The sequence below is a fragment of the Thalassophryne amazonica genome, chromosome 18 (genome assembly GCF_902500255.1).
Source record: "Thalassophryne amazonica chromosome 18, fThaAma1.1, whole genome shotgun sequence".
NCBI classification, from domain to species: domain Eukaryota; kingdom Metazoa; phylum Chordata; class Actinopteri; order Batrachoidiformes; family Batrachoididae; genus Thalassophryne; species Thalassophryne amazonica.
This window is the reverse complement of record NC_047120.1, coordinates 43,606,800-43,733,598: the sequence shown is the minus strand read 5'-3', so window position 1 is coordinate 43,733,598 and position 126,799 is coordinate 43,606,800. Positions and strand designations below refer to the sequence as shown.

General features: G+C 40.2%; 3 protein-coding genes across 7 annotated transcripts; all 3 read left to right on the top strand.

The window, feature by feature from the left end:
* Window positions 1-2,398: 2,398 nt before the first annotated feature.
* On the top strand, window positions 2,399-14,810 carry kctd2 (potassium channel tetramerization domain containing 2). Its single transcript, XM_034193223.1, has 6 exons — window positions 2,399-3,043; window positions 7,121-7,229; window positions 7,371-7,462; window positions 7,667-7,762; window positions 13,817-13,942; window positions 14,048-14,810. Exons 1-6 carry the CDS (start codon window positions 2,696-2,698, stop codon window positions 14,075-14,077), a joined length of 801 nt encoding a protein of 266 aa, XP_034049114.1. The 5' UTR covers window positions 2,399-2,695; the 3' UTR covers window positions 14,078-14,810.
* Window positions 14,811-57,576: 42,766 nt separating this feature from the next.
* Window positions 57,577-88,330, top strand: slc16a5a (solute carrier family 16 member 5a). 3 transcript variants are annotated; one of them, XM_034194325.1, is made up of 5 exons: window positions 57,577-57,685; window positions 69,426-69,883; window positions 74,399-74,542; window positions 77,424-78,248; window positions 87,698-88,329. In XM_034194325.1, the coding sequence occupies exons 2-5, from the start codon at window positions 69,529-69,531 to the stop codon at window positions 87,970-87,972; spliced, it is 1,599 nt and encodes a 532-aa protein (XP_034050216.1). In that variant the 5' UTR covers window positions 57,577-57,685; window positions 69,426-69,528; the 3' UTR covers window positions 87,973-88,329. The 3 variants fall into 3 exon arrangements, with proteins under 3 accessions (XP_034050216.1, XP_034050218.1, XP_034050217.1); XM_034194327.1 differs by having other exon boundaries at window positions 77,424-78,264; window positions 87,698-87,850; XM_034194326.1 differs by lacking the exon at window positions 57,577-57,685 and adding an exon at window positions 59,959-60,072 and having other exon boundaries at window positions 87,698-88,330.
* A 4,252-nt stretch (window positions 88,331-92,582) lies between these two features.
* On the top strand, window positions 92,583-126,243 carry tap2t (transporter associated with antigen processing, subunit type t, teleost specific). 3 transcript variants are annotated; one of them, XM_034193777.1, is made up of 12 exons: window positions 92,583-92,689; window positions 98,723-99,259; window positions 102,931-103,045; window positions 103,237-103,367; window positions 104,692-104,897; window positions 116,820-117,017; window positions 117,164-117,292; window positions 117,409-117,600; window positions 117,800-117,973; window positions 120,871-121,030; window positions 124,186-124,322; window positions 125,705-126,243. In XM_034193777.1, the coding sequence occupies exons 2-12, from the start codon at window positions 98,758-98,760 to the stop codon at window positions 125,894-125,896; spliced, it is 2,136 nt and encodes a 711-aa protein (XP_034049668.1). In that variant the 5' UTR covers window positions 92,583-92,689; window positions 98,723-98,757; the 3' UTR covers window positions 125,897-126,243. The 3 variants fall into 3 exon arrangements, with proteins under 3 accessions (XP_034049668.1, XP_034049670.1, XP_034049669.1); XM_034193779.1 differs by having other exon boundaries at window positions 92,584-92,689; window positions 98,837-99,259; XM_034193778.1 differs by lacking the exon at window positions 92,583-92,689 and having other exon boundaries at window positions 97,884-99,259.
* Window positions 126,244-126,799: the final 556 nt, after the last annotated feature.

Genomic DNA, 126,799 nt, shown 5'->3' with positions numbered 1-126,799 from the left:
TTGGACCACTATAATACAGGTCCTTTACCATATTATTCTGATCAAAAACTGGCTGCTCATTGGAATAAAACTGTATTTTAATTGTCATATACCTTTCATACAAATGTACCAACACTTCTCTAACAATGCTATATTATAAAAAAAATATTGTGTTCTGAATATCTAAACATGTAGATACAAATAAGCCAATATTTGTTTGTTTGTTTGTTTAATTATTGCTTCTACTCCATTTCAACGTCAGTGTAATGGTCTTGAAACAGTTAAAATAAAAGTTCAAATCTGGATTTCTATTTTTTATTTGAAAAAAAAATTATTTCTTTTGTAAATAGAAACAATTGAGAAAGCTAGAGAGATAGAGAGAGAGAGAGAGAGAGAGAGAGAGAGAGAGAGAGAGAGAGAGAGAGAGAGAGAGAGAGAGAGAGAGAAACAACAAGTGCGACATTAAGATGGGAAAAAAACACAGACTTCTTTCCCCAAAGCAGGGGGGTTAGACAGAGATGCAGTTTGAGCCCAACCCTCTTCACCGTATACATCAATGAATTGGCAAAATCATTAGAACAGTCTGCAGAACTGGGCATCGCTCTTTTGGACACAGAAATCAAATGCCTGTTTTTTTTGTAGATGACCTGGTATTGCTGTCTCCAACCAAAGAAGGGCTACAACAACAATATGACCTTCTACACAATTTCTCACAAACCTGGGCCTTGACAGTGAATCTAACCAAGACAAAAATGATGATATTCCAAAAACGACCCAGCTTCCAGTCACACAAATATAATTTCTTCCTGTATAAGACGGCCCTAGAACACACAAAAAACTACACCTACCTCAGAATAAACATCAGTGCCACAGGCAGTTTCAAAAAAGATGTAAATAACCTGAGGGACAAGACAAGAAGGGCATTTTATGCCATCAAAAAACCCATCAAAGTAGACATCCCAGTTCGAATCTGGCTCACAGTATTAGACTCCATCATAGAAACCATTTCTCTTTATGGTTGCAAGGTCTGGGACCTGCTCATCAACCAACATTTTGCAAAAGGGACAAACACCAAATTGAAACTGTGTGTGCAAAATTCTGCAAATCCATCCTCTGTGTCCAGTGGAAAACACTGAATAATGCATACAGAACAGAATTTGTACGATACCCACTAATTATTAAAGTTCAGAGAGAAATTAAATTTTATGACCATCTTAAAAATTGTAACCCCAATACATTCCATAACAAAGCCCTGATCCACAGAGAGACTGTAGAGAGATGCCTCCTCAGCAAGCTGGTACTGGGACTCTCTACACAAACACAAGCAGAGCCACCAGACACAAACCCTATTAGACTAAACCAAATGATAAGAAAACAAAAATAAACCTACATGAATCATTGGAAAACATAAACCAAAAACCAGAGTAAATTGGAATGCTATATGGCCCTAAACAGACAGTACTCTGTGGCAGAATACCTGAGCACTGTGACCAACCCAAAGCTCAGGAAATCCATGACCATGTACAGACTCAGTGAGCACAGCCTTGCCGTGGAGAAAGGCCACCACAGACAGACCTGGCTCCCCAGAGAAGACAGACTGTAGACCCACTGCTCAAAACATGAGGTGGAGACCGAGTAGCGCTTCCTAACCACCTGCCCACTGTACCAAGACATCAGAGACACGTACTTCCCACAGATCACAAACACCCAAAAAAAGCTTGAGAGCATGACCAACATCGAAAAACTTCCGTATCTGTTGAATGAAGTACAACAATGTGAAAACACAGTAGCAAGGTTTGTGAGCTGCTGCAACAAGAAAAGAAGGGCACAAACCACCATAAATCCAAACTACAATGTCACGTTATCTTTATAATTTAACACATTTTATTGGCTAGTATATTTTTACATTGAAAGCACAATTTTTACTATTATTTCAAACTCCTATCTCCTGTTTACACATTTATTTACTGTAGAATATTGTTAACTGTATGTACATCTTCTTTGTAACACTTGCATTGACGATATAAATGCATGTTTCCCATGTCAATAAAGCTTCATTGAAATTAAAAATTGAAATTGAGAGAGATTTCTTGACAATTAATATCTAATTTTAATCCCCTGTTACTTATTTTAAAAATGTCACCTTGACCCCACTTACAAGTAAACCACTTAAAAGGAAACATGAAGCACAAAATATACTTTATTTTGAAATGTAGAAATAACTGGAATAAAATGAAATCTGTTGAGTCCAAAGTTTTAATTTGCATGTACACCCATATGTGCCAATAAAATACGGAATACATATGAGATTTGCTTGCACAACAGTGTCAACAAGTACCTCTTTTAAAACAAAAATGTTTATTTTAGCTTTGACGACCGCCTGAGCCTCAGCCACTGTTGCTTTTATTCTGAAAAACCGATGACAGCGGAAATAAACAGTAATCACGTTGCAACCCGGAAGGATTGACTTTTTCTGATTAAGGATTGACAGAAATGATCAATTTATTTCGCTGGGAAACGATAAAATGCGACGAAGCTAACATCGTACAGATATCTGTAGTCATACTTGTGTTTTAGTGTTTGGTATTAGTGGCTGAGAGAGTCGAGTGTTGGCAGCGACGCCCTAATGCCAGGCTCCGCGTCGGAGAAAAATCGCCTGATTGTGTTTACATTTTATTTCCGTTAGCTAATCGGGCAGTTTTTAGACGAGGAAAACATGGCTGAACTGCACGTCGTGGAGCCGAGCGTCACCATAGAGCAGTCAGAGCACCGTGATGTTCGGGGATCCGTGCGTCTGGCTTCGCCCACTCTCTTGGTTCCGCCGCGGAGCAGCGGATCCGGTCCCGGTGTGCCGGGCAGCAGCACCGGCCGATCTGTGTTCGGCTTCACGGCTAAAAGCAGCCCCAGCTCCCCGTCCGAACCGGCCGACAAGCCGGGATCCCGCTGGGTTCGCCTTAACGTCGGGGGGACGTACTTCATCACAACAAAACAAACCTTGTGTAGGGACCCCAAGTCTTTCCTGTACCGGTTGTGTCAAGAAGATCCGGATTTGGACTCTGACAAAGTGAGTGCATGCTCGCAGTGGGCTCAGTTTGATTTTGTAGCTTTTCCTCATAATGACTTGTGCAAATTATAAAAAAGAAAACGCAAAGCACATACGAAAAGGTAATTTCCATATGCTCCATTTAAAAGATATTTCCATCTACATTTTACAGTGGCTGGAGTTTCCTGCTAAAGTTGGTCAAAGTCACATGTAGAAACACCACAGCTACAGTCAAAAATTTAGGCCTGAAGCATTTTGTGTTAGACTCCCGTGACATATGTCACATAAGCCCTTATATGGACTCCTTCCTGTTCGGTGAGATGTGCACATTGAGTAGATCTGCTCTCTGTATGACACAGGCTGTGCTTCAATTCAGGGGTTGCATCCTTTGAAGGCTGCAGTTGTCAACCGCATGCATTGTAGTGGCGTGACCGACAAATGCCGCTGCCTTTCCTCCAAAAACAATGGATACAACAGGTGTATCCTTCGCAGCCCAAACAGTCCCAAGCGTCATTTTGCACTCCCCCAACACAAAATTATTGGGTATTTTTTAAGACAAATTGAGGCTCCATATGTACCATTTAAAACGATTAATATTTATAAACCAAGTATAAATAACTTTTTAAAATGATTATCAACCTATGGGTTTTGCCCACTATGCTAGCTCATTGCATCCAGTTGTCAAAGCTGCTAGGTGACAGGGGTAGGGGCAGGATAAGCTAATGACACAATAGCAAAATGGTCTGTGGGCTAGACCATTTCATTTCAGAGCAGATGATTTGCCCTCCACCGTCTCAGAAGGCCAGATCTTCATAGAATGCAGCCCCTAAATTGAGACACAGCCTTTGGTCTTGTTACTCAATTTTTTAGTGTGTAGTTCAGGGGTGGCCAAGTTCGGTCCTCGAGAGCCACCTTCCTGATACTCTTAGTCTTCCTGTTCCAACACACCTGAATCCAATGAAAGGCTCATTAAAAGTCTGCTAATGAGTCTCATTGGATTCAGGTGTGTTGGAGCAGGGAGACAACTAAGAGTATCAGGAAGGTGGCTCTCGAGGACCGAACTTGGCCACCCCTGGTGTAGTTATTTATTAAGCTAACAAATCAAAGTATTTTCAGCTTGAGAAATTTGAGGATTTGTTGTTTTTATTCCTTGCCAGTTATAAAGGCCAGAATTGAGATATAGAATTTCATCTCAGGTGTTGACAATGTTGCTTTGGGTGAGTCGTGAGGGATTTGTTTGTGGATCTGTGTGCAGTTGTGCGGTAAGAACTTCTCAAAATTACTTAACTGAGCAAAGCGATGAATGTTATTGGTCATCCACAGATGCTGAATCACACTTCACAAACAGAATTTTCAGTTTTGCAAATGAAAAAATTATATATTTGCAAATGCACATTTGTAAAAACCAACACACAAGTTACAAATTGGAAATTTGTGTTTGTAGATCACAAACCATGTGTGCAAATCAAGGAATATTTGTAGGTCACCCTCTGTGCATTTGCAGGTATTAATTAGACAAGTTTAACTCTATATTTCAATGCCTCGCTTCACCCTGCGAAAAATCGCACCACTCCTCAAATTAAGCTTCATTACATCACATGTATCGGCGGCGTGTGACATGGATTTGAATTCAGGGCGGGTGTTATCAAACTCTCGTAGTGCTTATAAACAGGCACAATCCCTTTTTTTTAATTATAATTTTTTTATCTTGGTGGATCATTTTCATTGTGTACAGAATGCTGATGAGTGGACTGGCTGCATATCATTGACTGAAGGCATATACGAGGTCTGTCAATAAAGTATAGGTCCTTTTTATTTTTTTCAAAAACTATATGGATGTCATTCATATGTTTTTACGTCAGACATGCTTGAACCCTCGTTGCGCATGCGTGAGTTTTTCCACGCCTGTCGGTGACGTCATTCGCCTGTGAGCACTCCTTGTGGGAGGAGTCGTCCAGCCCCTCGTCGGAATTCCTTTGTCTGAGAAGTTGCTGAGAGACTGGCGCTTTGTTTGATCAAAATTTTTTCTAAACCTGTGAGACACATCGAAGTGGACACGGTTCGAAAAATTAAGCTGGTTTTCAGTGAAATTTTTAACGGCTGATGAGAGATTTTGAGGTGATACTGTCGCTTTAAGGACTTCCCACGGAGCGAGACGTCGCGCAGCGCTCTCAGGCGCCGTCGTCAGCCTGTTTCAAGCTGAAAACCTCCACATTTCAGGCTCTATTGATCCAGGACGTCGTGAGAGAACAGAGAAGTTTCAGAAGAAGTTGGTTTCAGCATTTTATCTGGATATTCCACTGTTAAAGGAGATTTTTTTAATGAAAGATGTGCGGACGGATTGCAGCGTCGGCTCGCAGCCGCCGCGACGCTCCGCCACAGGAAAAACACCTCCGTTGGAAGCCTTAAGGACAAGTTGGAACATCTCCAGCTGTTAAACAATTTCTCATATACTCACTCCACTGAAAGCCATCAAAAGCCGCCTGGATTTTACAAATGGTTATCAACACGGAGGTGTTTTTCCTGTGCCACCGCACCGCGCCGGCTGCGTCCCAACGCGCGGACCCGTCCGTACGTCTTTCATTAAAAAAAATCTCCTTTAACAGTGGAATATCCGGATAAAATGCTGAAACCGATTCTTCTGAAACTTCTCTGTTCTCTCACGACGTCCTGGATCAACAGAGCCTGAAATGTGGAGGTTTTCAGCTTGAAACAGGCTGACGACAGCGCCTGAAAGCGCTGCGCCACGTCTCGCACCGTGGGAAGTCCTTAAAGCGACAGTATCACCTCAAAATCTCTCATCAGCCGTTAAAATTTTCACTGAAAACCAGCTTAATTTTTCGAACCATGTCCACTTCGATGTGTCTCACAGGTTTAGAAAAAATTTTGATCAAACAAAGCGCCAGTCTCTCAGCAACTTCTCAGACAAAGGAATTCCGACGAGGGGCTGGACGACTCCTCCCACAAGGAGTGCTCACAGGCGAATGACGTCACCGACAGGCGTGGAAAAACTCACGCATGCGCACGAGGGTTCAAGCATGTCTGACGTAAAAACATATGACTGAAATCCATATAGTTTTTGAAAAAATTAAAGAGGACCTATACTTTATTGACAGCCCTCGTACATGTCACCTTTGTCCCTGGGAAATCGTGAATGGTTATTTTTGTTATTTTGTAACACTTAAAGCTGTACGGCCCTTCAAATTTCACAAAACTGACTAAATTTAGTTTCTACTGAAATCCAAGCATTATAATGTCAGTTTATTTTTGTAACATGTTGAAAAATTACAGCATATTTTAATGAAGAGAATATATTTATCTGGGGGGATTTTCACAGTGACTGTCTTTTCCTTCTAACGTCATCGTGCAGATGAACTGCACTGTGACCTGACCCACTTGCTTGATGAGTATTCCCTGGGTGTGCACTCCAACATAAGTAAAATGTCTTCTAAATCATGTCAGAGGTATTATTTGGCTACAAAATCAACATTTTTAGATGTAGAACTGTTTATTTTTCGCTAACATTTACACAATATATGAGAAACCTATTCGATTTATACAGAAATAAGGTGTTTCGTAGCATTTTTCCACCATCTTGGTTTACTATGTTCAAGCGAACAGCCAACTGATTACCTTTCTTTGCTCTGATTGGCAGTGGCCATGCCCTTCCCACCACTCTCACACAGCTCTGGGGAAGCCCCATGTGATCTATGATGTTGCTAGGTCATGGTGATCACTTGAATTTCTACCCATCAAGGGTTGAAATTCTACATTGTTTACAGATATGATCAAAATTTGCACTATTGGCAATGTCATATTATGAATCCTTATTTAAATACTAAGGAAGAAAATTATAGTGGTGCCAAAGAAAATTCTTTCCATGAATTGAATCTTGAAAAGCCCAAAAACTGTACAGCTTTAAAGGTTTAAATTTTCATAGAGCCCTGCTTACGCTTTAGATGGCAGCATATTTATGGTTTGTGTTTCTTTTACTAGGTGTTATTCAGCTCCACATTCTTACACTCTTTCAATTCATGAAATGTTACTCAAATCACCAACCACTCTTCATACGTCCCAACATCTGCTGTGGTCCTACAGGATGAGACGGGAGCGTACCTGATTGACAGGGACCCCACATACTTTGGCCCCGTCCTGAATTACCTTCGACATGGAAAGCTGATCATGGATAAAAATTTGGCTGAGGAAGGTAATTTGCATAATCCACACAAGAGAATACAATCCAATTCCAACCGATTCTCAAGTCTGTAAATTAAAACTCAAAGGTTTGAAAATAAAAGGTCTGGGTCTTGCTGTATACTGTGGAGTGATGCCAATTATTTTGTGTCAGGTGTTCTTGAGGAGGCTGAGTTCTACAACATTGCTTCACTGGTGAGGCTCGTTAAGGAGAGGATACGGGACAATGAGAATCGGACATCTCAGGTAATTTTAAAACCAAGTAAACCACATAAAATCATTTGGGAATAAAATTAGCAGTTGTGCATCAGGTTTATTAAAGTACAGATGTCACCAAAATAATTTATTTGCAGTAGCAAGATACAAAAAGATGTTGTGTCTGCACATTATTTATGTTTTGTTTGCCAAGTATGACACCGTGTGTATGCATGCATTTGATGTGTCCCCCAGGGCCCTGTGAAGCATGTGTATCGAGTACTACAGTGCCAAGAGGAGGAACTCACACAGATGGTATCAACCATGTCGGACGGATGGAAGTTTGAGCAGGTGCACATAATAGGAGCTTTAAAAAAGGCGTGTTTGATTAGTTTATGCTCTGGTTGTTTCAAACATGGATTTAAGGTGTAATTTTTGAGATTTTTCTAGATATAATTCTAGTTTATTTGCTACAGAAATGTTAGGAATCCTTTTAGTCGCAAAGGATCAGTTGCTTGAAGACAATGAAGGTTTTTGGACTTACCAAAAGGTTGGTAACGCAAGACGTGAAAAAATGTGCAAAATTCAAGTTTGAAATGTTTTTAGCCATAGTGTATGTAAACCTTGGCCACACTGTATTGCCCAAAGGACTCATCTGGTAAATCTCCTAATTCAAAGTGGACATAATGAATATAAAACATTTGTTTTGCTGATGGAATATACCATATGTCCAGCAGTGGGCATCACTAATTAGCAAAGCTAACTTTTTTGTTAGCTGATTAGCTTTTCAGCTAACTTTGAAAACCATCAGCAGACCAATTAACTTTTGTTAAATTTAGTTCAGATAACTTTTAGACTGCTAAAATGCTTTTGCGGGCATAGTGATTAAAGCTTAACAGTTAAAAGCATTTGTAAAGTCTGAAATCATATATTTTAGTTTTTGCCTGTTACATGTTTTGTAGCAGACAGACAGCTATGAGAGGTAGAACTCAATCCTCTGCCAGCAGAGGAGACCTGCTACCAGAGAGAAAGAATGGGAAGAAAAAAAGATAATTTATTTTCACGGCCATACAGTCTTGCAGACGTGTCACAGGAGCCATGCACAGCAAGGCAGTTTTGACTTATGGTTAAAAATTTTAAATAAATAAATTCCAGACATGCTTGTAAATGTCAATTTTTTTTCATTTGTAAAAAAAAAAGGCAATTTGAAAACTGAAATTAAGTGTGATTCAGCACATACAGCGAATGTGTGGCAATTGGTATTCACACTCCCATCCTGTAGATGGCAGTGCTCATGGCAGTGTGAATACCAATTGCCACACATTCACAATACATGCTGCTAAATCACACTTAACAAATAGAATGTTCAGTTTTCAAATTGCCCCTTTTTTTACAAATGAAAAAATTACATATTTACAAATACAAATTTATTAGTAAAAAAAACCAACACACGTTACAGTAAGTTGGGTGTTGGTTTTTACATATAAATAAACTGACCAACCACTGATGACAGGAAGCTCATATTCCCACAGTGCCTTTTGGCATGTATGTCTGTAAATGCTCAAACCTTTAAAATTAGTGCATTACTTTAAAACTAAAACATATAGCTGATATTTTCACTTTGTAAAAACGACAGAGGTGACCTGTCCGGAATTAGTTTAATATTTTAACCATAAGTCAAAACTGCCTTGCTGTGCATGTCTCCTGTGACATGTCTGCAAGACTGTATGGCTGTGTAAATATTTTTTCTTTTCTCCCCTTCCTTTCTCTCTGGTCATAAGGTCTCTTGCTGAAAGAAGGCTGATCTTAGACAGAAGCGCTAGTTCATTGTTGTTTGTGATTGCCTTTTAATTTACTCATTATCAGTAGCTGCCATTGTACTGGAGTCAATACTGAGTTATAGGTTTAGCTGTAACTTTTGCTAAAATTTTTTAGGGGTTTATCGGTTTAGCTTATAAAAGTTAACTTTTCAGTTAGCGGATTAACGGTTATCGAAGCTGACTTTTAGCTATGCCTACCACTGTACAACCCCTGGCAGTAATTATGGAATCACCGTCCTCGGAGGATGTTCATTCAGTTGTTTAATTTTGTAGAAAAAAAGCAGATCACAGACATGACACAAAACTAAAGTCATTTCAAATGGCAACTTTCTGGCTTTAAGAAACACTATAAGAAATCAAGAAAAAAAAAATTGTGGCAGTCAGTAACGGTTACTTTTTTTAGACCAAGCAGAGGAAAACAAATATGGCCTCACTCAATTCTGAGAAATAAATTATGGAATCACCCTGTAAATTTTCATCCCCAAAACTAACACCTCCAACACGAGAGATGTCAATTGAAACAAAGGAAAGGATTATCAAACTCTTAAGAGAGTAAATCATCACGCAGTGTTGCAAAAGATGTTGGTTGTTCACAGTCAGCTGTGTCTAAACTCTGGACCAAATACAAACATGGGAAGGTTGTTAAAGGCAAACATACTGGTAGACCAAGGAAGACATCAAAGCGTCAAGACAGAAAACTTAAAGCAATATGTCCACATGCACAACAAAACAAATGAGGAAGGAATGGGAGGAAACTGGAGTCAACGTCTGTGACCGAACTGTAAGAAACTTCCTAAAGGAAATGGGATTTACATACAGAAAAGCTAAACGAAAGCCATCATTAACACCTAAACAGAAAAAAACAAGGTTACAATGGGCTAAGGAAAAGCAATCGTGGACTGTGGATGACTGGATGAAAGTCATATTCAGTGATGAATCTCGAATCTGCATTGGGCAAGGTGATGATGCTGGAACTTTTGTTTGGTGCCGTTCCAATGAGATTTATAAAGATGACTGCCTGAAGAGAACATGTAAATTTCCACAGTCATTGATGATATGGGGCTGCATGTCAGGTTAAAGGCACTGGGAGATGGCTGTCATTACATCTCAATAAATGCACAAGTTTACGTTGATGTTTTGGACACTTTTCTTATCCCATCAATTGAAAGGATGTTTGGGATGATGAAATCATTTTTCAAGATGATAATGCATCTTGCCATAGAGCAAAAACTGTGAAAACATTCCTTGCAAAAAGGACACATAGGGTCAATGTCATGGCCCTGCAAATAGTCCGGATCTTAATCCAATTGAAAATCTTGGTGGAAGTTGAAGAAAATGTCCATGACAAGGCTCCAACCTGCCCAAAGCTGATCTGGCAACAGCAATCAGAGAAAGTTGGAGCCAGATTGATGAAGAGTACTGTTTGTCACTCATTAAGTCCATGCCTCAGAGACTGCAAGCTGTTATAAAAGCCAGAGGTGGTGCAACAAAAATACTAGTGATGTGTTGGAGCATTCTTTTGTTTTTCATGATTCCATAATTTTTTCCTCAGAATTGGAGTGATTCCATATTTTTTTTTCCCTCTGCTTGGTCTAAAAAGTAACGTTACTGACTGCCACAATTGTTTTTCCTGATTTCTTATAGTGTTTCTTAAAGCCAGAAAGTTGCCATTTGAAATGACTTTAGTTTGTGTGTCATGTCTGTGATCTGCTTTTTTTTTTTTTCTACAAAATTAAACAACTGAATGAACATCCTCCGAGGCCGGTGATTCCTTAATTTTTGCCAAGGGTTGTATATGTCTGTTGGCCTCCTGGGCATGCCCAGGTTGGATGCAGGAAATAATGTTATCATTATATGCATCATGGAAATTGGGAGTGTGTTTGCATATAGTGTTTATAGTTACATATGCCTTGAACTGAGCTTGTTTCCAAATTTATTTAATTTCCGAAATTGTGTCTGGCGGTCACCAAGGCCACAGGTGCAGCTGCTTGTTTTGTACTTTATATGTTGATTGTATCTCTGAATAAATATTAAGATGGGTGTAGATGGGCTTGCAGCATCAGTGCAGTTTATTATTACTAGGTACAGTAATTGGTGCCAATGGGCATGAAACAGTAAGGGCTATGGTGAGCTGACATTTGACTCCAGTGACTTTGATCTTCACCCAAATGATGTCAGGGCAGATCCACCTACATGTGTGCCACATTTAGTCCAAATGGATTGAAATCAATTCCTTGACCTTTGCCAAAATAAATTTTAAGGGCACCTAGTGAATCTTCATGTATGTGGCAAATTTGGTAGAAATCAGCTAAACAACCTGACAGGAGTAGTTCAGCAAATGGATAAGTAGACATGGACTTTGACCCAGTGATTGTCCTTTAGTAAATTTGACAGTGTTGGGCAATTCCAAGCCCACCCCCAGATGTGTGCCAAGTTTGGTGCAAATTGGAGTAAAAATACACTTTGGGACTTTGACCCCAGGGATTGACCTTGCCTGGGTAGTTCCAGAACCCAACCTGAATATACAACCCCTGGCAAAAATTCTGGAATCACCGGCCTCGGAGGATGTTCATTCAGTTGTTTAATTTTGTAGAAAAAAAGCAGATCACAAACATGACACAAAACTAAAGTCATTTCAAATGGCAACTTTCTGGCTTTAAGAAAACACTATAAGAAATCAGGAAAAACAATTGTGGCAGTCAGTAACGGTTACTTTTTTTAGACCAAGCAGAGGGAAAAAAAAATATGGAATCACTCAATTCTGAGGAAAAATTATGGAATCATGAAAACAAAAGAACGCTCCAACACATCACTAGTATTTTTGTTGCACCACCTCTGGCTTTTATAACAGCTTGCAGTCTCTGAGGCATGGACTTAATGAGTGACAAACAGTACTCTTCATCAATCTGGCTCCAACTTCTCTGATTGCTGTTGCCAGATCAGGCTTTGCAGGTTGGAGCCTTGTCATGGACCATTTCTTCAACTTCCAAAGATTTTCAATTGGATTAAGATCCGGACTATTTGCAGGCCATGACATTGACCCTATGTGTCTTTTTTGCAAGGAATGTTTTTACAGTTTTTGCTCTATGGCAAGATGCATTATCATCTTGAAAAAATGATTTCATCATCCCCAAACATCCTTTCAATTGATGGGATAAGAAAAGTGTCCAAAATATCAACGAAAACTTGTGCATTATTGATGATGTAATGACAGCCATCTCCCCAGTGCCTTTACCTGACATGCAGCCCCATATCATCAATGACTGTGGAAATTTACATGTTCCAGCATCATCACCTTGCCCAATGCAGATTCGAGATATCATCACTGAATATGACTTTCATCCACAGTCCACGGTTTGCTTTTCCTTAGCCCATTGTAACCTTGTTTATTTTCTTTTAGGTGTTAATGATGGCTTTCGTTTAGCTTTTCTGTATGTAAATCCATTTCCTTTAGCAGGTTTCTTACAGTTCGGTCACAGACGTTGACTCCAGTTCCTCCATTCGTTCCTCATTTGTTTTGTTGTGCATTTTCGATTTTTGAGACACATTGCTTTAAGTTTTCTGTCTTGATGCTTTGATGTCTTCATTGGTCTACCAGTATGTTGCCTTTAACAACCTTCCCATGTTTGTATTTGGTCCAGAGTTTAGACACAGCTGACTGTGAACAACCAACATCTTTGCAACATTCGTGATGATTTACCCTCTTAAGAGTTTGATAATCCTCTCCTTTGTCTCAATTGACATCTCTCGTGTTGGAGCCATGATCATGTCAGTCAACTTGGTGCAACACGTCTCCAAGGTGTGATCATTCCTTTTTAGATTCGACTAACGAGCAGATCTGATTTGATGCATGTGTTAGTTTTGGGGATGAAAATTTACAGGGTGATTCCATACTTTTTTTTTTCCTCAGAATTGAGTGATTCCATATTTTTTTTTTTTCCCTCTGCTTGGTCTAAAAAAGTAACCGTTACTGACTGCCACAATTGTTTTTCCTGATTTCTTATAGTGTTTCTTAAAGCCAGAAAGTTGCCATTTGAAATGACTTTAGTTTTGTGTCATGTCTGTGATCTGCTTTTTTTTTTCTACAAAATTAAACAACTGAATGAACATCCTCCAAGGCCGCTGATTCCATAATTTTTGCTAGGGGTTGTATGTGCCAGGTATGGTGGACATTACATTGGGGGTGTAGGGACAGGAATCAAAATTTTAACCATTGACCCCAGTGACCTTGCTCTATACTAAAACTAACCCTTTAAGGACACTTCCAGGGTTGGCTTTAATCTACGTTCCTAGCTTGGTGGCAGTCAAAGGCCCTCGGAAAAGAAGGGGAACAGACAGACAAATGTTACTCAAATTATTATTACTGTGTTCAACTTAGTCATTAACGTTTTGTTGCACTTCATTTTTTTCAACCCTTGAGGCCACCTTGAGAAAAGTTTGGAAGAAAATCCATTACCTTATATAGTATTGTATTAGAAGTTCCTCATTTTCTCTCCTTGAGCTGTGCCAACTTATCGAAACCTTGTGGAACATTTATATTTCTTGTAATCATTAACTGTCACCTTTTATTTCTGTTTGTTCTCAGCTTATAAGCATTGGCTCCTCATATAACTACGGGAATGAAGATCAGGCAGAGTTTTTATGTGTTGTTTCCCGTGAACTCAACAACTCCACCAACGGCATTGTCATAGAGCCCACTGAGAAGGCCAAGGTAAACTCAACGTGACTCACTTCAGTTATAAACCATGAAAGCTTGAAAGTCCAGTGTGATAAGAAAGGAGTTTCTCTGTTAATATTGCTATTTCCTTCCTCATAGATCCTTCAAGAGCGAGGCTCAAGGATGTGAAGGGACCCAGATGAGTTAAATATCACTGCAACCAACAAAAGCAAAACAAGGAAGGAAGAAAGGCAAAAAAAAAAAAAAAACACCTCCAACAGCTTCTTCAGTTGTACCCATGAGTTTATCTACCTTCCTACCACCACTGCTGCCATCACCCCCTTCCCCAATGGATCTTTCCACTGTAGGGGCTCTGCAGTGCCCCGATTTGAATTCTCACTTTTCTCCTCCATCACAAGCTGCAGAGCATGTTAGCAGCAGGTCAAAAAAAAAGAGAGAGTGAGCCATTGGTGGATTATGTCGCAACAGTTCAGGCTACACTGTCAGTTGTAGCCCTGTGTTAGCTGTCATTGGATGGATGCCCAGCACAGCGCTCCTATCACTCAACATCATCATCGCCACACCGTTGCCTGACAGGGTACTGCCTCTCTCGCACACATTCAGCAGAGGCGACTGAGCAGACAGCTGCTTCAGACATTCAGAACACATCAGCTGAATCCAGTATGAGGTGGACCATCAGCCCCTCCACCGTCCACACCTTCGAGGTGATGTGGAACACTTATAGGCGCTGCCCATTGTCCAGTCTTTCAACACGGCGATCCTTGGTCTTACAGGTATCTAGCCTTGGACGGCATCACTGACTCCTGGGGAGCTCGGTTTCATCACTTCATTTTTGTCTCCAATTGGAATGTTTCAGTGCTTAAGGAAACAAAGGACTCAAAAAGACTGAACTACACCTGTGTACAATTTGTCAAGGCATGTGAGGAATCTATATAAATCTAAAAAATGAAATTATGTGGAAAAATTGAATGCAGATGGTGTAATTATTGATTTGTGTATAATAGTTGTCATATATTTACCTATTCTGGTGAGTGAGTCTGTTTAAATAATGGCAAAAATATCAGTTTTCATAAGCAGTTGACCACCCAGTGACACGGGTGGAAGTACATGGATGCAGTGCCTCTCTGCTTTCTGTACATGACTGAAATATCACAATTCTTCAATTTTCTCAACTGCATGTTCTCCGTAGTGTTCCTCAAGAATTCCTGATGTTTGTGAGTTTTCTTTTTTTCTTAAATGTTGTAGTTTGAGCTGTTGCATATCTTAAAATTGTAATTCTGATTTAAGAAAAGCTGCTCTTCTTGCCATTTGGCTAAGAAGTGTTTTATTGTGCTGCCTTCCCTCCCTGGCCATTGGCCAGTTCTTACCCACTTTGCACCCATTTTCTTATATTCTGTAGCACTTGTAGCCATTGATTTCCTTAAGTATCTGAGCCCACAGTCATACATAATTTTATGTACAAGTGAACTTGCCCGATGAGAAGTGTGCTCAGTTTTCTCAGCTTTAGTGGGACGTTCAAAGTGAGGGAAGCCTTTCACATGTCAGGTGGCATTGTTTCTGTGCCAGTAGATAAGTAGGTACCAATTTGACTGAGGTTTATTTATCTTGGAATATACTTGAGATTAAATGAGCAATTCTTCACGATTATTCAACTGCCACACATGCTAGTTCATCCCCATGGTATCCTTATCTCTGACAAGGAGGTGGTTTCAGGTTCCATTTGTCTGTCTATTATATTTTTATTTATTTTTTTTAGCAGGATATCTCAAAAACGTATGGATCAAGTGTCATGAATTGTGGTAGACATGTAACACATGAAACAAAACAATGACCCAGTAGTTAAATTGTACTGAGGGAGTTACAGTATATTTCACTTTTTTAAAGTTTCATCCTTCTTTACGTTTGTTATCATGAAAATAAATGAACCTTATTGCCTTATGATGTCATAGAGGAAAAACTTAGCGTTCTTGCTTCATGACATCATAAACAATACATTCCTGCCTTATGTCAGAGGGAAACCTAGCATTCTTGATGCATGACTTCATTAAAACAACCTAACTTACTCCATTGTCATCATAAACGACACATTCCTGCCTTATGATGTCATGCCTTTACACTTTACAGTTGAGTATGACATCATAAAGATTTACAATTACCATTATTGCCCTAAGTGCATATATAAGCTAGATGGAAAAATAATTATTCTGTCTGCCCATGTCTGTTCGTTAGTGGATATATGCACTCTTTGAGTGTCCTATATGTTTTTGTTTTGAACTAGTCCATATCCACATTAGCTCCTACAAAGCTAGCATTTGGTGGCGCTGTTTTGCACGTGAACAATTATTGAGATTTGTTCATTTTAAGATGCTTTTCCATCTCTGTGAAAGTTCTGTTTTGTGTACTTGTAACAACATTGAAGCAACTTACAAATACTATACAAGTTTTGAAATAATTTTCTAATTGATTGTGACAAACCTTTATTGGTTCGTGTGCAAGCACAAATTATTTGGGCACTCTGTTCCATATATATATATGGATACTGTAATTAAGAAACTGTAGGGATATACGAGGGCTGTCAATAAAGTAACGGTCCTTTTTATTTTTTCAAAAACTATTGGTATTCATTCCTATGTTTTTACGTCAGACATGCTTGAACCCTCGTGCGAATGCGTGAGTTTTTTCCAAGCTGTCGGTGATGTCATTCGCCTGTGAGCACTCCTGTGGGAGGAGTCGTCCAGCCCCTCTTCGGAATTCCTTTTGTCTGAGAAGTTGCTGAGAGACTGGCGCGTTGTTTGATCAAAATTTTTTCTAAACCTGTGAGACATCGAAGTGGACACGGTTCGAAAAATTAAGCTGGTTTTCAGTGAAAATTTTAACGGCTGATGAGAGATTTTGAGGTGATTCTGTCGCTTTACGGACTTCCACCGGTGCCGAGACGTCTCTCAGCGCTCTCAGCCGCCGTTGTCAGCCTGTTCAAGCTGAAAACCTCCACATTTCAGGTTCTATTGATCCAGGACGTCGTGATGAGAACAGAGAAGGTTCAGAAGAAGCGGTTTTCAGCATTTTAGCCGGATATTCCACTGTTAAAGGAGATTTATTTAATGAAAGACGTGCGGACGGGTCCGCGCGTCGCCTCGCAGCCGCCCGCGCGACACTCCGCCACAGGAAAAACACCTCTGTGAACGCCTTAAGGACAAGTTGGAACATGTCCTGCTGTTAAACAATTTCTCATATACTCACTCCACTGAAAGCCATCAAAAGCCGCCTGGATTTACAAATGGGTTATCAACCCGGAGGTGTTTTTCTGTGCCGCCGCACCGCGTCGGCTGTGTCCCGATGCCGCGGACCGTCCGCACGTCTTTCATTAAAAAATCTCCACTTTAACAGTGGAATATCCGGCTTAAAATGCTGAAACCGACTTCTTCTGAAACTTCTCTGTTCTCTCACGACGTCCCTGGTATCAATAGAGCCTGAAATGTGGAGGTTTTCAGCTTGAACAGGCTGACGACGGCGGATCGAGTAGCGTGCGCGACGTCTCGCACCATGGGAAGTCCTTAAAGCGACAGAATCACCTCAAAATCTCTATTCAGCTGTTAAAATTTTTACTGAAACCAGCTTAATTTTTCTAACCCATGTCCACTTCGATGTGTCTCACAGGTTTAGAAAAATTTTGATCAAACAAAGCGCCAGTCCTCTCCAGCAACTTCCGGACAAATGAATTCCGCGAGGGGCTGGACGACCCCCTCCCACAAGGAGTGCTCACAGGCTGGGAATCGGACTGTCACCGACAGGCATGGAAAAACTCACGCATGCGCACGAGGGTTTCAAGCATGTCTGACGTAAAAACATATGAATGAAATCCATATAGTTTTTGAAAAAAATAAAAAGGACCTATACTTTACGGACAGCCCTCGTATATAACGTGCACACAACATTCTAAAACACAAGGTTAAAAGGAAAATAAAATGTTGTTACAAGTGCAATTACAGATTCGTTATAGGAGCAACCTCATGTGACATTTGATTGACGTTTACGCATATCAGAGGAATATTTAAAACACCTCCTGCACTTTCGGACACATTTAAATTACTCTCATTCTTACTAAACCTCCATTCTAAAAGATAAAGTTACACCTGGTTGTTGTGATCTCGCCATCACAGGTCCCCATCCTTTGTATTAAAGTATTATATCAGCATGAACAAAAAAAGAAGAGAAAAGAATGCATTTTGATGACAAAAGCTTTCTGTGTTAAGTGAAGCCACAGAACTTTCTCCCCCGCTGAATGTGTTGTGCAGTTCTCTTCTAGTTAGTAGAGACAGTGCACTGCTGATAACGCCGAAATTCGTCTCTGAGGAGCACTTTTCCTCCATTTCCAAAGTACCTCGGATGTTGTCTCCCCTCGTGCGTGTCTAGTGCTGTGCCTTTGACCCATGTTGTGCCCCAATCCATCATGAGGTGCCTCTTGTAACCTTGGGGGGGAAAAAAGAAAAACCAAGTGGCACCTGAGGTATAGTACATGATGCAGTCTTTAGCGCCGTTTTTGTAAGGCAAACAAATCTGTTGTACCCCCTTTTGTTTTTTTGTGTGGTTATATACGTAATAACGTAATATGCTTAACTTACCCGTTGCCTCATTTGTGCCAGTATTACCGAGCCCTTACCCTTTTGGAGAATGGTCTGTGTGAACACTCGTTAAAGCAGGTTTCCTTCCTCTGCTTTTGTTTCAGTAAACTTCCAGTAATGCACTTATTGGAAAAAATGTGAGACTACAAAACACTTATTTTTGCTTTTTTCCCCTCGTTCCACACAAGTTTCATTTCTAAATAATCCCATTTTTACCTCTACCAAGGAGGTATTTTTTGGTGCTGTTTGTCTTGTCTTTTAGGAGGATTACACCACAAAATGTTAATCTAATTTCTTGAAATTTGGTGAAACTGAGGTATGGCCCAAAGAAAAATCTATTAACTTTTGGAGTGGATCCAGTTATGGAGCAGATCCAGGGTATCTTTTATTTATTTATTTATTTTTTTGCATCGGGCATTTTTATGAATTTCTCAATCAATAATGCAAGAAATATCACACATTTGTAGAGTCCTAATAGCTGTGTTATCCCTCAAGAAATTCACGAAAATCTTGAAAAACACCCTATCTCACAAATTTAAAGGAAGAAAGCAAAAATCCTGGATCAGCCCCTTTAATTTTCGTTAAAATATTTTTTGTTGGCTCATACCCTGCTGTTTCACCAAATTCCAAGAAAATAGTAATTTTTGTGTAAATTTATCTCTAATAGTTCCAGGGATGTGTGTGAAATGTTGGCAGAGGTTCTTGCTCTGGAGAAATCTCTAGTTTTGATCTTTGTTCACAAATGTCAGTGCATTTATGAACGTGGTGTAACCTGAGATCGATCTGCTCATCAACCTTGCAGTTATTGAGCGTTTAAAATAAATAAATACATAAACTGCTTTCATCATTATTTGCTGTTGCCTGCAGGTTACAGGTAATATGTGCAATTGTAACAAATCTGCAAAAAATAAATACAAATTTTATTAAAAAATGGGGGGAGGGTTGAAACGGAGAGCATGCATTGTTCTATTATGTCCTGTACTGGAATTGCTCTGGCCTTTGTGTTTGTGCATTGTGTATGTGATGCATGTTGTGCGGGAGCAGTGAGAAGGTGTGGCCCTGTGGTTGGTGTACATTTCACGTGTGGAACAGTTGGTCTTGCACATATTCTCAAATCACATGTTCCATTTCTGCTTTTGTATCTCCTTATGTCAAATTAACCAAATAGTACACAAAGAATAACTCAGTTTGTGCACCAATTAACCAGACTAACAACCAATCAAACTGCAGAACAGCAATATAGAATCTATTCAACCTATAGATCCATCTGCAGAAATAAATAAATTTTAAAAATACAATAAAATCAGTGCACACTTTGCATGCATTTGTGGAGATTCGCACTTGTACACTCCATTTAGATGTGTTGGGATTGCCATTTTATTAACAGATGCTTTGTGTTAATTTAACACCAGTATTGATGTCAAATGTGAATAATGTCAGTGGAGACTGGAGAAATGCTTGGAAGCTGACAAAACATTTTGTCTGATTGTTCACTCACTTTTATTTATTTAGGATTTTTTTTTCGAGTTTTTGTCTACTGATGTTTCTTGACATGTAACAATTTTAACAATATCCAGTCTGGTTTTTAATCATAAAATGTGTCAGTGTTTTAAAATGTGGCTCAGAGTATTTGTGCTTTCATTATGTTCTAAACATCCAAGGATGAATGTGAAGAAACCATGTTAATTCTGAGAACAGTAGTGAGATGTTAAAGTTGTGATTGCTTATTCCCAAGAATGGCTCCAGGTTTTATAGAATGAACACAAAAGTGGGTGATGGCTAAAAGTAGAAACTGAGGTTGACGTGCTTGTAAAGTTTCTAATTTTGCACTGGTTATGCCTGCTGTACATTGATACCAGTGTGGTTACTGTAAACAGTGGACCACAGTAATACTTTTGCAAATATGAGAATAACAGTCATTGTTGGCTGTTTTGTTGATGTGCCGCATGCAAAACATTGCGCCTTACTGGGGTTACAACAGCAAGTTGTAGTAGCATGAGATAAAAGATGCTGTCACATTATTTTTCAAACCATAAAATATCCACATTTTCCAGCATTTAGAAGAAAGCTGAATATTATAGCAAAAAAATGGAAAATGAAAGACATCAGAGAGCTGATACAAACCCTGAGTTGCACCCTGGGATATATAGCCATGTACGATAGTTCACATTATTAGTACATGGAAGCTTTTGAGTGTGCACAGTTCTGTTTACAAAAAAAGCTATGGTGATTATTTGTTTCATAGACTCCTCCAACCAGGAGTGCCGAAAAAGGGGAGGACTAAGGAGAAGGATTTTAGGGGCGCATGATGGACAGGGACCCAGAGAGACCCCAATACAATTCTAATACTGACAAAATAATATGACACTCAGTTATAAACTTAAAATCACACATATATTTTATTTACAATGTATTGTAACACTTTAAGTTTATTTGCTTTGGAAACATTTCTCAACGCTCACCCCCCACCCCACCCCAATCCCATATTTACATTAAATGGTTCAGTCCACCTGATCCCTCAGATTGCTGCAGACACTTTTCACAGACGAGTGCAGGAGGAGAGGCAACACAGCTCGGAAAGAAAAAAAAAGCTTAGGAGAAAGAAGCGAAGGGTTGACAGTATATCACCCAGTTCTTTCATAGGCAAGATGGGTCTGTGATGGAAAGTTCTGAAACGTTAGCCTCTTGTCTATTCCTAACTTTATCCATAAGCTAGCTCACTTTTCTCCCTATGTTAGCTCATATTTCTGAAGAAAACTCTGGATTTATACATTTCACTGTTGTTTTAATTAAATAATCAATGCAGGCAATCGTTTAGAAAGCTGCCCGGCTCAAAAAAAGACTCATGTTCCACACAGACACGTGGAAAGCAGCAGCACGTCTGTCAGTACTCCCCCAGGCCCACCTGAACAAGGCCAGGAACCCCTGAGGTGTGTTGAATTTATCGATTGTTATGGAGAAAAAAAAACCCTTCAAGAATAAAAAAATTGTTATGCAATTTTAAAAAAAACAACCTATAGTCTGTATTTATTTCAGAACAATTTTAATGGTTTCAGAAGCATCAGTTATCACTGAAATATAATGTTTGGTCAGTAGTTTGGGACTGTCCCCCTGCTTTGCAATAGGAATAGAGAACATTTCTGCTGTGTGCAGACTGGGTGATTGCTCTCAATCCAATCAGAGAAAAGTAAGTCCCTTCGGCTTCTCCCTTGTTTGCACTCGGGGTCGCCACAGCAAATCCAAGGTGGATCTGCATGTTGAATTGGCACAAGTTTTACGCCGGATGCCCTTCCTGACGCAACTCCACATTACATGGCGAAAAATCCAATCAGAGAAATGTTTACATTTTCTGGAAATCAGATGATTAAATAGCAACAATCAGCCTCATATATGTATTTTTGTTAGTCTAGAGTATCAGTCTTGCACCAAATAATTGAATCTAAATGAATTTCATTGTTTTTTCAATGCTTCCCCTAACAAGTAACTTGTCAGCACATTACCATCTGCATCTTTGACCACCCTAACCTGCTGTACATCCTTTCCAGCTTGGTCCCTTGTCTGGCCAGACCTGGTAAGACCTTTTCTCCTTCTTACTATTCAGCTTCTTGTACAGCATGTTGTAGGCCTTTTCCTTAACTTTTGCCACTTCTCTTTTCACCTTACACTGCATGCCCGTGTGCTACTGTCTACTTTCTTCATCTCTCTCACTATTTCAAGTCTTTTTTGCCAACCTCTTTCTCCTTATGCTTTCCTGGACATCTTCGCTCCACCACCAAGTCTCCTTGTCTTCCTTCTGCTTTCCAGATGTCACACCCAGTACCTTCCTAGCTGTCTCTCTCACCACATCTGCAATACTTTTCCAGTTGTCCAAAATTACTTCCTCTCCTTCCAGCACCTTTCTCACCTCCTCTCTGAATTTCACAGATGTCAGAGTTGAAATCTGTAAAAAAAAAAAAAAAAAAAAAAAAGCAAATCAGTTAACTAACACAGAGAATGATCACGCCAGAGACTGAATTTCATTTCCTGATCAGGGAGAGCCAGCATGATCCCTCGTCACTGTCCGTCAGTCAGCTCTGAAGGGCCCGCCCACTTTGCTCCTGAATTTATTAACACACAGACATATTACAAACAATATACAAGGCACAGCTGCGTTTCTTCAGTCACTTCATACTTGTATCACTTCGCACCTGGAAGGCGCCCTGCAGTCTTGCTCAGACAGATAGTAATTGTTCTTCAAATTGAGACATTACAGCGCCAGCCTCAAACTAGTGTATAGGCTGTGTTATTCTCTGCTCAAGGCCGAAATATTAATCTGTGTTCGACAAAAACATAGCTCTAGCAAAACAGTCTGCACATTCATTCACCAACAAATGTTACTTTTCTCATGGGAGCAGTTGTAATCTGTGTTCAGCAAAAACATAGCTTTAGCAAAACAGTCTGCGCATTCATTAAGCAGAAGAACAAATGTTACTTTTCTCATGGGAGCACTTGTAATGATTATTTCAACAGTTCAGTTTATATTACTGTTTTAACAATGAGTGATTATTTAGAAGAATAATGGTGCATGAACTCTTACACATGCATATATGTATATATGGAAAACAGAAAACAGAATCAAAACAAAATGAAAGGCAGTTCATCAAAGTAAAGGCATCAAAGTAAAGACAAAGACATTAATATTTGATGATAATATTGACAATATATAGAGAACTCTATCATTATTCCCCCTGTTTATCGGATTTAATGTACATGTATGTACATTAAATTCGGTAATGTACTACATTCTCAACATCATCACTGTAGAAACGTCAGTAAACTTACAAACAGTGTACCTAACCATCATTTTACCCCGTTTGGATGGGGTGACATGATTCAGCATCCAATAGCAATAACGCAATAGAGTAACGGGCCAGTAATAAACCATTAACTGTGGTGGAAATCATCCATTGAGCCATTGATCAAGCAAGAGGACAAATCACAATACTTAGTAAGATAGTTACCCAGAACATTCAGTAGTAAGAATTTTAAAGGAAGCACATTCATCATACAACACAATTCAACATTTTCCATCAGATACACATCTGTCGAACACCATTTATTTGTATAAATATTTAAACTGATTGATATTTGGACATCATTGGAGTTTCTCAGGTAGCTTTTTCCAATTTTTTGGCCACAAATAGAGACACAGAAGCATTTCCAGGTCATCCTTGCGCCCGCAATTTTTAAAACGATACAAACCACTTAAATTATATATCTCGTTGCATAAAATATCCTTGAATTCTGAGAGGTACTTGCTTAATTTTTTTCTCTTTTTTTCTTACTTTATACATCAATCGAACAGTCTTAAATGAAATCATGTCACGAAGTTTTAAAATCTGTGATGTAATAAACAGTGGATTGGTATGATCCTGATAACCTTCATTATGAATTATTCTTAATGCCCTTTTGTGAAGGTTGAATAATGGTTGTACTGTAGTTTTGTAGGTATTGCCCCATACTTGCACCAAGTCAAGTAAGGTGCAATCAATGTGCATTACAGAGTATGTAGTGATTTATCATCAAAATGTGCTTTGCCCTGCTTAATATTGCCGTACGTTTTGATACTTTCTTTTGACTATGTTGAATATGTGCTTTCCAATTGATCCTGCCATCGATGACCACACCTGACGACTTGTTCTCTTTGACAGGTTCCATATTTACCCCCTGTATGTTTAACTGTATTCGTCCATCTTTTTTATGGTTTCCAAATAACATTATTTTAGTTTTTAGACCAATTTAATGACAGTTTGTTCATATTGAACCATCTCTTCAACTTTATCATTTCTGATCCCAGATCATCTAGTAATTGTTGCAAATTATCCCCTGAACAAAATAAATTTGTAACATCTGGAAAGAGGACTGTTCCAAACAGATCTGAGACTTTACATAAATCACTGATATACAATATGAATAACTTTGGTGCCAACACATAACCCTGAGGAACTCCACAAACGATGTCCAGATATGAAGAACAGCAGTCCCCAAGTTTAACAAACTGTTTCCGGTTTTGTAAATAGCTTTTAATCCAATTCAAAGCCACTTCTCTGATCCCATAAAGCTCCATCTTTTGAAATAATATGTTGTGATTGTGTCAAAAGCCTTTTTTTATGTCAACAAATAATCCTATCACTATTTTCCTTTGGTCCACATGTTTATTAATCTTTTCTATTGCATCTAAACCCATATTGACTATCATTAAGCAAGTTGTGTTGTTCACTAAATTTATCCAATCTGTATTGTAAAGTTTTTTCCAATATCTTTGAAAATTGTGACACTAGAAAGACACAGGCCTATGGTTAGTAAAAAAAATGCTTGTCACCAGATTTGAATAAAGCTATCACTTTCTTCTGGTCTGAATTGTAACGATGATTCATATTTTTTTTTATACCACCACACAGTAAATGCCACAATTACAGCAATAATTGTCAAAATCATCATCAGGGTGCGAAGTTTGATCCTGCTCTGACAGCAAAGCTCTCCATAGCTAAAACAGTGTTTTGAACAACCTGTTGATAATTTCTCTCCTTCTGTCCCTGTGTTGTTGTTTTGGGGTTTTTTGTCTTTCAAGGGACAGAGGAGAACTACAGTTCTGATCTTAAAGATGTCTTCTTTCTTTGGTGACAGTTCAAAAGGTGCAGTTTGTCTGGGCTTAGGGGCTGAAGGTGACAGTTCACAGTCTCAGTTCAGTTCAGCAAGGGAATCTGAGGGACTCTGGAACTTTTTTTTATGTTAATTCCCTTCAGCTGTAGTGCATAAATCTGTACTATCATCAGTATGTGTAAGGCATGCTGCAAGTGGAATTAAAATAATGTGTCATGTACTCTGTCCTGTGCCCTGTTCTTGACGTTTTCTTCAAACACAGGTGCACAGGAATAGAACAGGATTCTCTTGTCTCCCATTCTCAAAGATGCAGTTTCGTCTGCTTTTGTCTCCTGGTCACGGTCAGTGCTGTATTTCAAGCTTGTAGTACATCTGCTTCTGATCCTGGTTCAAGTTGACAGGTCTCTCCTTGGTCACAGCTGGTTACTAGTCTGCTTCAGGACCCTGGTATCTGCTTCAACCTCTGGTCTGTTTGTTCACTCCTGGTCACTCTCTGTCTCTTTATGACGTGCTTCCAGCCGTTGTTGGGCCATAGGCCATCAGCCGACACTGTTACACGTCACTCCCCTTGTCTTGTTCGGGATCTTTCAGGTATCTTTGTCTTTTGCAGTGGGATAGATGCACCCAAGATGACCTCTCTGCAATTTTCACTGCAGTGGGGGTGGTTAGCAGCACTTGGAATGGACCTTCCCACCTCAGAGATGACCAGTTCTTTCTCTTAATAGTCTTTATCAGCACCCAGTCGACAATCTGGATCTGATTCTCAGGGCCCTGCACAGAAATAGGAGAGTCTGGTATCTTGTTAGCGTGTATGACATTCTTATGGGATAACACACGTCTCATATAATCAACTAATCCCTCATCCTCACTATCAGGCCCAGCTATTTTCTGTAAATCTGGTATTCTGTAGGGCCTGCCATACAAAATTTCGAATGACGTAAGGCCAGTCTCTGAGTTGGGTGTATGCATGCATGTACAGTTTCACCAAATCCAAACAAAACCCACTTTTTCCTATTTTTTCCCATACATTTTCTGAGCTTACTTTTAATTGTCCCATTTGTTCTTTCCACTAAACTTGCACTTTGAGGATGATAAGCACAATGTTTTTTGCATTTATTTTCAAATGTTCTATTAAATGTTGGATGATTTATTTACAAAATGTCTCTAATTATCACTGTACATTGTTTCAGGTATTCCATGTCTTGGAATTATGTCTCTACAAAGTATCTTTGCAACTGTTAGAGCATCTGCATGAACAGGGAACACTTCTACCCATTTGCTATATGCATCAATCAATACTAGGCAATGTTTCATCCTTCACATCGGTTCAATTCAATAAAATCCATATGGATTATTTGGAACGGGTATTGATGTGTTGGAAATTTTCCTCGTATTGGCCTCTCATTCCCCTGCGGGTTGTGCTTTGCATAAATTAAACATGCTCTGCAGTAATGTTTTGCATATGCCTGAAATCCAAACGTCACAAAATGATTATTAACCAGGCCAGTCCATCCCAGCCATAGAAACAGGACATGGTCCATGACTTACGACAGCTGCCCACTTGAAAAGGCTGCGGGGCAGGACTGGTTTATTTGAGGATTAGGCATACACACCATTAGCGGTTTGGTAGACATTGTGACGCATTAATTTGCCAAAATTGATTGATTGGATGAATGATAAGCATTGATTAATATCAATTATTACGTGCAGGCCAATCTTAATATGACAATTCAATTCCTGACAATGATCCAATACTCCAATTAGATCAATACACTGCCTACCATGTGGGCATACGGGCAAATTTGACCCCACCGCAGTACCCCAGTGCCATATCCTCATGTCCTAGTGAGTCAGAGCGTCACAGAGACAAGGTCGAGTAATCATGACTGGGCCTGCCTTAGGTTGTCCCAGGGTTTAAGATGGGATCTTACCCGTCATGGGCTCGCAGCCTTCCATACTGGGCAGGGGTTCCAAGGGGTAGGGGAACACCCATTAAGATGTGTCATGTCTTGCACAGAACATCAAACATGCAGGATCAGTGAAAGTGAATTGAAGTATCTTTTAGCAAATCATCCCAGAATAGATCTGTTGGATTAATCAAATGCTTAAACACCAATAATAAAATAGAAATAATGACAGAATCAGATACATAAACAATGTTTGGTTTGCAGGAATAACTATGGGTCAGGATGAACAATAATCATGTGAAAAGTTGTCCAACAATCTCTATCCTTTAAGGCCTAACTTAATCATACATCAACTAATAATTAAGAAGCACCTCAATGGTCATCAATGCTTTATGAAAGCCTGCAGCTTCTTGTTCGATTTGCAGCAGGGGTTAGTTGCATCTCATGAGAGTTCACATTATTTCAATCGGAACACAGGATGATCAAAATATTGAGTTATTATTATTTGTTGCTTCTACATTGCTGTCAATTCACCCTCACCAACATTAATGCGTCTAACAGGAGCTCAATAAACACGTTACAGTCATCAACACTGTTTTACTTCAACATTCTTAATCCAACTGTCACTTGCACATACATTCTGTCCACATATCATACAACCTTCTGCTCTGCTTTTCGTCTGGAGTGATAAATTATACTTTGTTTCCAAAACAAACCACGGTTCAAAAAATAGAACACTGAATGTATTTGGTAAAGTCAATGCAACGTAATGCAAAACAACATTAAAGCTGGAATTGATTACATCAAATAAAAATTTAACAGTAACAAACACTTTTAAAACACTAGTATCAATTACATGTAAGCAATTACATGTAAAAACCCCTGTATTTCATGTGTTAAAGCACAACAAAACATGCTGCAGTGTTTCTCAATTTCTCAAGTTGTCAAGTTGTGGGGTGTGGAGTGGCAGGGAGAGGAGGAGGAGGAGGGAGCATTTAGAGCTTCCCTCAGCAGCTGTGTGTATACACGCTCCTCCTCCAACACCCCAGACCAAGAACAGAATACCACAACTGCTACAACAAACAAGCAAAATAACCCAACTCTTCTCAAATAAAAACCCAAAAAACGTCCACAGGTCCAAAGAAGACCTGTTACATTACACGCAACATATTATACACACATGTAGACACGTAGAACTCAACGGAACTGTTAATTACAGTGGACTGATAGGAGACTTTTTTCTCTTTCGCCAACCTTCTGTCAGGCTGTTTGGGGCCCGGAGGTCAAGAACCGGGTATGCAATCACAGTCTCACTATCAGTTTTTAATAGACCTCAGAGAATCTACCACAACCACTGCTCCCTTTTGTCTGTTATGTCATCAAAAATAATTAGTGGATCAGTCAATCGACAATTTTTCAATCTTTTAGCAGTATTTAATATGTATACTGGGGAACTGATTCACAGAAATGTTTTATAACCCAAAGTCTTTATTGCCTAAATGAGCCTGTTTCCAGCAAGTTCATGAATACTCGCTGGAACTCATTGATCTAATTGGTCAGTTCCACAGTAGCTCATTCATGATTACTGAGGCAAGATTGGCCAAATACTGCAATGTTCAATTGAATCAGTCAATCTGAATTTTCTTCTTTTTTCCCCAGACAGAAAAGATCAACCCACCCTGGAGCGCCTTGGGGCACTGTTTGTTGTGATTTGGCGCTATATAAGAAAAAAGTTGATTGATTGATTGATTGAAATTTCAAACCAACACCACACAAAAATATATCACACAACAATAAATTCAATCATTAATCACTTTACTGAAATATAATCTTGATCAGCTTTGCTTAAAATCTGTTAAGTAGGCGAAACTAACCAACTTTTACACCTTATCCAGTGTACAAAAATCAACCATATTTTAACCACTTCATCCCAGTTATATGATCATTCAATATGGAAAGTAGGAAGATGATAGTATTTATTGTCTTTGAGTTATCATCTTAACAACTGAAAGTTTATTTCATCAACAGATCTATTTCAGAATTCTCCCTCAAAAACTCTATCTTTTACCCTGGACACCAACTCACACTCATATACATGTACAAAATTGATTAATGTGCACTTATTTCTCAGTATCTTAACTCCACACTTTAAAATGTTTGAGGAGCCAGCAACTGTGACCTTGACAGTTTTATCTAAAACAATTCACAATAATTACACACAATCTGTCTATATAGCGACAGCAGAATAAAAGTAAGGAAAAATTGATAACAAGTATCTTCTAGAAAAGAAAGAACTGCAACCTTATGTACATAAACAAAATTCATGTTGAAAATGAAGAACTCCTTTGTTCTCATGTACATTGTGATTTCCAGATTTTTTTTTTTTTTTTTTTTTTTTTTAGATTATGTCTCTCACAGTGGACATGCACCTAAGATGAAAATTTCAGACCCCTCCATGATTCTAAGTGGGAGAACTTGCAAAATCGCAGGGTGTTCAAATACTTTTTCCTCACTGTAGAAGTGCCAAGCTTGTGGTATCACATTCAGAAGACTTGAGGCTGTAATTGCGCCCAATGGTGCATTAACAAATACTGAGCAATGGTTTTGGTTTTTTTTTTGTTGTTTTTTAATGAATTTGCAAAAATTTCAAAAAACGTTTTTTCATGTTGTCATTATGGGGTGTTGTGACTAGATTTTGAGGGAAAACTGAATTTATTCCATTTTGAATAAGGCTGTAACATAAAATGTGGAAAAAGTGAAGCACTGTGATACTTTCTGGATGCACTGTATTTTTGTCAAAAGAAGATGAGGATAGTCAGCCCGCATCCTCCTTCAGACTCCTCCTACTCAGCCGCATCCTTCTTCAGACTCCTCCCTCCCTGAGTGGGTGGAGTTTGCGTGATTAGCAGCCGCTAGTCGTCGAGTCCTTATATACAGAGACGTGACGCGTTCGTCGGGTTGTGGATAGACTGGATTTGTTTACCAGCGGTAAAAGGTGAGCTGTAGTATATTTTACCGTTAAACTTGTTAAAAAATTTCCCCTTCACGTCGCTTACTCTTCTGTAATTTGCCGAGCTGCGGTGATGTTAAAGGCATTCCCGTATCAGTTAGTTTGCGTCGATTTTTTTTTTTTTTGCCTTTTAAAAGGCGTTAACTCGAGTTTAACGATGGAGTAACTGGTTGTGTGTTCAGTGGGGTAAAAGAAGGAGGGTCTCACCGTTAAACTAAGTGAAATAAATTCAGTTTGCCACGTGAGTGAACGTGGAACTAGCGTGGGTGGGTTCTGTTTATTTTTGGCACGCATTAAATAATGTATTTATCTGTGGTGATTCATGAACATCAAGAATATACAGGAAAGTGTGTATATATATATATATATATATATATATATATATATATATGCATGTATGTGTGATAATGCATACTTTGAGTGTGTATTTACTTTTGTGAAACATTTTAGGGGGGATGTTGGACTTAAACAGAGGGGCTATTCATTTTGTGTTTCTCTCACAAGTGGATATGCTGGCCAAGTTTTCCTACTGTCAGTGAACACATCAGACCTGTTAACTCGAGGACTCTGACAAAGTGAGTGCATGCTCGCAGTGGGCTCAGTTTGATTTTGTAGCTTTTCCTCATAATGACTTGTGCAAATTATAAAAAAGAAAACGCAAAGCACATACGAAAAGGTAATTTCCATATGCTCCATTTAAAAGATATTTCCATCTACATTTTACAGTGGCTGGAGTTTCCTGCTAAAGTTGGTCAAAGTCACATGTAGAAACACCACAGCTACAGTCAAAAATTTAGGCCTGAAGCATTTGTGTTAGACTCCCGTGACATATGTCACATAAGCCCTTATATGGACTCCTTCCTGTTCGGTGAGATGTGCACATTGAGTAGATCTGCTCTCTGTATGACACAGGCTGTGCTTCAATTCAGGGGTTGCATCCTTTGAAGGCTGCAGTTGTCAACCGCATGCATTGTAGTGGCGTGACCGACAAATGCCGCTGCCTTTCCTCCAAAAACAATGGATACAACAGGTGTATCCTTCGCAGCCCAAACAGTCCCAAGCGTCATTTTGCACTCCCCCAACACAAAATTATTGGGTATTTTTAAGACAAATTGAGGCTCCATATGTACCATTTAAAAATTAATATTTATAAACCAAGTATAAATAACTTTTAAAATGATTATCAACCTATGGGTTTTGCCCACTATGCTAGCTCATTGCATCCAGTTGTCAAAGCTGCTAGGTGACAGGGGTAGGGGCAGGATAAGCTAATGACACAATAGCAAAATGGTCTGTGGGCTAGACCATTTCATTTCAGAGCAGATGATTTGCCCTCCACCGTCTCAGAAGGCCAGATCTTCATAGAATGCAGCCCCTAAATTGAGACACAGCCTTTGGTCTTGTTACTCAATTTTTTAGTGTGTAGTTCAGGGGTGGCCAAGTTCGGTCCTCGAGAGCCACCTTCCTGATACTCTTAGTCTTCCTGTTCCAACACACCTGAATCCAATGAAAGGCTCATTAAAAGTCTGCTAATGAGTCTCATTGGATTCAGGTGTGTTGGAGCAGGGAGACAACTAAGAGTATCAGGAAGGTGGCTCTCGAGGACCGAACTTGGCCACCCCTGGTGTAGTTATTTATTAAGCTAACAAATCAAAGTATTTTCAGCTTGAGAAATTTGAGGATTTGTTGTTTTTATTCCTTGCCAGTTATAAAGGCCAGAATTGAGATATAGAATTTCATCTCAGGTGTTGACAATGTTGCTTTGGGTGAGTCGTGAGGGATTTGTTTGTGGATCTGTGTGCAGTTGTGCGGTAAGAACTTCTCAAAATTACTTAACTGAGCAAAGCGATGAATGTTTTGGTCATCCACAGATGCTGAATCACACTTCACAAACAGAATTTTCAGTTTTGCAAATGAAAAAATTATATATTTGCAAATGCACATTTGTAAAAACCAACACACAAGTTACAAATTGGAAATTTGTGTTTGTAGCTCACAAACCATGTGTGCAAATCAAGGAATATTTGTAGGTCACCCTCTGTGCATTTGCAGGTATTAATTAGACAAGTTTAACTCTATATTTCAATGCCTCGCTTCACCCTGCGAAAAATCGCACCACTCCTCAAATTAAGCTTCATTACATCACATGTATCGGCGGCGTGTGACATGGATTTGAATTCAGGGCGGGTGTTATCAAACTCTCGTAGTGCTTATAACATGCACAATTCCCTTTTTTTTAATTATAATTTTTTTATCTTGTGTGGATCATTTTCATGTGTACAGAATGCTGATGAGTGGACTGGCTGCATATCATTGACTGAAGGCATATACGAGGTCTGTCAATAAGTATAGGTCCTTTTTATTTTTTTCAAAAACTATATGGATGTCATTCATATGTTTTTACGTCAGACATGCTTGAACCCTCGTTGCGCATGCGTGAGTTTTTCCACGCCTGTCGGTGACGTCATTCGCCTGTGAGCACTCCTTGTGGAGGAGTCGTTCCAGCCCCTCGTCGGAATTCCTTGTCTGAGAAGTGCTGAGAGACGGCGCTTTGTTGATCAAAATTTTTTCTAAACCTGTGAGACACATCGAAGTGGACACGGTTCGAAAAATTAAGATGGTTTTCAGTGAAATTTTTTAACGGCTGATGAGAGATTTTGAGGTGATACTGTCGCTTTAAGGACTTCCCACGGAGCGAGACGTCGCGCAGCGCTCTCAGGCGCCGTCGTCAGCCTGTTTCAAGCTGAAAACCTCCACATTTCAGGCTCTATTGATCCAGGACGTCGTGAGAGAACAGAGAAGTTTCAGAAGAAGTTGGTTTCAGCATTTATATGGATATTCCACTGTTAAAGGAGATTTTTTTAATGAAAGATGTGCGGACGGATTGCAGCGTCGGCTCGCAGCCGCCGCGACGCTCCGCCACAGGAAAACACCTCGTTGGAAGCCTTAAGGACAAGTTGGAACATCTCCAGCTGTTAAACAATTTCTCATATACTCACTCCACTGAAAGCCATCAAAAGCCGCCTGGATTTTACAAATGGTTATCAACACGGAGGTGTTTTTCCTGTGCCACCGCACCGCGCCGGCTGCGTCCCAACGCGCGGACCCGTCCGTACGTCTTTCATTAAAAAAAATCTCCTTTAACAGTGGAATATCCGGATAAATGCTTGAAACCGATTCTTCTGAAAACTTCTCTGTTCTCTCACGACGTCCTGGATCAACAGAGCCTGAAATGTGAGGTTTTCAGCTTGAAACAGGCTGACGACAGCGCCTGAAAGCGCTGCGCCACGTCTCGCACCGTGGGAAGTCCTTTAAAGCGACAGTATCACCTCAAAATCTCTCATCAGCCGTTAAAATTTTCACTGAAAACCAGCTTAATTTTTCGAACCCATGTCCACTTCGATGTGTCTCACAGGTTTAGAAAAAATTTTGATCAACAAAGCGCCAGTCTCTCAGCAACTTCTCAGACAAAGGAATTCCGACGAGGGGCTGGACGACTCCTCCCACAAGGAGTGCTCACAGGCGAATGACGTCACGACAGGCGTGGAAAAACTCACGGCATGCGCACGAGGGTTCAAGCATGTCTGACGTAAAAACATATGACTGAAATCCATATAGTTTTTTGAAAAAAAATAAAGAGGACCTATACTTTATGACAGCCCTCGTACATGTCACCTTTGTCCCTGGGAAATCGTGAATGGTTATTTTTGTTATTTTGTAACACTTAAAGCTGTACGGCCCTTCAAATTTCACAAAACTGACTAAATTTAGTTTCTACTGAAATCCAAGCATTATAATGTCAGTTTATTTTTGTAACATGTTGAAAATTACAGCATATTTTAATGAAGAGAATATATTTATCTGGGGGGATTTTCACAGTGACTGTCTTTTCCTTCTAACGTCATCGTGCAGATGAACTGCACTGTGACCTGACCCACTTGCTTGATGAGTATTCCCTGGGTGTGCACTCCAACATAAGTAAAATGTCTTCTAAATCATGTCAGAGGTATTATTTGGCTACAAAATCAACATTTTTAGATGTAGAACTGTTTATTTTCGCTAACATTTACACAATATATGAGAAACCTATTCGATTTATACAGAAATAAGGTGTGTTTCGTAGCATTTTCCACCATCTTGGTTTACTATGTTCAAGCGAACAGCCAACTGATTACCTTTCTTTGCTCTGATTGGCAGTGGCCATGCCCTTCCCACCACTCTCACACAGCTCTGGGGAAGCCCCATGTGATCTATGATGTTGCTAGGTCATGGTGATCACTTGAATTTCTACCCATCAAGGGTTGAAATTCTACATTGTTTACAGATATGATCAAAATTTGCACTATTGGCAATGTCATATTATGAATCCTTTATTTAAATACTAAGGAAGAAAATTATAGTGGTGCCAAAGAAAATTCTTTCCATGAATTGAATCTTGAAAAGCCCAAAAACTGTACAGCTTTAAAGGTTTAAATTTTCATAGAGCCCTGCTTACGCTTTAGATGGCAGCATATTTATGGTTTGTGTTTCTTTTACTAGGTGTTATTCAGCTCCACATTCTTACACTCTTTCAATTCATGAAATGTTACTCAAATCACCAACCACTCTTCATACGTCCCAACATCTGCTGTGGTCCTACAGGATGAGACGGGAGCGTACCTGATTGACAGGGACCCCACCATACTTTGGCCCCGTCCTGAATTACCTTCGACATGGAAAGCTGATCATGGATAAAAATTTGGCTGAGGAAGGTAATTTGCATAATCCACACAAGAGAATACAATCCAATTCCAACCGATTCTCAAGTCTGTAAATTAAAACTCAAAGGTTTGAAAATAAAGGTCTGGGTCTTGCTGTATACTGTGGAGTGATGCCAATTATTTTGTGTCAGGTGTTCTTGAGGAGGCTTGAGTTCTACAACATTGCTTCACTGGTGAGGCTCGTTAAGGAGAGGATACGGGACAATGAGAATCGGACATCTCAGGTAATTTTAAAACCAAGTAAACCACATAAAATCATTTGGGATAAAATTAGCAGTTGTGCATCAGGTTTATTAAAGTACAGATGTCACCAAAATAATTTATTTGCAGTAGCAAGATACAAAAAGATGTTGTGTCTGCACATTATTTATGTTTTGTTTGCCAAGTATGACACCGTGTGTATGCATGCATTTGATGTGTCCCCCAGGGCCCTGTGAAGCATGTGTATCGAGTACTACAGTGCCAAGAGGAGGAACTCACACAGATGGTATCAACCATGTCGGACGGATGGAAGTTTGAGCAGGTGCACATAATAGGAGCTTTAAAAAAGGCGGTGTTTGATTAGTTTATGCTCTGGTTGTTTCAAACATGGATTTAAGGTGTAATTTTGAGATTTTTCTAGATATAATTCTAGTTTATTTGCTACAGAAATGTTAGGAATCCTTTTAGTCGCAAAGGATCAGTTGCTTGAAGACAATGAAGGTTTTTGGACTTACCAAAAGGTTGGTAACGCAAGACGTGAAAAAATGTGCAAAATTCAAGTTTGAAATGTTTTTAGCCATAGTGTATGTAAACCTTTGGCCACAACTGTATTGCCCAAAGGACTCATCTGGTAAATCTCCTAATTCAAAGTGGACATAATGAATATAAAACATTTGTTTTGCTGATGGAATATACCATATGTCCAGCAGTGGGCATCACTAATTAGCAAAGCTAACTTTTTTGTTAGCTGATTAGCTTTTCAGCTAACTTTGAAAACCATCAGCAGACCAATTAACTTTTGTTAAATTTAGTTCAGATAACTTTTAGACTGCTAAATGCTTTTGCGGGCATAGTGATTAAAGCTTAACAGTTAAAAGCATTTGTAAAGTCTGAAATCATATATTTTAGTTTTTGCCTGTTACATGTTTTGTAGCAGACAGACAGCTATGAGAGGTAGAACTCAATCCTCTGCCAGCAGAGGAGACCTGCTACCAGAGAGAAAGAATGGGAAGAAAAAAAGATAATTTATTTTCACGGCCATACAGTCTTGCAGACGTGTCACAGGAGCCATGCACAGCAAGGCAGTTTTGACTTATGGTTAAAATTTTAAATAAATAAATTCCAGACATGCTTGTAAATGTCAATTTTTTTTCATTTGTAAAAAAAAAGGCAATTTGAAAACTGAAATTAAGTGTGATTCAGCACATACAGCGAATGTGTGGCAATTGGTATTCACACTCCCATCCTGTAGATGGCAGTGCTCATGGCAGTGTGAATACCAATTGCCACACATTCACAATACATGCTGCTAAATCACACTTAACAAATAGAATGTTCAGTTTTCAAATTGCCCCTTTTTTTACAAATGAAAAAATTACATATTTACAAATACAAATTTATTAGTAAAAAAACCAACACACGTTACAGTAAGTTGGGTGTTGGTTTTTACATATAAATAAACTGACCAACCACTGATGACAGGAAGCTCATATTCCCACAGTGCCTTTTGGCATGTATGTCTGTAAATGCTCAAACCTTTAAAATTAGTGCATTACTTTAAAACTAAAACATATAGCTGATATTTTCACTTTGTAAAAACGACAGAGGTGACCTGTCCGGAATTAGTTTTAATATTTTAACCATAAGTCAAAACTGCCTTGCTGTGCATGTCTCCTGTGACATGTCTGCAAGACTGTATGGCTGTGTAAATATTTTTTCTTTTCTCCCCTTCCTTTCTCTCTGGTCATAAGGTCTCTTGCTGAAAGAAGGCTGATCTTAGACAGAAGCGCTAGTTCATTGTTGTTTGTGATTGCCTTTTAATTTACTCATTATCAGTAGCTGCCATTGTACTGGAGTCAATACTGAGTTATAGGTTTAGCTGTAACTTTTGCTAAAATTTTTTTAGGGGTTTATCGGTTTAGCTTTATAAAAGTTAACTTTTCAGTTAGCGGATTAACGGTTATCGAAGCTGACTTTTAGCTATGCCTACCACTGTACAACCCCTGGCAGTAATTATGGAATCACCGTCCTCGGAGGATGTTCATTCAGTTGTTTAATTTTGTAGAAAAAAAGCAGATCACAGACATGACACAAAACTAAAGTCATTTCAAATGGCAACTTTCTGGCTTTAAGAAACACTATAAGAAATCAAGAAAAAAAAAATTGTGGCAGTCAGTAACGGTTACTTTTTTAGACCAAGCAGAGGAAAACAAATATGGCCTCACTCAATTCTGAGAAATAAATTATGGAATCACCCTGTAAATTTTCATCCCCAAAACTAACACCTCCAACACGAGAGATGTCAATTGAAACAAAGGAAAGGATTATCAAACTCTTAAGAGAGTAAATCATCACGCAGTGTTGCAAAAGATGTTGGTTGTTCACAGTCAGCTGTGTCTAAACTCTGGACCAAATACAAACATGGGAAGGTTGTTAAAGGCAAACATACTGGTAGACCAAGGAAGACATCAAAGCGTCAAGACAGAAAACTTAAAGCAATATGTCCACATGCACAACAAAACAAATGAGGAAGGAATGGGAGGAAACTGGAGTCAACGTCTGTGACCGAACTGTAAGAAACTTCCTAAAGGAAATGGGATTTACATACAGAAAAGCTAAACGAAAGCCATCATTAACACCTAAACAGAAAAAACAAGGTTACAATGGGCTAAGGAAAAGCAATCGTGGACTGTGGATGACTGGATGAAAGTCATATTCAGTGATGAATCTCGAATCTGCATTGGGCAAGGTGATGATGCTGGAACTTTTGTTTGGTGCCGTTCCAATGAGATTTATAAAGATGACTGCCTGAAGAGAACATGTAAATTTCCACAGTCATTGATGATATGGGGCTGCATGTCAGGTAAAGGCACTGGGGAGATGGCTGTCATTACATCATCAATAAATGCACAAGTTTACGTTGATGTTTTGGACACTTTTCTTATCCCATCAATTGAAAGGATGTTTGGGGATGATGAAATCATTTTTCAAGATGATAATGCATCTTGCCATAGAGCAAAACTGTGAAACATTCCTTGCAAAAAGACACATAGGGTCAATGTCATGGCCTGCAAATAGTCCGGATCTTAATCCAATTGAAAATCTTTGGTGGAAGTTGAAGAAAATGGTCCATGACAAGGCTCCAACCTGCAAAGCTGATCTGGCAACAGCAATCAGAGAAAGTTGGAGCCAGATTGATGAAGAGTACTGTTTGTCACTCATTAAGTCCATGCCTCAGAGACTGCAAGCTGTTATAAAAGCCAGAGGTGGTGCAACAAAATACTAGTGATGTGTTGGAGCATTCTTTTGTTTTTCATGATTCCATAATTTTTTCCTCAGAATTGAGTGATTCCATATTTTTTTTTCCCTCTGCTTGGTCTAAAAAGTAACCGTTACTGACTGCCACAATTGTTTTTCCTGATTTCTTATAGTGTTTCTTAAAGCCAGAAAGTTGCCATTTGAAATGACTTTAGTTTTGTGTCATGTCTGTGATCTGCTTTTTTTTTTTTTCTACAAAATTAAACAACTGAATGAACATCCTCCGAGGCCGGTGATTCCTTAATTTTTGCCAAGGGTTGTATATGTCTGTTGGCCTCCTGGGCATGCCCAGGTTGGATGCAGGAAATAATGTTATCATTATATGCATCATGGAAATTGGGAGTGTGTTTGCAATATAGTGTTTATAGTTACATATGCCTTGAACTGAGCTTGTTTCCAAATTTATTTAATTTCCGAAAATTGTGTCTGGCGGTCACCAAGGCCACAGGTGCCAGCTGCTTGTTTTGTACTTTATATGTTGATTGTATCTCTGAATAAATATTAAGATGGGTGTAGATGGGCTTGCAGCATCAGTGCAGTTTATTATTACTAGGTACAGTAATTGGTGCCATGGGCATGAAAACAGTAAGGGCTATGGTGAGCTGACATTTGACTCCAGTGACTTTGATCTTCACCCAAATGATGTCAGGGCAGATCCACCTACATGTGTGCCACATTTAGTCCAAATTGGATTGAAAATCAAATTCCTTGACCTTTGCCAAAATAAATTTTAAGGGCACCTAGTGAATCTTCATGTATGTGGCAAATTTGGTAGAAATCAGCTAAACAACCTGACAGGAGTAGTTCAGCAAATGGATAAGTAGACATGACTTTGACCCCAGTGATTGTCCTTTAGTAAATTTGACAGTGTTGGGCAATTCCCAAGCCCACCCCCAGATGTGTGCCAAGTTTGGTGCAAATTGGAGTAAAAAATACACTTTGGACTTTGACCCCAGGGATTGACCTTGCCTGGGTAGTTCCAGAACCCAACTGAATATACAACCCTGGCAAAATTCTGGAATCAGCGGCCTCGGAGGATGTTCATTCAGTTGTTTAATTTTGTAGAAAAAAGCAGATCACAAACATGACACAAAACTAAAGTCATTTCAAATGGCAACTTTCTGGCTTTAAGAAACACTATAAGAAATCAGGAAAAACAATTGTGGCAGTCAGTAACGGTTACTTTTTTAGACCAAGCAGAGGGAAAAAAAATATGGAATCACTCAATTCTGAGGAAAAAATTATGGAATCATGAAAACAAAAGAACGCTCCAACACATCACTAGTATTTTGTTGCACCACCTCTGGCTTTTATAACAGCTTGCAGTCTCTGAGGCATGGACTTAATGAGTGACAAACAGTACTCTTCATCAATCTGGCTCCAACTTTCTCTGATTGCTGTTGCCAGATCAGCTTTGCAGGTTGGAGCCTTGTCATGGACCATTTTCTTCAACTTCCAAAGATTTTCAATTGGATTAAGATCCGGACTATTTGCAGGCCATGACATTGACCCTATGTGTCTTTTTGCAAGGAATGTTTTTACAGTTTTTGCTCTATGGCAAGATGCATTATCATCTTGAAAAAATGATTTCATCATCCCCAAACATCCTTTCAATTGATGGGATAAGAAAAGTGTCCAAAATATCAACGTAAACTTGTGCATTTATTGATGATGTAATGACAGCCATCTCCCCAGTGCCTTTACCTGACATGCAGCCCCATATCATCAATGACTGTGGAAATTTACATGTTCCAGCATCATCACCTTGCCCAATGCAGATTCGAGATTCATCACTGAATATGACTTTCATCCACAGTCCACGGTTGCTTTTCCTTAGCCCATTGTAACCTTGTTTATTTTCTTTTTAGGTGTTAATGATGGCTTTCGTTTAGCTTTTCTGTATGTAAATCCCATTTCCTTTAGCAGGTTTCTTACAGTTCGGTCACAGACGTTGACTCCAGTTTCCTCCCATTCGTTCCTCATTTGTTTTGTTGTGCATTTTCGATTTTTGAGACACATTGCTTTAAGTTTTCTGTCTTGATGCTTTGATGTCTTCATTGGTCTACCAGTATGTTTGCCTTTAACAACCTTCCCATGTTTGTATTTGGTCCAGAGTTTAGACACAGCTGACTGTGAACAACCAACATCTTTTGCAACATTGCGTGATGATTTACCCTCTTAAGAGTTTGATAATCCTCTCCTTTGTCTCAATTGACATCTCTCGTGTTGGAGCCATGATTCATGTCAGTCAACTTGGTGCAACAGCTCTCCAAGGTGTGATCATTCCTTTTTAGATTCAGACTAACGAGCAGATCTGATTTGATGCATGTGTTAGTTTTGGGGATGAAAATTTACAGGGTGATTCCATAATTTTTTTTTCCTCAGAATTGAGTGATTCCATATTTTTTTTTTTTTCCCTCTGCTTGGTCTAAAAAAGTAACCGTTACTGACTGCCACAATTGTTTTTCCTGATTTCTTATAGTGTTTCTTAAAGCCAGAAAGTTGCCATTTGAAATGACTTTAGTTTTGTGTCATGTCTGTGATCTGCTTTTTTTTTTCTACAAAATTAAACAACTGAATGAACATCCTCCAAGGCCGCTGATTCCATAATTTTTGCTAGGGGTTGTATGTGCCAGGTATGGTGGACATTACATTGGGGGTGTAGGGACAGGAATCAAAATTTTAACCATTGACCCAGTGACCTTGCTCTATACTAAAACTAACCCTTTAAGGACACTTCCAGGGTTGGCTTTAATCTACGTTCCTAGCTTGGTGGCAGTCAAAGGCCCTCGGAAAAGAAGGGGAACAGACAGACAAATGTTACTCAAATTATTATTACTGTGTTCAAACTTAGTCATTAACGTTTTGTTGCACTTCATTTTTTTCAACCCTTGAGGCCACCTTGAGAAAAGTTTGGAAGAAAATCCATTACCTTATATAGTATTGTATTAGAAGTTCCTCATTTTCTCTCCTTGAGCTGTGCCAACTTATCGAAACCTTGTGGAACATTTATATTTCTTGTAATCATTAACTGTCACCTTTTATTTCTGTTTGTTCTCAGCTTATAAGCATTGGCTCCTCATATAACTACGGGAATGAAGATCAGGCAGAGTTTTTATGTGTTGTTTCCCGTGAACTCAACAACTCCACCAACGGCATTGTCATAGAGCCCACTGAGAAGGCCAAGGTAAACTCAACGTGACTCACTTCAGTTATAAACCATGAAAGCTTGAAAGTCCAGTGTGATAAGAAAGGAGTTTCTCTGTTAATATTGCTATTTCCTTCCTCATAGATCCTTCAAGAGCGAGGCTCAAGGATGTGAAGGGACCCAGATGAGTTAAATATCACTGCAACCAACAAAGCAAAACAAGGAAGGAAGAAAGGCAAAAAAAAAAAAAAACACCTCCAACAGCTTCTTCAGTTGTACCCATGAGTTTATCTACCTTCCTACCACCACTGCTGCCATCACCCCCTTCCCCAATGGATCTTTCCACTGTAGGGGCTCTGCAGTGCCCCGATTTGAATTCTCACTTTTCTCCTCCATCACAAGCTGCAGAGCATGTTAGCAGCAGGTCAAAAAAAAAAGAGAGTGAGCCATTGGTGGATTATGTCGCAACAGTTCAGGCTACACTGTCAGTTGTAGCCCTGTGTTAGCTGTCATTGGATGGATGCCCAGCACAGCGCTCCTATCACTCAACATCATCATCGCCACACCGTTGCCTGACAGGGTACTGCCTCTCTCGCACACATTCAGCAGAGGCGACTGAGCAGACAGCTGCTTCAGACATTCAGAACACATCAGCTGAATCCAGTATGAGGTGGACCATCAGCCCCTCCACCGTCCACACCTTCGAGGTGATGTGGAACACTTATAGGCGCTGCCCATTGTCCAGTCTTTCAACACGGCGATCCTTGGTCTTACAGGTATCTAGCCTTGGACGGCATCACTGACTCCTGGGGAGCTCGGTTTCATCACTTCATTTTGTCTCCAATTGGAATGTTTCAGTGCTTAAGGAAACAAAGGACTCAAAAAGACTGAACTACACCTGTGTACAATTTGTCAAGGCATGTGAGGAATCTATATAAATCTAAAAAATGAAATTATGTGGAAAAATTGAATGCAGATGGTGTAATTATTGATTTGTGTATAATAGTTGTCATATATTTACCTATTCTGGTGAGTGAGTCTGTTTAAATAATGGCAAAAATATCAGTTTTCATAAGCAGTTGACCACCCAGTGACACGGGTGGAAGTACATGGATGCAGTGCCTCTCTGCTTTCTGTACATGACTGAAATATCACAATTCTTCAATTTTCTCAACTGCATGTTCTCCGTAGTGTTCCTCAAGAATTCCTGATGTTTGTGAGTTTTCTTTTTTTCTTAAATGTTGTAGTTTGAGCTGTTGCATATCTTAAAATTGTAATTCTGATTTAAGAAAAGCTGCTCTTCTTGCCATTTGGCTAAGAAGTGTTTTATTGTGCTGCCTTCCCTCCCTGGCCATTTGCCAGTTCTTACCCACTTTGCACCCACTTTCTTATATTCTGTAGCACTTGTAGCCATTGATTTCCTTAAGTATCTGAGCCACAGTCATACATAATTTTATGTACAAGTGAACTTGCCCGATGAGAAGTGTGCTCAGTTTTCTCAGCTTTAGTGGGACGTTCAAAGTGAGGGAAGCCTTTCACATGTCAGGTGGCATTGTTTCTGTGCCAGTAGATAAGTAGGTACCAATTTGACTGAGGTTTATTTATCTTGGAATATACTTGAGATTAAATGAGCAATTCTTCACGATTATTCAACTGCCACACATGCTAGTTCATCCCCATGGTATCCTTATCTCTGACAAGGAGGTGGTTTCAGGTTCCATTTGTCTGTCTATTATATTTTTATTTATTTTTTTTAGCAGGATATCTCAAAAACGTATGGATCAAGTGTCATGAATTGTGGTAGACATGTAACACATGAAACAAAACAATGACCCAGTAGTTAAATTGTACTGAGGGAGTTACAGTATATTCACTTTTTTAAAGTTTCATCCTTCTTACGTTTGTTATCATGAAATAAATGAACCTTATTGCCTTATGATGTCCATAGAGGAAAAACTTAGCGTTCTTGCTTCATGACATCATAAACAATACATTCCTGCCTTATGTCAGAGGGAAACCTAGCATTCTTGATGCATGACTTCATTAAAACAACCTAACTTACTCCATTGTCATCATAAACGACACATTCCTGCCTTATGATGTCATGCCTTTACACTTTACAGTTGAGTATGACATCATAAAGATTTACAATTACCATTATTGCCCTAAGTGCATATATAAGCTAGATGGAAAAATAATTATTCTGTCTGCCCATGTCTGTTCGTTAGTGGATATATGCACTCTTTGAGTGTCCTATATGTTTTGTTTTGAACTAGTCCATATCCACATTAGCTCCTACAAGCTAGCATTTGGTGGCGCTGTTTTGCACGTGAACAATTATTGAGATTTGTTCATTTTAAGATGCTTTTCCATCTCTGTGAAAGTTCTGTTTTGTGTACTTGTAACAACATTGAAGCAACTTACAAATACTATACAAGTTTTGAAATAATTTTCTAATTGATTGTGACAAACCTTTATTGGTTCGTGTGCAAGCACAAATTATTTGGGCACTCTGTTCCATATATATATATGGATACTGTAATTAAGAAACTGTAGGGATATACGAGGGCTGTCAATAAAGTAACGGTCCTTTTTATTTTTTTCAAAAACTATATGGATTTCATTCCTATGTTTTTACGTCAGACATGCTTGAACCCTCGTGCGCATGCGTGAGTTTTTCCACGCCTGTCGGTGATGTCATTCGCCTGTGAGCACTCCTTGTGGGAGGAGTCGTCCAGCCCCTCGTCGGAATTCCTTTGTCTGAGAAGTTGCTGAGAGACTGGCGCGTTGTTTGATCAAAATTTTTTCTAAACCTGTGAGACATCGAAGTGGACACGGTTCGAAAAATTAAGCTGGTTTTCAGTGAAAATTTTAACGGCTGATGAGAGATTTTGAGGTGATTCTGTCGCTTTAAGGACTTCCCACGGTGCGAGACGTCGCTCAGCGCTCTCAGCCGCCGTTGTCAGCCTGTTTCAAGCTGAAAACCTCCACATTTCAGGTTCTATTGATCCAGGACGTCGTGAGAGAACAGAGAAGGTTCAGAAGAAGTCGGTTTCAGCATTTTAGCCGGATATTCCACTGTTAAAGGAGATTTATTTAATGAAAGACGTGCGGACGGGTCCGCGCGTCGCCTCGCAGCCGCCGCGACACTCCGCCACAGGAAAAACACCTCTGTTGAAAGCCTTAAGGACAAGTTGGAACATGTCCTGCTGTTAAACAATTTCTCATATACTCACTCCACTGAAAGCCATCAAAAGCCGCCTGGATTTTACAAATGGTTATCAACACGGAGGTGTTTTTCCTGTGCCGCCGCACCGCGTCGGCTGTGTCCCGATGCGCGGACCCGTCCGCACGTCTTTCATTAAAAAAATCTCCTTTAACAGTGGAATATCCGGATAAAATGCTGAAACCGACTTCTTCTGAAACTTCTCTGTTCTCTCACGACGTCCTGGATCAATAGAGCCTGAAATGTGGAGGTTTTCAGCTTGAACAGGCTGACGACGGCGGCTGAGAGCGCTGCGCGACGTCTCGCACCATGGGAAGTCCTTAAAGCGACAGAATCACCTCAAAATCTCTCATCAGCTGTTAAAATTTTTACTGAAAACCAGCTTAATTTTTCTAACCATGTCCACTTCGATGTGTCTCACAGGTTTAGAAAAAATTTTGATCAAACAAAGCGCCAGTCTCTCAGCAACTTCTCGGACAAAGGAATTCCGACGAGGGGCTGGACGACCCCTCCCACAAGGAGTGCTCACAGGCGAATGACGTCACCGACAGGCATGGAAAAACTCACGCATGCGCACGAGGGTTCAAGCATGTCTGACGTAAAAACATATGAATGAAATCCATATAGTTTTTGAAAAAAATAAAAAGGACCTATACTTTACGGACAGCCCTCGTATATAACGTGCACACAACATTCTAAAACACAAGGTTAAAAGGAAAATAAAATGTTGTTACAAGTGCAATTACAGATTCGTTATAGGAGCAACCTCATGTGACATTTGATTGACGTTTACGCATATCAGAGGAATATTTAAAACACCTCCTGCACTTTCGGACACATTTAAATTACTCTCATTCTTACTAAACCTCCATTCTAAAAGATAAAGTTACACCTGGTTGTGTGATCTCGCCATCACAGGTCCCCATCCTTTGTATTAAAGTATTATATCAGCATGAACAAAAAAAGAAGAGAAAAGAATGCATTTTGATGACAAAAGCTTTCTGTGTTAAGTGAAGCCACAGAACTTTCTCCCCCGCTGAATGTGTTGTGCAGTTCTCTTCTAGTTAGTAGAGACAGTGCACTGCTGATAACGCCGAAATTCGTCTCTGAGGAGCACTTTTCCTCCATTTCCAAAGTACCTCGGATGTTGTCTCCCCTCGTGCGTGTCTAGTGCTGTGCCTTTGACCCATGTTGTGCCCCAATCCATCATGAGGTGCCTCTTGTAACCTTGGGGGGGAAAAAAAGAAAAACCAAGTGGCACCTGAGGTATAGTACATGATGCAGTCTTTAGCGCCGTTTTTGTAAGGCAAACAAATCTGTTGTACCCCTTTTGTTTTTTTGTGTGGTTATATACGTAATAACGTATATGCTTAACTTAACCCGTTGCCTCATTTGTGCCAGTATTACCGAGCCCTTACCCTTTTGGAGAATGGTCTGTGTGAACACTCGTTTAAAGCAGGTTTCCTTCCTCTGCTTTTGTTTCAGTAAACTTCCAGTAATGCACTTATTGGAAAAAATGTGAGACTACAAAACACTATTTTTGCTTTTTTCCCCTCGTTCCACACAAGTTTCATTTCTAAATAATCCATTTTTACCTCTACCAAGGAGGTATTTTTTGGTGCTGTTTGTCTTGTCTTTTAGGAGGATTACACCACAAAATGTTAATCTAATTTTCTTGAAATTGGTGAAACTGAGGTATGGCCCAAAGAAAAATCTATTAACTTTTGGAGTGGATCCAGTTATGGAGCAGATCCAGGGTATCTTTTATTTATTTATTTATTTTTTGCATCGGGCATTTTTATGAATTTCTCAATCAATAATGCAAGAAATATCACACATTTGTAGAGTCCTATAGCTGTGTTATCCCTCAAGAAATTCACGAAAATCTTGAAAAACACCCTATCTCACAAATTTAAAGGAAGGAGAAAGCAAAAATCCTGGATCAGCCCTTTTAATTTTCGTTTTAAAATATTTTTTGTTGGCTCATACCCTGCTGTTTCACCAAATTCCAAGAAAATAGTAATTTTTGTGTAAATTTATCTCTAATAGTTCCAGGGATGTGTGTGAAATGTTGGGCAGAGGTTCTTGCTCTGGAGAAATCTCTAGTTTGATCTTGTTCACCAAATGTCAGTGCATTTATGACGTGGTGTAACCTGAGATCGATCTGCTCATCAACCTTGCAGTTATTGAGCGTTTAAAATAAATAAATACCTAAACTGCTTTCATCATTATTTGCTGTTGCCTGCAGGTTACAGGTAATATGTGCAATTGTAACAAATCTGCAAAAAATAAATCACAACTTTTATTAAAAAATGGGGGGAGGGTTGAAACGGAGAGCATGCATTGTTCTATTATGTCCTGTACTGGAATTGCTTGGCCCTTTGTGTTTGTGCATTGTGTATGTGATGCATGTTGTGCGGGAGCAGTGAGAAGGTGTGGCCCTGTGTTGGTGTACATTTCACGTGTGGAACAGTTGGTCTTGCACATATTCTCAAATCCATGTTCCATTTCTGCTTTTGTATCTCCTTATGTCAAATTAACCAAATAGTACACAAAGAATAACTCAGTTTGTGCACCAATTAACCCGACTAACAACCAATCAAACTGCAGAACAGCAATATAGAATCTATTCAACCTCTAGATCCATCTGCAGAAATAAATAAATTTTAAAAATACAATAAATCAGTGCACACTTTGCATGCATTTGTGGAGATTCGCACTTGTACACTCCATTTAGATGTGTTGGGATTGCCATTTATTAACAGATGCTTTGTGTTAATTTAACACCAGTATTGATGTCAAATGTGAATAATGGTCAGTGGAGACTGGAGAAATGCTTGGAAGCTGACAAAACATTTTGTCTGATTGTTCACTCACTTTTATTTATTTAGGATTTTTTTTCGAGTTTTGTGTCTACTGATGTTTCTTGACATGTACAATTTTAACAATATCCAGTCTGGTTTTTTAATCATAAAATGTGTCCGTGTTTTAAAATGTGGCTCAGAGTATTTGTGCTTTCATTATGTTCTAAACATCCAAGGATGAATGTGAAGAAACCATGTTAATTCTGAGAACAGTAGTGAGATGTTAAAGTTGTGATTGCTTATTCCCAAGAATGGCTCCAGGTTTTATAGAATGAACACAAAGTGGGTGATGGCTAAAAGTAGAAATGAGGTTGACGTGCTTGTAAAGTTTCTAATTTTGCACTGGTATGCCTGCTGTACATTGATACCAGTGTGGTTACTGTAAACAGTGGACCACAGTAATACTTTTGCAAATATGAGAATAACAGTCATTGTTGGCTGTTTTGTTGATGTGCCGCATGCAAAACATTGCGCCTTACTGGGGTTACAACAGCAAGTTGTAGTAGCATGAGATAAAAGATGCTGTCACATTATTTTTCAAACCATAAAATATCCACATTTTCCAGCATTTAGAAGAAGCTGAATATTATAGCAAAAAAATGGAAAATGAAGACATCAGAGAGCTGATACAAACCCTGAGTTGCACCCTGGGATATATAGCCATGTACGATAGTTCACATTATTAGTACATGGAAGCTTTTGAGTGTGCACAGTTCTGTTTACAAAAAAAGCTATGGTGATTATTTGTTTCATAGACTCCTCCAACCAGGAGTGCCGAAAAGGGGAGACTAAGGAGAAGGATTTTAGGGGCGCATGATGGACAGGGACCCAGAGAGACCCCAATACAATTCTAATACTGACAAAATAATATGACACTCAGTTATAAACTTAAAATCACACATATATTTTATTTACAATGTATTGTAACACTTTAAGTTTATTTGCTTTGGAAACATTTCTCAACGCTCACCCCCCACCCCACCCCAATCCCATATTTACATTAAATGGTTCAGTCCACCTGATCCCTCAGATTGCTGCAGACACTTTTCACAGACGAGTGCAGGAGGAGAGGCAACACAGCTCGGAAAGAAAAAAAAAGCTTAGGAGAAAGAAGCGAAGGGTGGACAGTATATCACCCAGTTCTTTCATAGGCAAGATGGGTCTGTGATGGAAGTTTCTGAAACGTTAGCCTCTTGTCTATTCCTAACTTTATCCCTAAGCTAGCTCACTTTTCTCCCTATGTTAGCTCATATTTCTGAAAGAAAACTCTGGATTTATACATTTCACTGTTGTTTTAATTAAATAATCAATGCAGGCAATCGTTTAGAAAGCTGCCCGGTCAAAAAAAGACTCATGTTCCACACAGACACGTGGGAAAGCAGCAGCACGTCTGTCAGTACTCCCCCAGGCCCACCTGAACAAGGCCAGGAACCCCTGAGGTGTGTTGAATTTATCGATGTTATGGAGAAAAAAAAAACCCTTCAAGAATAAAAAATGTTATGCATTTTAAAAAAAACAACCTATAGTCTGTATTTATTTCAGAACAATTTTAATGGTTTCAGAAGCATCAGTTATCACTGAAATATAATGTTTGGTCAGTAGTTTGGGGACTGTCCCCCTGCTTTGCAATAGGAATAGAGAACATTTCTGCGGTGTGCAGACTGGGTGATTGCTCTCAATCCAATCAGAGAAAAGTAAGTCCCTTCGGCTTCTCCCTTGTTTGCACTCGGGGTCGCCACAGCAATCCAAGGGGGATCTGCATGTTGAATTGGCACAAGTTTTACGCCGGATGCCCTTCCTGACGCAACTCCACATTACATGGCGAAAAATCCAATCAGAGAAATGTTTACATTTTTCTGGAAATCAGATGATTAATAGCAACAATCAGCCTCATATATGTATTTTTGTTAGTCTAGAGTATCAGTCTTGCACCAAATAATTGAATCTAAATGAATTTCATTGTTTTTTCAATGCTTCCCCTAACAAGTAACTTGTCAGCACATTACCATCTGCATCTTTGACCACCCTAACCTGCTGTACATCCTTTCCAGCTTGGTCCCTTTGTCTGGCCAGACCTGGTAAGACCTTTTCTCCTTCTTTACTATTCAGCTTCTTGTACAGCATGTTGTAGGCCTTTTCCTTAACTTTTGCCACTTCTCTTTTCACCTTACACTGCATGCCCGTGTGCTACTGTCTACTTTCTTCATCTCTCTCACTATTTCAAGTCTTTTTTGCCAACCTCTTTCTCCTTATGCTTTCCTGGACATCTTCGCTCCACCACCAAGTCTCCTTGTCTTCCTTCTGCTTTCCAGATGTCACACCCAGTACCTTCCTAGCTGTCTCTCTCACCACATCTGCAATACTTTTCCAGTTGTCCAAAATTACTTCCTCTCCTTCCAGCACCTTTCTCACCTCCTCTCTGAATTTCACAGATGTCAGAGTTGAAATCTGTAAAAAAAAAAAAAAAAAAAAGCAAATCAGTTAACTAACACAGAGAATGATCACGCCAGAGACTGAATTTCATTTCCTGATCAGGGAGAGCCAGCATGATCCCTCGTCACTGTCCGTCAGTCAGCTCTGAAGGGCCCGCCCACTTTGCTCCTGAATTTTATTAACACACAGACATATTACAAACAATATACAAGGCACAGCTGCGTTTCTTCAGTCACTTCATACTTGTATCACTTCGCACCTGGAAGGCGCCCTGCAGTCTTGCTCAGACAGATAGTAATTGTTCTTCAATTGAGACATTACAGCGCCAGCCTCAAACTAGTGTATAGGCTGTGTTATTCTCTGCTCAAGGCCGAAATATTAATCTGTGTTCGACAAAAACATAGCTCTAGCAAAACAGTCTGCACATTCATTCACCAACAAATGTTACTTTCTCATGGGAGCAGTTGTAATCTGTGTTCAGCAAAAACATAGCTTTAGCAAAACAGTCTGCGCATTCATTAAGCAGAAGAACAAATGTTACTTTTCTCATGGGAGCACTTGTAATGATTATTTCAACAGTTCAGTTTATATTACTGTTTTAACAATGAGTGATTATTTAGAAGAATAATGGTGCATGAACTCTTACACATGCATATATGTATATATGGAAAACAGAAAAACAGAATCAAAACAAATGAAAGGCAGTTCATCAAAGTAAAGGCATCAAAGTAAAGACAAAGACATTAATATTTGATGATAATATTGACAATATATAGAGAACTCTATCATTATTCCCCCTGTTTATCGGATTTAATGTACATGTATGTACATTAAATTCGGTAATGTACTACATTCTCAACATCATCACTGTAGAAACGTCAGTAAACTTACAAACAGTGTACCTAACCATCATTTTACCCCGTTTGGATGGGGTGACATGATTCAGCATCCAATAGCAATAACGCAATAGAGTAACGGGCCAGTAATAAAACCATTAACTGTGGTGGAAATCATCATTGAGCCATTGATCAAGCAAGAGGACAAATCACAATACTTAGTAAGATAGTTACCCCAGAACATTCAGTAGTAAGAATTTAAGGAAGCACATTCATCATACAACACAATTCAACATTTTCCATCAGATACAATCTGTCGAACACCATTTATTTGTATAAATATTTAAACTGATTGATATTTGGACATCATTGGAGTTTCTCAGGTAGCTTTTTCCAATTTTTTGGCCACAAATAGAGACACAGAAGCATTTCCAGGTCATCCTTGCGCCCGCAATTTTTAAAACGATACAAACCACTTAAATTATATATCTCGTTGCATAAAATATCCTTGAATTCTGAGAGGTACTTGCTTAATTTTTTCTCTTTTTTTCTTACTTTATACATCAATCGAACAGTCTTAAATGAAATCATGTCACGAAGTTTTAAAATCTGTGATGTAATAAACAGTGGATTGGTATGATCCTGATAACCTTCATTATGAATTATTCTTAATGCCCTTTTGTGAAGGTTGAATAATGGTTGTACTGTAGTTTTGTAGGTATTGCCCCATACTTGCACCAAGTCAAGTAAGGTGCAATCAATGTGCATTACAGAGTATGTAGTGATTTATCATCAAAATGTGCTTTGCCCTGCTTAATATTGCCGTACGTTTTGATACTTTCTTTTGACTATGTTGAATATGTGCTTTCCAATTGATCCTGCCATCGATGACCACACCTGACGACTTGTTCTCTTTGACAGGTTCCATATTTACCCCCTGTATGTTTAACTGTATTCGTCCATCTTTTTTATGGTTTCCAAATAACATTATTTTAGTTTTTAGACCAATTTAATGACAGTTTGTTCATATTGAACCATCTCTTCAACTTATCATTTCTGATCCCAGATCATCTAGTAATTGTTGCAAATTATCCCCTGAACAAAATAAATTTGTAACATCTGGAAAGAGGACTGTTCCAAACAGATCTGAGACTTTACATAAATCACTGATATACAATATGAATAACTTTGGTGCCAACACATAACCCTGAGGAACTCCACAAACGATGTCCAGATATGAAGAACAGCAGTCCCCAAGTTTAACAAACTGTTTCCGGTTTTGTAAATAGCTTTTAATCCAATTCAAAGCCACTTCTCTGATCCCATAAAGCTCCATCTTTTGAAATAATATGTTGTGATTGTGTCAAAAGCCTTTTTTTATGTCAACAAATAATCCTATCACTATTTTCCTTTGGTCCACATGTTTATTAATCTTTTCTATTGCATCTAAACCCATATTGACTATCATTAAGCAAGTTGTGTTGTTCACTAAATTTATCCAATCTGTTATTGTAAAGTTTTTTCCAATATCTTTGAAAATTGTGACACTAGAAAGACACAGGCCTATGGTTAGTAAAAAAAAATGCTTGTCACCAGATTTGAATAAAGCTATCACTTTCTTCTGGTCTGAATTGTAACATGATTCATATTTTTTTTTATACCACCACACAGTAAATGCCACAATTACAGCAATAATTGTCAAAATCATCATCAGGGTGCGAAGTTTGTATCCTGCTCTGACAGCAAAGCTCTCCATAGCTAAAACAGTGTTTTGAACAACCTGTTGATATTTCTCTCCTTCTGTCCCTGTGTTGTTGTTTTGGGGTTTTTTTGTCTTTCAAGGGACAGAGAGAAACTACAGTTCTGATCTTAAAGATGTCTTCTTTCTTTGGTGACAGTTCAAAGGTGCAGTTTGTCTGGGCTTAGGGGCTGAAGGTGACAGTTCACAGTCTCAGTTCAGTTCAGCAAGGGACTGAGGGAATCTGGAACTTTTTTTTTATGTTAATTCCCTTCAGCTGTAGTGCATAAATCTGTACTATCATCAGTATGTGTAAGGCATGCTGCAAGTGGAATTAAAATAATGTGTCATGTACTCTGTCCTGTGCCCTGTTCTTGACGTTTTCTTCAAACACAGGTGCACAGGAATAGAACAGGATTCTCTTGTCTCCCATTCTCAAAGATGCAGTTTCGTCTGCTTTTGTCTCCTGGTCACGTCAGTGCTGTATTTCAAGCTTGTAGTACATCTGCTTCTGATCCTGGTTCAAGTTGACAGGTCTCTCCTTGGTCACAGCTGGTTACTAGTCTGCTTCAGGACCCTGGTATCTGCTTCAACCTCTGGTCTGTGTCTTTGTTCACTCCTGGTCACTCTCTGTCTCTGTTATGACGTGCTTCCAGCCGTTGTTGGGCCCATAGGCCATCAGCCGACACTGTTACACGTCACTCCCCTTGTCTTGTTCGGGATCTTTCAGGTATCTTTGTCTTTTGCAGTGGGATAGATGCACCCAAGATGACCTCTCTGCAATTTTCACTGCAGTGGGGGTGGTTAGCAGCACTTGGAATGGACCTTCCCACCTCAGAGATGACCAGTTCTTTCTCTTAATAGTCTTTATCAGCACCCAGTCGACAATCTGGATCTGATTCTCAGGGCCCTGCACAGAAATAGGAGAGTCTGGTATCTTGTTAGCGTGTATGACATTCTTATGGGATAACACACGTCTCATATAATCAACTAATCCCTCATCCTCACTATCAGGCCCAGCTATTTTCTGTAAATCTGGTATTCTGTAGGGCCTGCCATACAAAATTTCGAATGACGTAAGGCCAGTCTCTGAGTTGGGTGTATGCATATGCATGTACAGTTTCACCAAATCCAAACAATGAACCCACTTTTTCCTATTTTTTCCCATACATTTTCTGAGCTTACTTTTAATTGTCCCATTTGTTCTTTCCACTAAACTTGCACTTTGAGGATGATAAGCACAATGTGTTTTTGCATTTATTTTCAAATGTTCTATTAAATGTTGGATGATTTTATTTACAAAATGTCTCTAATTATCACTGTACATTGTTTCAGGTATTCCATGTCTTGGAATTATGTCTCTACAAAGTATCTTTGCAACTGTTAGAGCATCTGCATGTTTAACAGGGAACACTTCTACCCATTTGCTATATGCATCAATCAATACTAGGCAATGTTTCATCCCTTCACATCGGTTCAATTCAATAAAATCCATATGGATTATTTGGAACGGGTATTGATGTGTTGGAAATTTTCCTCGTATTGGCCTCTCATTCCCCTGCGGGTTGTGCTTTGCATAAATTAAACATGCTCTGCAGTAATGTTTTGCATATGCCTGAAATCCAAACGTCACAAAATGATTATTAACCAGGCCAGTCCATCCCAGCCATAGAAACAGGACATGGTCCATGACTTAGGACAGCTGCCCACTTGAAAAGGCTGCGGGGCAGGACTGGTTTGTTTGAGGATTAGGCATACACACCATTAGCGGTTTGGTAGACATTGTGACGCATTAATTTGCCAAAATTGATTGATTGGATGAATGATAAGCATTGATTAATATCAATTATTACGTGCAGGCCAATCTTAATATGACAATTCAATTCCTGACAATGATCCAATACTCCAATTAGATCAATACACTGCCTACCATGTGGGCATACGGGCAAATTTGACCCCACCGCAGTACCCCAGTGCCATATCCTCATGTCCTAGTGAGTCAGAGCGTCACAGAGACAAGGTCGAGTAATCATGACTGGGCCTGCCTTAGGTTGTCCCAGGGTTTAAGATGGGATCTTACCCGTCATGGGCTCGCAGCCTTCCATACTGGGCAGGGGTTCCAAGGGGTAGGGGAACACCCATTAAGATGTGTCATGTCTTGCACAGAACATCAAACATGCAGGATCAGTGAAAGTGAATTGAAGTATCTTTTAGCAAATCATCCCAGAATAGATCTGTTGGATTAATCAAATGCTTAAACACCAATAATAAAATAGAAATAATGACAGAATCAGATACATAAACAATGTTGGTTTGCAGGAATAACTATGGGTCAGGATGAACAATAATCATGTGAAAAGTTGTCCAACAATCTCTATCCTTTAAGGCCTAACTTAATCATACATCAACTAATAATTAAGAAAGCACCTCAATGGTCATCAATGCTTTATGAAAGCCTGCAGCTTCTTGTTCGATTTGCAGCAGGGGTTAGTTGCATCTCATGAGAGTTCACATTATTTCAATCGGAACACAGGATGATCAAAATATTGAGTTATTATTATTTGTTGCTTCTACATTGCTGTCAATTCACCCTCACCAACATTAATGCGTCTAACAGGAGCTCAATAAACACGTTACAGTCATCAACACTGTTTTTACTTCAACATTCTTAATCCAACTGTCACTTGCACATACATTCTGTCCACATATCATACAACCTTCTGCTCTGCTTTTCGTCTGGAGTGATAAATTATACTTTGTTTCCAAAACAAACCCGGTTCAAAAATAGAACACTGAATGTATTTGGTAAAGTCAATGCAACGTAATGCAAAACAACATTAAAGCTGGAATTGATTACATCAAATAAAAATTTAACAGTAACAAACACTTTTAAAACACTAGTATCAATTACATGTAAGCAATTACATGTAAAAACCCCTGTATTTCATGTGTTAAAGCACAACAAAACATTGCTGCAGTGTTTCTCAATTTCTCAAGTTGTCAAGTTGTGGGGGTGTGGAGTGGCAGGGAGAGGAGGAGGAGGAGGGAGCATTTAGAGCTTCCCTCAGCAGCTGTGTGTATACACGCTCCTCCTCCAACACCCCAGACCAAGAACAGAATACCACAACTGCTACAACAAACAAGCAAAATAACCCAACTCTTCTCAAATAAAAACCCAAAAAACGTCCACAGGTCCAAAGAAGACCTGTGTTACATTACACGCAACATATTATACACACATGTAGACACGTAGAACTCAACGGAACTGTTAATTACAGTGGACTGATAGGAGACTTTTTTCTCTTTCGCCAACCTTCTGTCAGGCTGTTTGGGGCCCGGAGGTCAAGAACCGGGTATGCAATCACAGTCTCACTATCAGTTTTTAATAGACCTCAGAGAATCTACCACAACCACTGCTCCCTTTTGTCTGTTATGTCATCAAAAATAATTAGTGGATCAGTCAATCGACAATTTTTCAATCTTTTAGCAGTATTTAATATGTATACTGGGGAACTGATTCACAGAAATGTTTTATAACCCAAAGTCTTTATTGCCTAAATGAGCCTGTTTCCAGCAAGTTCATGAATACTCGCTGGAACTCATTGATCTAATTGGTCAGTTCCACAGTAGCTCATTCATGATTACTGAGGCAAGATTGGCCAAATACTGCAATGTTCAATTGAATCAGTCAATCTGAATTTTCTTCTTTTTTCCCCAGACAGAAAAGAATCAACCCACCCATGGAGCGCCTTGGGGCAACTGTTTGTTGTGATTGGCGCTATATAAGAAAAAAGTTGATTGATTGATTGATTGAAATTTCAAACCAACACCACACAAAAATATATCACACAACAATAAATTCAATCATTAATCACTTTACTGAAATATAATCTTGATCAGCTTTGCTTAAAATCTGTTAAGTAGGCGAAACTAACCAACTTTTACACCTTATCCAGTGTACAAAAATCAACCATATTTTAACCACTTCATCCCAGTTATATGATCATTCAATATGGAAAGTAGGAAGATGATAGTATTTATTGTCTTTGAGTTATCATCTTAACAACTGAAAAGTTTTATTTCATCAACAGATCTATTTCAGAATTCTCCCTCAAAATACTCTATCTTTTACCCTGGACACCAACTCACACTCATATACATGTACAAAATTGATTAATGTGCACTTATTTCTCAGTATCTTAACTCCACACTTTAAAATGTTTGAGGAGCCAGCAACTGTGACCTTGACAGTTTTATCTAAAACAATTCACAATAATTACACACAATCTGTCTATATAGCGACAGCAGAATAAAAGTAAGGAAAAATTGATAACAAGTATAATCTTCTAGAAAAGAAAGAACTGCAACCTTATGTACATAAACAAAATTCATGTTGAAAATGAAGAACTCCTTTGTTTCTCATGTACATTGTGATTTCCAGATTTTTTTTTTTTTTTTTTTTTTTTTTAGATTATGTCTCTCACAGTGGACATGCACCTAAGATGAAAATTTCAGACCCCTCCATGATTTCTAAGTGGGAGAACTTGCAAAATCGCAGGGTGTTCAAATACTTATTTTCCTCACTGTAGAAGTGCCAAGCTTGTGGTATCACATTCAAGAAGACTTGAGGCTGTAATTGCGCCCAATGGTGCATTAACAAATACTGAGCAAATGGTTTTGGTTTTTTTTTGTTGTTTTTTTTAATGAATTTGCAAAAATTTCAAAAAACGTTTTTTCATGTTGTCATTATGGGGTGTTGTGACTAGAATTTTGAGGGAAAACTGAATTTATTCCATTTTTGAATAAGGCTGTAACATAAAATGTGGAAAAAGTGAAGCACTGTGATACTTTCTGGATGCACTGTATTTTTGTCAAAAGAAGATGAGGATAGTCAGCCCGCATCCTCCTTCAGACTCCTCCTACTCAGCCGCATCCTTCTTCAGACTCCTCCCTCCCTGAGTGGGTGGAGTTTGCGTGATTAGCAGCCGCTAGTCGTCGAGTCCTTATATACAGAGACGTGACGCGTTCGTCGGGTTGTGGATAGACTGGATTTGTTTACCAGCGGTAAAAGGTGAGCTGTAGTATATTTTACCGTTAAACTTGTTAAAAAATTTCCCCTTCACGTCGCTTACTCTTCTGTAATTTGCCGAGCTGCGGTGATGTTAAAGGCATTCCCGTATCAGTTAGTTTGCGTCGATTTTTTTTTTTTTTTGCCTTTTAAAAGGCGTTAACTCGAGTTTAACGATGGAGTAACTGGTTGTGTGTTCAGTGGGGTAAAAGAAGGAGGGTCTCACCGTTAAACTAAGTGAAATAAATTCAGTTTGCCACGTGAGTGAACGTGGAACTAGCGTGGGTGGGTTCTGTTTATTTTGGCACGCATTAAATAATGTATTTATCTGTGGTGATTCATGAACATCAAGAATATACAGGAAAGTGTGTATATATATATATATATATATATATATATATATATATGCATGTATGTGTGATAATGCATACTTTGAGTGTGTATTTACTTTTGTGAAAACATTTTAGGGGGGATGTTGGACTTAAACAGAGGGGCTATTCATTTTGTGTTTCTCACAAGTGGATATGCTGGCCAAGTTTTCCTACTGTCAGTGAACACATCAGACCTGTTAACTCGATCACAGCCTGTCTTTCACTTGTCAAGTCTTGGCTGTTAACTAAGTTTGTTAAATGATTGGATAAACCCAAGTGGTGTTTCTGGTTGTAAAGTTAATTCATCTATGCTTTTTAATTTGAGTAGGTTAATCCATGTCAGCCAATTTTGTAGTCAATGACTCAAAAATATTAATTTTATTTAGAAATTCTATGTAAGATTTACAACAAAATACCATGTTAAAACATGTGCCTATATAATACACATCATGGAATTTCAAGGATGATACAAAAAAGTTGAAAGACTTATTTCCATTGTAGTTCTCTGTGCATGTGTATGGCTTCAATCACGCAAAAACCCGTCGCCGACTGAACGCCCCCCCCCCCCCAAAAAAAAAAACTCGGTCCGCCCTGCCTTCAGTGTGCTTGCGTCATCAGCCGCGGTTCACCAGTTATCACCTCGTTTCTCCTTAAAACTGCACTCCAATCATCTATCTCAGCGACAGCTATCTGAAGATTGTGTACAACAATCCTTTCCACATAAATTCAGCATTATTTCATCATAAGATGGAGGAAGCGATCAGAGCGCCACAGCTACATGCGCTGCTAGCTGTTGCATTCACTGCGCCTCTGTCATTTCAAAGCGTCACCGATTTATCGGCTCGTTGATGCTTAAAACGGCCTCGTTTCTGCTTAAAACTGACTTTAGAATGATTTAAGAGGTTTTACCTTGTCATCTGATGGTTAATAATCCGTTTGATCACTTTAGGTGAAGAGAGTCTGTCTCAGATGGTCCCAAATGACACATGCACAGTGGAGACAGGGCAGACCAATTTTTAGGGGGACGGTTCAGTCTGCGACACCGGGGAGAGCTGACGTTTGCTGTTTGGCATGCTTATGTGTTTTGGGTCAAGGATGAACACTGAAAATGAAAAGTTGATAGGACAATTTTTTTTTTTGAGAAATTAGCAATTTTAGCTAAACAATGGATGCTGTGCTGCAGTGCAACATGGGATATCGGGGTTTGATGTTTTAAATGTTGTGGATTATGTCTAACAGTGTTGCAGTTTTGTAAGTCAATGGGTTTAGTCAGTTAAGTCATGTTACTATTACCATGAGTGACTTGCATTTCATGTTGGTGTCATGAGTGAAATATTTAGTGGTTTTGATGTCTTCAGCCACTGTCTTTGTCAAATTAAAACCGTGTTCATGTGTACTGCTAACTACTTTCTGGACTCGTGCCATTCCAGCAGGTGTAAGTCATCTTTATATTAAAAGCACGAGTGTGTTGAGTGATATTAAGTTCAATGTAAGTACATAATATAATTGTAAATATGTTAAAAATACATGGATGACACAAAGTGAAAACACTTATTGTGGTCCCTTTAAAAAATAAATAAATAAAATGATAGTAAAAGTGGAAATAAAATTAGTGTGTGTGTATATATATATATATATATATATATATATATATGTGTGTGTGTGTGTGTGTGTGTGTGTGTGTGTGTGTGTGTGTGTGTGTGTGTGTGTGTGTGTGTGTGTGTGTGTGTGTGTGTGTGTGTATATATGTATGTATGTGTGTGTGTGTGTGTGTATATATGTATGTATGTGTGTGTGTGTGTGTATACCTCCAAAACACTTTCTAAATGTTACAACTTTGGAATGGTCTGCACAGTCTGAGACAAGATCAACTCTGTTTATCCCGAAGGAAATTTGGAGTCGGGTGTGGCTTCCTCGTTGTCTGCGGTGTGGAGATCTCAACCCCAGGGAGAGCGGTGGTGTTGGGTCATTGCCCTGCTTTCTTTGTGGATTTCAGGTTCTGTCTGGTGTTCAGTCCAGGTATCTGTGACCTATAATCATCTGCTCACTGGGCTGCTTCATACCTGCCTGCAGAGTGGTTGGGTGCAGCTGATCTGTGGCTGCTTCTTGCCTCCTGGTATTGTGTGATATTGATGATAGTCATTGTGCACATATAATCCCACTGGTGTATGGGCATGCTGTGCCCTGTGGTGTTCCTGTACCTTCAGGCCCACTATATAGCCATGGGGCCATACCTGCAGTTTGGAGCCATGTGGCACTGATGCAGCTCTTCACAATCACTCATGACTCAAAATATCACACACTTCAATGAATTATCTGTCATACTCTGCACATAGGTTTATAGCTTTCCTTCATATGTACATTCTAAGATTTTGTTTTCTCACCCTCTTTGTTAGAATTCTTATTGTTGAAGACACTATATATTTGTTGCTATTGTTTCTCATGTGGTGTCCCCCCCCCCCCCCCCCCCCCACACACACACACACCGTTAAATTATTGAGGGATGAGGCAGCAATCTGCTGCTGTAATATTAAAGTGTGCTGTGTTAATGGTAGCTCGCTATGACTCCCACTACAGTGAGACATACCAAGAAGGGAGGAGAAATACAGCCTCTGAAACATTCCACACAGTATGTGATTTGGGCTGAACTCTGGATGGTTTTCAATCTTGAATCTGGCTTCCAGTTCTTGAAGGGTGGTGCATACTTTTTGTGTCAGAACAGCACTATAAGGTTTTGGTGTGTGGGTTTTTTTTTTTTTTTTTTTTTTTTTTTTTTTACTGCATAAACCTCTAGAAAGTTGAACAATAATTCTCCTTCAGGACCACAGCTTTACACACTATCTGGTGGTCTTGTGCAGTAGTGGAATTCTGCACATCAAGTCCACTATGACAATACCTTCCCAATGTGTCCAGTAGTGCACAGGACAAAAATGCTCCTGTTCCGGAGTGTGCATAAAAAGGAAGACCTCATAATTTTCAGGCACCTACTAATCTATGAACAATTGTGGTGCAAGAATGTGCATCCATATCAGTTATGAATTTTATATTTAAAGGCTGCTGTCACCGTAGTGTTTACCATACGAATCTGACACTGGCATAAATATCAGTCCTGCTTTCAATTATTATATAAAGTAGCTGCTTTTTTAAAACCAGAAATGCTGCCTTGATTTATTCTTCACCTGAGTGAATGCCAGCTTTTACAGTTTAAAGTGAAATTATCTGAAAGTGGAGCTCCTGGTCAGTCTTTTATTTTAGAGACATCTTTTTGTTTGGTTTAAAAACAAGTGAAGGATGTGAGAGCTGAAAACTCTTCTAAAAGAATATAATGGTAGTCAGCATGTGACTATTATTTATATATATATATATATATATATATATATATAGCTAAATGTTTCTTTGCCTTCCTCAAAATTGGAGCCTAATCTGAAAGTGACTTTTTTCCAAGGTATGTAGCAAAAGTGATGACCAAATAACTTTAAAGAAGCCTTGGCTAAGCATAATAAGTTATCTGGTTTTCACAAGCGATAGGGCTTGGGTGGACAGATCTGTCAGCACTGGAGTGGTTTTTATCCTGACTTTCTCACAGGATATTTCTATTGCTGTTGCTAATCTGTCATGGAATGTCCTGTCCTCCCCAAATTCTTTTGACCTCTTAAGCTTGTTCTGTATTTGCATCTACTTGGGCACACCTTGAGTACTTTTAAAGACCCTTCAAACCTGTGCTATGCAGATAATGATCAGTTGTACATCTCATTTAAGCTTCAGAATGTGGTCCTATGGGAATACTTGTCTTCAAGAATTTCTTGTCAATAGTACAGAAACTGAAGTTCTTATCTGTGCCCCGCCCTACAGTGACTGAGAATGTCACTACTCTTCTATCTTTTAGCTCATCTAAATCTAAGTGTTGGACCAAGCCTTTAGTTTGAATAACTCAGTTGTTTTTCAATTTATGGAATACTGCTCATGTCAAGCATGAGGTGACCATACACCCAATTTTCTGTTGTCTGGATTAGCAACAATGGTGGTACTGTAGGGTTTTCCAGTACACAACTAGTGACTGGAGCCATTTTCACACGGATGCATGTTTGACATAGTCTGGTATTTTTAAAAAGTACACTGGGCTGGTAGTGTGTTCTTTTTATGCCATTCATGTACAGCCTATTATAAAGATGGTTGTTAGTGGTATTTGGTGAAAATTTGTATTTAACTACTCCGTTCATTCCTCAAGTAGCCTTTTAAAGGTGTGCCTCCTCCTCCAATTGAAATGATTGACAGACACTCTGCTTTTAACATTTTAATGACAAGGGTTATTTCAAAAAGTAAAGTATTTACTTGTTAACACTAGATAGTGTTAAAACTGCTCATTTGGTAAGGGTTAACATTCCACTTGGTGGTGTTTCTAAGTAGTGCTTTCATAAACACTATAATCCAAATAACACTAAGGTTGGGCAATTCGCCTGTTACCCTACAGCACCAGCTACAATATTAGAGGTCATGGGGATTGAGGGAAATATTTACATCTTATTCTTCTTAATATATGAGTGAGTTGCGGGAAAATTGATATTGTATTGTAGAAGAAACATTTCTGTACTATGCTGCTGCCTCCCTCCCTTGGACCAATTGACATTTCAAAGCAAAACTGGTTTCTTTCATAGCAGGCTTGAAATCCTTGTTACCACACAAAACACCAGGGCCCATATCCACAAAGCAGCCTAAAGCTTAAAATTAGCTCCTAGTGACGTTTATTCTAAGAAAAATCATAGAATTCCTCATTGTTAGACATTTCTCAGATTTGTCTCTTGGTAAGATAAATGTTGTTCACAAAGCACCTTAGGCCTTAAGAGAGCTCCTAAGGTGCCAAACTGGTAAGAGCAGGGAGGACGACTTTTAAAAAGCCTTTAAGCCCCTGTCGCACATCGCAAGAATGTGGAGGAATCATTCCGACATGGCAAATATTGCCATAATCCGACGCAGTCGGGAGGAAAAGAGGCATGGTCAGCCGTGGTCTGAATGCATCCGGACTGCCTCGTGCACACCTGCAGGATGCAGCCCAAACATATTTCAGATGACGCAGAATGCTGTCAGATGGCACCGACATTGGAGCTCTCACTCACGCAATCAAATCTCCACTCGTCCTTATATTCCCAGCGCTAAACTGACCTCATCAGTGTGTGTCTCACATGGAGTATGTGCGTAGAACAGGTGACCCGAGTGCTGGGTGTGTGTGTTCACAATGGCTGAACGAGCCGCATGTGCCTGCGTGTGTAGAGCAGGTGATCAAAGCAGTGTCCGAGTGTGTGCCCGAAATGTTCACTCAGCTGCATGTACGAGGTCTGTTAGAAAAGTATCTGACCTTTTTATTTTTTCAAAAACCTGATAGATTTGAATCACATGTGCTTGCATGAGCCAACCTTGAACCTTCGTGCGCGTGCGTAAATTTTTTCACGCCTGTCGATTGTGTCATTTGCTTGTAAGCAGCCTTTGTGAGGATGGGTGTAGTCTCTTGTTGGATTTTCTTTGCAAGGAAAATGGCGGAACAACTAGAGCAGCGCAACTGCATCAGATTTTCCCAGAAACTGGGTGACAGCCAGGTGGAAACCATTCGGATTATTCAGGCGGCTTTCGGTGACTATCCTATGGGCATCACACAGATTAAGGAGCAGTACAACCGGTTTAAAGACGTCCGCACAACGGTGGAGAGCACTCCGCGCTCCGGGCGGCCATCAACATGCTGAAATGACCGGATCATTTCCAAAGTGAACGCTGTGGTGATGTGGGACCATGGTATGACTATCCGAGAAATTGTGGAAGAAGTGGACATCAGTACTTTTTTGGCACATTCCACTGTGACAGAAGATTTGGCCATGAAAAGGAGTGGCGGCGAAATTTGTGCAGCTGCTGACGGAGCAAAAGCGCCACCGTGTTGAATTCTCACAGGACATGCTGGACTGCGAAAAATGATGCCCACTTCTTCCACCATTCGGAAGATTCAGATGGCTTTCGGTGGCTTTTCAGTCGTGTGACTATCCGAGAAATTGTGGAAGAGCTGGGCATGTCACAACATGTTCTGTGAGACTTCAACACGGAGGCGCTTTTGCTCTGCCATCGGCATGAATTTTGCTGCAACTCTTCATGGCAAAATCTTCTGTCACAGTGGAATGTGCCCAAAAAGTGCTGATGCCCACCTCTTCCGCAATTTCTCGGATAGTCACACGACGGTCCCGCGTCACCACAGTGTTCACTTTGGAAATGATCCGGTAATTTCAGTGTGTTGATGGCCGCCCGGAGTGTGGCCTGCTCTCTACCATTGTGCGGACGTCTTTAAACCGGTTGTACCGCTCCTTAATCTGTGTGATGCCCATAGGATCGTCACCGAAAGCCATCTGAATGGTTTCCACCTGGCTGTCGCCCAGTTTCTGGCAAAATGCAGTCGCGCCTCTAGTCGTTCTGCCATTTCCTTGCAAAGAAAAAAACGAGACTACACCCATCCTCACACAAAGGCTGCTTACAAGCAAATGACGCAATCTACAAAAATTCACGCATGCGCACAAAGGTTCAAGGTTGGCTCACGCAAGCACACGTGATTCAAATCAATCAGATTTTCGAAAAAATAAAAAGGTCGGATACTTTTCTAACAGACCTCGTATATGTGTTCATAAATGCTGTACCAGCCACTCCACCTGCGCACACGAGCACAGGAACTGTCCACCCAAAGAGCGCGCAAACAGGCTGACACCTCTGTGATCACCTGCTCTTAGTCCGATTGGAAAAATCCCTTAGGCGTTTGATCAGTATATACTTGTATTGCTAGATTTTATTTGTTTGGCTGGATTCGTAACTGCTGCTGATTGTGTTGGCAGTGCGCAACTTTCAGATGCAGCCTGTGGACCTTATCTTTAAAATTTTTTTTTTTTTTTTTTGTCATTTTACTTGATACACATCTTAACATAACTGTAGTTGGATTATCATTGTGGGACAGCACTTCACATGGGATTTATTTATAAAACAGATGGTTGCCAGCACATAGCGCAGCCAGGTGAAAGGGACTTCACCAGCTGTCTGTGCTGCGCTGTGGAGCGCGAGGTACCAGAGGTGAGTTACATGTTTGTCATGTGTTGGGCAAACATTTCCACATCATACCTGCTACAAACGTAGGAAGTGAACGTGTAAATAATACCTGCGTTACAGTGGTAACATCCCATTCAGCTGTGTTGCGGCGCTGCACTGAGCCTCTGGCTGGGGTCCAGTGGAGGTGGACAAATGTGGCACAACGTGTCCGCAGGCTTCGCTGTGACCGATCTCAGAGCTCAATCAGCCTTGATCAGGTCGTCTCAGATGCTGTTTTGATGTCATCAGAATATGTAAATTGCAGTCACATGGTTGTCAGATTACACATGGATTGTTGTCGGATAGGTGTCCCATCTCGATGGCGCCCGGAAAGTTTTAACGTGCATCACACGTGGCGCCGCCAGCCGATTTTGACCAACTGGCGACTCTCACAAAAGCCTGTCAGAACGTTTTGGAACTGAAATCCAACACTTTTTGCATGTGCTGATTCATCATTCCAATACCACTCTGCGTGATTCCAGCTGTGTGTGATGGGGGTATTAAGCAGGCAAGAGTGGAAGGAGAGAGATTCTCCATATGTGGAATGACAGTGATTCAGTAACACGCTTTCGGCTTGATCGTACAGGGATAATGTTTGTGGTTGACCTCATGAATGAGCTTACATTTCCCACCCAGCGTAATGACGCTTGAGATGAAGGTCATAACATTGTGATCCCTGGCTACGGGAAAATGTAAATACAGATTTGTGTGTGTATTTAGATGTTATATTTGTACATAGGGGCTTCCATTTCATTGTTCTATAGTATTTTATACCTATAACTATTTATACCTTTTTGTTTTTTTACTTTGTTTACACTCACAAAGGAGAAGCTCTCTCTAATCCCATTGTACATTTTGTATAATGACAATAAATGGCATTCTATTCTAAACTCTAACATTCATACAGTTCAAAGTAAGCAATGTCAGCAGCCAAAGCTTGAACTCACCTGTTTGAGAAGAACTTTACTTGTGCACTGTAATCTCTGCTCTCGCTTTGGATTGCAGCATGAAACCAGCGCACCGCACAGTTACCAGCATGGAGCGTAAACATAATCATCTAATAATATAACTAGTGTGTTGTCCGTGGGGATCCATGGGCTCTAGTTTGGGTAGTGTTCATAAAATAGGTAGCTGACATTTTTCAAGGGTGGTAATAAATTATGCTGAGTTTCTATAATGAATTGGAATGGTGTGTGCTTTCAGAATGGTTATAGGACTTTAGAGTGTTTAGGCGAACTCATTCCTGTTTTTCCTGTTAAGTAATTTGTTGTCTTAATGCATTTATACATTGTTTATCTTTTTATTAGAATATACACACTTTTAAAATGAGCAATTTCTTTATTTTAATCTATTATTACTTCTATTTTTTTGATATTTGATTTTTAAATGGACCACAATGGAAATGAGTGTTTTCACTTCGTTGTCATGCATGTATTTTTAACGTACTTACTTGGGATGAGCGAGTACACTGTGTAGCCATTGAACCATCTAAATTATCTGTACTCGGAGTGGGCGGGTCTATAACCGGGGGTGGGCGTGGTTTAACTGAAAATGGGCAGGGTTTAAATCGGTACATTATTTTAAGCCTGAAATTGATATGGATTGATCAGAAGTTGCTATATTTATTGTTTATTTGAAAACTATTTACAGAACAGCCTCAAATTTGAGATTCAAATCAATGATTTTGATCACAAAAGTAAGAACTATTTACAGAAGTCTTTTTATGAACTCGGAGCATGAATATTCTTAAGTGTATGAATAACAAAACAGCCTCAGAATTGACATTGAATGTAGTAGGAAATTATGAGGTATGCATGAACAAGAATTGTCACTCAACACTTCTTTTTATTATTTTGTGATTTTTTTTTTCCCAACTTATTTTTACTGCCTTAGGCCCCTTTCACACTGAATACGTCAGATGCATCAAATGCGTCAAAAATCAGTCTAAAAAGCATTATTTTCAATGAGACACGTTACTTTTTAGATGCGTCAAAAGCTGAGCTAAAGCGGCGCTTCTGACGGGAGAGCGCATTGCCGCTTGTCGGCAGGCTGACGCAGTCAAAGTTCAATCCAATCGAACTTTCGATGCTCTGAGCTGTAACGTACCTTTGCGTTGTCCAATATGAACGACGCGTCGGGCCCAAACACGGAAGACTAGTGGCAGAAACCACTGACCTCTACAAAACGGATTGGTGTAGAAACCACTGATCTCTACAAAATGGATCGGTGCAGAAACCACTGATCTGTGCAAAACATGCGTGTCACAGGACTGCTCATTTATGGAGCAGTTTTCTGAAGAAAAATCCTTCGAAATGTTTGTTACCTCAGAATTTCTGATTACTGTTAAAAAAAAGTTTAGAACACTTGTAATTAAAATAGCTAAATCAATAAATGGTTCTTTAGAAACCTTTCATCTGTAAATTAAAACCACCTGTTATTTCAGATTAGATTTCTTGTTTAACATGGACATTTATTTTTAGACAAAATAACATGGAAATTTGTTATCAAGACAGTCATTTCTAAAATATGAATTTGAGCACAATAAGTGGAGAGCTTCTACATGTGCAAATGTCTTTTGACTTTGATTCGTGGACATTTTTAATGATCCGTTCAGTTATTGTTAAAATGAAACAGCTTTTTAAAAAAATTATATAGTTGCTGTTGAAAGAGCCTTTTATTTAGAAGCAGGTGATATGCTGGATTCTCAGGACCAGATGAAGGTCTCTTCTGCAGCTTTTAACTCTAGTGTTGCTGAAGACACTTTTGTCCTATTTTGAAGAGCAGAGATGTTTTCTTTCGACTGGACTTCGTGGTGTTCAGCTCATCAATGGAAGTTTGTCTGCACAGCAAATGTTCCTGATTGGGACAAATAAAAATATTTCTTTAAATATAAAGAAACACTAAATAGTTTATATATTAAAAAGGGGGGAAAAAAACGGTAAAAAAATGATGGGAAAAAAAACGCCTGAAAAAAGTTATTTAAAGTTGAGCTTTGGTGGTGTCTTAAAAAAAAAAAAAAAAAAAAAAAAAAAAAAGCTGTAGCTTTATTTGGTAAAAATAGACTGAACCATTTAGAAATGAAAGCGTTCACTCAAATCAACTGTGCTAAAAGGCTATGCTAACGTTAGCTGATCATTAAACCTTCACAGCAGTTCAGTAAACGTCACGTTTATTTTTACATTATTCTCACCTCAATAAAGCTGCAGAACTAAACTCCGTTGGGCAAACTGGGACTTAGCATATATCCAAAAAGTGGGAGATTTCGGACTGAGTGGGTTTGCTCCATCACCCCGGCTGCCTGCCTCATTCTGCCCAGTGATGATGATGCCTGAAGGCCGTCTTCTCCGTGCGGGTCGGCCCACTGTCGCGGTTATTCAAGAATATGTAAAAACGTCATAGTATGGCAGGGACACTTTAAATACCATACAAACCAAAATGGAGGCGACTTGAAGAAAACCTAAGGCGTACTGAGAGAGCACCATGGGGGGAGTGGAGAGGGAGAGATCGAGATCAGTTCCTGTGTGAGAAACTGCAGATACGTGTCTGTGTAGGGAGGGGCGGGTGCTGTGAGTGATTGGCCAATCACAGTGCATAAAGACGGTCAGTTAGCCAATCAGAATTTTCCTTCAGCACAAGCACAGATGTTGATGGGTTTTACTCGTATCATGCTCATGCTTATCAAAAATGCTTTCTGTACCGGATACTCGTGAAATTAGTATCCGGCTCAACCCTAGTACTTGCAGTCGACTTACTAAATAACCTACCGCACACAGGCTTTTAATATATAGATATTTGGCATGTGAATGACGTGCATGCAAACATTTTCAACCTGTTTAACAAATTTAATTTTGCTGAGTTTCATTATGACATCAAATAATCCTTATGATTACACGTCTTTAATACAGTTCAGGTAATATGATGGGTTGACTCTTGTGTCCATTCATAACTAGGACAACTGTTTTTGTTGTTATAATTTCTCCTTCCCTTTGTGTGATGACCAATCACAGCTCTTGGACTGAGTCATACCGAACAGGGTCAACCCTGCCTCCTCACAAAATAGGAGTTTCTATCCCCTCCTTGCTCAGATTGGCTCAGACACCTCTTGGATTTCCTTGCCAGGAAATTTTAGGTTAAGTCAGGAGCGCTTTGAGTGGGCTTTGCGGATATGGGCCCAGGTTACTAAATTGCTCTGAAAAATCAAGTTAGCCTACGATGTCAAGGAAACATCTACACCACACACCTGATGGATTATTTTGCTGTTACAGGTAACCTCAAAGGTACTGAGGGCTACAAGGACATGGGCAGAAAAAGTACTTCCATCCCCCATAGAGCTACCACAGCAGCCTTGCATCTGCTGCCTTGCAAAAAATGACTCTGAGAGATGCGATGCGGGGTCGCCACCTCTACACGGAGGCCACTGCAGCTTTTGAGGAGGCCAGTGGTGAGCAGGAGAAGCTTCAGCAGGCCAGTGATTATGAATCTGAAGAGTGTGGACAGGGAGGTGAGCCCCAAAACTCCAATGGCATACCAGGAGAGGTCACTGCACCTGATGGGGGCTGGGGTTGGGTAGTCCTGGCTGCCACTGTCCTGGTACTTGCATTGACCCTGGCTTTCCCCTCCTGTGTTGGAATCTTCTACACCGACTTGCAGAATGAGTTCCACGCTTCTAACAGTGAGACATCCTGGGTACCGTCCATCATGACTTCGGCACTTCACGCTGGAGGTAATGTATGGGGAGACCAGGAGATGGGTTGCACAATTTGCTTGATGAATATTGACAATTCTTTAATTGGAAACATTCTGATAAGACTGAAACTTGCTATGTTAGTGGAATAAAGGCTTACTGTTTGGGATGTGACAACGTCACTTCAGTTTGTCTCTGCATCAGGTCATTTGCTGGTGTGATGATACGCAGTTGACTTGTTTTAACAGAGATATTGTGTATTTGGGAGTGGCATTTGCACTTGAATTCCAGATTTAAGTAACTATTTGTTTGAATTTAGTTATGTCTATTGTTGGGGCCTTACTGTTGCCTTTAACTATTCAGAGGGCTTGGATAATCTCACCCAGAAGCAATGTAAAACCAAATTGGCAGCAGTGGCACTGGTATCTTGTCCGTACTAACTTGAAGCTGAACGATGGAAAAATGATCCTACACAATGGTCAGATGTTCAATATCCTAATATTTAGTCCTACCTCATACACACCAGGTATTTATGAAAGTAATTTTTGTCATGTATGGGGTGATTCTTTAACTACGGGCACTATTGGCCTTGTAAATGTAATTTCCACCACACCATTGCCTTACAATATAAAGCGCCTTGGGGCAACTGTTTGTTGTGATTTGGCACTATATACATGTGCTCTGATGTCACTGTTTATCTCCATAGAAACTACCCATACAAACTGTTTAGGGACATTACAGTGTTGTGGTGGAAATTACGGCAATAGTGTGGGACAACTACATTTTGTTTAAAAAAAAAACAAACAAAACATCTCAACAGTTGTATGACATTGAATACCCCAATTATGTTTTGATTATTTTATTCAGAGATATTTTAAAGCATTAGAAAAAACATTTCTTTACCATTCATTTTTATCATTGAAGATCAAAAGTCTGGGTGTGGGACAAGCACAAAACAGCAATATTTGCATATAATGATGCTGAAAAAAGGTGAAAGTCATCATAGACTACCAGAACAAATTTCTTAACACACTTTCATTGTAAAGATAACTAAAAGTGTGAAATTTCCCCTTTTTTCTGTTTATCATACAATATGATCAAAGGACATAAGTGCCCGTAGTCTAAGAATCACCCGTATGCATTGTGAAATGCTGCTGATTGATATGATGCCTAATCCCCTTTATGAAGTACTGGCTTGTGTCGAAATTTTGCATTCTGTTTTTATTGCAATGGATTTTTATTTTCTTTCTCACTTTATTGGTACAACCTACTGCTTCACATTGTCCAGGCATTTTACAAAAAACAAACAGTGGCTAAAATGTAAAAACGCTCATCTGATTAACTGTCTCCTACTTAAACAATCCACCCAGCTCGATTTGTCAAGCCGCTAAGACCTCACAGAAGGCTGTGCGACCGACTCAACAGAGAAACGCATAAACCCTTTTTGTGTGTGTAAGAAATAACTTGTGTATTTTTGACCCTGTAGTCTAAGGATCATGGAACATAGATATATGGTTACATAAACCTACTTTTATTAATTAATAAAAAGACAAATGCAACGCTTTGAACTTAATTTTACACAGGATTTTCTTAAAGATGTGAAATTTCAATAACTGTTTACCAGAAGGTACTTGAGATGCAAGCCTAGATTTTAGCTTTATGTTGAAAATCTTTCTCTGCTCCACTTAACTATGCAGGTGAGAGTGGTGGTGCAACAGACAAAAGTTGCACTATGCACAATTTCTCCACTCGCAGCTGCAGAAGCTTATGACTTCTTCAGGGTCATCTTTGATGGCTTTCTGACTCGTCTCCTCCTTGTGCAGTCCCTTAAGCATGGTTTACACACAGACGGTTTTGTCGGCGGGTAGTACGTAGACCGAAGTTCGCGGTAGTTCTGGCTGTTTTCGCGGTGGAAAGGGGCGGAGCATTTTGCCGGCGTTTTGACCACCGTATTAGCCGCAAATACGCAGATAAAACGCCGCTAAATCCGCAGAATAAAGCGGCGTTTTGACGCCATAGCATCCGGCACACGTCAGGCAATGGGGGGTTAATACCCAGTTCTATCTTTTACAATCGCAGGTTAAAGCCCCGTTTACACATAGACGGTAAGAGCTCCCGGAAGAGTTTTTGGCCGTCTTAAGGATCACACGCTGTTGTTAATGCCGGCACTAGGGGGTGTGGCTTAGTTCCGGCTTTGCCGGGAATCGTCGAAAAAATTATTCAACATGTCGAATAATTCCGGGAGCGCTCCCGGAGAATTCGCGTGACGATGGAGACAACGCGAACAGCGTTTGATACTTCTTAATCGCCATTTCATCCTGCCCCTTCCTGTAGTGCCGCAGTTTACATGGCCGTAATTGGCGGCCGACGTTGTATCCCTAATCAACGGTGTGTAAAACGGCGATAGAGCCCACCTCGGCGTCCTCAAGGGCGTTTTAACCAGAGGCAGACAGAACAGTGGCGCTAGCGGGCAGGAAGCCGTTCTAAACGCCACCTCCCGGTTACGGCATTCCAAACGGCCCGTAGGCGGCAGTCAATATAAAAACGCTAGCGCGCTGCATGCAGGCCTCTCACTCGCAGCCAGCTCCAGATATTTTTGCAGAGAAGCTCCAGTATGCCTCCTAAAAGAAAATTGGAAGCGGCAAGGACTTATCAAGAGGTCTGGTTCAGACGCAGAGGGTAGCCCTGTGGTGGAGACGAGCAACACGTGGAGGGGAAAAGGAAAGAGGGGAAAAGGAAAGAGAAGAAAAGGCTGATCTCCCTCCCTCTGCAGTGACAGGCATATATTCCTGCTGCTTCAGCCTATTATACTCTGGGGGCGGTGCCTATATGCAAAGGTTCCTGGAGTAAGACAGGATTTGCCTGGATAAATCCAGCGGTACACAAGGCATTATCGGCGGCAGCAGAATGCCGTTCTCACGCGCGTCTTGAGATTGAGATCACTCGCAATTGTAACGGATAGAACTGGGTATTAACCCCCGTTGCCTGACATGTGCCGGATGCTACGGCATCAAAATGCCGCTTTATTCAGCGGATATAGCGGCGTTTTATCCGCATATTTGCGGCTAGTACGGTGGTCAAAACGCCGGCGAAATGCTCCGCCCCTTTCCACCGTGAAAACAGCCGGAACTACAGCGAACTCCGGTCTACGTACTACCCGCCGACAAAACGGTCTGTGTAAGACGCACGTGAGAATGGCGGTGTTCTGCTGCCGCCGATAATGCCCTGTGTACCGCTGGATTGATCCAGGCAGTTCCTGTTACTCCAGGAACTTTTGCATATAGGCACCGCCCCCAGAGTATAATAGGCTGAAGCAGCAGGAATACATGCCTGTCACTGCAGAGGGAGGGAGATCAGCCTTTTCTTCTCTTTCCTTTTCCCCTCCTCAACGTGTTGCTCGTTTCCACGACAGGGCTACCCTCTGCTTCTGAGCCAGACCTCTTGGTAAGTCCTTGCCGCTGCTAGTTTTCTTTTAGGAGGCATACTGGAGCTTCTCTGCAAAAATATCTGGAGCTGGCCGCGAGTGAGAGGCCTGCATGCAGCGCGCTAGCGTTTTTATATTGACCGCCGCCTATCGGCCGTTTAGAACGCCGTTAACCGGGAGGTGGCGTTTAGAACGGCGTACTGCCCGCTAGCACCGCCATTTTGTCTGCCTCGGTTAAAACGCCCTCGAGGACGCCGATGTGGGCTCTATCGCCGTTTTACACACCGTTGATTAGGGATACAATGCCGGCCGCCAATTACGGCGGTGTAAACTGCGGCACTGCAGGAAGGGGCAGGATGAAACGGCGATTAAAAAGTATCAAACGCCGTTGTCTCCGTCGTCACGCAAATTCTCCGGGAGCGCTCCCGGAATTATTCGACATGTTGAATAATTTTTTCGCAGATTCCCGGTAAAGCCGGAACTAAGCCACGCCCCCTAGTGCCGGCGTTAACAACGGCGTGTGATCCTTAAGACGGCCAAAAACTCTTCCCGGACGCTTCCGGGAGCTCTTACCGTCTGTGTAAACGGGGCTTTAGTCTCTGAGAACTGCCTCTTCCAGACAGATTTACCATACAGTTTGTATTTCTTAAAGATTGGACATTAAGTCCACATATTCAGTGACTTGGAAATGGTCCTGCATTGTCCGTTGACTTGTCTAAAGAAAACTGTCTGTAAAAGTGAAGGTTTACTGTAAATTCATCAAAAGGTGCCAATAATTGTGTCCGCAATTATGTCCGGCTTTCTGGTTTCACTTTAAGGAAGCATTTTGTTATTGTTGCCAAAAAATTTGGGACATCTTAAAAATATTTTGTTTAAATAAATTTTTCTCTGCATTTATATTAAAATGTGTACATAAAATATAAGGATAACACTTTTGTACGCATGTGTCTGTGCATGCAAATAAACCAATTTTTAGTTGTGGTTTCTTATTGTGCTGGTGCAAAGGATACTACATTATTGAGGCGTATTTGTAGTAATGTGCTGCTGGATTTGGTAAATGATGTGTTGTGTAAGCCTTTGTACTTTTCTGCTCTGGTATGCAAACCAAGTGGATTACATTTTGTCCATAGGTCCCTTTTGCAGCATGCTGGTGGAGAGACTTGGCTGCCGAGGCACTGTCATGTTGGGCGGTGTTCTGAGTGGGTTTGGAATGGCTGCTAGCTCATTCACCCGGTCCATCATGGAGCTCTACATCACAGCTGGTGTTATTACAGGTTAGTAAATGTACTGCAATGCCACTTCATTAGACACAGCTGTAATCCTGTTTGTCTATGATATCTGGTTTTAGACTGTCAGGTTGATTATTTTTTATTTTCACACACACTCCAGAGATTTTAGAGAAACTGTCAATTGTCTGGCCAGTCTTGATTTGTACTACTACATGCAAATGAAAAGCTTAGAATTTTGTATAAACTGTCTTCAGAGTAGAGCCCCGTCAACATATCTGTTGGCTGAAAGTGTATGCCAATATAAGCCTTTCACAAACATGTCTTTTCATATATATATAATATATAAAGTGTGTGTGTGTTGGTCTCATTAGTTACAAGAGATGGGCGAAGTGACCAACATCCATTCATTTTCAATCGGTGGGCATTTGGTGGGACCTATTTTATGTAATGCAACTGCCTATCTGAGTGAAGGCAGCATGATATGTCTATATATTTATAGTTGAGCCTCAATTACATTTATGCATTTGTCATATGACTTGTTAATGAAATGATAGAAATCATTTTCTCTTTTTAATGTGTATAATCTATATATTAAAAGCCAGGTGGCCCCTGTATACATGTACGAGGTCTGTCCATAAAGTATAGGTCCTTTTTATTTTTTTCAAAAACTATATGGATTTCATTCATATGTTTTTACGTCAGACATGCTTGAACCCTCATGCGCATGCGTGAGTTTTTCCATGCCTGTTGGTGACGTCATTCGCCTGTGAGCACTCCTTGTGGGAGGAGTCGTCCAGCCCCTCTTCGGAATTCCTTTGTCTGAGAAGTTGCTGAGAGACTGGCGCTTTGTTTGATCCAAATTTTTTCTAAACCTGTGAGACACATCGAAGTGGACACGGTTCGAAAAATTAAGCTGGTTTTCAGTGAAAATTTTAACGGCCGAGGAGAGATTTTGAGGTGATACTGTCGCTTTAAGGACTTCCCACGGTGCGAGACGTCGCGCAGCACTCTCAGGCGCAATCATCAGCCTGTTTCAAGCTGAAAACCTCCACATTTCAGGCTCTATTGATCCAGGACGTCATGAGAGAACAGAGATGTTTCAGAAGAAGTCGGTTTCAGCATTTTATCCGGATATTCCACTGTTAAAGGAGATTTTTTTTTAATGAAAGACGTGCGGACGGGTCCGCGTCGGGACGCAGCCGGCGCGGTGCGGCGGCACAGGAAAAACACCTCCGTGTTAACCATTTGTAAAATCCAGGCGGCTTTTGATGGCTTTCAGTGGAGTGAGTATATGAGAAATTGTTTAACAGCTGGACATGTTCCAACTTGTCCTTAAGGCTTCCAACAGAGGTGTTTTTCCTGTGGCGGAGCGTCGCGGCGGCTGCGAGCCGACGCTGCAATCCGCCCGCACATCTTTCATTAAAAAAATCTCCTTTAACAGTGGAAAATCCGGATAAAATGCTGAAACCGACTTCTTCTGAAACTTCTGTTCTCTCACGACGTCCTGGATCAATAGAGCCTGAAATGTGGAGGTTTTCAGCTTGAAACAGGCTGATGATGGCACCTGAGAGCGCTGCGCGACGTCTCGCACCGTGGGAAGTCCTTAAAGCGACAGTATCAACTCAAAATCTCTCATCAGACGTTAAAATTTTCACTGAAAACCAGCTTAATTTTTTGAACCGTGTCCACTTCGATGTGTCTCACAAGTTTAGAAAAAATTTTGATCAAAGAAAGCGCCAGTCTCTCAGCAACTTCTCAGACAAAGGAATTCCGACGAGGGGCTGGACGACTCCTCCCACAAGGAGTGCTCACAGGCGAATGACGTCACCGACAGGCGTGGAAAAACTCGCGCATGCGCACGAGGGTTCAAGCATGTCTGATGTTAAAACATATGAATGAAATCCATATAGTTTTTGAAAAAAATTAAAAGGACCTATACTTTATGGACAGACCTCGTACGTGTATGGCTTTGATTACAGATAAACTGGGGAGAGCTGACATTTGCCCTTTGGTATGCTTGTGTATTTTGGGTCAAGGATGAATGCCGCAAAAACAGAATGTTGATGGGAATAATACTTTTGGAGAAATTGCGTAACACTGACCAGTGGACATTGATAAGTAATTCTGGACTCTGATGCCATTTTAAATCATTATAAAAACTTTGCATAATTTATTACCACTCTTGAAAAATGTCAGCTACCTATTTTATAAACAGTACCCAATCTAGAGCCCGTGGATTGCCATGGGCAAGACGCTAGTAGTAATAATAAATTATTCCCCAATATTTGCATCAGCCGTCCCCCAGTCTGCTAACTTGATGTGGGTTAAATTTGTCTAATAGCTGGAAATGCACAGAGGGCGATCTACAAATATAGTGTGACTTGCACAACTTTGCTGTTGCCAAAGCTCATGTAAATACACAAGCAAAGCCTCCTGATGACATTAAAACGTAAATATTGTTTATGATTGATTGATAGGCACTTATTTAACATCTACAAATTGTACATAAGAAAATATGTTAATAATTAAACTGCAAATTATAAAGAACAAGGGTGGGTCTGAGGGTATTTTAGCATTCAGTTATTTTTAACCCCCCCCCCCCCCATAGGCCATTTTGGCAGTCATCTTGGAAAATGGCTAAAATCTTGAAGTTAAGTGGCCAATTGACCAGATATGCTGAGTAATATGAGAATGCCATGCAGAATTTGGTGTCTGTACCAACAAATGCATAATTTTTTTTTCAATTCTCTGCTCCACTAAAGGGAGCAGTGTAGTTGAGTGTTGGGTTTTTCCAACAGTTTTACAAAGATGATTGAGATGTTTTGAGAGCAGGGTGTGAAAGACTAGTCTGAGCAGTAACATGCAATATGGGCTTTCATCATTAAACATGCAAACTGTGCCATTCTGTTACTTGTTGTTCTTGCAGGTCTGGGTTTCTGCTTCAGCTTCCAGCCAGCTGTAGCAATCCTTGGGCACTACTTTAACCGACGACGCCCATTTGCCAATGCCATGTCCTCTACTGGCACAGCCCTGGGTCTGTGTATACTACCATTCCTGGGTGACTACCTCCACAGAGAATTGGGCTGGAGGGGGAGCTTCTTGGTTTTGGGTGCTGTCCTGTTAAACTGCTGTGTGTGCGGAGCAGTGATGAGACCCCTTGGTGCACCGAAGCATCATGGCCATCTGCTGAAGAACTACACCCTCCCTCAGCAGGAGGGGGTCATGGAGAGGATGAGAACAATATGTGGTTGCCTGGTGGGTACCCTGACCAAGCACATGGCCTTTGATCAGTTCTGCAGTAACTCTCGTTATCGTGTGTATGCCATAGGCATCACCTGGATGATGCTCGGGTTTGTGGTGCCTCTGATTTTTTTGGTGCCGTACGCCACAGCAAATGACATGGATCCAAGCCAGGCTGCATTTCTCCTCTCCATCCTGGGTATCGTCAACATTGTAGTGCGGCCACCTATTGGTGTAATCTTCAACATGCCCTGGTTCAAAGGCAGGCACGTTTATGTATTTGCTTCTGCCTTGTTGATCAATGGACTCAGTAATAGTATTTGCTGCATTGGGCCCACCTTCTCTGTACTGCTGACTTATGTGTTGGTCTATGGGCTGTCCATGAGCGTGGTGGGTTCTCTGATGTTCACCGTCCTCATGGATGTAGTGGAGATGAGTAACTTTCCTTCAGCTCTGGGTCTGCTTGCTGTCATGGAGAGTGTTACACTGCTCATTGGGCCTCCGCTGGCAGGTAATGTACACACATGGTGAGTAGAATAATTGAGGACACAGTTGCACCATAATTTTAGCTATGAATTTTTATACATATACGAGGTCTATTAGAAAAGAAACCGACCTTTTTATTTTTTGTTTTGCTGTGGCGCCGTGCGATGAGCGGCTGCGTGCTGACGCGCAAATCTGTCCGCACGTCTTTCATTACAAAATCTCCTTTAACAATGGAAGGTCCGGATAAACTGCTGATCCCGACCTCTTCCGAAACTTCTCTGCTCTCACGAGGTCCTGGGTCAACAGAGGCTTAAATTTGGAAGTTTTCAGCTCGAAACAGGCTGACGACGGTGGCTCGGGGCACGGCGCGCCGTCTGGTGCCGTGGGCTGTCCTTAAAGCGATATTAACACTCCTTAATCTCTCACCAGCCATTAAACTTTTCACCGAAAACCGTCTGAATTTCTCGAATGGTGTCCACTTGCATGTGCCTTACAGTTTCTGAAAAAATTTTGATCAAGCAAAGCGCCAGTCTCAGGAAGTTCTCAAAGGAATTCCGACGGGAGGGGTGGACCAGTGCTCACTCAGCCTGCCCATAGGCGAATGACGCAACCGACAGGCGTGAAAAAACTCACGCATGTGCACGAGGGTTCAAGTTTGTCTGATGTAATCGCACGTGATTCAAATCCATATAGTTTTTGAAAAAAATAAAAAGGTCAGTTTCTTTTCTAATAGACCTTGTATATAATATGAAGCTTGTGGTGCCAGTCACACTTTACCACTAAATTACATGATGAAAGTGTGTCCAATCCTTTGACTGGTAGTGCATGTCAATGTGTTATTTGTGGAAAATGGCAACAATCTGTTTTAAACATGAGGTGGCACCATTCATCCTCCTAATGTAAAAGAATTCCAAAGACAAAGCCAGTTGGTTTTGTACATGTACACTGATTAAAATAATTAGGGGAATACTGTTCCTCTAATTATCTTGAGGTGTGTGTAAAAACACTATGGACGACAGTGTCCATGTCTCTTACTACATGACGTTCCTGGTAAAATCGCTTATGACCTTTGCATATTGACCAGGGCAGCTGATTGTTTGTTTACTTTTGCCCGTTAACTACTGGGTTTAACCAAGGCTTTGAAATGACTGCACCCCCTGAGCGGCTGTACCGTAGATAAATATTGCAACATAAATTCCACTGTTGGTACTTGGGACACAGTGGGTTTCACTGGGGGGAAAATGGTCTGGTTTCATCTAAAGTGCAAGTTTTCTGAATGATTAAGTGCATTTACTATGAAAAGTAGAGAACTTGTGGCTTTAGGAGTGTCTGCAGCGTGTGTGTGTGCACGCACACACACTACTCCCATGTATTTTATGAGTCTGATCATACGAGGTCTATTAGATAAGAAACCGACTTTTTTTTTTTAACTATATGGATTTGAATGACGTGCGATTACACCAATCACCCAGGACGTCGTGAGAGAACAGAAGGTTCAGAAGAGGCCGGCATGAGGACTTTATGCGGACATTCCACTGTTTAAGGATATTTTTTAATGAAAGACGTGCGCGCAAATTCGCTGAGTTGTTTCCGTGACAACTTGGCAAATCTGTGTGCGCCGCGACAGGAAAAACACCTCTGTGTTGAAAACCGTTCGTAAAATTCAGGCAGCTTTTGATGGCTTTCAACAAGTAACTGAGAAATTGTTTAACAGCTTGGGCATGTTCCAACTTGCCAGTTAAGGTTTCCAACGGAGGTGTTTTTCCTGTCGCGACCCCCCGCGGTCGGGTACGGCCCGACATGTGACTCTGCCCGCACGTTCTTTCATTACAAAATGTCCGTTAACAATGGAATGTCCGAATAAACTCCTCATGCCGACTTCTTCTGAAAGTTCTCTGTTCTGACTACTTCCTGGGTCAACAGAGCCTGAAATGTGGAAGTTTTCAACTTGAAACAGCGAGACGCTGCCGCCTCGAAGCGCAGATCGCCGTCAGGCGCCGTGGGCCGTCCTTACGGCGACACTACCAGACCAAAATCTCTCATCAGCCGTTAAAATTTTTACCGAAAACCAGCTGAAATTATCGAATGGTGTCCACTCAGTTGTGCCTTACAGGTTTGAGAAAATTTTGATCAAACAAAGCAGCAGTCTCTGAGCCATTCCTAAACAATGAAATGACGAGAGGGTGGACCACTCCTCACTCAAAGACTGCCCACAGGCGAATGACGTAACCGACAGGCGTGAAAAAACTCTCGCATGCCCACGAGGGTTCAAGCATGTGTGATGTGATCACACGTGATTCAAATCCATATGGTTTTTGAAAAAAATAATAAGGTCGGATACTTTTCTAATAGACCTCGTATGTTAACATGGATCTAAGAACAAAATGTTCAGACAAAATAAGTTTCTGTAAATTTGACAGTTTCACAATGAAACTCTCTGTTGTAAACTGCTGTAGTGCACTGAGTGTTAAGTTGCTTTTGGCAGCAGCTGATCGTGGGAAAGGGCACACAGGCTCTCCTGTTTCACTGCTAAATCCTCCTCAGATAGCAGGTGTGCTGTTTATTTGACGGACTGTATCCCTGCCAACTGACACAGCCATCATGTTAAATCAAAACTGGTCAGCACAGGCTTTCAGAGAAAGTGAAATGGGCGTGCTGCACTCACTGGTTTCATAACAGAACATACCAGTCATATTGAGGAAAAGGTTAAGGTTAAGAGTTGGCATACTAAACACAACTTTTTTTATTATGGTCAAACTGTTATATTTTCAATTATTTATTTTCACTACCTAACGCTCTTGGCATCTTTTTTCACACAAAGTTAAACAATGTTGATTAAGGTGACTGAGTGAGAGGGAGGGAGAGGTTGTTTACTTGTTTTGTTTTTTTTTTTTTTTACGATCTGTGCAAACTTGTTGATGGCAAACGGAAATATGTCAGCCTTGTTCATTGTATTCTTCTCAAAAGCACCACGTTCAGTACGAGCAAAGTTTTAACTGACTTTATATCACGCAAACAAACTGTTTAAAGAAAACTTGAACGGGGCGGAGGCAGTGATGGACACAACACGAGCCATTTTCAGCTCTGTCTTGTTTCATAACGTACGCGGTGTATTTGACAAGTTTACCAATTAACTTTAAATACAACCCCAATTCCAATGAAGTTGGGACGTGTAAAATGTAAATAAAAACAGTACAATGATTTGCAAATCCTCTTCAACTTGTATTCAATTGAATACACCACAAAGACAAGATATTTAATGTTCAAACTGATAAACTTTGTTTTTGTGCAAATATTTGCTCATTTTGAAATGGATGCCTGCAACACGTTTCAAAGAAGCTGGGATAGTGGTATGTTTATGGCTGTGTTACATCACCTTCTAACAATACTCAATAAGCGTTTGGGAACTGAGGACACTAATTGTTGAAGCTTTGTAGGTAGAATTTTCCCCTTCTTGCTTGATGTACGACTTCAGTTGTTCAGCAGTCCGGGGTCTCCATTGTCGTATTTTGCGCTTCATAATGTGCTACACATTTTCAATGGGCAGCAGGTCTGGACTGCAGGAAGGCCAGTCTAGTATCTGCACTCTTTTACTACGAAGTCACGCTGTTGTAACATGTGCAGAATGTGACTTTTCATTGTCTTGCTGAAGTAAGCAGGGATGTCCCTGAAAGACATTGCTTGGATGGCAGCATGTGTTGCTCCAAAACCTGGATGTACCTTTCAGCATTGATGGTGCCATCACAGATGTGCAAGTTCCCCATGCCGTGGGCGCTAACACGCCCCCATACCATCACACTGAACTTGAACTTTGCGCTGGTACCGATCTGGATGGTGTTTTTTTCTTTTTTTCCGAAGGACACGACGTCCATGATTTAGAAAAAACAATTGGAATTGAACAATTGAAACAATTGTTTCCAAAAACAAGAAGGTGTATTAGAGTACCATGGGAGGTGCTGCGAGAGTATGGAGTAAGGGGTCCCTTCTCAGGGCCATCCAGTCTTTGTACTCAAAATGTGAGCTGTGTTCAGGTCCTTGGCAGTAAGTCAGACTCTTTTCCAATGGGGGTTGGCCTCTGCCAGGCCTATGCCTTGTCACCAATCCCTGTTTGTGATATTCATGGACAGGATATTGAGGTGTAGTTGGTGGGGGAGGGCCTCATCACTGCTTTTTTGCAGATGTGTTCCTATTGGCTTCATCAGCCTTTGACCTCCAACACTCACTGGATCGGTTTGCAGCTGAGTGTGAAGCGGCTGGGATGAGGATCAGTACCTGTAAATCTGAGGCCATGTTTCTCAGCAGGAAACCGATGGATTGCCTACTCTGGGTAGGGAATGAGGTCATGCCCCTAGTGAAGGCGTTCAAGTACGTGCTACTGTACTCTTGTGACAAAACGGAAGCTGAGCCAAAAGGCGAAGCTCTCAATCTACCGGTCAATTGGATCATGACCGAAAGAACTAGATCGTGGGTGCAAGTGGCTGAAATGGGCTTCCTCAGAAGGGTGGCTGGTGTCTCCCTTAGGGAGAGGGTGAGGAGCTCGGTCATTTGTGAAGAGCTCTGAGTAGAGCTGCTGCTCCTTCGCTTTGAAATGAGCCAGCTGAGGTGGCTCAGGCATCTGATGATAAGGATGCCCCCCTGGGCGCCTCCCCAGGGAGGTAATTAGGCACATCCAGCTGGGAGGAGACCCTGGTGAAGACCAGACCAGTGGGGAGAGTCTCTCCACTGGCCTGGGTCCCCTAAGTTTTCATAATTTCCTTGTCAATTACTTTATAATGTAGTCGGTGAGATCATATGCAGGGGTGCACGTAACTAGTACTCATTGTGCTTGTGTGTGCTAAACAGCATTGATGCAGAGCAGAGGGAAACACTTTTCCTACAATCTGCCATTGCTTTCCTCTTATGAAGCACTTTCCTTGTGTTTTCTGCTGCACATCATTTATTTTTAGCATGCACAAGCACCAAGAGTACCAGTTATGTGCATGCCTAATCATATGGATGGATTTATTTGGTAAAATTCATACCTGTACAAATAAAGCTGAGGATAACGCATTAAAATATAAGTACTTACTTCCAGTGTGGTCCTCACTCATCTTAAACCGCTTACTCCAATCAAGGGTCACGGGCTGGAGCTGATCCCAGCAATCATAGGGCATGAGGCAGGGTGCACCCTGGCCCAGTCGGTCACAGGGCCACATATAGACAAACAAACACATTTACCCCTGCATGCACACCTACGGACAATTTTTAAAGTTTTAAATCCACCTAAACTGCATGTCTGTGAAATGTGGGAGGAAGCCGGAAGATCCAGAGGGAGAACATGCAAACTCCACAAAGAAAGGATGCAGGTGGGAATCAATCTCATGACCTTCTTGCTGTGAGGCAACCACCAAGCCACCGCGCTACCCCCAGTGTGATCCTCTGTAACATTAAAAGAAAAACATACGTGCACAAGTAAGTCCCTTCAGCTGCTCCCTTGTTTTGCACTCAGGGTCGCCACAGCAGATCCGAGGTGGATCTGCGTGTTGATTTGGTACAGGGTTTTTTATTTTTTTTTACGCCAGATGCCCTTGCTGATGAAACTTCACATTACATGGAGAAGTGTGGCAGGGATGGGGTTTTAACTGGCAACCTTCCACACAAAGTACACTAACCACTTGGCTACCACCCCTGTAAACATGTAAAAATAGTGATATTTAGGTTAAAATTAGTTAAACACAAAAGAATTCAATCCTATGTGGATGCACAAAGTTTATATATCATAAAAGCTAGTAATATACACATTATATCAAAAAAGCAGGATAGTGGAAAGTGGGATATGTTATGACGTAAGTCGCCATAGAGACTTATTCTGTGGAGCTATGCTGCTCCAGACCAGGCTAAGTTCCAGGATCTATTTAATCTTCCCACATCTCAAGCAGCAGTCACCACAAATGGAAACCAATAGTTATTCCACTCCCCACCAGACATTATTACATTCAACTAGACCCACTGTCATTATTGAAACTTATGATCTTTAAGTTCACTCATTTTAGATAAATCATGATTAAGTCATGTTATCATTAGATAATTTACAGTTTCCCATAGATCACATAAAAAAAAAGTATTGATATACCTTTATTGAATAAGGATAAATCAAAGCAAGTAAACAATCAGCTCCATTTAAAACTGAAATTAAATTTTTGTTTGCGTACCAAATGATGACTTCTCACCCTTGTGGACTGAATAGTATTTCCACGAGCTTGACGTGACGCCTAATGTAATCCAGAGAGATAGTCTCTTCATCATCGCAACCATATGCTGCTGCACTGGTGCATTCACCCCATCACATGTAATGGGATTCATATTGAAGCTAGTAGACGAGACATGCTGGGCCTACAGTATGCCCTGAGTACTCACTGGATCAGCATCTTCTGTTTGTGTTGATGGCACCAACAGTGTGACTGTGCTGCCAGAAACCTCAAGACAAACCAAAGTCAGTCCAAATGGATTTGAAATGAACATGGTTATGTCCCATTTGTAGAGATGTACTAGGGGAGCTACGACCACTACCTTTGCACCCCTCCAGGACTAAACCAATCCAACTTTTTTAGGTTCATTAGAGACACAATCAGGATGTTCCCCAAAATAAAAACTGGCCTCAAGCCAGTTAGCCAAGATGGCCACCAAAATGGGGTTTTTCACTAAAACAACTTTAAATAACATATAAACAACTTAAATATCACAGATTCAATGGGAAGACCATTGCAGGTCACAGCAAACTCCTATGTGCCTAAACTAAATTCATTCATGGGTTTAAGATTCAAAATGGTGTCCAAAATGGCCGCCAATAGACCCTCATCATTAAAATACATAGTAGGAAGTTGTTTATATGTTAAAATGTTTTAGTGGGGGGGGGGGGGGGGGGACTATTTTGGTGGCCATCTTGGATAACTGGCTTGAGGCCAGTTTTTATTTTTGGGAATATCCTGATTGTGTTTTGGGGTCATCTAAGGAAGTGATTCTCAACCGGGGTGCTGCGGCACCCTAGGGTGCCGTGATCGATCGTCAGGGGTGCTGTGGGTAGTTTTCATATTCGCGATTACCAATTATTTTATCCACAAAGCATATAAAATGACTCAGAATCTGACGTCAAACGTGCTGCAGCCTCGCTCTCGTCTTAAGGCGGGACAATAACAAGGAGGCTGACGGCCGACAAACAGTGCCGTCTTCTTCAAAAGCCGTCTAAAATGCGGAGCTGTCGGTGTGTGTGTCTGTGCCTGTGTGCGCGCGGAGTTAACAGGCTGCAGACTGCGAGGGAGGGGGTGGGTGAGGGAGATTCCTGAATGCAGGCACGACACGTTCAGTGCGCAGCGAGCGCGGAGCAGAGAGAGGATTTTAACCCGAGTGAACGTTAACAAAACGGAAACGTGAAGCTGCCTTTACTTCTCTCTGAACTTTCTCTAAAGGTGTGATTCTGCCGTTACCATCCTGTTCACACCATGTGCGCGTCGTATGCTGAATTTATGAGATCATGAGATGAAATAAACGGTCAAATATCTTTAAAAACATATTTAAAAAATGAGAATATATGAATGAACTGAGCCACAAAAAAAACAATGTTCAGACGCACAGATCACAAAAAGCAGGTGAGAACTCTGAACTTTAACAGCTGTTATTTTCCAAAGGTTTTTATTTGTTCAGTCTTGAGCTTAATGCAGTGTTTAAGCACAAAACGTGACTGAGGAGAAACAATTTCAGAAATGCAACAGAAACAACCACAAATCAGAAAGTTGGGACTGTATGTAAAATGAAGATAAAAACAAAAATGTTGCACCATTCCCAGTTTCTCCAGTCACAGAAGCCAAACGTTCTTCCAGAGTTGTGTAATTATTCTACAATAGTAGAATATAAAGAAGGGGAAACGAAGAAAAAAAAAAATAGACAATATATTCGGCAATCGAAGATTATTTGTCTGACAGTCGTCTCCAGAAATTCCTAATCGTGAGCCCTACTTGAGATCAGAGCGCAAAATGCTTGAGGATTTTCGAAATGCAGTGTTTTCTGTATCGATTTTCTATTGCGATAATTGGGTTTTGTGCAAAACCAGAGGTAATAGCATTATAATATTATTTTGGTTGGTGGTGTGCCGCAGGATTTTGTAAATATAAAAAGGGTGCCGCGGCTCAAAAGGTTGAAAATCACTGATCTAAGGAACCTAAAAAAGTTGGTTTGGTTTAGTCCTGGCGGGGGGGTGCAAAGGTAGTAGTCGTAGCTCCCCTAGTAATGGATGAATGTACTTTAATATGGTGGCATCTTGAGAGAACCATATATTTCTGTTCCCCTTGGGATCCCCTCCAACATATGCCTGCCTATGTTTTGTGTCAAGGCTGTGTCCTCTGCTGGGGTGAAGTCAGCTTTTGGTGACCCACCACCCATACCTTGCTTGTGGGTTTTCTTTTTGATTGCTACAACAGTACAGACCATGTCTGAGCAGGCACCTTCTGGGTACAATGTATGTTTGTCCATTTTAGTCAGGGCACTTATTCTGCGGGATATTCTTGTATTTAATCTCTGCTTGCTGCCATGTATGTTTTGGCCCAATCAGTTAAGTGCATGAGCTCATCTATTTATCAGAGTTATGCGGTCTGGAGTTACATTTACACAATTTCACTTATTTCAACTGATTCATATTCACAGTACAACTACCTTTTCTGAGATGTTAATTAACTATTTGGATTGTAATTGTTAGTGTTTCAGCAGAGCAGTGAGCATGAATTTGTGCACTGCTTATGCATTCAGGTGGTCTGCAGTACTTTGCCATACTTGATGTCACTGTTTGAGCTGTGGTAGTGTCGCCTTTTTTTTTTTTTTCTTTTTTTTTTTGATTTGGTCCCTTTACCTCCTGGCATACCTCCATGAGGATTCCTGCCTCAGATGGTGAAAAGTACACCTTTCTAGTTGCCATGGTGAATCTGTGATTGATGGCGGGTTCTGTTTGAGGAAGCCGCGTGTGCACAGTGATCCAGGATTGGTTTTACCTGCCTTGATGCATCCGTGTCTTCTCATCCTGACTTGGTCTTTTTGCAACCAATTAAGCCTGAACGCTCTTGTTTTGGATTTGTTGAACTCAGATTAGTCACTTATCCTGGATGTCTAAATCCTACTTTTGTGTAATGGGCCCCTGTTCTGCAATTTACTATTTAACCTTGATTAAATAAAGTCCCTTTGCTCCCCCACTCATGGTTACCACAAGAATTAACGCTTGTCTGACACAGTTTGACTGATTAAGGTAGACTATTCCACAAGCCTATTCTGTATAAATAAACTTTTTCCTAAAGCCTTAACTCTTGCAAACTAAATTGATGCCACTTATTGTAGAATTGGTGACTAATTAAATGCCTTATTACAATTTTGGTGATGATTGTGGTCCTCCATGGTTCCCAGAATGAAGGTCTAGTGACCTAACGATGTCTTTTTTTTTTCTTCTTCTTCTAGGAATCCTAATTGACAGAACGGGTCAGTACTCGCCCCTCTTCTTTGCCTGCAGTGGTGTTGTTTCCTCCTGTTCTGTGTTTCTCATGGTGTCCTTTTACTGGCTGGATAAAAGGGACAGGAATGCATCACAGCAGGGTCAGCAATCCACACTGCCAGGCCCAGCAAGCCCTGCACCAAATGCAGCAGGTGGTTGTGATTACAGCAGTGTTCCTATAGATGGAGACAAACAAAGCATAAAAGGGCAAAATGTAGATCACTCTCCAGCTTGTGCGTAACGCACGCTCCTGTCCAGTCCGACGTGCAGATAATTCCTTGTTTGTTAAAGCTTTGTTGGTGTATCAGATGTTGCAGAGTTTTCTTTGACCACATGTGGGATATTATCATGTCCATAACCTGCATCAGTCTGGTGCGCCAAGAGACTGAAGACAAATATTTAATCATCTTTACTCATGAAGGTGGGAGACTTGAGCCTGCATACCAAAATGAACAGAGGTGCACTAAAAAGTAAACTGATTTGTACAGTTTATTGAAATATGCTGCTTGTGTATCTAACAAAAAGTCATTTCTGTTCTGTAGACGCACACACAATCTTCAACCGTTTATCCAAGATTGGGGGGGGGGGGGGGGTTAAAGCCTATCCCACCAGCTATAGGTAGTGTGCCTTAATTGAGAGTGGTGACATGACGAGTTTTAAAAAAAAAAAGTCACGTAACTCCTGGTGCTAAAATGGCATTCGCTGTTGATCTGTCTGCATGTATAGCCTTTTTTTTTTTTTTTTTTTTTTTTTTTTTTTTATTTGCTGAAAATGATGGGCTTCTGTGCATTTGGAGGCAAAATACACAGCAAGGGCTTCAAAATGTACAGATTCCTTTCAGATCCGAACAGAAGAAACACTTATTCAATTAAGGCACTCTAGTTATAGGGCATGAGGCAGGGTACACCCTTGCACAGTCGCACGCACCACTACAGACAATAGCCCCCAGAGAGAACCCACACAAACATGGGGGAACATGCAAACTGTTTTGTAGTTACTCGTGATATTAAGTTCAGCTTCTTGATTACGTACCCAACACTGCTCACTGCCTTGGGACACATCCCCACGCATTAGACTCTCACAGTTATCAGGCAAAGATGTTAAAGATTTTATGGCGTTAATTTAAATGTAATCCTATTGCGATACGCTGAGTATATGAAGTACTACTGACAGGAGTGGGTTAAATGAGGTCATTGAAGGTGTATTTGAGACTATTAGATGCCATGATTTGTATGAAATCAAATGTTTTGAATGTCTTTTCATCAGATCAGTGCCTTTTTTTTTTTTTTAACAGACCTTGTAATTGTGTAGGATAATCATTGATCACATTGAGCCTTTTTAGGGACACCAAACAAACTCAAGGAACCAATTTCATTATCTGTCAAATTTTTTTTTAAGTGCTAGCAGCAGGAGTTCCTTGAGATTTAAAAGACTTCTATCATGGGGTTGTCTGCTGATAAATGAATATCTTGTCAGCATGGCATTGTGTTTTATATGTGATGTGACTTAAAGTACGAGGTCTGTCAATAAAGTAATGGTCCTTTTTATTTTTTTCAAAAACTATATGGATTTCATTCATATGTTTTTACGTCAGACATGCTTGAACCCTCGTGCGCATGCGTGAGTTTTTCCACGCCTGTCGGTTACGTCATTCGCCTGTGAGCACGCCTTGGGAAGGAGTGGTCCCGCCCCCTCGTCGGATTTTCATTGTCTGGAAATGGCGGAATGATTTGGACTTTTTTTCCATCAGAAGTTTTTCAGAAGCTGTTAGAGACTGGCACCTGGAAACCATTCGAAAAATTTATCTGGCTTTCGTTGAAAATTTTACGGGCTTCACAGAGAATAAGGACTTACTACAGCTTTAAGGACCCCTAAAAGGACACTCGCCGCGCTCTGAGCTGCGACGACGCGGCACAAGCCACCGGACCGTTTCTAAACAGATGGCTCTGTGGATACGAGACCTTCGTGTGCTCTTTCTCTGGTTATCACAAGAGCTGGACATCAGCCATTTTCTGGCAGATTTCACTTTTAACAAGAGATTTTGTCATGGAAAGCCACGTGGAGGCGTCGCGCGTAAAGACCGATTCCCTTTGGAAGAAAGACAAAGGAACACCTCCGTTTCGGCGTGTCAGAGGACAATTTTGGACATGTCCAGCGCTCCACAATTTCTCTGATACTTACTGGACTGGTAAGCATTGAAAGCCGAGATAGGCATGTCCAAACCTGTCCTCTGACCCGCCGAAACGGAGGTGTTCCTTTGTCTCGCTTCCAAAGGGAATCGGTCTTTATGCGCGAAGCCTCCGAGCGGCTTTCCATGACACAATCTCTTGTTAAAAGTGAAATCTGCCGGAAAATGGCTGATGTCCAGCTCTTGTGATAACCAGAGAAAGAGCACACGACGGTCTCGTATCCACAGAGCCATCAGTTTAGAAATGATCCGGTGGCTTGTGCCGTGTCGTTGCAGCTCGGAGCGCGGTGCGCCGACCGTCCTTAAAGCTGTAGTAACAGTCCTTATTCTCTGTGAAGCCTGTAAAATTGTCACCGAAAGCCAGATAAATTTTTCGAATGGTTTCCAGGTGCCAGTCTCTAACAGCTTCTGAAAAAATTCTGATGGAAAAAAAGTCCAAATCATTCCGCCATTTCCAGACAATGAAAATCCGACGAGGGGGCAGGACCACTCCTTCCCAAGGCGTGCTCCCAGGCGAATGACGTAACTGACAGGTGTGGAAAAACTCACACATGCGCACGAGGGTTCAAGCATGTCTGACGTAAAAACATATGAATGAAATCCATATAGTTTTTGAAAAAAATAAAAAGGACCGTTACTTATTGACAGACCTCGTACATACATTTCAGGTATAAACAGTTATGTAGGAAACAATTAATTGCTGTAACCAGAGACTTCTCTACAATAGGCTTTATTCTTTTTATGACTCTAATTTTTAAGCCTGTCATGCATTGATCCAAATGGTTTCTATGATTATTTAAATAAAATGTCTCAAAGCCTAGTGGTATTTTTGTTTTGTTGTTCTTCTTATTCAGCATCTCTTTCTGTCCCCTCCCACTCAGTGTCTTCACCACCACCAGCTTCAGGTGTGTTAGACAAATAAATAACTCAGTCACTTAGTGATGGTCAAAGAAAACAGACTTGAGCGTTATTTCCCTTAAATGACAGTCTTATGGGATTTTACAGAATTGACTTTTCTGGAAGCCTTTCCCAAATAAATTCATGTAAACTCACCTATGGGATGCTGGGTGCACAGGGTGCCATTTCCATGGTATTCAGCGTACTTCTGGCAGGGGAAGGTGCACACGCCGAAATGAGAGGAAGCTGTGTTCTCAAGACAGGTTTAATCACACAGGACTGATTAGCTCACCATTTAAGATTTAATATGAGTGAAGCTCGCTTTATGGTAGACAAAGGCACAAACTGGAAATGGCACAAAAAAAATATGCCCAGTGGGGGGGAAGCCGTAAACCGGACAACATTGTTGTAAAAAGCCACAAACAGATGGTAGACGAAGCCGCAAACAGGAAATGACATGGTGAGATGCTGAAGAGCTTCGCTCATTCATGTCTGTGACATATACATATTAAACATGTTGACGGAACCTGCACATGTGGTGACGATCAGACTGTGGAGCGTGTTCTTGTACAGTGTCCAAAGTACCAACAACATCAATCAATCAATTTTTTTAATATAGCGCCAAATCACAACAAACAGTTGCCCCAAGGCGCTTTATATTGTAAGGCAAGGCCATACAATAATTATGTAAAACCCCAACAGTCAAAACGACCCCCTGTGAGCAAGCACTTGGCTACAGTGGGAAGGAAAAACTCCCTTTTAACAGGAAGAAACCTCCAGCAGAACCAGGCTCAGGGAGGGGCAGTCTTCTGCTGGGACTGGTTGGGGCTGAGGGAGAGAACCAGGAAAGAGACATGCTGTGGAGGGGAGCAGAGATCGATCACTAGTGATTAAATGCAGAGTGGTGCATACAGAGCAAAAAGAGAAACAGTGCATCATGGGAACCCCCCAGCAGTCTACGTCTATAGCAGCATAACTAAGGGATGGTTCAGGGTCACCTGATCCAGCCCTAACTATAAGCTTTAGCAAAAAGGAAAGTTTTAAGCCTAATCTTAAAAGTAGAGAGGGTGTCTGTCTCACTGATCTGAATTGGGAGCTGGTTCCACAGGAGAGGAGCCTGAAAGCTGAAGGCTCTGCCTCCCATTCTACTCTTACAAACCCTAGGAACTACAAGTAAGCCTGCAGTCTGAGAGCGAAGCGCTCTATTGGGGTGATATGGTACTACGAGGTCCCTAAGATAAGATGGGACCTGATTATTCAAAACCTTATAAGTAAGAAGAAGAATTTTAAATTCTATTCTAGAATTAACAGGAAGCCAATGAAGAGAGGCCAATATGGGTGAGATATGCTCTCTCCTTCTAGTCCCCGTCAGTACTCTAGCTGCAGCATTTTGAATTAACTGAAGGCTTTTTAGGGAACTTTTAGGACAACCTGATAATAATGAATTACAATAGTCCAGCCTAGAGGAAATAAATGCATGAATTAGACAACTACTGTCCATTCAGCTGCAGGGGAGACACGTAGATGTCAGTTTAGAGCCTACTTATGCTATAGTCTGGTAGGATCTGCTCCAATTACTTTTATGAATATCTGAAGACTACAGGATTTCTGCACAGGGTATAAATCTACCCGTTTGTTTGTTTTGTTTTGTTTCCCCCCAGTAATTTTATTTTGGGGATGTTGGCCTCCTAACCAACATTACAGTCCAGGTGGTGGCAGTAATGCTCCATATATGTTGGTTGCCAACCGCCATTGAAGAAGAAGAAGAAGAAGAAGCAGCAGCAGAAGAAGAAGTCGTCCGAGTGGACTTTCTGTTTCCACAGTGACTGATAGCTCCGCGTTATTTGAATACTGGATCGACAATTTCGGAGAGGTGAATATCTTTTTTTTATTTAGGTTTTGCATGAGACTTTCGGTCACCGCTGTAATTTGTAAAGTGGGCCGCCCTTTGGCGTTAGCTCCACTAGCCTCCGAATAAATGTACTTTCACTTTCGATTGACAACAGTTCAAGTTGTCAGTGGACGTTTTCATGTTTCACGAGAGCAGCGGTCTAACTTTTTTTTTAATGCAGTGAATGCAATACACTTCCGAATGAAATCAAAAGCAAACTTTCGAACGAAACAAACATGTTAACCTGCGCTGTTTCTTACGTTACAGTATGCTATGGTTTAAGATTTGTAACGTTATTTACGTTAGCTTACAAGTCAACAAGTAACCAGCTTGCATACAGGTTGTGGAAAAGAATGTCAAGAATTTCATTTTTCACAATTTTCAGATGGCTAATATTGCTTACCAAACATTTATACCTGTCTGACACTGAGGTAAAACAAAGTCCTGTCTTTATTTACAAAGAAAGAGGCCTGTTGTTGTTTGCTCCCCCAATCATTCAAGCGGTCTCTTGAAGACTGTGTTCTACAAAGGTCTGGCCCTCCAAAACCGCAAAAACAGCCAACTAGGTAACTACCGGTAACTCATGCATGCTTAAGTCGTGATTCGGCTTTTCTCACTGTTGAGTTGTGGACCCCGAAAAATTAGACTACTTAGAAAAGTTAATTTTTATTTGACCGTTTTTGGAAGAAATCGTCAGTGCGGATGATTCTGCACGATGATGTATTCTTCGTCCTCTGGCTGCTGGAAGTCAGTGATGAGGGCAGGCGATTTTGTGCGGAAGATTCCTGCCGATCTGAAGTTTTTGGCTGTGACTCTTTAGATCCTTACTGCTTCAGATTGGGCCGGAATTTATACACTTGCCTGTCACATGTGGTGGGCTTGTGTATAAATTCTGTCCCAATCTGAACCAACAGTAAGGATCTAAAGAGTCGCATCCAAAAACTTGGAATCGTCAAAAATCTTAGGCACTGATGAAGCCCTCATCGCTGATGTGCAGCAGCCAGAGAAGTAAAAAAAATTCCGAACCCAATCATAGTCCAGAATCGTCTGCACTGATAAAGCCCTCATCGCTGACTTCCAGCAGCGAGAGGAGGAAAAAACAAGATCCCAAATCCACTCCAGATAAAGCAATCATCACCATCGAGAAAGGATTTGCACTTCAAATGGTCAAAACTATTATAATATGGCAAGGTAAGCTGATTTCAAGGTTTTTTTTTTTTGTTTTTTTTTGGTCAACTTCATTAACTCTCTGATTCAGATAAGTCGCTGTCATATTTTGTGGACCCCTGCTCACACGAGTTAACGGGGCTCACCTGTAGTCTGAAATGAGACTTGTGGCCCATGAAGCAGTTTGTGATTGTGTCATTAGTTTATCCCGGCTCTACCCCAGTCAATGAGCACCATTGACCGCTGCAGGTAGTAGTAAGCTGTGTTAGTGGGCCTAACGTTTTTCAATTTCAATTTATTTTTATTTATATAGCACCAAATCACAACAGAGTTGCCTCAAGGTGCTTCACACAAGTAAGGTCTAATCTTACTAATCCCCAGAGCAGTAGTGGAAATGAAAAACTCCCTCTGAGGAAGAAACCTCAAGCAGACCAGACTCAAAGAGGTGACCCTCTGCCTGGGCCATGCTACAGACATAAATTACAGAACAATTCACAAAACGAATATACAGGAAATGCTGTTGATGCACAGGACAGGAGGGTCTCCAGCACAAATACCACACCCATCTCTGGATGGAGCTGCACCTTAAACAGAGAGATAAAACAGAATTAGGCATCAGAAAGACAAGAAATACAGTATAATTTGCCACCATTAAACAACAGGAAATACTAAGGTGATTGGTGGCCACCAGCCCTAAGCTTCACTAAAAGACCCAGAATTTAGGTAAAGTTGAGGCCGTGGCACGCTCCATTTTCTAATAAAATTAAGAGTAAAAAGTGTAGAACTATACTATGCCAGTATGCTAGCCATACACTAGCCTATAGATGGCAATCATTAGATATTTATACTTACAAACTACTTATTTATAATTGTACATATGAATCACAAAGATTTTTGGGACATTTTTGGGCCTTGAAGGGCACACCTGTTTTCAGAGGACAGAAGGCTGCGTTTGTCAGCCACATTCTCAGGAGCCTTCAAAATGGGACTGCCTAGTTTCCTCTGTGACTTGCACTTGCCGAATGCAGCCTTTGAAGGATGAGGCCCTTGAATAAGAGCACAGCCAGAGTGTTCTGACCTTTCAAGTCTCTCAATAACAGATTCTGGTTTGTTGAGCACCAAACTTGATCATATCTAATAGAATGGCTTCATAGATGACTGAATTAATAATAACACTATGTAACACAATTTTTGTTCCTGGCTTCTAAGTGTTATATTTCAACTGCTTATGTCTAAAGTCTATGGAAAAATGACTACATTCAGCACAAACTTTGATTTTATTTTTTTTAACATTCTAGAAAGTTCTAAAAGTTTCTTGAAATTTCTAGATAATTGTGGAAACTTCTAGAAAATTCTGGACAGTTCTAGCAGTTAAATAATATTCTAGAAGACTACTCAGTAGTAGTGAAAGCGAATCGAGAATATTCTTAAAAAGACAAATTTCAAAATATCATTGTCCTGATCACAGAAGCAAAGTTTCTGTGGAATAACAGCTATTTTCTATTTATTTAAGGCATAACATGTTAGGAAAATACACTGTGTACCCAGGAACAAAACAAAAATAAAAAATTTGTTACATAGTGTAATTAATAAAATGAACCATTTCAGGTAGAATTTTTGCTTCAACCACAGTAGTTTTTCCATATACAGACTGATAACTGTGGGACTTGAGGGATGAGTAACATGAAACCTCAAACGTGTAATTGTTAAAGGTAAGTATTAGGGGTGTAATGGATCACAAAAATCATTTTGGATAAGATCACAGTTTTTGGTCACAAATCAGATCAGCAAAAAAAAAAAAAAAAAAAAACGCTAGTAAATGTTTTCTATTTTTAAAGCATGTAAACAAAAAGTGTAACCTATGACTCTGAATGAAAATGAAGATCTCCGGTGTTTATTTTTAAAGAAATCACCTATGGTAATTGTTATTGCTTCTGCCAACAAAGTTGGGAGGAGGTTATTTATTCGCCCTTGTTTGTTTATTTGTTTGTTTGTGAACAGCCCACACTTTTTCATATATCATGAAATTTTTACTGAAGTTCATATCCTGATGGGTAAGAAGGGATTCATTTTTCAAGGTCAAAGTCAGGAAAAATCTTGGAAAACAAATCCCTATCTTTAACATTAACAGATTTTCAAAAATTCATAACTGTCAAAGATTTATTTAATATTTGTTTCATATATTTTAATTTCTTTCATATTTGGGTGTTGTGGCCCCTTCACACATAACACAAAGTTGGGCGAAAGAAGCAGGAACCGGCTGGGGAAAAAAAAGTGAAAACAAATGAATTGGGGAACCGCGAAAAATTCCACCTGGTCGGGAGTGGAACATGGTCGGACAGGCGTGAATGATACCATGGTGACCATTTCATACACGCTTGTACACACGCACGAACACAGTGCGGTCATGAGGACAGTGTGATACCATATTGTGCTCCCACAGCAGCGGCGCAATTAGATGCTGGACATGCAACACAAATATGGAAGCCCAAAATAATGCGGGAGCACAGATTCTTAACATTATAGGAACAATGAATGTACTGTTTAAATGTAACACAGTCATGTTACTGGTCATGAATCTGTCTGTAAAAAAAAAGAAAAAAAAAGAAAACACTGCAGTTTCTAATATTTAATTTCTGTTATAAAGAGCGGACAAAACAAGTTCTGTACATGACCCACGGTCATGGAAGTAAACAAGCTAATGGACTGACATGAATGACGCCGTGAGCTCATATCATGTCCACATCAGCCGGCACCATGTGTCGAGGTGTTCAGCAATCAGCGCGCTGAAGGACACCGCGTCATGTGGCCCATAACTCACGTGGTGGACGTGACATTCGGTTTGCCAGTTGAGTGTTCACATGATCAGACGGAGCCTTTCACATGGGGCAGCCTGGCTGGTGATGTGCGTGCTGATGTGCTGCCCGCATTGCGAGGGCAATATGTGTTTTATTATATTTCCACGTGATGACAGCATGACCATGCACACGCCTCACGGTCGATGGTTGTGATGTGATATCCTTCATGGCACGATATGTGCTCTCCAGCTGTGACTTGCGAGTCCACAGATCTCAACAGCTGCTGCTCGCAACGACTCGCCCACCTCTGCCGACCAACTCAGCTCAAAGAAAAGTCTATTATGGGGCTATTTGCACAGCCAGCTTGAATGTGGTGACCTGCACTCTACTCTCGTGCCGACTGTGCAAATAGCCCCACCTTTTCTACGTGCCCCACGAGTGGTGTTGGATGTTCCTTGGGTGGCACCTGGACTTTAGCCAACTCCGACCAAGAGTGGGTCAAATGACCATTTAACCGGGGTTCGCCGACATCTGGCCACTAAGGCTGACTTGATCGCACCATTTAGCCTCGGTTCGACATGGCTGATGATTTTGTTCAGCTCCTCGGCTGCAGCATGATATGACCTGCTTTTGACACGTCGTGCGAATGCTGCGAACACGATCAGATGGCATTACGACCTCATCTTGCCCACCATTTGAATGGGTTTCCGAGCCGAGCAGCACGCATGCGAGTGCATGCGCTGTGCCTGAATGGTTGTGGCGATTGCTGTAAGAGGCGTTCAAGGTGGCTCTGATTTTTCACGTGTGGCATATGATTCCTCCTTTGTGCACCAGTCGGCTTCATTCATGTTATGTGTGAAGGGGACCTTATGTAGGATGTATCCTTTAAAGACTGATAGTTTGACACGGCTCTGATCCAGATTACAGATTTTGTGGCCATTTAAATTTAACATTGAAAACCCCATTTAATATATATTTTACATTATATCTTAATTAAAGTGGCCCAATCACTCTCACATTTGAAAGTGAGGTGCAGACAGGCACTCGGTATCTCCTGGCAATGTTTGATTCTGATCTGAACCAGAGTGTGGATTTTGTGGACATTTTAATTTAATAGTGAAAAGCCCATTTGATGTACTTTCTGCATTATGTTTCAATCAAAAGTGCCCCAATCACTCATTTTTCTGTTATGGATTTACATACACCACCGAAATTGGGTGGAGGTTCCAGTTTTATGCTTGTTTGTCTGTCTTACAATTATCAGTCAGAAACTAAGTGCCAAGAAGCAATGACAAATTCTGCATAGCACAGATAAACATTGTTCTGTGAAAATTACCTGAAACCAAAAATGTTGGAAAAAAACATGACAGCACCACAAAAAAACTGATTGAAGTGCATGAACTAAATGCACACTCCTGACATTTGATCACATCTGATTTACTTATGAAAACCCACTTCAACCAGGACTTTGACCTTGAAAATCTTTTCCGAAGTAAAAATTTGTGGAATTGGAAACTAATATTGGCGCAGTGCTCTAGTATTAAATTGCAATACGAAACATACTAGTTAATAAAAGATGGCGTTTGTCAAAATCATGTAAAAAAGGTATAAAACAAAGCAGACCCGAATTTAAAACTTCAGATTCTTTTTGAAAGAGCTGATGATGTCTGAATTGTCTGGTGAGAGGGTAATAGTGGTGTTAATAATAGCTTTATTTATATAGGACTTTCAGGAAATGGCCCTCTTGAACACGGGCAGTTAATCGAAAGCAGAGGATATCTGATTAACATGCTCCCTTTGTGTAAATGCGCATATACTTTATTCCCCTCTCAGACTTTGATGACAGTAAATTTGCATTTCATAGTATTAAGTAAACTTTGAAATTAGTCTGCAGTCCATATGTGTGCCAAAGTGTGAGGGCAGCCTGTGCGGATCACTGATGAACTGTGGTCCCTTACACCCCAAGTAAATGTATTTTGATTTTGCTAAATGTGACTTCTTTTAACACCTGAGACTGAAATACTGTGCTAATATGTATTTGCTGTGCTAGGATCATATTCAGCCTTTTACAGTTGCCAAAGCAAAATGAGGGAGGCAGCAGTCTCCGGATTGTTCATCCTTATTTTTGACACCTACTTGTGTTTGATACTGTGGGCCGTACTAGTCCTGCTCCAGTGCTCCAGCTGCGGTGGACTGGCTGGTGTTTGGGCTTTTGGATTGCTGAAGTGGCCCATTCTGCAGTTTTTCACATTTTATTTGACTGATGGACAAGCTCCAGCTCCACTACACAGGCTGGTAGTGCTGCTCTGCCTCCTCTCTCCTGTGTATGAAAGTGGACGGATGATCATGGCCTATCCCCCGGAGCCTTATCCTGGAACATCTCCTGACCTCACCATGTTGGTCTTGGGTTTGATCTCTTCATCAATTGCCTGTGTGCTGTGGGAAAGTTACTTTTCCAGTCGAGCAATTGCAAAGCACCAGCAGAAACCGGATGCCTGGCGGATACTCATGAGGATACTGATGTACTTCACACCAGATATTTTTTACTTGATTGCAGCTTTCATTTTTCTTCTGTTATCTGTCTTATGTAAGTCTGACCAGTACCTGTACACTTCAGAACTGTGCAACTGCATGATACGAGGTCTGTCCATAAAGTAACAGACCTTTTTATTTTTTTCAAAAACTATATAGATTTGAATCGTGTGCTTGCATCAGCCAAGCTTGAACCTTCGTGCGCATGCGTGAGTTTTTTCACGCCTGTCGGTTGCGTCATTCGCCTGTGGGCAGGCTTTGAGTGAGCACTGGTCCAGCCCCCTCATCGGATTTTCATTGTCAGGGAAATGGCTGAGCGACTGCCGCTTTGCTCCATGAAAATTTTTTCAGAAACTGTGTGAGACAGCCAGGTGGAAACCATTCGCAAAATTCAGATGGCTTTTGATGAAGATTCTATCGGCGTCACACAGATTAAGGACCATTACAACCGGATTAAAGACAGCCCACACCGGCGGAGTGTGTGCAGTGCTCCAAGCGGCCATTGACAGGCTGAAACGACAAGATCATTTCCAAAGTGAAGGCTGTGTTGATCTGGCACGTCGTGTGACTACCAGAGAAATTGCAGAAAATGTGGACATCAGCACCTTTGCGGCACATTCCACTGTTACAGGAGAGTTTGTAATGAAAGACGTGCGGAGGAATTTACGTGTCGGGACGGAGCTGCTCATGGTGCACAACAAACACCTCCGTGTTGGAAACCATTCGGAAGATTCAGACAGCTTTTGGTGGCTTTTCAGTCGAGTGAGTATCCGAGAAATTGTGTAACAGCTGGGCATGCCACAACATGTCCTGTGAGACTTCCAACATGGAGGTGTTTGTTGTGCGCCATGAGTGGCTCCGTCCCGACGCACGAATTCCTCCGCACGTCTTTCATTACAAAATCTCCTGTAACAGTGGAATGTGCCGCCGATAGAATCTTCACTGAAAGCCATCTGAATTTTGCGAATGGTTTCCACCTGGCTGTCTCACACAGTTTCTGGAAAAATTTGATTCAGCGCTGCTCCAATCGCTCAGCCATTTCCCTGGCAATGAAAATCCAACGAGGGGGCTGGACCAGTGCTCACTCAAAGCCTGCCCACAGGCGAATGACGCAACTGAAAAACTGAACTGAAAAACTCACGCATGCGCACGAAGGTTCAAGCTTGGCTGATGCAAAGGCACATGATTCAAATCCATATAGTTTTTTTAAAAAAATAAAAAGGTCCCTTACTTTTTGGACAGACCTCATACATCAGGTTCATAAATAACTGGACAGTGAAACTTTTTGTAATTTTGCCTTTGTAATTTATTTGATTCAATTATGTATGGCTTTTGAGAAGTGAGGGACTGTGTACAAAAATGGCTAAAATTTCTAAATGGTTAGTGATTTTATTTATTTAACCACTGTTCAAATATTTATTACCTGATTGTACAGAAACCCTTAAAAGTGAAATGATTTGTTTCTGCTGAGTGAAAATTTTCAGTCCATTCTTATTTGTGACCTATAAAGTTATAGGTCACATCCAAATCTTTTTAACTTAAGTCAAAATGGTGATAACTGTAAAAAAGGAATGAAACATTTCACTTTGAAGTGCAACTCCAAATCAGGAAAAGATAGAACGATGTGGAAAATGCAAATAACAAAACCCGCAGACACTATGAATACAAGATGGTTTGTTTTGTGTCATTGATTGTTTCATTTGTTAATATACATCCATTCATGTGTTGTATGCCTGAAACACATTCCAAAAAAAAAAAAAAAATGGTATGTGAAAGCATTTACAAATTTGTAATGTTAACATTCTTTCTTACAACTCTTAAAAGATGTTTTAGCATCAGGCAAGAATACTTCTGATAGCAGACATCAAATGCCAATGCCAGGTTAGTCTGGTCCTCTGGAAACCCAGCACCAGCTACTCAGACATAGCCGTGTGCTTTACTAACAGACCCAGAATTTAGATATAGTGAGGCTGAGACCTGTTCTGTTGCTATTAAAATGATTTTAAAGGAGAGGAAAAATAATTTCATACTACACCGGTATGCCAGCCATACGAGATGGAGAATAGATGAGTCTGGATTTTAATGACTTTACAGTATCTGGCTGTTTTATCTCTGTGGGGAAATCATTCCACAGGACAGGCACATAAGAGAAGGCTTTGTGGCCTCCTGACTTTGGGACAGAAAGCAGTGCTGCGTCCTGAGAGTGCAGAGCAAGGGCTAAGTATGTAGGGTTTAAATAGGATAGCTAGGTAGAGAGGCGCTAGGCCATGAATGATTTTATAAGTTAGTAACAAGTCCTTAAACTCAGACATCACAGAGACAGGAAGTCAATGAAGGGAGGCCAAAATTGTTGTAATGTGGTCAAACTCTGATCTCAGAGTTCTAGGAGCAGCATTTTGAATCAGCTGGAGACTTGTCATGCTGGACTGCGCTAAGCCAGAGAATAGCACCTTGCAATTATCCAGTCTAGAAGAGACAAAGGCATGGATCAGAGTCTCTGCGTCAGCCATAGACAAAATGGGATGATTGTGTAGGTCAAAGGACAGCATGGAATCAAAAATCAACCCAAAGTTCCTCACTTTATTATAACACACAAGTCTAGGTTAAGTGTTAGCTGTTCAAACTGATTATGTCTTGCTGGACCAAGGACCATCATTTCAATCTTGTCTGCATTTAAAAGCAAGAAAGTACTTAACATCTAGCTTTTCACTGAAGCAAGACAATCCTCAAGTCTTGATACGTATGAGATTACCTGCAGTTTTCAGCATGTACATCTGAATGTCAACGTAACAGTGAAAAATAATCCCATAGCATTGCATTAGCTGCCCAAGGGGTGCTGTAAGAGGGAGAAAAGCAGGGGGCCTAAAATGGACCCTTGTGGAACTCCATATTTCATGGGAACAAGGTTTGAGGTGACGTTATAGTACAGAACACAATGAGAATGACTGGTTAAGTAGGATGTCAACCACACTAGGAAATTCTCAGCAATCCCAAAGTGATTCTCAAGGGTATCCAGTAGTATATGATCCACCGTGTCAAACGCAGCACTAAGATCTAACAGTAGCAGAACTGTGGTGTCCACATCCATTGCAAGCATAAGGTCATTTACCACATTTGTAAATGCCATTTCTGTGGAATGGTACATTATAAATGCAGGTTGCAGTGTCTGATGTACTTTTCTCCATTATTGTTGCCATCAGAGAAGTGTAAATGACCTTTGCCAATGGCAATGACACAACCCCATACCATGACAGACCTTGGTTTTTGGACTTATCGCTGATAACAGTATGGATGGTTCTTTCCATCTTTTGGTCTGGAGTAGATGACAGCTATTTCTTTCACACACTCAAAAAAAAGATCAGGAATTCTGATTCATTTGATCAGAGTAGATGTTTCCAGTGTGTGGTAGTCCTCCAACCCCAGAAAAGTCAACGCAGTTTCTCAACAAGATTAACATAAAGCTTCCTTTTTTGCACAGTAAATGTTTAAGTGCCATCCATGAATGTAATTCCGTATTAAATGAAATTCTGTTGACCACACAAAATATAAAAATCTTGGGTTAATACTGTAACGTAAGGATCATTGTTTGGTTTTTATTTGCATTTTACATATTGTCCCAACTTTTTCTGATTTGGGATTGTAAAAAATTGTAACACTGCTGCTCTAAACCACCCATTTAATGAAATGTTTGCCATGTCTAATCTGCATTATTCATGTTCTCAACAGGTGACACATTTATTCCATTTTATGAAGGGAAGGTAATTGATATGCTTAGAGGAGAATTGATTCAGACCAATTTTTTGTATGCAATTGGACAACTAACTCTTGTCTTTCTTGGAAGGTAAGGAAATTCAACAAAAATAAGTTAATTACATTTTAATGTTTGCATGTATTTCAAAACCTTATCAACTCTTCTTTGACCCAGGGCCCACTTGTCCACCAAATGTCATTGGAATACAATCGGGGGCTTTGGCGGAGGTAGAAATGGTATTTGAAAGAATAATGTAATTTTGGATGTTTATATGTTGACAGTGCAGTGTTTTCTGGCATAAGAGGAGGCATTTTCAAATGCGTACTGGCAAAAGTGAACAAGAGAATGCAGCATCTGCTGTTCCACAGCCTACTCCAGCAGGAAGTGCATTTCTTTGAGGAGAACAGTCCTGGTAAGAACCACATGCAAATCACATACTGAAGATGAGGATCATTGTAAAGTACCCTATTTTATTACTGTTCAATAATGAAGCAAGTGGCGTTACCATGTTGGTCAGATGACATTTTGGCAGTGTAGACCTCACACAATGCAATAAATCAAGCCAAATTAACATAATCCTATTTTATAAATCCTTACTCACTCTGATGGAATATAATGTGAACCTCGTTCAGTGAAACAGTCGTGAAACAAGAATGGAAAGTACAAATTCCTTTTCTTGAATTAAATTGCGTCCCAACTACCTAGGTGTCGACTACAACTATCACAAAGCTGTCTAAACCCCTTTGAAAATTCATTCATTCATTTTCTATACCTGTTTACTCCAGTTACAGGTCATGGGTGGGGTCTGAAGCCTATTTTGGCAGTCATAGTGTGAGAGGCACAAAGGAACACGATATCTCTTCCCCGAGTTTAACAAGATATGATAGCTTTTATAGCCATACACACAAATGCATTGGGAACATTGTACATTCTATCCCAAATCAAAACATAAAGAAAAATTGATCAAATTTGTTATTACTTTACAGAAAGTGAAGCAAAAGGAGTATTATTTTTTTGAACACAACTATACATGGGTACACTCCTGGAAAGGGGGAACTGAGGATTGGTTGCAGTCTAAAACTTCACCACTAGATGACAAAACTCTGCAATGCACCTTTATTACAACATAACTCTTTGAGATTTATTGGTTGTGTATGTAGAGATTCCAATCAGCCACTAGGGGGCAATAGAGATATTTTGGCTTCTTGAACGCAAACAGATGTTGCATATCTGATATTAATGTTGCGTTTTGCAGAGATGGAGCACTGTGTGTGTGTACACACACATTCAACACACTTTATATCCTTATCACAGAGAAAACCTATCTGTGTCAGTAATTAAAGATCCTTTGAGTCAGTCATGTAGTAATATACAGGCCTGGAGCCCCATTGCGCTGGTGCTTATCCTCAGATACTGTAGTGTCAGTCAGTTTTGAGTTTGCAACTTTCCCTGGATGGGATGCCAGTCCATTGCCTGTTACTCTTCTCCAGCTAAGGCTGGTAACCGTTTCCCACAGTGGCACAGACAAATTGCCTGAAACACACATCAGAAATCAAACCCAGGTCTGAGTATTGATAGTCCGTCTGCTATCCCTCAGATATATCTGCTGTGTTACACAGTTATGTGGAATGCACTAAGATATTGCACATCTATGGAGTGACTTGAGTCCATGCATTTAACTAAAACACTTTTATGAAACTTTTTTGGCTTGGCTTTTTTCCCATATCACTACCCAGGAGTCCTTTCTGCTCATCTGCACTCTGACGTGGACAAAATGGGCCGCACAATTGCCCTGAATGCAAACGCACTGGTTCGCAGTACAATCAAGACCATCCTTATGCTGGCCCTGATGGTGCATCTGTCCTGGCAGCTCACTCTAATCAACTGCATAGAGATGCTTCTCTTGGGCCTAATGCAGAACAAATACACCGCCTGGACCATGGTAAGCAACTGTACAAATCTGGGCTCCTCCTGTGTTGGCTTACAGATCACATTGGTAAACAATTTTACTCAGCAAAACCTTTCTGTGACAAAAAAAACTTGTTTTCTGTGGATTGAAGATGAGTCTTTTCACAGTATTTTCTGAATGAATAAATAAAGAAATGCATTTTATTTGACAGATACAATATATAAAATGTTGCATTGTGGTATTTGCATACAGGGAACAGTTTGTATAGCAGAATTGCATTAAAAAAATGAGTCAGTTTTTGACAAGTTTGCAGAGAAATTCTTACCTGGAATGGGGTTGGTTTTAGAACGTTTTTAAGATTTCATCGACATATGCCGCGTTCACACCGGACGACACATGAGCGACGACGGCGACAGGTTGCCATGTAATCCCTATGGAAGGACGCGGTGTGGCACCACAAAAGTTCAAGCCACGCAATGCGATGGATGCAGATGAAGCGACGTGAATGAAGCGATTTTGAGCGATTGGCACATTTGTGGCACGATATCGCGTCGCGTTGCTCTCCTCCCCAAGTTGAAAAATCTGAACTTTTTCGTCTTGCCGCGTTGCAATGACCAATCAGGGACTGGATATGTAGTGACGTGGAGATGTCTGGAGTTTATACTTGATGTGGACATATCCTGTCTCTGGCAGCCAACCTGTGAGCAGGACTTATGTCCCTTTTGTCCTTTATTTCACAATTATGACAGAGTTTGAGGGAAGAGCGAGCAGCAGCAGCCCTTTTTTTTCATGTGCACGCGAACGAGTCGTCCGTGAAGATTATTTTATTTATTAACTACACAGATGTATAATAAAACAAATGGTGACAGGTTTATAACACAATTATGACAGAGTTTGAAGGGAGAGCGAGCAGCAGCCCTTTTTTTTTTTCATGTGCACGCGAACAAGTCGTCCGTGAAGATTATTTTATTTATTAACTACACAGATGTATAATAAAACAAATGGTGACAGGTTTATAACACAATTATGACAGAGTTTGAGGGGAGAGCGAGCAGCAGTGGCAACAACCGTTTCTTTTTTCCCCACGTGCGCGTGAACGAATCATCCGTGAAGATAATTTTATTAACTACACAGATGTATAATAAAACAAATGGTGACTGGTTTATAACACAATTATGACAGAGTTTGAGGAGAAAGCGAGCAGCAGCACCGCAGCAGCAGCCAGTTTATTTTTATTTTTTTCACATGTGCATGCGCGAACGGAACAGGAGGTCCTCAAACTGGGTTCTGGAGAGGTGGAAGTACCGCAGAAAGCTGCCGTTATCCAGACACAGTTACTGCAGCAAATAATGAAGTTGTGGCGTCTAGTGTGAACGCGGCTCAAGCAGAGCAACTCACCAGGCAATGGTGGCACATCCATCGCCAGGCGAGGGATGCGAATTTGTGGCGTCGCATGGCGTGCGGCGTGAACGCGGCATTACAATGACAATAGAGGCTCTTCTTCTTATACCGTACACCTGGAAAGTATGTACAGTACTTCACTTTTTGCACATTTTATGTTAAAGCTTTATTGCGAAATGGATTAAATTAATTTTTTCCTCAAAATTCTACACACAAAAAACTAAAAGTTGTTTTTTTTTTTTTAAGAGAATGTTGCTAATTTGTTAATAATAATAACAAAAAAGCCCCTAAGAAATCACATGTATATAAGTATTCACAGCCTTTCTCATGAAGCTCAAAACTGAACTCAGGTGCATCCTGTTTCCACTGATCATTCTTGAGATGTTTCTACAGCTCAGTTGGAGTCCAGCTGGAGTTAATTCAGTTGATTGGACATGATTTGGAAAGACACACACACCTGTTTACATATAAGGTCCCCAGTTTGTCACAGCACAAACCAAGGATGAAGTCAAAGGAATTGTCTGGTGACCTCTGAGACAGGATTGTCTCAAGACAGAAATCTGGGGAAGGGTACAGAAACATTTCTGCTGCTTTGAAAGTCCCAGTGAGCACAGTGGACTCCATCATCCCTAAATGGAGGAAGTTCTGATCCACCAGGGCTCTTCCTAGAGTTGGCCGCCCGCCTAAACTGAGTGATCGGGGGAGAAGGGCCTTAGTCAGGGAGGTGACCAAGAACCCAATGGTCACTCTGTCAGAGCTCCAGCAATCCTCTGTGGAGAGAGGAGAACCTTCTAGAAGGACAACCATCTCTGCAGCAATCCACCAATCGAGCCTGTATGGTAGAGTGTCCAGATGGAAGACACTCCTTAATAAAAGGAACATGACAGCCCACCTGAAGGACTCTCAGACCATGAGAAACAAAATTCTCTGGTCTAATGAGACAAAGATTGAGCTCTTTGGCTTGAATGCCAGGTGTCACGTTTGGAGGAAACCAGGCCACCACCAGTGAAGCATGGTGGTGACAACATCATGCTGTGGTGATGTTTTTCAACAGCAGGAACTGGAAGACTAGTCAGGAATTAGGGAAAGATGATTGCAGCAATGTACAGAGACATCCTGGATGAAAACCTGCTCCAGAGTGCTGTTGAGCTCAGACTGGGGTGATGGTTCATCTTTCAGCAGGACAATGACCCTAAGCACGCAGCCAAGATATCAAAGGAGTGGCTTCAGGACAACTCTGTGGATGTCCTTGAGTGGCCTAGCCAGAGTCCAGACCTGAATCCGATTGAACATCTCTGGAGAGTTCTGAAAAAGGCTGCACACCAACGCTCCCCATACAACATGATCGAGCTTGAGAGTTGTTGCAAAGAAGAATGGGCAAAACTGCCCAAAGATAGGTGCGCCAAGCTTGTGGCACCAGATTCAAGAAGACTTGAGGCTGTAATTGTTGCCTAAGGTGCATCAACAAATTATTGAGCAAAGGGTGTGAATACTTACAAACATATGATTTCTTAGTTGTTGTTTTTTTTATATATATATATATATTTGCAGCAATTTCAAAAACTTTTTTCATGTTATTATGGGGTGTTGTGAGTAGAGTTTTTGAGGAAAAGTGAAGCATTGTGAATACATTCCAAATGCACTTTATAAACCACATTTTAGAACAATCGCCAGAGCCAACCACTTTGCTAGTAGAATTTTAAACCAAAGGAATGCGTTAGATGGCTGTATAGTGTCAGCACCCATCATGAACACTTCTAAAAATAGGCTGGACAGTTTTTGGGAATCCCACCTATGGAATATAACAGGAATCATGATGATACAGCCCATCTCCACACCATGCGATCCAACATCTGGACATAGAGAGCTTGATGGCCTGCATCCACAAACCATTGTAAGGTATTGTAACATAAGGCATGTTAATAAAGGAGTAGAGCCAGGAAATGCCACAAGTTTTTAACATTCTGTGACACCACATTTTGCTACTATACCTAAAAAAATTTTGGGGCTGAACTTGTTAAATATGTTTTGTCTAAACTACAGTATATGGTACATTTTCAAGGTGATGCAAGGCAATTTTCATGTCCTCCCACAAACAAAAAGGTGGGGGGTATGAATCACCATGTACATCTTTGTGGATTTCAGTGCATCTTTACATAGTGGTAGCGCAGACCAGAGGCGATTTTAGACTTCCAGTTTTAGGGGTGCTTAGCACATTTTAAAAATTGTTAAAATCTAGATGTCCAGAAATACAATTTCCCATGATTTCAGAGTGAAAACATTGCTTGTAAAAGCTGCATTCATTGTCAGAATGATTTAAAAAAAAAACAAAAAAAAAAACACGCATATTAGCAATGGATAATGGCCCATACATAAAATTTCTGCATTCTGGTGCAGTTATATTACAAATAATTTAATCTCCTAATGTGGTGAGGGCAAATAGTAATTGCAACTTAGGAGCAGGTCTGAAATATTCAGAGGCTGAGTACAGTATATTATCCTTGTTTTTATATTAGTCTTATGAGCCTATAGTTATTGAAGATTTTTTATTTCATCTTAACAGATTATTATGTCATAGTACTTAGTACAGAACACTCACCCTGGTATCACTTTTCAAATACATTTAGACAGTTTTAGGCATTACCTTTGGCTATTCATTTATTTATTCTACAAACTGATGTCTTGGTTTTTCTGGCAGCACGCACATCCATGTTGTAAGTCATAAAAATACAGTAGTTGCAGTTGTTATGATCAGTGAGGTTTAGTGCCGTGTGCAGGAGGACCTGATTTCGCACAGCTACAGCAGCATTCCACTATAAGGCTGGATGGAGAACACAGATGGTATACTGCACATAAATGGGTTCAGGATAAGAAATATATGAATATGAATTATTTATTGAATTAACAGCAAAGCATAGAAAGGACAGACAAGATCTAATGAAGTCCTTAAAAGTAAGAAAAATAAAAATGTGTGACTTAAAAGTCAGAATTCATACCAAAACACCAGTAACACAAGTAAGACACCTCCACAGTCTGATACACATATTCAATTTCCACTTAGCTTCACTTTCCATCCTTTGCTCAATGTACATATCTGGGTGATTCTTTAACTACGGGCACTATTGGCCTTGTAAATGTAATTTCCACCACACCATTGCCTTACAATATAAAGCGCCTTGGGGCAACTGTTTGTTGTGATTTGACGCTATATACATGTGCTCTGATGTCACTGTTTATCTCCATAGAAACTACCCAAACAATCTTTCATACAAACTGTTAAGGGACATTACAGTGTTGTGGTGGAAATTACGGCAATAGTGTGGGACAACTACATTTTGTTTAAAAACAGTTGTATGGCATTGAATACCCCAATTATGTTTTGATTATTTTACTGATATTTTATTCAGAGATATTTTAAACATTAGAAAAAACGTTTCTTTACCATTCATTTTTATCATTGAAGATCAAAAGTCTGGGTGTGGGACAAGCACAAAACGGCAATATTTGTATATAATGATGCTGAAAAAAGGTGAAAAAGTCATCATAGACTACTAAAACAAATTTCTTCAATCAATCAATTCAATCAGTTTTATTTATATAGTGCCAAATCACAACAGTTGCCCCAAGGCGCTTTATATTGTAAGGCAAGGCCATACAATAATTACGTAAAAACCCCAACGGTCAAAACGACCCCCTGTGAGCAAGCACTTGGCGACAGTGGGAAGGAAAAACTCCATTTTAACAGGAAGAAACCTCCAGCAGAACCAGGCTCAGGGAGGGGCAGTCTTCTGCTGGGACTGGTTGGGGCTGAGGGAGAGAACCAGGAAAAAGACATGCTGTGGAGGGGGGCAGAGATCAATCACTAATGATTAAATGCAGAGTGGTGCATACAGAGCAGAAAGAGAAAGAAACACTCCTCCTCTGGCTTCATGGATAGATAAAGCTGGGTATCATCTGCGTAATAATGACAATTTAAGCAATGCCGTCTAATAATACTGCCTAAGGGAAGCATGTACAAAGTGAATAAAATTGGTCCTAGCACAGAACCTTGTGGAACTCCATAATTAACCTTAGTCTGTGAAGAAGATTCCCCATTTACATGAACAAATTGTAATCTATTAGATAAATATGATTCAAACCACTGCAGCGCAGTGCCTTTAATACCTATGGCATGCTCTAATCTGTGTAATAAAATTTTATGGTCAACGGTATCAAAAGCAGCACTGAGGTCTAACAGAACAAGCACAGAGTTGAGTCCACTGTCTGAGGCCATAAGAAGATCATTTGTAACCTTCACTAATGCTGTTTCTGTACTATGATGAATTCTAAAACCTGACTGAAACTCTTCAAATAGACCATTCCTCTGCAGATGATCAGTTAGCTGTTTTACAACTACCCTTTCAAGAATTTTTGAGAGAAAAGGAAGGTTGGAGATTGGCCTATAATTAGCTAAGATAGCTGGGTCAAGTGATGGCTTTTTAAGTAATGGTTTAATTACTGCCACCTTAAAAGCCTGTGGTACATAGCCAACTAATAAAGATAGATTGATCATATTTAAGATCAAAGCATTAAATAATGGTAGGGTTTCCTTGAGCAGCCTGGTAGGAATGGGGTCTAATAGACATGTTGATGGTTTGGATGAAGTAACTAATGAAAATAACTCAGACAGAACAATCTGAGAGAAAGAGTCTAACCAAATACCGGCATCACTGAAAGCAGCCAAAGATAACGATACGTCTTTGGGATGGTTATGAGTAATTTTTTCTCTAATAGTTAAAATTTTATTAGCAAAGAAAGTCATGAAGTCATTACTAGTTAAAGTTAAAGGAATACTCGGCTCAATAGAGCGCTGACTCTTTGTCAGCCTAGCTACAGTGCTGAAAAGAAACCTGGGGTTGTTCTTATTTTCTTCAATTAGTGATGAGTAGTAAGATGTCCTAGCTTTACGGAGGGCTTTTTTATAGAGCAACAGACTCTTTTTCCAGGCTAAGTGAAGATCTTCTAAATTAGTGAGACGCCATTTCCTCTCCAACTTACGGGTTATCTGCTTTAAGCTGCGAGTTTGTGAGTTATACCACGGAGTCAGGCACTTCTGATTTAAAGCTCTCTTTTTCAGAGGAGCTACAGCATCCAAAGTTGTCTTCAATGAGGATGTTAAAACTATTGACGAGATACTCTATCTCACTTACAGAGTTTAGGTAACTACTCTGCACTGTGTTGGTATATGGCATTAGAGAACATAAAGAAGGAATCATATCCTTAAACCTAGTTACAGCGCTTTCTGAAAGACTTCTCGTGTAATGAAACTTATTCCCCACTGCTGGGTAGTCCATCAGAGTAAATGTAAATGTTATTAAGAAATGATCAGACAGAAGGGAGTTTTCAGGGAATACTGTTAAGTCTTCAGTTTCCATACCATAAGTCAGAACAAGATCTAAGATATGATTAAAGTGGTGGGTGGACTCATTTACATTTTGAGCAAAGCCAGTTGAGTCTAATAATAGATTAAATGCAGTGTTGAGGCTGTCATTCTCAGCATCTGTGTGGATGTTAAAATCGCCCACTATAATTATCTTATCTGAGCTAAGCACTAAGTCAGACAAAAGGTCTGAAAATTCACAGAGAAACTCACAGTAACGACCAGGAGGACGATAGATAACAACAAATAGTTAAGGACATTTGTTAGTTAAGGACCTTAACTAAGCATTTAAGGTCAGATTTGTGTACATGGTATTTGATGTAGGACAGTGATCTGTTCATGGTAGCTACACAGATTGAAGGGTGAGCACTATTTAGTAGCTGACAAGAGGATTTAGTTAAAAAAAAAAAAAAGACAACACTGAATCAATCTTACATTTGACCACTCACAGCGCGGACTAATTTGTAGAGCAATATACTGTGTTTTGCGATGGGTAGCTAGGTGAGTAAAATAAGCAACTTTTCAGAAAGTTGCACTTGCTCTTCACATTCAGAGACATAAACTGTGAATAAATACCTCGCAAATGTGACAGTCACCTGGCAATCACTTGACAGCGCGGCTGTGCGAGGTTACCACCAGCGCTCACAGGACAGCGCCTCTGCTAAATTAACGCCACGCACAGCAGCACCACGTGACACAAACACATGCCAGAGCAGACGCAGTTGTGGACGGAGAGAGAGAGAGATGAATGTAGGCGCGCTTCGTGGATTGAAGCATTTGCCCAAGAAGGGGAGATGATCAAATTACTGTGTTCTTGTAATACATATTTTGGCATAATGCTTGAAATAGGTTGTTTAAAAAATAGTAGTATAAAAGCATATATATCTTGAGCACCCCTAAATATAGGCTAACTCTGCCCCCAACTCTGCCCCCGACGCAGACCATATGAAGATGTGCATGAAGGAAACTAATTCTGGTCCATCCAATATCATCAAGGAGAGATACCTGGAATGTGTTTTCAATAGGATATATTGGATTTTGGTCATACCAGGGGACTGTGGGAAATGTGGATGCACAGACGCACTCAGGAAGTGAACAAAAGGCTCAGAATGCCGGGGATTACTTGTGTGATGCTGGATGCTTCACTCACTTGTTTCCCATTAGGTGTTCTTTGAGCATTCATCAACTTTCCCAGTCTTTTGGTGCCCCGTCCCAACCTTTTTGAAAAGGGGGGGGGGGGGGGTGCCAATCCATAATACAACCCCTGGCAAAAATTATGGAATCACCGGCCTCGGAGGATGTAACATTGATTCTAATCCAATTACATTTTTTTCCGCAAATCTGATTGGTTAATCGTGTGAGATTTCAGACTGTATGGTATCAGGGTAATGTGGCAAACCGTTTCACATTTGGATGTACAACCCCTGGCAAAAATTATGGAATCACCGGCCTTGGAAGATGTTCATTCAGTTGTTTAATTTTGTAGAAAAAAAGCAGATCACAAACATGACACAAAGCTAAAGTCATTTCAAATGGCAACTTTCTGGCTTTAAGAAACACTATAAGAAATCAGGAAAAAAAATTGTGGCAGTCAGTAACGGTTACTTTTTTAGACCAAGCAGAGGGAAAAAAAATATGGACTCACTCAATTCTGAGGAAAAAATTATGGAATCATGAAAAACAAAAGAACGCTCCAACACATCAATAGTATTTTGTTGCACCCCCTCTGGCTTTTATAACAGCTTGCAGTCTCTGAGGCATGGACGTAATGAGTGACAAACAGTACTCTTCATCAATCTGGCTCCAACTTTCTCTGATTGCTGTTGCCAGATCAGCTTTGCAGGTTGGAGCCTTGTCATGGACCATTTTCTTTAACTTCCACCAAAGATTTTCAATTGGATTAAGATCCGGACTATTTGCAGGCCATGACATTGACCCTATGTGTCTTTTTGCAAGGAATGTTTTCACAGTTTTTGCTCTATGGCAAGATGCATTATCATCTAGAAAAATGATTTCATCATCCCCAAACATCCTTTCAATTGATGGGATAAGAAAAGTGTCCAAAATATCAACGTAAACTGTGCATTTATTGATGATGTAATGACAGCCATCTCCCCAGTGCCTTTACCTGACATGCAGCCCCATATCATCAATGACTGTGGAAATTTACATGTTCTCTTCAGGCAGTCATCTTTATAAATCTCATTGGAACGGCACCAAACAAAAGTTCCAGCATCATCACCTTGCCCAATGCAGATTTGAGATTCATCACTGAATATGACTTTCATCCAGTCATCCACAGTCCACGATTACTTTTGCTTAGCCCATTGTAACCTTGTTTTTTTCTGTTTAGGTCTTAATGATGGCTTTCGTTTAGCTTTTCTGTATGAAAATCCCATTTCCTTTAGGCGGTTTGTTACAGTTCGGTCACAGACGTTGACTCCAGTTTCCTCCCATTCATTCCTCATTTGTTTTGTTGTGCATTTTCGATTTTTGAGACATATTGCTTTAAGTTTTCTGTCTTGATGCTTTGATGTCTTCCTTGGTCTACCAGTATGTTTGCCTTTAACAACCTTCCCATGTTGTTTGTATTTGGTCCAGAGTTTAGACACAGCTGACTGTGAACAACCAACATCTTTTGCAACATTGCGTGATGATTTACCCTCTTTTAAGAGTTTGATAATTCTCTCCTTTGTTTCAGTTGACATCTCTCGTGTTGGAACCATGATTCATGTCAGTCCACTTGGTGCAACAGCTCTCCAAGGTGTGATCACTCCTTTTTAGATGCAGACTAATGAGCAGATCTGATTTGATGCAGGTGTTAGTTTTGGGGATGAAATTTACAGGGTGATTCCATAATTTATTCCTCAGAATTGAGTGAGTCCATATTTTTTTCCCTCTGCTTGGTCTAAAAAGTAACCGTTACTGACTGCCACAATTTTTTTTTCTTGATTTCTTATAGTGTTTCTTGAAGCCAGAAAGTTGCCATTTGAAATGACTTTAGTTTTGTGTCATGTGTGTGATCTGCTTTTTTTCTACAAAATTAAACAACTGAATGAACATCCTCCGAGGCCGGTGATTCCATAATTATTGCCAGGGGCTGTATAATCAGAAGATTCGGAGAATCTGGACAACTTTCTACACATAAGCGGCAAGGCCGAAAACCAACATTGAATGCTCTTAACCTTCAATCCCTCAGGCGGCACTGCATTAAAACCAACATCATTGTGTAAAGGATCTTACCGCGTGGTTCAGGAACACTTCAGAAAACCATTGTCAATTAACATAGTTCGTTGCTACATCTACAAGTGCAAGTTAAAACTCTACCATGCAAAGCAAAAGCCATACATCAACAACATCCAGAAATGCTGCCGCCTTCTCTGGGCCTGAGCTCATTTGAAATGGACAGACGCAAAGTGGAAAAGTGTGCTGTGGTCTGATGAGTACATATTTCAGTTTGTTTTTGGAAATCTTGGCCGACGTGTCCTCCGGACAAAAGAGGAAACAGGCCATCCAGATTGTTACCAGTGCAAAGTTCAGAATCACGGAATCTGTGATGGTATGGGGGTGTGTTAGTGCCCATGGCATGGACAACATACACAACTGTGATGGCACCATCAATGCTGAAAGGTACATCCAGGTTTTGGAGCATCACATGCTGCCATCCAAGCAACATCTTTTTCAGGGACATCCCTGCTTATTTCAGCAAGACAATGCCAAGCCACATTCTGCAGGTGTTACAACAGCGTGGCTTCGTAGTAAAAGAGCGCGGGTACTACACTGGCCTGCCTGCAGTCCAGACCTGTTGCCCTTTGAAAATGTGTGGCGCCGTTATGAAATGCAAAATACGACATCGGAGACCCCGGACTGTTGAACAACTGAAGTCATACATCAAGCGAGAATGGGAAAGAATTCCACCTACAAACCTTCAACAATTAGTGTCCTCAGTTCTCAAACACTTATTGAGTGTTGTTAGAAGGAAAGGTGATGTAACACAGTGGTAACATACCACTGTCCCAGCTTTTTTTGAAATGTGTTGCAGGCATCCATTTCAAAATGAGCAAATATTTGCACAAAAACATTAAAGTTTATCAGTTTGAACATTAAATATCTTGTCTTTGTGGTGTATTCAATTGAATATAGGTTGAAGAGGATTTGCAAATCATTGTATTCTGTTTTTATTTACATTTTACACAATGTCCCAACTTCATTGGAATTGGGGTTGTATTAAGCATTTTATGAACATTTCATATATAACCTCAAAAATATGTGCTATTTACCACATCACTCACAAGGTAATAACACATAGAAGCAAGTTAGTTGGAATTGACCTCTATCAGATCATTTTTCTTGTCTTTTAAATGTGCAATTCTGCCCTTTAACTATCTCTCTTAGTTCTGTTACTGTTGCTGCCTCGAATGGTGAGTTAATAACAGCTCCAGGTACATCTTCTGGGTCCAAAATTGGCTTAAAAGTACTGCATCTCTCTTTGTTTACATCCATGGATGCCAGCTGTATGCATACAGACAATCCCATGATGCATTTCACGAGGGCTACTTCCGCCCATGCACACTGACACATGGAATCCTCCTATTGGTGTATCTGAGATTTAGCTCATAAATGTAGTAAATTGAGGTTGAAAAACTCTTACTAAACTGCTTTATGGATTCAGTGAGACTTAGCATGGTGATGGCAAAGCATGCGAAGATATGCATGAAGGAAGATAACCCTGATCTGATGTCTTGAAGGGGATATAATTGGACTGTGGTATTTCCATTTATATAGGTTGAGGTGTTTCATAACAAAGCATTTACTACTCTAGGTGTACATATAATACATGGTAGCCCCTGGAATGGCAGAGCGGGAGTATCATTTTTGTGAGCTGTGTAAAAACCTTTGGTCAACACAGTCCTCCATCCTACTGAGTCCTCTTGCAGTTTCTGTTGTATAGGGAAAGTTTGGCAGAATTGATTCACTTATATAAAAGTTGAAGGGTAATTTAGTCCCTTTAAAGTAGCATTCGCTAGCATGTCACTTGTAACACATATTGGTCACAGGTTTCATTGCATCAGCTGAGGAAGATTAATTCCTACCAACCATTTAAGCCATTGTAACTCGTTTCCTTTATCAAACAGGATCTTAAAACTCAAATCCAGGCCTGTGAAGCTCGGGTCAGGGATCTGGCTTTACAATCTGTCAGTAAGATCTGCACAGTGCGAAGCTTCAGAGCGGAGGAAGATGAAATTAAGAGGTACAAGGAGGGCGTGGAGCAGACATGGAAGACGAAGAGATGTGCAGATATATACAGTGTAGTCTTCTGCTTAATGCGGAGGGTAAGAAGACAAGAAGAAGAAATTTAACTTTTACTTCACTGTATTGTCATATTTGCCTCAAGCACATTTAGACACATTCTTGGTGTTTGATAGTCATTGTGATTTCTTGTTAAAGTGACTTCTCTTTGTGTTTATGTTCCTTTTAGCTAGTGAGTTTTGGGATAAAGATACTCCTACTGTTACGAGCCCACCGCCTCATCTCTGCTGGTCAGCTCACCATTGGAGGTTTTGTGTCCTTTTTGTTATATCAGAAGCCGATGTCAGTCAATTTAAGGGTGAGCTTAGTGACAAGCAAAAAGAAGCATTTTTTATCAGAATGTTGTTAAACATTGTAAGTGTAAAAACTGGTTGAGGAAGGGTATTTATACTGCTGCTTTGATTTTTCTTGCAGGAGCTCATGTATTCATGCGGGCAGACGATGAGCACAGTTGGCGTCATATCAAAGGTGTTCGGCTATCTTGACAGGAAACCAAAGTGTAAACCGGCGGGCGATTTGGCTCCTGCAAAGCTCGAGGGACGAATTCTTTTCGACGATGTTTCATTTGCTTACCCTTCTGCGTCTCCAGATAAACTCGCACTGAAGGTAACTGTTATACACACATCTGCCTTTATGTTGGCGTGTTCTCAGAGGTCAGTTTAAACAATGTGAATCATTAATCAAGGGATGGCCAAAACTTTCAAGCCAAGTGTAAATACCGCCGAGCACACGTGAACTATAAAATATATTTGTATGTTTAAAAAAAAAAAAAATCTTATCTGCCTTGTTAACTTGTTTTGTGCAGTCAGTTTCTATGGAGCTGCTTCCAGGGAAGGTGACAGCTCTCGTTGGTCCTTCTGGCAGCGGAAAGACGTCCTGTGTCAGTCTGCTAAAGAGGCTTTATGAACCTCAAAAGGGCCAGATTCTGCTGGATGGACAACTGCTGAACCATTACAAACACAAATACCTGCATCAGAAGGTACAGTGGACTTATAAGCATCATTCAAGAGCAAAGATTTAAGACTCTCACTGCCACGGATCAGGCCCCCAAATCTTCAGAGAATGTACGTACATACATGTCCAGCTATTTGGAACAAGTCAACAGCTTGAGTACAAAGACACTTATCGAAGTGTGTGTGTTGATAGATAGCTAATTTTGTTTTGTCTTTGCCTTTATTTTTTCATTTCAGGATTACGCAGATACAAAATGGAAATCAAAATGAAGAAAATCTCTTAATATTGAAAAGAACTTTCAAATGTTATAAAAACCCATATCCCTATAACACGGTCGAAGGAAGTCTCCCCCATCTGCTAGTTTACAAATCACTTCCGTTTTTGTTGATAAATAGTTGGACAATGACTTTATATATATATATATATATATATATATATATATATATATATATATTTGCCTGTGTGCACCACCACAATGGCGGTGAAATGAAACAATCAAGATGTGCTTGTAGTGTAAACCTTCAGCTTTAATTCAAGATATTTAACAAAAATATTGCATTAATCATTAAAGAAGAATTACAGCTTCTTTTTTATACAGTCACTCCATTTTAAGAGCCCGTGAATAATGGGTATAAACTAAATATGGGGTTTATTTTTAATAGAAATCATTAGTTACAGCCACATTTTTTAGACAAGATCATCTTGATAGCGTCATTTCAACTCCATTGTGGAAGTGTACAGAGGCAACAATTCAAAAGTTGTCACTGTTCAAATATTTAAATATGACTTTGCCCCTCAGCAGTTTATGATTCGTGTACAGGACTGAGATCACACAGGTCTGCGTGCAGTATCACCCTCAGCAACAGAACGAGGGATAAATTACATTCCTAAAACTCAGCACAAAAACAAATAAAAAAAAAAACAAACAGTTTGAAGCCTCTTAGCTAATGTGAACAGCATCTGGAGCCACTTGGCAAGTTAAATACACAACTGACAAAAGGGTTGCATCGTAAAAGAAGATGCCTCACAGCTGTGGAGTTCAGGAGTGCAAGAATGAATTATTACTCAGTTTATATAAAGTCAGGTCCATAAGTGGTTGGACAATGACACAGTTTTTGGAATGTTGCCTGTGTAATCCTTCAAGTGAGTAGAAACGCTGTGCCTGTAATGTAGACTTTAGAGTTGTCTGGGTGTCTTGTGGTTTCCCTCACTAGTTCTATTGTATGGTTACTCCAGACAAATTTATCACAGTGTCATACTGTTTGTCTTTTTTAATGAAGTTTAAATGTTTCCTAAGCCCCCCCTACTTGTATCGAAGAAAGGCTGAGCCCCCCCCCACCAAAAGAATGAAGTGATTCTCCCCCTTTTTTAATTTATTAGTTTTGACTGTAAATTAAATGCATTATTATAACTTTATAACTTTATTTCAAAGGTGAAATTTAAATTTTGATAACCTCAGAGCAGACAAAACTTCAGGCACCCAGTGTTATCTTTGGCGCCCCCATGGGTTGCTCCAACCCTAGGTTTGGGATCCAGGGATATAAATTACATCAAAGACGTATTCATTCACTTGGAAATGTTCCAGTGTCCATGCTCTGACTGTGAAAGTGATAATTTGTCTTCAAAATAATCCTTATATTTAGTTTTGCACTGATTAAAACATTACTGGTCCCGTTTACATGCATACAAAAATCCGGTTGTTATCTGATTATATTGGCCGTTATCTGATTATATTGGCCGTTATCTGATTATTAAATGGTCATGTAAATGGAAAAATCCAATATGCTTTATTTGATAATGACCGTTATCTGATTATGAGAAATCGGATTAACACACCTGGATTTCTCCCCACTACTTCAATTTCTGTTGTACATGTATACCATTAATCAGATTTATTTGATTGTTTTATATCTGCATATGTGTAAAACCAGTTGTCATTCACTCTTCCAGATGTACAGCAGAACAGACTGCTGTCGCTTCGGACCTCGTAACATCCTTCATCAGATCAAAATTCAGAGTCTGTTGTGTGTCCAAAAAAAAAAAAAAAAAAAAAAAATGACAGGACCTTCAAGCATCTTTGATCTGACCCCATGTGTTGTTTCAGCATTCTAAAAAAACAAATTATTTTGTGATCTATGATGTTTATAGACAAATATGTTAAAGTTGAGCGAAGTATCCTAAAACCATGATGTCCTATTTTGATCACGAGGACATAAACTCCACGGGAGACGGAGAGTGTGAGCACTCTTTTTTCACTCTATGCTTTTTCTTCAGGAGCTGCCCTTTCTTCTTTCTCCACTTCCAAAGAAATCCAGTTAATGAATGAAATCATGTAAACCGGTTTCTCCAGTTATCAGATTATTGAAGTGCAGGTAAACGTGAGAGATCAGATTATTACAGTTATCAGATTACTAACGGTTATCTCATTATTATGGTCATGTAAAGGTAGCCACTGTTGGAAGGCACACATTGATGAAGCTGGCAGATTATTTAAGAAGTCAATGAGACCGCACACTGTGGTTGTTGAAAAATACAATGTGAGATACAGAGTAGAGAGCAGGTTGTACAATAACTCACCATCAAAGTTGGATGAAACGCTAAAAGCCAGATACTCGTTTTAAACACAGTGTCACATCCCATTAAATTACTCCACAGTGTCAAATGCTACAGAAATCATCTTGTTTTTGCACTTAAACTGCGTGAACACAATGTTCTGTGTTTCTGTGGACAGAAATGCAGATCCACTTTTATCTTTAAGCGCATTTTAGTAGCGCATTACATGAGAATGAAATATTATCAGAGGATACGCATCTTTCAGGTCACATGTGAAAGGGGTTTTAGTAGTTCTCACAACTTTTAGCTTTATAGCATTTGCTACATGAATTTAGATTTCTGTTTTGTTTTTGTTTGTTTTTTCTTCAGATAGCTCTGGTATCCCAGAATCCTGTGTTGTTTTCTGGTTCTGTGATGTACAACATCACATACGGTCTGGACGACTGCACTGTTGAGAAGGTGAAAGAAACTGCGAGGAAGTTCAAGGTGGATGGTTTTATCTCTAAACTGGAGAACGGATACAACACCGGTAACAGCTGTGTACAGACCACACTTATTGATTGTGCAGAATAATTGTGTACATTACAAAAGTAATGTCAGTTAACATTGATTCTAATCCAATTACATTTTTTTCCGCAAATCTGATTGGCTAATCGTGTGAGATTTCAGACTGTATGGTATCAGGGTAATGTGGCAAACCGTTTCACATTTGGATGTACAACCCCTGGCAAAAATTATGGAATCACCGGCCTTGGAGGATGTTCATTCAGTTGTTTAATTTTGTAGAAAAATAGCAGATCACAAACATGACACAAAACTAAAGTCATTTCAAATGGCAACTTTCTGGCTTTAAGAAACACTATAAGAAATTAAGAAAAAAAAATTGTGGCAGTCAGTAACGGTTACTTTTTTAGACCAAGCAGAGGGGAAAAAAATATGGACTCACTCAATTCTGAGGAATAAATTATGGAATCACCCTGTAAATTTTCATCCCCAAAACTAACACCTGCATCAAATCAGATCTGCTCGTTAGTCTGCATCTACAAAGGAGTGATCACACCTTGGAGAGCTGTTGCACCAAGTGGACTGACATGAATCATGGCTCCAACACGAGAGATGTCAATTGAAACAAAGGAGAGGATTATCAAACTCTTAAAAGAGGGTAAATCATCACGCAATGTTGCAAAAGATGTTGGTTGTTCACAGTCAGCTGTGTCTAAACTCTGGATACAGCCAACATGGGAATTTGTTAAAGGCAAACATACTGGTAGACCAAGGAAGACATCAAAGCGTCAAGACAGAAAACTTAAAGCAATATGTCTCAAAAAATCGAAAATGCACAACAAAACAAATGAGGAATGAATGGGAGGAAACTGGAGTCAACGTCTGTGACCGAACTGTAAGAAACCGCCTAAAGGAAATGGGATTTACATACAGAAAAGCTAAACGAAAGCCATCATTAACACCTAAACAGAAAAAACAAGGTTATAATGGGCTAAGGAAAAGCAATCATGGACTGTGGATGACTGGATGAAAGTCATATTCAGTGATGACTCTCGAATCTGCATTGGGCAAGGTGATGATGCTGGAACCTTTGTTTGGTGCCGTTCCAATGAGATTTATAAAGATGACTGCCTGAAGAGAACATGTAAATTTCCACAGTCATTGATGATATGGGGCTGCATGTCAGGTAAAGGCACTGGGGAGATGGCTGTCATTACATCATCAATAAATGCACAGTTTACGTTGATATTTTGGACACTTTTCTTATCCCATCAATTGAAAGGATGTTTGGGGATGATGAAATCATATTTCAAGATGATAATGCATCTTGCCATAGAGCAAAAACTGTGAAAACATTCCTTGCAAAAAGACACATAGGGTCAATGTCACGGCCTGCAAATAGTCCGGATCTTAATCCAGTTGAAAATCTTTGGTGGAAGTTGAAGAAAATGGTCTATGACAAGGCTCCAACCTGCAAAGCTGATCTGGCAACAGCAATCAGAGAAAGTTGGAGCCAGACTGATGAAGAGTACTGTTTGTCACTCAAGTCCATACCTCAGAGACTGCAAGCTGTTATAAAAGCCAGAGGTGGTGCAACACAATACTAGTGATGTGTTGGAGCGTTCTTTTGTTTTTCATGATTCCATAATTTTTTCCTCAGAATTGAGTGATTCCATATTTTTTTTCTCTCTGCTTGGTCTAAAATAGTAACCGTTACTGACTGCCACAATTATTTTTCTTGATTTCTTATAGTGTTTCTTAAAGCCAGAAAGTTGCCATTTGAAATGACTTTAGTTTTGTGTCATGTCTGTGATCTGCTTTTTTTCTACAAAATTAAACAACTGAATGAACATCCTCCGAGGCCAGTGATTCCATAATTTTTGCCAGGGGTTGTATTACTCTGCGCCCTGACCGGTGTTCTGAGAAGATGTCATTCTTGTCCTCCACGCAACTGTGCACACATGCGCGGTATTGTCAGGATGCGGAACTGTTGATTTATGCGACGAGACGCACAATTCGACAGAACACCAACCGGGTGTGCTGCTAACTGTTAGCGCTGTTAGCTGAGAGCAAGAGAAAGTCACATGTTGCCGCTGAAATGGGTGAATTTAAGCTACCATACGAAAGTATCGATGTGGATTCTGATACAGAATTACCGTTTCACATTTGATGGGTTTTCATATTTGATGGATTACTCCGCGCCCTGACCGCTGTTGGAGCGACGCTGCCTCACGGTAAGCCTCGCCGACCGAATTACCTACAGAAAAGTAAATCGTGCAAACGATGGAATTGGATTAGAATGGGATTAACCCCCTTGTGTCTGATGATTTGTGGATGTTCATGCTGTTATACAGTCGCAAATATCTGTTTTACCGGCTCCGCTAACGTGTTGCCGGTGAAGCTCAATTTGCGACTGTATAACCAGCATGAATGTCTATAAATCATCAGACACAACAGGGTTATTCCCCAATTAATCGCCCGGACTGTTTAGAAACTTGCCTGACAAGGAAAGTCAAGGCATCTTAAGGATAAGTCTACAATAACAAATTTCCCTTTAAGTCGTTATTGTGTGTTAACTCATGCAGTTGTTTGTTTTAATCTATTTAATGCCCCTTTACTGTAGTATGGCATTATTTATTACTTTATTTGTAATATCACATTTAATGCAGGAGGAGAACGTTGAACCTTTTTTTTTTAATTTCATGTACTGGTTTTCAAAAACAGAGCTGCATTTCTTCTGATGGGCTTACGCTTGATACATCTGTGTTCTGAAACAGTCAGATTTAACAGACTGACAATATTCACAAGTTAAGTGATGTAATGATCTATTACACACTATTTAGCATAAGTCTACTAAAGCTGTGAGATATTGCTTTATTTTTGTTCTTCCATTCTAGCATCAATAAATATTTTTACAGATGTATAATATTTTGCCGAAAGAATACCCTACTAAAGACTTAGTCTGCTGTGACAGAGTGGAACTAGAGAGCAAGACATTGAACATTAACAAGTTAAGGGAAAAAAGTTTAGCTCTTTGGCTTTTCTCAATAAAGGGAAGAAATCATTTTTTATTGCTGAAATATTTCAATAACTGGCAGTAGAACAGTCAGTGGCTATGATGGATCATTGTTTAATTTTGCTTAATTACTATATATAATTAAACCCAATTGTTCTTATCAGATATAGGAGAAGGTGGTGTTAAGCTTTCAGAAGGAGAGAAGCAACGCATTGCCATTATCAGAGCTATGGTTCGAGACCCACAGATGATTATTTTGGATGAGGCGACCAGCAAACTGGATATTGACTTACAGCATGTTGTAAGTAAAACACTGTCGTAGCTTTTCTAATAATAGAACTCTGGAAGCCGACTCCTCTGAAGTCAAGATTCCTGGCAGGAAGGCAGTAATTAGAGCAGCAAACATCTGAATAATCTTTCACAAGGGCAAAAAATATTATGACTGCACTGGCTTTTGGGTCCAGTCTGGTTCAACCCCACCAACACACTGTGGAATTTCAACTTTGATTTCAGGCAGTGGTGTCCAGACGTCCATAGCTGGCACACTGCAAACTTCCAGGCTCAGAGATGAAAACTGTCTCTGTAAAAGAAAATTCAACAAATATGTTTATAGATATGTAATTAGTGCAATCCCTGTGGGTAAATCCATTCTGATAGAGCTGAAATTACCCAAAATCAAATTATATATTTTGTAAATTTATTAAAGTTATTGTATATAAGTCTCCCAGATAGTAGCTAAATACTTTGGTAGGTTTCTTTAGTCACAGCATTTATGAAATCTGAGTTGATAAATAAAACATATATAATGACAGCCAATAAATTTGCCTATAATCTGTTGAATCACATTCCAAGATTGTCCTAAATTATATACATTTAATCCAGTAGTTGTTCATAATTGGTTAATGTTGTCATTGTGTTGCAGTACTGTGTCATTTTAGTAAAGTTAATGTCATGATACAATATATTGTATAATTGGCTTGGCGTTAGATGCAATGTCAAGGTGTGGACATCACATCAAACATTGCCATGAGCTGAGTGCCTCCATTATGAACAACAGGATTTATAATGTGCTTTAAAAAAAAACAAAAAAACATAATTTTGGTGGCTGAGGACCTGAACAAGCAAAGTGCCTTGAAGCAGTGATTCACGATGGATTTAATCATTCACATGTCTTAAAAAGTTGCGGTTGTCACACAACACAATACTATCAGATTAACGTTGGTGTGAAAACTCACCAGTGTCACATGTTAAGGAGAGTCACATAACATGATGCTAATGGGCTAACATTAGCATGAGCCAAGTGCCTCCATTGCAAGCAGCTGGATTTATAATGTGCTTAAAGAACCATACTTAGTTACAAATAACAAATGCTCTAACATATAACAAATGAACAGATTTGGGCCTTTGGAGAATTAAAATATAAATAACTACAGAAATGTATAAAAACTGACATTATTGTACGTATTTCAAAGCTGTTTATGGACTTCAAATTGTCACTTTCTGACAGTTTATGGTTTTAAAATAACAGAAATGTGTTTAAAAGCTATTTTAATATTTGCTGAATTTTTTTTGAATTGGTGACATAAACTAAATTAATTAAAATGCCCATTTTACCTGCTTGTATTGTAGAACATATTGCCTTATTTTATTCATGTGTTTCATTGTTGGGTTTTTGTGTGTCAGGTGATACCACAGATTCTGGCCTGTGGCTGCACAGTACTCATGGTGGCTCATCAGCTGAAGGCTGTGGAGCAGGCAGATCACATTATCTTCATAGAGAAGGGGGAAGTGGTCGAGGAGGGTACACACCAAGAGCTCATGGCTAAGAGAGGACATTACCATCATTTGAAAGAGGAACTGTTCGCTGAGAAATAGTACATATGCTGATGCCGTGTCCAGTGTAGTCTGCGTGATAAGATGATTTACGCTGTGTAACCGTGAAGAAAACTCCAGGACATGTGACAGAACTTTCATTTCAGTCATTTGTAGTGACAAAACTGCAACAAAGTAAAACAAAGGAATTGAGAAAATTGTAAATTTTGAAAAGTAAACAATTGAATATTTTGAGTTTCTGCGGTGAGGAGGAGTGATGAATCATACGACCAAAGACTGTGTTCATCACGTAGCAACATTTAGCACCAACTTCAGTTTAATTCCTCTGTTTGTTCCCACCTCGTAATTTGGTTGAAACATAAGTGTTGCAAATGAGATGAGAGAGAGAGATGAGATGAGATTTATTGTCATTGTCATTACAACATTGAAATTACGTTTACACTCCAATTACCTCAGACAAAATACAGCAATTAATCCACAATTATTACTAGTCAAACGTAATAATGGCACACATCAGAATTAAAGACAACACAATATACATTTGACATTGTTTATGTGCACTAAACTTGAAGCAGCCCATCATCCGAATTGAGGCAAAGTGGGTGAAGGTGGCAGCAGGAGGGCCTGCGCCGCCCAATGTTCAAGTGTTTGAAAAAAGATCAGTCTTTATAACGATGGGAGTTATAGAAAAGGCTCATTTGTTTTAGCAAAAGGTGGATTGAGAGATGTGGTATAAACGTCAAACCTTGTGCCATCATTCCTCTTAAACCATTTAAAATCAAGCCCAGTCCACAGTGAGAGTTAGTGGAGCTTCTGGGGTGTTGGTACAGATTAAGGGTTGTGATTTTTGGAAGGAGGTTCATCATGATACAGTATACCCACGATAAAAAGTCTAAACCACGGTATACTGCTTTCACTCCATGTATGTTTTAGTTGAAACAAATC

Excerpts from the sequence above, each read along its gene's own strand:
- tap2t (XM_034193777.1), top strand. The coding sequence starts at position 98,758 with ATGAGGGAGGCAGCAGTCTCCGGATTGTTCATCCTTATTTTTGACACC. Across the intron at positions 103,046-103,236 it reads ACTCTTGTCTTTCTTGGAAG|TGCAGTGTTTTCTGGCATAA; the intron begins GTAAGGAAATTC and ends ATATGTTGACAG. Across the intron at positions 104,898-116,819 it reads AATACACCGCCTGGACCATG|GATCTTAAAACTCAAATCCA; the intron begins GTAAGCAACTGT and ends TTTATCAAACAG.
- kctd2 (XM_034193223.1), top strand. The coding sequence starts at position 2,696 with ATGGCTGAACTGCACGTCGTGGAGCCGAGCGTCACCATAGAGCAGTCA. Across the intron at positions 7,763-13,816 it reads ACGGATGGAAGTTTGAGCAG|CTTATAAGCATTGGCTCCTC; the intron begins GTGCACATAATA and ends GTTTGTTCTCAG. Across the intron at positions 13,943-14,047 it reads AGCCCACTGAGAAGGCCAAG|ATCCTTCAAGAGCGAGGCTC; the intron begins GTAAACTCAACG and ends CCTTCCTCATAG.
- slc16a5a (XM_034194326.1), top strand. The coding sequence starts at position 69,529 with ATGACTCTGAGAGATGCGATGCGGGGTCGCCACCTCTACACGGAGGCC. Across the intron at positions 69,884-74,398 it reads TTCGGCACTTCACGCTGGAG|GTCCCTTTTGCAGCATGCTG; the intron begins GTAATGTATGGG and ends TTTTGTCCATAG. Across the intron at positions 78,249-87,697 it reads CATTGGGCCTCCGCTGGCAG|GAATCCTAATTGACAGAACG; the intron begins GTAATGTACACA and ends TTCTTCTTCTAG.